At 48.0% G+C, this 144,179-nt stretch overlaps 1 protein-coding gene across 2 annotated transcripts; it reads right to left on the bottom strand.

Moving 5' to 3' along the window:
• Window positions 1–27,500: 27,500 nt before the first annotated feature.
• LOC137363782 (tetratricopeptide repeat protein 33-like) lies at window positions 27,501–100,528 on the bottom strand. 2 transcript variants are annotated; one of them, XM_068027340.1, is made up of 4 exons: window positions 100,320–100,528; window positions 87,759–87,974; window positions 51,424–51,505; window positions 27,501–27,697 (listed from the first exon to the last, which is right to left on the bottom strand). In XM_068027340.1, the coding sequence occupies exons 2-4, from the start codon at window positions 87,971–87,973 to the stop codon at window positions 27,503–27,505; spliced, it is 492 nt and encodes a 163-aa protein (XP_067883441.1). In that variant the 5' UTR covers window position 87,974; window positions 100,320–100,528; the 3' UTR covers window positions 27,501–27,502. The 2 variants fall into 2 exon arrangements, with proteins under 2 accessions (XP_067883441.1, XP_067883440.1); XM_068027339.1 differs by having other exon boundaries at window positions 87,759–88,019.
• Window positions 100,529–144,179: the final 43,651 nt, after the last annotated feature.

Genomic DNA, 144,179 nt, shown 5'->3' on the forward strand with positions numbered 1-144,179 from the left:
CTTTCCTGTATAACACACTGTCCAATTTCCAGCCCTTTCCTGTATAACACACTGTCCAATTTCCAGCCCTTTCCTGTATAACACACTGTCCAAACTCCAGCCCTTTCCTGTATAACACACTGTCCAATTTCCAGCCCTTTCCTGTATAACACACTGTCCAAACTCCAGCCCTTTCCTGTATAACACACTGTCCAATTTCCAGCCCTTTCCTGTATAACACACTGTCCAATTTCCAGCCCTTTCCTGTATAACACACTGTCCAAACTCCAGCCCTTTCCTGTATAACACACTGTCCAAACTCCAACCCTTTCCTGTATAACACACTGTCCAATTTCCAGCCCTTTCCTGTATAACACACTGTCCAGATTCCAGCCCTTTCCTGTATAACACACTGTTCAAACTCCAGCCCTTTCCTGTATAACACACTGTCCAATTTCCAGCCCTTTCCTGTATAACACACTGTCCAGATTCCAGCCCTTTCCTGTATAACACACTGTTCAAACTCCAGCCCTTTCCTGTATAACACACTGTCCAATTTCCAGCCCTTTCCTGTATAACACACTGTCCAGATTCCAGCCCTTTCCTGTATAACACACTGTCCAATTTCCAGCCCTTTCCTGTATAACACACTGTCCAAACTCCAACCCTTTCCTGTATAACACACTGTTCAAACTCCAGCCCTTTCCTGTATAACACACTGTCCAATTTCCAGCCCTTTCCTGTATAACACACTGTCCAGATTCCAGCCCTTTCCTGTATAACACACTGTTCAAACTCCAGCCCTTTCCTGTATAACACACTGTTCAAACTCCAGCCCTTTCCTGTATAACACACTGTTCAAACTCCAGCCCTTTCCTGTATAACACACTGTTCAAACTCCAGCCCTTTCCTGTATAACACACTGTTCAAACTCCAGCCCTTTCCTGTATAACACACTGTTCAAACTCCAACCCTTTCCTGTATAACACACTGTCCAATTTCCAGCCCTTTCCTGTATAACACACTGTCCAAACTCCAACCCTTTCCTGTATAACACACTGTTCAAACTCCAACCCTTTCCTGTATAACACACTGTCCAATTTCCAGCCCTTTCCTGTATAACACACTGTCCAATTTCCAGCCCTTTCCTGTATAACACACTGTTCAAACTCCAGCCCTTTCCTGTATAACACACTGTTCAAACTCCAGCCCTTTCCTGTATAACACACTGTCCAATTTCCAGCCCTTTCCTGTATAACACACTGTCCAATTTCCAGCCCTTTCCTGTATAACACACTGTTCAAACTCCAGCCCTTTCCTGTATAACACACTGTTCAAACTCCAGCCCTTTCCTGTATAACACACTGTCCAATTTCCAGCCCTTTCCTGTATAACACACTGTTCAAACTCCAGCCCTTTCCTGTATAACACACTGTTCAAACTCCAGCCCTTTCCTGTATAACACACTGTCCAAACTCCAGCCCTTTCCTGTATAACACACTGTCCAATTTCCAGCCCTTTCCTGTATAACACACTGTCCAAACTCCAACCCTTTCCTGTATAACACACTGTTCAAACTCCAGCCCTTTCCTGTATAACACACTGTCCAATTTCCAGCCCTTTCCTGTATAACACACTGTCCAGATTCCAGCCCTTTCCTGTATAACACACTGTTCAAACTCCAGCCCTTTCCTGTATAACACACTGTTCAAACTCCAGCCCTTTCCTGTATAACACACTGTTCAAACTCCAGCCCTTTCCTGTATAACACACTGTCCAAACTCCAGCTCTTTCCTGTATAACACACTGTCCAATTTCCAGCCCTTTCCTGTATAACACACTGTCCAAACTCCAACCCTTTCCTGTATAACACACTGTCCAATTTCCAGCCCTTTCCTGTATAACACACTGTTCAAACTCCAGCCCTTTCCTGTATAACACACTGTCCAAACTCCAGCCCTTTCCTGTATAACACACTGTTCAAACTCCAGCCCTTTCCTGTATAACACACTGTTCAAACTCCAGCCCTTTCCTGTATAACACACTGTTCAAACTCCAGCCCTTTCCTGTATAACACACTGTCCAAACTCCAGCCCTTTCCTGTATAACACACTGTCCAATTTCCAGCCCTTTCCTGTATAACACACTGTTCAAACTCCAGCCCTTTCCTGTATAACACACTGTCCAAACTCCAGCCCTTTCCTGTATAACACACTGTCCAATTTCCAGCCCTTTCCTGTATAACACACTGTTCAAACTCCAGCCCTTTCCTGTATAACACACTGTCCAAACTCCAGCCCTTTCCTGTATAACACACTGTCCAAACTCCAGCTCTTTCCTGTATAACACACTGTCCAATTTCCAGCCCTTTCCTGTATAACACACTGTCCAAACTCCAACCCTTTCCTGTATAACACACTGTCCAAACTCCAGCCCTTTCCTGTATAACACACTGTCCAATTTCCAGCCCTTTCCTGTATAACACACTGTTCAAACTCCAGCCCTTTCCTGTATAACACACTGTCCAGAGTCCAGCTCTTTCCTGTATAACACACTGTCCAATTTCCAGCTCTTTCCTGTATAACACACTGTCCAATTTCCAGCCCTTTCCTGTATAACACACTGTCCAATTTCCAGCCCTTTCCTGTATAACACACTGTCCAGAGTCCAGCTCTTTCCTGTATAACACACTGTCCAAACTCCAACCCTTTCCTGTATAACACACTGTCCAAACTCCAGCCCTTTCCTGTATAACACACTGTTCAAACTCCAGCCCTTTCCTGTATAACACACTGTCCAAACTCCAGCCCTTTCCTGTATAACACACTGTCCAAACTCCAGCTCTTTCCTGTATAACACACTGTCCAATTTCCAGCCCTTTCCTGTATAACACACTGTCCAAACTCCAACCCTTTCCTGTATAACACACTGTCCAAACTCCAGCCCTTTCCTGTATAACACACTGTCCAATTTCCAGCCCTTTCCTGTATAACACACTGTTCAAACTCCAGCCCTTTCCTGTATAACACACTGTCCAGAGTCCAGCTCTTTCCTGTATAACACACTGTCCAATTTCCAGCTCTTTCCTGTATAACACACTGTCCAATTTCCAGCCCTTTCCTGTATAACACACTGTCCAATTTCCAGCCCTTTCCTGTATAACACACTGTCCAGAGTCCAGCTCTTTCCTGTATAACACACTGTCCAAACTCCAACCCTTTCCTGTATAACACACTGTCCAAACTCCAGCCCTTTCCTGTATAACACACTGTCCAATTTCCAGCCCTTTCCTGTATAACACACTGTCCAATTTCCAGCCCTTTCCTGTATAACACACTGTCCAGAGTCCAACCCTTTCCTGTATAACACACTGTTCAAACTCCAGCCCTTTCCTGTATAACACACTGTCCAGAGTCCAGCTCTTTCCTGTATAACACACTGTCCAATTTCCAGCCCTTTCCTGTATAACACACTGTCCAAACTCCAACCCTTTCCTGTATAACACACTGTCCAAACTCCAGCCCTTTCCTGTATAACACACTGTCCAAACTCCAACCCTTTCCTGTATAACACACTGTCCAATTTCCAGCCCTTTCCTGTATAACACACTGTCCAAACTCCAACCCTTTCCTGTATAACACACTGTCCAGACTCCAGCCCTTTCCTGTATAACACACTGTCCAAACTCCAGCTATTTCCTGTATAACACACTGTCCAATTTCCAGCCCTTTCCTGTATAACACACTGTTCAAACTCCAGCCCTTTCCTGTATAACACACTGTCCAAACTCCAGCTCTTTCCTGTATAACACACTGTCCAATTTCCAGCCCTTTCCTGTATAACACACTGTTCAAACTCCAGCCCTTTCCTGTATAACACACTGTTCAAACTCCAGCCCTTTCCTGTATAACACACTGTCCAAACTCCAGCTCTTTCCTGTATAACACACTGTCCAATTTCAGCCCTTTCCTGTATAACACACTGTTCAAACTCCAGCCCTTTCCTGTATAACACACTGTTCAAACTCCAGCCCTTTCCTGTATAACACACTGTTCAAACTCCAACCCTTTCCTGTATAACACACTGTTCAAACTCCAGCCCTTTCCTGTATAACACACTGTTCAAACTCCAGCCCTTTCCTGTATAACACACTGTCCAATTTCCAGCCCTTTCCTGTATAACACACTGTTCAAACTCCAGCCCTTTCCTGTATAACACACTGTTCAAACTCCAGCCCTTTCCTGTATAACACACTGTTCAAACTCCAGCCCTTTCCTGTATAACACACTGTTCAAACTCCAGCCCTTTCCTGTATAACACACTGTCCAATTTCCAGCCCTTTCCTGTATAACACACTGTCCAATTTCCAGCCCTTTCCTGTATAACACACTGTTCAAACTCCAGCCCTTTCCTGTATAACACACTGTCCAATTTCCAGCCCTTTCCTGTATAACACACTGTCCAATTTCCAGCCCTTTCCTGTATAACACACTGTTCAAACTCCAGCCCTTTCCTGTATAACACACTGTCCAATTTCCAGCCCTTTCCTGTATAACACACTGTCCAAACTCCAGCCCTTTCCTGTATAACACACTGTTCAAACTCCAGCCCTTTCCTGTATAACACACTGTCCAATTTCCAGCCCTTTCCTGTATAACACACTGTTCAAACTCCAGCCCTTTCCTGTATAACACACTGTTCAAACTCCAGCCCTTTCCTGTATAACACACTGTTCAAACTCCAGCCCTTTCCTGTATAACACACTGTTCAAACTCCAGCCCTTTCCTGTATAACACACTGTCCAATTTCCAGCCCTTTCCTGTATAACACACTGTTCAAACTCCAGCCCTTTCCTGTATAACACACTGTCCAAACTCCAGCTCTTTCCTGTATAACACACTGTCCAATTTCCAGCCCTTTCCTGTATAACACACTGTTCAAACTCCAGCCCTTTCCTGTATAACACACTGTTCAAACTCCAGCCCTTTCCTGTATAACACACTGTTCAAACTCCAGCCCTTTCCTGTATAACACACTGTTCAAACTCCAGCCCTTTCCTGTATAACACACTGTTCAAACTCCAGCCCTTTCCTGTATAACACACTGTTCAAACTCCAGCCCTTTCCTGTATAACACACTGTTCAAACTCCAGCCCTTTCCTGTATAACACACTGTTCAAACTCCAGCCCTTTCCTGTATAACACACTGTTCAAACTCCAGCCCTTTCCTGTATAACACACTGTTCAAACTCCAGCCCTTTCCTGTATAACACACTGTTCAAACTCCAGCCCTTTCCTGTATAACACACTGTTCAAACTCCAACCCTTTCCTGTATAACACACTGTCCAAACTCCAGCTCTTTCCTGTATAACACACTGTTCAAACTCCAACCCTTTCCTGTATAACACACTGTTCAAACTCCAGCCCTTTCCTGTATAACACACTGTTCAAACTCCAACCCTTTCCTGTATAACACACTGTTCAAACTCCAGCCCTTTCCTGTATAACACACTGTTCAAACTCCAGCCCTTTCCTGTATAACACACTGTTCAAACTCCAGCCCTTTCCTGTATAACACACTGTTCAAACTCCAACCCTTTCCTGTATAACACACTGTCCAATTTCCAGCCCTTTCCTGTATAACACACTGTCCAATTTCCAGCCCTTTCCTGTATAACACACTGTTCAAACTCCAGCCCTTTCCTGTATAACACACTGTCCAAACTCCAGCTCTTTCCTGTATAACACACTGTCCAATTTCCAGCCCTTTCCTGTATAACACACTGTTCAAACTCCAGCCCTTTCCTGTATAACACACTGTCCAAACTCCAGCTCTTTCCTGTATAACACACTGTCCAATTTCCAGCCCTTTCCTGTATAACACACTGTCCAAACTCCAGCTCTTTCCTGTATAACACACTGTTCAAACTCCAGCCCTTTCCTGTATAACACACTGTCCAATTTCCAGCCCTTTCCTGTATAACACACTGTCCAAACTCCAGCCCTTTCCTGTATAACACACTGTCCAAACTCCAGCCCTTTCCTGTATAACACACTGTCCAAACTCCAGCTCTTTCCTGTATAACACACTGTTCAAACTCCAGCCCTTTCCTGTATAACACACTGTCCAATTTCCAGCCCTTTCCTGTATAACACACTGTCCAAACTCCAGCCCTTTCCTGTATAACACACTGTCCAAACTCCAGCCCTTTCCTGTATAACACACTGTCCAAACTCCAGCCCTTTCCTGTATAACACACTGTCCAAACTCCAGCCCTTTCCTGTATAACACACTGTCCAAACTCCAGCTCTTTCCTGTATAACACACTGTCCAAACTCCAGCCCTTTCCTGTATAACACACTGTTCAAACTCCAGCTCTTTCCTGTATAACACACTGTCCAATTTCCAGCCCTTTCCTGTATAACACACTGTCCAAACTCCAGCCCTTTCCTGTATAACACACTGTCCAAACTCCAGCCCTTTCCTGTATAACACACTGTCCAAACTCCAGCCCTTTCCTGTATAACACACTGTCCAAACTCCAGCCCTTTCCTGTATAACACACTGTCCAAACTCCAGCTCTTTCCTGTATAACACACTGTCCAAACTCCAGCCCTTTCCTGTATAACACACTGTTCAAACTCCAGCTCTTTCCTGTATAACACACTGTCCAATTTCCAGCCCTTTCCTGTATAACACACTGTTCAAACTCCAACCCTTTCCTGTATAACACACTGTTCAATTTCCAACCCTTTCCTGTATAACACACTGTCCAATTTCCAGCCCTTTCCTGTATAACACACTGTTCAAACTCCAGCCCTTTCCTGTATAACACACTGTTCAATTTCCAACCCTTTCCTGTATAACACACTGTCCAATTTCCAGCCCTTTCCTGTATAACACACTGTCCAATTTCCAGCCCTTTCCTGTATAACACACTGTCCAATTTCCAGCCCTTTCCTGTATAACACACTGTCCAAACTCCAACCCTTTCCTGTATAACACACTGTTCAAACTCCAGCCCTTTCCTGTATAACACACTGTCCAAACTCCAGCTCTTTCCTGTATAACACACTGTCCAAACTCCAACCCTTTCCTGTATAACACACTGTTCAAACTCCAACCCTTTCCTGTATAACACACTGTCCAGATTCCAGCCCTTTCCTGTATAACACACTGTCCAATTTCCAGCCCTTTCCTGTATAACACACTGTTCAAACTCCAACCCTTTCCTGTATAACACACTGTCCAGATTCCAGCCCTTTCCTGTATAACACACTGTCCAATTTCCAGCTCTTTCCTGTATAACACACTGTCCAAACTCCAACCCTTTCCTGTATAACACACTGTTCAAACTCCAACCCTTTCCTGTATAACACACTGTCCAGATTCCAGCCCTTTCCTGTATAACACACTGTCCAAACTCCAACCCTTTCCTGTATAACACACTGTTCAAACTCCAGCCCTTTCCTGTATAACACACTGTCCAATTTCCAGCCCTTTCCTGTATAACACACTGTCCAAACTCCAGCCCTTTCCTGTATAACACACTGTCCAAACTCCAGCCCTTTCCTGTATAACACACTGTCCAAACTCCAGCCCTTTCCTGTATAACACACTGTCCAAACTCCAGCTCTTTCCTGTATAACACACTGTTCAAACTCCAGCCCTTTCCTGTATAACACACTGTCCAATTTCCAGCCCTTTCCTGTATAACACACTGTCCAATTTCCAGCCCTTTCCTGTATAACACACTGTTCAAACTCCAACCCTTTCCTGTATAACACACTGTCCAAACTCCAGCTCTTTCCTGTATAACACACTGTCCAATTTCCAGCCCTTTCCTGTATAACACACTGTCCAATTTCCAGCCCTTTCCTGTATAACACACTGTCCAAACTCCAGCTCTTTCCTGTATAACACACTGTCCAAACTCCAGCCCTTTCCTGTATAACACACTGTTCAAACTCCAGCCCTTTCCTGTATAACACACTGTCCAAACTCCAGCTCTTTCCTGTATAACACACTGTTCAAACTCCAGCCCTTTCCTGTATAACACACTGTCCAATTTCCAGCCCTTTCCTGTATAACACACTGTCCAATTTCCAGCCCTTTCCTGTATAACACACTGTTCAAACTCCAACCCTTTCCTGTATAACACACTGTCCAAACTCCAGCTCTTTCCTGTATAACACACTGTCCAATTTCCAGCCCTTTCCTGTATAACACACTGTCCAATTTCCAGCCCTTTCCTGTATAACACACTGTCCAAACTCCAGCTCTTTCCTGTATAACACACTGTCCAAACTCCAGCCCTTTCCTGTATAACACACTGTTCAAACTCCAGCCCTTTCCTGTATAACACACTGTCCAAACTCCAGCTCTTTCCTGTATAACACACTGTTCAAACTCCAGCCCTTTCCTGTATAACACACTGTCCAATTTCCAGCCCTTTCCTGTATAACACACTGTCCAATTTCCAGCCCTTTCCTGTATAACACACTGTCCAATTTCCAGCCCTTTCCTGTATAACACACTGTCCAATTTCCAGCCCTTTCCTGTATAACACACTGTCCAATTTCCAGCCCTTTCCTGTATAACACACTGTCCAATTTCCAGCCCTTTCCTGTATAACACACTGTCCAATTTCCAGCCCTTTCCTGTATAACACACTGTCCAATTTCCAGCCCTTTCCTGTATAACACACTGTCCAATTTCCAGCCCTTTCCTGTATAACACACTGTCCAATTTCCAACCCTTTCCTGTATAACACACTGTCCAATTTCCAGCCCTTTCCTGTATAACACACTGTTCAAACTCCAACCCTTTCCTGTATAACACACTGTCCAGATTCCAGCCCTTTCCTGTATAACACACTGTTCAAACTCCAGCCCTTTCCTGTATAACACACTGTCCAAACTCCAGCTCTTTCCTGTATAACACACTGTCCAAACTCCAACCCTTTCCTGTATAACACACTGTTCAAACTCCAACCCTTTCCTGTATAACACACTGTCCAGATTCCAGCCCTTTCCTGTATAACACACTGTCCAATTTCCAGCCCTTTCCTGTATAACACACTGTCCAAACTCCAACCCTTTCCTGTATAACACACTGTCCAGATTCCAGCCCTTTCCTGTATAACACACTGTCCAAACTCCAACCCTTTCCTGTATAACACACTGTTCAAACTCCAACCCTTTCCTGTATAACACACTGTCCAGATTCCAGCCCTTTCCTGTATAACACACTGTCCAAACTCCAACCCTTTCCTGTATAACACACTGTTCAAACTCCAACCCTTTCCTGTATAACACACTGTCCAGATTCCAGCCCTTTCCTGTATAACACACTGTCCAGATTCCAGCCCTTTCCTGTATAACACACTGTCCAGATTCCAGCCCTTTCCTGTATAACACACTGTCCAGATTCCAGCCCTTTCCTGTATAACACACTGTCCAAACTCCAACCCTTTCCTGTATAACACACTGTTCAAACTCCAACCCTTTCCTGTATAACACACTGTCCAGATTCCAGCCCTTTCCTGTATAACACACTGTCCAGATTCCAGCCCTTTCCTGTATAACACACTGTCCAATTTCCAGCCCTTTCCTGTATAACACACTGTTCAAACTCCAGCCCTTTCCTGTATAACACACTGTCCAATTTCCAGCCCTTTCCTGTATAACACACTGTTCAAACTCCAGCCCTTTCCTGTATAACACACTGTTCAAACTCCAGCCCTTTCCTGTATAACACACTGTCCAAACTCCAGCCCTTTCCTGTATAACACACTGTCCAAACTCCAGCTCTTTCCTGTATAACACACTGTTCAAACTCCAACCCTTTCCTGTATAACACACTGTCCAAACTCCAGCCCTTTCCTGTATAACACACTGTCCAAACTCCAGCCCTTTCCTGTATAACACACTGTCCAAACTCCAGCTCTTTCCTGTATAACACACTGTCCAATTTCCAGCCCTTTCCTGTATAACACACTGTTCAAACTCCAGCTCTTTCCTGTATAACACACTGTTCAAACTCCAGCCCTTTCCTGTATAACACACTGTCCAAACTCCAGCTCTTTCCTGTATAACACACTGTCCAAACTCCAGCTCTTTCCTGTATAACACACTGTCCAATTTCCAGCCCTTTCCTGTATAACACACTGTTCAAACTCCAGCCCTTTCCTGTATAACACACTGTCCAAACTCCAGCTCTTTCCTGTATAACACACTGTCCAGATTCCAGCCCTTTCCTGTATAACACACTGTCCAAACTCCAGCTCTTTCCTGTATAACACACTGTCCAAACTCCAGCCCTTTCCTGTATAACACACTGTCCAAACTCCAGCTCTTTCCTGTATAACACACTGTCCAGATTCCAGCCCTTTCCTGTATAACACACTGTTCAAACTCCAGCTCTTTCCTGTATAACACACTGTCCAAACTCCAGCTCTTTCCTGTATAACACACTGTCCAATTTCCAGCCCTTTCCTGTATAACACACTGTTCAAACTCCAGCCCTTTCCTGTATAACACACTGTCCAAACTCCAGCTCTTTCCTGTATAACACACTGTCCAAACTCCAGCTCTTTCCTGTATAACACACTGTCCAATTTCCAGCCCTTTCCTGTATAACACACTGTTCAAACTCCAGCCCTTTCCTGTATAACACACTGTCCAAACTCCAGCCCTTTCCTGTATAACACACTGTCCAAACTCCAGCTCTTTCCTGTATAACACACTGTCCAGATTCCAGCCCTTTCCTGTATAACACACTGTTCAAACTCCAGCTCTTTCCTGTATAACACACTGTCCAAACTCCAGCTCTTTCCTGTATAACACACTGTCCAATTTCCAGCCCTTTCCTGTATAACACACTGTTCAAACTCCAGCCCTTTCCTGTATAACACACTGTCCAAACTCCAGCTCTTTCCTGTATAACACACTGTCCAAACTCCAGCTCTTTCCTGTATAACACACTGTTCAAACTCCAACCCTTTCCTGGATAACACACTGTCCAGATTCCAGCTCTTTCCTGTATAACACACTGTCCAATTTCCAGCCCTTTCCTGTATAACACACTGTTCAAACTCCAGCCCTTTCCTGTATAACACACTGTCCAAACTCCAGCTCTTTCCTGTATAACACACTGTCCAATTTCCAGCCCTTTCCTGTATAACACACTGTCCAAACTCCAGCCCTTTCCTGTATAACACACTGTCCAAACTCCAACCCTTTCCTGTATAACACACTGTTCAAACTCCAACCCTTTCCTGTATAACACACTGTCCAGATTCCAGCCCTTTCCTGTATAACACACTGTCCAGATTCCAGCCCTTTCCTGTATAACACACTGTCCAAACTCCAGCCCTTTCCTGTATAACACACTGTCCAATTTCCAGCCCTTTCCTGTATAACACACTGTCCAATTTCCAGCCCTTTCCTGTATAACACACTGTCCAGATTCCAGCCCTTTCCTGTATAACACACTGTCCAAACTCCAGCCCTTTCCTGTATAACACACTGTCCAGATTCCAGCCCTTTCCTGTATAACACACTGTCCAGATTCCAGCCCTTTCCTGTATAACACACTGTCCAATTTCCAGCCCTTTCCTGTATAACACACTGTCCAGATTCCAGCCCTTTCCTGTATAACACACTGTCCAGATTCCAGCCCTTTCCTGTATAACACACTGTCCAGATTCCAGCCCTTTCCTGTAGAACACACTGTCCAGATTCCAGCCCTTTCCTGTATAACACACTGTCCAAACTCCAGCCCTTTCCTGTATAACACACTGTCCAAACTCCAGCCCTTTCCTGTATAACACACTGTCCAATTCCAGCCCTTTCCTGTATAACACACTGTCCAGATTCCAGCCCTTTCCTGTAGAACACACTGTCCAGATTCCAGCCCTTTCCTGTATAACACACTGTCCAATTTCCAGCCCTTTCCTGTATAACACACTGTCCAGATTCCAGCCCTTTCCTGTATAACACACTGTCCAATTTCCAGCCCTTTCCTGTATAACACACTGTCCAGATTCCAGCCCTTTCCTGTATAACACACTGTCCAGATTCCAGCCCTTTCCTGTATAACACACTGTCCAGATTCCAGCCCTTTCCTGTATAACACACTGTCCAGATTCCAGCCCTTTCCTGTATAACACACTGTCCAAACTCCAGCCCTTTCCTGTATAACACACTGTCCAATTTCCAGCCCTTTCCTGTATAACACACTGTCCAATTTCCAGCCCTTTCCTGTATAACACACTGTCCAATTTCCAGCCCTTTCCTGTATAACACACTGTCCAGATTCCAGCCCTTTCCTGTATAACACACTGTCCAGATTCCAGCCCTTTCCTGTATAACACACTGTCCAAACCCCAGCCCTTTCCTGTATAACACACTGTCCAGATTCCAGCCCTTTCCTGTATAACACACTGTCCAAACTCCAGCCCTTTCCTGTATAACACACTGTCCAGATTCCAGCCCTTTCCTGTATAACACACTGTTCAAACTCCAACCCTTTCCTGTATAACACACTGTTCAAACTCCAACCCTTTCCTGTATAACACACTGTCCAGATTCCAGCCCTTTCCTGTATAACACACTGTCCAGATTCCAGCCCTTTCCTGTATAACACACTGTCCAGATTCCAGCCCTTTCCTGTATAACACACTGTCCAGATTCCAGCCCTTTCCTGTATAACACACTGTCCAAACTCCAGCCCTTTCCTGTATAACACACTGTCCAATTTCCAGCCCTTTCCTGTATAACACACTGTCCAATTTCCAGCCCTTTCCTGTATAACACACTGTCCAAACTCCAGCCCTTTCCTGTATAACACACTGTCCAGATTCCAGCCCTTTCCTGTATAACACACTGTCCAGATTCCAGCCCTTTCCTGTATAACACACTGTTCAAACTCCAACCCTTTCCTGTATAACACACTGTTCAAACTCCAACCCTTTCCTGTATAACACACTGTCCAGATTCCAGCCCTTTCCTGTATAACACACTGTTCAAACTCCAACCCTTTCCTGTATAACACACTGTTCAAACTCCAACCCTTTCCTGTATAACACACTGTCCAAACTCCAGCCCTTTCCTGTATAACACACTGTCCAAACTCCAGCCCTTTCCTGTATAACACACTGTCCAAACTCCAGCTCTTTCCTGTATAACACACTGTCCAAACTCCAGCCCTTTCCTGTATAACACACTGTTCAAACTCCAGCTCTTTCCTGTATAACACACTGTCCAATTTCCAGCCCTTTCCTGTATAACACACTGTCCAAACTCCAGCCCTTTCCTGTATAACACACTGTCCAAACTCCAGCCCTTTCCTGTATAACACACTGTCCAAACTCCAGCCCTTTCCTGTATAACACACTGTCCAAACTCCAGCCCTTTCCTGTATAACACACTGTCCAAACTCCAGCTCTTTCCTGTATAACACACTGTCCAAACTCCAGCCCTTTCCTGTATAACACACTGTTCAAACTCCAGCTCTTTCCTGTATAACACACTGTCCAATTTCCAGCCCTTTCCTGTATAACACACTGTTCAAACTCCAACCCTTTCCTGTATAACACACTGTTCAATTTCCAACCCTTTCCTGTATAACACACTGTCCAATTTCCAGCCCTTTCCTGTATAACACACTGTTCAAACTCCAGCCCTTTCCTGTATAACACACTGTTCAATTTCCAACCCTTTCCTGTATAACACACTGTCCAATTTCCAGCCCTTTCCTGTATAACACACTGTCCAATTTCCAGCCCTTTCCTGTATAACACACTGTCCAATTTCCAGCCCTTTCCTGTATAACACACTGTCCAAACTCCAACCCTTTCCTGTATAACACACTGTTCAAACTCCAGCCCTTTCCTGTATAACACACTGTCCAAACTCCAGCTCTTTCCTGTATAACACACTGTCCAAACTCCAACCCTTTCCTGTATAACACACTGTTCAAACTCCAACCCTTTCCTGTATAACACACTGTCCAGATTCCAGCCCTTTCCTGTATAACACACTGTCCAATTTCCAGCCCTTTCCTGTATAACACACTGTTCAAACTCCAACCCTTTCCTGTATAACACACTGTCCAGATTCCAGCCCTTTCCTGTATAACACACTGTCCAATTTCCAGCTCTTTCCTGTATAACACACTGTCCAAACTCCAACCCTTTCCTGTATAACACACTGTTCAAACTCCAACCCTTTCCTGTATAACACACTGTCCAGATTCCAGCCCTTTCCTGTATAACACACTGTCCAAACTCCAACCCTTTCCTGTATAACACACTGTTCAAACTCCAGCCCTTTCCTGTATAACACACTGTCCAATTTCCAGCCCTTTCCTGTATAACACACTGTCCAAACTCCAGCCCTTTCCTGTATAACACACTGTCCAAACTCCAGCCCTTTCCTGTATAACACACTGTCCAAACTCCAGCCCTTTCCTGTATAACACACTGTCCAAACTCCAGCTCTTTCCTGTATAACACACTGTTCAAACTCCAGCCCTTTCCTGTATAACACACTGTCCAATTTCCAGCCCTTTCCTGTATAACACACTGTCCAATTTCCAGCCCTTTCCTGTATAACACACTGTTCAAACTCCAACCCTTTCCTGTATAACACACTGTCCAAACTCCAGCTCTTTCCTGTATAACACACTGTCCAATTTCCAGCCCTTTCCTGTATAACACACTGTCCAATTTCCAGCCCTTTCCTGTATAACACACTGTCCAAACTCCAGCTCTTTCCTGTATAACACACTGTCCAAACTCCAGCCCTTTCCTGTATAACACACTGTTCAAACTCCAGCCCTTTCCTGTATAACACACTGTCCAAACTCCAGCTCTTTCCTGTATAACACACTGTTCAAACTCCAGCCCTTTCCTGTATAACACACTGTCCAATTTCCAGCCCTTTCCTGTATAACACACTGTCCAATTTCCAGCCCTTTCCTGTATAACACACTGTTCAAACTCCAACCCTTTCCTGTATAACACACTGTCCAAACTCCAGCTCTTTCCTGTATAACACACTGTCCAATTTCCAGCCCTTTCCTGTATAACACACTGTCCAATTTCCAGCCCTTTCCTGTATAACACACTGTCCAAACTCCAGCTCTTTCCTGTATAACACACTGTCCAAACTCCAGCCCTTTCCTGTATAACACACTGTTCAAACTCCAGCCCTTTCCTGTATAACACACTGTCCAAACTCCAGCTCTTTCCTGTATAACACACTGTTCAAACTCCAGCCCTTTCCTGTATAACACACTGTCCAATTTCCAGCCCTTTCCTGTATAACACACTGTCCAATTTCCAGCCCTTTCCTGTATAACACACTGTCCAATTTCCAGCCCTTTCCTGTATAACACACTGTCCAATTTCCAGCCCTTTCCTGTATAACACACTGTCCAATTTCCAGCCCTTTCCTGTATAACACACTGTCCAATTTCCAGCCCTTTCCTGTATAACACACTGTCCAATTTCCAGCCCTTTCCTGTATAACACACTGTCCAATTTCCAACCCTTTCCTGTATAACACACTGTCCAATTTCCAGCCCTTTCCTGTATAACACACTGTTCAAACTCCAACCCTTTCCTGTATAACACACTGTCCAGATTCCAGCCCTTTCCTGTATAACACACTGTTCAAACTCCAGCCCTTTCCTGTATAACACACTGTCCAAACTCCAGCTCTTTCCTGTATAACACACTGTCCAAACTCCAACCCTTTCCTGTATAACACACTGTTCAAACTCCAACCCTTTCCTGTATAACACACTGTCCAGATTCCAGCCCTTTCCTGTATAACACACTGTCCAATTTCCAGCCCTTTCCTGTATAACACACTGTCCAAACTCCAACCCTTTCCTGTATAACACACTGTCCAGATTCCAGCCCTTTCCTGTATAACACACTGTCCAAACTCCAACCCTTTCCTGTATAACACACTGTTCAAACTCCAACCCTTTCCTGTATAACACACTGTCCAGATTCCAGCCCTTTCCTGTATAACACACTGTCCAAACTCCAACCCTTTCCTGTATAACACACTGTTCAAACTCCAACCCTTTCCTGTATAACACACTGTCCAGATTCCAGCCCTTTCCTGTATAACACACTGTCCAGATTCCAGCCCTTTCCTGTATAACACACTGTCCAGATTCCAGCCCTTTCCTGTATAACACACTGTCCAGATTCCAGCCCTTTCCTGTATAACACACTGTCCAAACTCCAACCCTTTCCTGTATAACACACTGTTCAAACTCCAACCCTTTCCTGTATAACACACTGTCCAGATTCCAGCCCTTTCCTGTATAACACACTGTCCAGATTCCAGCCCTTTCCTGTATAACACACTGTCCAATTTCCAGCCCTTTCCTGTATAACACACTGTTCAAACTCCAGCCCTTTCCTGTATAACACACTGTCCAATTTCCAGCCCTTTCCTGTATAACACACTGTTCAAACTCCAGCCCTTTCCTGTATAACACACTGTTCAAACTCCAGCCCTTTCCTGTATAACACACTGTCCAAACTCCAGCCCTTTCCTGTATAACACACTGTCCAAACTCCAGCTCTTTCCTGTATAACACACTGTTCAAACTCCAACCCTTTCCTGTATAACACACTGTCCAAACTCCAGCCCTTTCCTGTATAACACACTGTCCAAACTCCAGCCCTTTCCTGTATAACACACTGTCCAAACTCCAGCTCTTTCCTGTATAACACACTGTCCAATTTCCAGCCCTTTCCTGTATAACACACTGTTCAAACTCCAGCTCTTTCCTGTATAACACACTGTTCAAACTCCAGCCCTTTCCTGTATAACACACTGTCCAAACTCCAGCTCTTTCCTGTATAACACACTGTCCAAACTCCAGCTCTTTCCTGTATAACACACTGTCCAATTTCCAGCCCTTTCCTGTATAACACACTGTTCAAACTCCAGCCCTTTCCTGTATAACACACTGTCCAAACTCCAGCTCTTTCCTGTATAACACACTGTCCAGATTCCAGCCCTTTCCTGTATAACACACTGTCCAAACTCCAGCTCTTTCCTGTATAACACACTGTCCAAACTCCAGCCCTTTCCTGTATAACACACTGTCCAAACTCCAGCTCTTTCCTGTATAACACACTGTCCAGATTCCAGCCCTTTCCTGTATAACACACTGTTCAAACTCCAGCTCTTTCCTGTATAACACACTGTCCAAACTCCAGCTCTTTCCTGTATAACACACTGTCCAATTTCCAGCCCTTTCCTGTATAACACACTGTTCAAACTCCAGCCCTTTCCTGTATAACACACTGTCCAAACTCCAGCTCTTTCCTGTATAACACACTGTCCAAACTCCAGCTCTTTCCTGTATAACACACTGTCCAATTTCCAGCCCTTTCCTGTATAACACACTGTTCAAACTCCAGCCCTTTCCTGTATAACACACTGTCCAAACTCCAGCCCTTTCCTGTATAACACACTGTCCAAACTCCAGCTCTTTCCTGTATAACACACTGTCCAGATTCCAGCCCTTTCCTGTATAACACACTGTTCAAACTCCAGCTCTTTCCTGTATAACACACTGTCCAAACTCCAGCTCTTTCCTGTATAACACACTGTCCAATTTCCAGCCCTTTCCTGTATAACACACTGTTCAAACTCCAGCCCTTTCCTGTATAACACACTGTCCAAACTCCAGCTCTTTCCTGTATAACACACTGTCCAAACTCCAGCTCTTTCCTGTATAACACACTGTTCAAACTCCAACCCTTTCCTGGATAACACACTGTCCAGATTCCAGCTCTTTCCTGTATAACACACTGTCCAATTTCCAGCCCTTTCCTGTATAACACACTGTTCAAACTCCAGCCCTTTCCTGTATAACACACTGTCCAAACTCCAGCTCTTTCCTGTATAACACGCTGTCCAATTTCCAGCCCTTTCCTGTATAACACACTGTCCAAACTCCAGCCCTTTCCTGTATAACACACTGTCCAAACTCCAACCCTTTCCTGTATAACACACTGTTCAAACTCCAACCCTTTCCTGTATAACACACTGTCCAATTTCCAGCCCTTTCCTGTATAACACACTGTCCAAACTCCAGCCCTTTCCTGTATAACACACTGTCCAAACTCCAACCCTTTCCTGTATAACACACTGTTCAAACTCCAACCCTTTCCTGTATAACACACTGTCCAGATTCCAGCCCTTTCCTGTATAACACACTGTCCAGATTCCAGCCCTTTCCTGTATAACACACTGTCCAAACTCCAGCCCTTTCCTGTATAACACACTGTCCAATTTCCAGCCCTTTCCTGTATAACACACTGTCCAATTTCCAGCCCTTTCCTGTATAACACACTGTCCAGATTCCAGCCCTTTCCTGTATAACACACTGTCCAAACTCCAGCCCTTTCCTGTATAACACACTGTCCAGATTCCAGCCCTTTCCTGTATAACACACTGTCCAGATTCCAGCCCTTTCCTGTATAACACACTGTCCAATTTCCAGCCCTTTCCTGTATAACACACTGTCCAGATTCCAGCCCTTTCCTGTATAACACACTGTCCAGATTCCAGCCCTTTCCTGTATAACACACTGTCCAGATTCCAGCCCTTTCCTGTAGAACACACTGTCCAGATTCCAGCCCTTTCCTGTATAACACACTGTCCAAACTCCAGCCCTTTCCTGTATAACACACTGTCCAAACTCCAGCCCTTTCCTGTATAACACACTGTCCAATTTCCAGCCCTTTCCTGTATAACACACTGTCCAGATTCCAGCCCTTTCCTGTAGAACACACTGTCCAGATTCCAGCCCTTTCCTGTATAACACACTGTCCAATTTCCAGCCCTTTCCTGTATAACACACTGTCCAGATTCCAGCCCTTTCCTGTATAACACACTGTCCAATTTCCAGCCCTTTCCTGTATAACACACTGTCCAGATTCCAGCCCTTTCCTGTATAACACACTGTCCAGATTCCAGCCCTTTCCTGTATAACACACTGTCCAGATTCCAGCCCTTTCCTGTATAACACACTGTCCAGATTCCAGCCCTTTCCTGTATAACACACTGTCCAAACTCCAGCCCTTTCCTGTATAACACACTGTCCAATTTCCAGCCCTTTCCTGTATAACACACTGTCCAATTTCCAGCCCTTTCCTGTATAACACACTGTCCAATTTCCAGCCCTTTCCTGTATAACACACTGTCCAGATTCCAGCCCTTTCCTGTATAACACACTGTCCAGATTCCAGCCCTTTCCTGTATAACACACTGTCCAAACCCCAGCCCTTTCCTGTATAACACACTGTCCAGATTCCAGCCCTTTCCTGTATAACACACTGTCCAAACTCCAGCCCTTTCCTGTATAACACACTGTCCAGATTCCAGCCCTTTCCTGTATAACACACTGTTCAAACTCCAACCCTTTCCTGTATAACACACTGTTCAAACTCCAACCCTTTCCTGTATAACACACTGTCCAGATTCCAGCCCTTTCCTGTATAACACACTGTCCAGATTCCAGCCCTTTCCTGTATAACACACTGTCCAGATTCCAGCCCTTTCCTGTATAACACACTGTCCAGATTCCAGCCCTTTCCTGTATAACACACTGTCCAAACTCCAGCCCTTTCCTGTATAACACACTGTCCAATTTCCAGCCCTTTCCTGTATAACACACTGTCCAATTTCCAGCCCTTTCCTGTATAACACACTGTCCAAACTCCAGCCCTTTCCTGTATAACACACTGTCCAGATTCCAGCCCTTTCCTGTATAACACACTGTCCAGATTCCAGCCCTTTCCTGTATAACACACTGTTCAAACTCCAACCCTTTCCTGTATAACACACTGTTCAAACTCCAACCCTTTCCTGTATAACACACTGTCCAGATTCCAGCCCTTTCCTGTATAACACACTGTTCAAACTCCAACCCTTTCCTGTATAACACACTGTTCAAACTCCAACCCTTTCCTGTATAACACACTGTTCAAACTCCAACCCTTTCCTGTATAACACACTGTCCAAACTCCAACCCTTTCCTGTATAACACACTGTCCAGATTCCAGCCCTTTCCTGTATAACACACTGTTCAAACTCCAACCCTTTCCTGTATAACACACTGTCCAATTTCCAGCCCTTTCCTGTATAACACACTGTCCAGATTCCAGCCCTTTCCTGTATAACACACTGTCCAGATTCCAGCCCTTTCCTGTATAACACACTGTCCAGATTCCAGCCCTTTCCTGTATAACACACTGTTCAAACTCCAACCCTTTCCTGTATAACACACTGTTCAAACTCCAACCCTTTCCTGTATAACACACTGTCCAGAGTCCAGCCCTTTCCTGTATAACACACTGTTCAAACTCCAACCCTTTCCTGTATAACACACTGTCCAGATTCCAGCCCTTTCCTGTATAACACACTGTTCAAACTCCAACCCTTTCCTGTATAACACACTGTTCAAACTCCAACCCTTTCCTGTATAACACACTGTCCAGAGTCCAGCCCTTTCCTGTATAACACACTGTCCAGATTCCAGCCCTTTCCTGTATAACACACTGTCCAAACTCCAGCCCTTTCCTGTATAACACACTGTTCAAACTCCAGCCCTTTCCTGTATAACACACTGTCCAATTTCCAGCCCTTTCCTGTATAACACACTGTTCAAACTCCAACCCTTTCCTGTATAACACACTGTCCAGATTCCAGCCCTTTCCTGTATAACACACTGTCCAGATTCCAGCCCTTTCCTGTATAACACACTGTCCAGATTCCAGCCCTTTCCTGTATAACACACTGTTCAAACTCCAACCCTTTCCAGTATAACACACTGTTCAAACTCCAACCCTTTCCTGTATAACACACTGTTCAAACTCCAACCCTTTCCTGTATAACACACTGTCCAAACTCCAACCCTTTCCTGTATAACACACTGTCCAGAGTAAAGCCCTTTCCTGTATAACACACTGTCCAGAGTAAAGCCCTTTCCTGTATAACACACTGTCCAAACTCCAGCCGTTTCCTGTATAACACACTGTCCAAACTCCAGCCGTTTCCTGTATAACACACTGTCCAAACTCCAGCCGTTTCCTGTATAACACACTGTCCAGAGTCCAGCCCTTTCCTGTATAACACACTGTCCAAACTCCAGCCGTTTCCTGTATAACACACTGTCCAAACTCCAGCCGTTTCCTGTATAACACACTGTCCAAACTCCAGCCGTTTCCTGTATAACACACTGTCCAGAGTCCAGCCCTTTCCTGTATAACACACTGTCCAGAGTCCAGCCCTTTCCTGTATAACACACCGTCCAAACTCCAGCTCTTTCCTGCATAACACACTGTTCAAACTCCAACCCTTTCTAGTATAACACACTGTCCAAACTCCAGCCGTTTCCTGTATAACACACTGTCCAGAGTCCAGCCCTTTCCTGGATAACACACTGTCCAAACTCCAGCCGTTTCCTGTATAACACACTGTCCAGAGTCCAGCCCTTTCCTGTATAACACACTGTCCAAACTCCAGCCGTTTCCTGTATAACACACTGTCCAGAGTCCAGCCCTTTCCTGTATAACACACCGTCCAAACTCCAGCTCTTTCCTGCATAACACACTGTTCAAACTCCAACCCTTTCTAGTATAACACACTGTCCAAACTCCAGCCGTTTCCTGTATAACACACTGTCCAGAGTCCAGCCCTTTCCTGTATAACACACTGTCCAAACTCCAGCCGTTTCCTGTATAACACACTGTCCAGAGTCCAGCCCTTTCCTGTATAACACACTGTCCAAACTCCAGCCGTTTCCTGTATAACACACCGTCCAAACTCCAGCTCTTTCCTGCATAACACACTGTCCAAACTCCAGCCGTTTCCTGTATAACACACTGTCCAGAGTCCAGCCCTTTCCTGTATAACACACTGTCCAAACTCCAGCCGTTTCCTGTATAACACACTGTCCAGAGTCCAGCCCTTTCCTGTATAACACACTGTCCAAACTCCAGCCGTTTCCTGTATAACACACTGTCCAGAGTCCAGCCCTTTCCTGTATAACACACTGTCCAAACTCCAGCCGTTTCCTGTATAACACACTGTCCAGAGTCCAGCCCTTTCCTGTATAACACACTGTCCAAACTCCAGCCGTTTCCTGTATAACACACTGTCCAGAGTCCAGCCCTTTCCTGTATAACACACTGTCCAAACTCCAGCTCTTTCCTGTATAACACACTGTCCAAACTCCAACCCTTTCCTGGATAACAAACTGTTCAAACTCCAGCCTTTTCCTGTATAACACACTGTTCAAACTCCAACCCTTTCCTGCAAAACACACTGTCCAGACTCCAGCCCTTTCCTGTATAACACACTGTCCAGACTCCAGCCCTTTCCTGTATAACACACTGTCCAATTCTTGCATTCCTTTTGCATCTCTTACAACACAGCGCATTCCCCACATCTCTTCTGACAGCCATCGCACTGATAGGTCAAGTATAGAGACATTTAACCAGCATGAGATTGAATCTCAGCCGCTGCGGTCAATGTCACATGAGTAAAACAAGGCCTCACCTTCAAAGCCTCTGCTTGGTGTGACATAGAACCTGCTTTGAAAAAGCAGGGAAGCATATCAAGTGAGTGGGCACAGCAAAGCCCATGCTGTATCGTGACATGTTACTGCTTCATGTTTGTGCTATGATGCCATTTGTGGAACCTGGACTGCCACTAAGGGCGATTGAGCAGGCAGCAAATCTGAACCTCTCAGCCAGAGTGCAAACACTACTGCTGTATCTGGTGCTTCCAGTTAAGAGAGGACAAGACTGAGTAAGTGTTAGTCAATTACTCACTAACACCAAGGGGTGAAGTGGGGGCGGAATAAGCAACCAGCATGCTCCAGCCAAACTAAAGGAACAAGGTATAATTTATTACATACTTCCTTCAGATTAAACTGATCTTCTGGTTGTGGGTCTTGTGGGCCTTGCCACAATTCTCCCAAAGGACAGTAATATTAATGAAACTGAATGTAAAACAGAAGCACAGAACAACGTGGCACAGGCAGATAGATACTGACCTCACCATCGAGACTAAGGTCCATCTAGTGCAGACAAAGGATGAATGATTCCTCTCTCTGAAGTCTACAAGGGCCACATGTGCAAAATGAGTTTGGGCACATAAATTCCACACTAAACATACTCAGAGAAGCCACAGGAAAGTTGGTATGGGACATGAAACTGTCACAATGTTGCACAGAGTGTTTGATGGGACAGTGTAGAGGGAGCTTTACTCTATCTAAGCCACACTGCGTGCTGACACTGGGTGCCTGAAATTGATCATTCTGCACACATCTTTCACTTTGCTGAGCCAAACGAAAATAATGAGAATTTCAACTTCTTGGCTCCAAACGGACTTCTCACACCATGTCCCAACACTGTGACTAAATGGTTAAGGAACTCTGTCCACACTTTACCAAGCATGAGCACTAAAGTTCAACACTCTTCATATCAAGATTTGCAGGATGCGATATCCAGTGTTTATATGTGACAGCTGTCAGCCTGTGCTTGTTGCTGCAATTCAAGCTCAGGAACGTGATGCTGTTAGCTCCAGCAACTAAATAATAATTAACAGATAACCAACGATATATGTCACGACATCATCAGTTTATTACTTCGTGGACAGCACCACCCATTAGTCATTACTGGAATTATCACAGACCTCTGTTAAATAGTAAATGACGCAGACAAAAAAACAAGTGACAAAAAACAAAGATTCTTGCTTCTAATCATGGATGTTGGAGTGAATGGAAAGGGGGTTTGACCCACTGCGATTCTGTACAATGAAAGTGAATGGGAAGGAGTGGCAGGGAGGTCAAAGAGCGTGCAGGATAGGGACACGTTCAGAGCTGCACTGAGCTGAGTAACGTGGATAAAACAGTTCAGCGGTTGCAAAGTAGAGGGCAATGGAAAGGACAACAGGATAATCTGTTATCAGAGGGGTTTGCTTTCCATTGCTGAGTTGTGAGATGTGCTGGAAGATTTTTGAGAATCTTGGGAATCAATGTGCCAGAGTACAGATGGTGGGATGGTATATGGTGCATCTCCAAAAGAGCTCTTTCACAGCGATTTTAGTAACATGCATATTTAGGGATCATTTCAGATATGTTTTTGGGATAGTTTCTTAGAACAGCTCAAACATTTAAAGGATATTTCAAAATCCTACGGAATAGATACATTACAGCGAGGAAGAAAAATTCCAAGGGAAGGCCCACGATCTATCGTTAAATAAAAAAGTTAAAGATAGTATCAAACAAAAAGAAAAAGCATATAATTACACCAAGATGGGTGGCAGGTCAGAAGATTGGACACAATATAAAAAGCAGCGAAGAATGAAATATAAAAACAGATAGTAAGAGTTTCTATAGATATTTTAAAAAGAAAATAGTTAACAAAGTGAGCATTGGTCCGATAGAAAGTGAGCCTGGGGAATTAATAAAGGAAAATAAGGAGATGGAAGATGAATTGAACAGGTATTTTGCATCTGTCTTCACCATAGAGGATACAAGTAACATTCCAGAAATAGCTGTCAATCAGGAAATGGAAGGGAGGGAGGAACTCAAGAAAATTGCAATCACCAGGTGACAGTGACTGCCCTTGACATCAAGAAGCCCGAGCAAAACTGGAGTCAATGGGAATCAGGGGGAAAACTCTCCGCTGGTTGGAGTCATACCTAACGCAAAGGAAGGTGGTTGTGGTTGTTGGAGGTCAATCATCTGAGCTCCAGGACATCACTGCAGGAGTTCCTCAGGCTAGTGTCCTAGGAACAACCATCTTCAGCTGCTTCATCAATGACCTTCCTTCAATCATAAGGTAAGAAGTGGGGATGTTCGCTGATGATTACACAATGTTCAGCACCATTCATGACACCTCAGATACTGAAGCAGTCCGTGTAGAAATGCAGCAAGACCTGGACAATATCCTGGCTTCGGCTGATAAGTGGCAAGTAACATTCGCGCCACACAAGTGCCAGACAATGGCCATCTCCAACAAGAGAGAATCTAACCATGACATTCAATGGCATTATGATCGCTGAATCCCCCACTATCAACATCCTGGGGGTTATCACTGACCAGAAACTGAACTGGACCAGCCATGTAAATATCATGGCTACAAGAGCAGGTCAGGGGCTGGGAATCCTGAGGCGAGTAACTTACCTCTTGACTCCCCAAAGCCTCTCCACCATCTACAAGGCACAAATCAGGAGTGTGATGGAATACTCTCCAATTGCCTGGATGGGTGCAGCTCCAACAACACTCAAGAAGCTCGCCACCATCCAGGACAAAGCAGCCCGCTTGACTGACACCCCATTCACAAACAATCACTTGCTCCACCACCGACGCACAGTGGCAGCTCCGTGTACCATCTACAAGATGCACTGCAGCAACGTACCAAGGCTCCTAAGACAGCACCTTCCAAACCTGCGACCTCTACCACCTAGATGGACAAGGGCAGCAGATGCATGGCAACACCACCACAGCAAGTTCCCCTCCAAGCCACACACCATCCTGACTTGGAACTATATTGCTGTTCCTTCACTGTCGCTGGGTCAAAATCCTGCAACTCCCTTCCTAACAGCACTGTGGGTGTACCTACCCCACATGGACTGCAGCGGTTCAAGCTGGCAGCTCACCATCACCTTCTCAAGGGCAATGAGGGATGGGCAATAAATGCTGGCCGAGCCAGCGATGTCCATATCCCATGAATGAATTTTAAAAAAACAAGGAAGTGGTACTGAGCAAATTGTTGGAGCTGCAGGCTGACAATTCCCCGGGTCCTGATGGAATTCATCCTAGAGATTTAAAGAAGTTGCTACTGAGAAAGTTGATGAGTTGGTTTTAATTTTCCAAAATTCCCTCGATTGGAAAATAGCCAAAGTAACTCCTTTATTCAAAAAGGGAGGGAGACAGAAAGCAGGAAACTACAGACCAGTTGGCTTAACATCTGTCTTAGGGGAAATGTTAGAAGCTATTATTAAAGGTTTTATAGCAGGGCACTTAGAAAAATTGAAGGTAATCAGGCAGAGTCAACATGGTTTTGTGAAAGGGAAATCACGCTTAACCAATTTATTGCAGTTCTTTGAAGAAGTAACGTGCTGTGGATAAAGGGGAACTGGTGGGTGTACTGTACTTAGATTTCCATAAAACATTTGATAAGGTACACAAGGTTATTGCAGAAAATAAAAGCTCATGGTGCAGGGGGTAACATATTGGCATGGAAAGGCGTTTGGTTAGCTAACAGGAAAGAGAGAGTAGGCATACATGGGTCATTTTCAGGTTGGCAAAATGTAACGAGTGGTGTGCCACAGGGATCTGTGCTGGGCAACATTTTACAATTCATGTAAGTGACTTAGATGAAGGAACCGAAGGTATAGTTGCTAAGTTTGCTGATGACACAAAGAGAGGTAGGAAAGTAAGTTGGGAAGAGGACATAATCAGGGTACAAAGGGATACAGTTAGGATAAGAACTGCAGCAGCAAGCAGGGAACGGCAAAAAAAATGCTTTTGCTTAAAACCTGAGGGAGAAACTTTTTTTCAGTTTATTATTGTTCTTGCTTTCCTCACAGAAAATCACCACTCAGGGGAGCAGGGGCTATTCTCCCTGGTGTCCTGACCGATATTCTTCTCAAACCAACATCAGTAATAAACAGATTATCTGGCCAATACCTCGTTGCTGCTTGCAAGATCTTGCTTTGAGCAAATTAGCTGTTGTAATTCCTACAATGCAACAATGAATGCACTTCAAAAATACGACTAACGTAATGCTCTTTGGGATGTCTAATGTTTCAGGCTAATAGCCATTCATCAGTCAAGTTCTGATGAAAGGTCACAGACCTGAAACGTTAACTCTGCTCCTTTCTCCACAGATGCTGCCAGACTTGCTGAGTATTTCCAGCATTTTCTGTTTTTATTTCAGAATTCCAGCATCTGCAATATTTTGCTTTTCAACTTTGGGATATCTGTCTTTCTTTCTTGCCCGTGAGTTGTGAGCTTGGGTTTGCTCATTCTCCATTCCTGCCCACTCTGCCTGTAAGGAGAGTCCTGCCCGTTCTCCATGAGGTCACTCCTGCCCATTCACCGTTCCTGCCCATTTCCTGCGTGGTCACTCCTGCCCATTCCCCACGCGGTCACTCCTGCCCACTCTCCCCTTGAGGAGTGGGCTCAGGCCTGACCGTTCCCCCTAGAAGGTATATTTGCCTCCTCTCCAATCAAGAGTCAGGTGTTTTTGTTTTATTCGAATCCCAGGTGAAGGAGAGCAAGTTTCAAAATAGATGGAGAAAGAATGAGGAGCAATCGCTTTTAAAACCCAAGCTTGACATCACCTGCACTCTACTGCCTAATTTACCCTTCTTTTCTCTCCTTGGTGCTCTCCTGCACCCTCTCACTGCCCCTTCAGCTAGGCTCTCAGTAAACGAAGAGACTCACAGTCTGGAGAAATCAGCTTCTAATGACCAAGGCCCCGCCACTGAGTGCAGTTTCCATGGTCGCGTGGGAACTCACCATGGTTACCTCTCCGAGACTGAGCTGAGCACGTCCCAGGGTCTGCAGCGCTTCCCACCACTGTGGGTTCAGGCGGACAGCCGTCTCTGCCGCCTGCACTGCCTGGAAAATCTCGTTCAGAATCATCAGGACCTGCCAAGAGAGGACAAGACAAGGGTTATCGCAAAACATCCTCACCGTCACCCGCTCTACAACAGGAGAACTAACAGAGATAAGGAAATCCTGAACACTGGTCAGGTACAGGGAACCCTTCAGGGGGTGCGCTCAGGGTCACCTGGAGAAAACCAGGATTTCAAGGGTTAAGTTATGAACAGGTTTTGTAGACTCATTTTTATGCCCTCTTTACATGGCTGAGGGGTGATTTATAGAGCCTTTCACGGCTGTGTTCAAAATCACAAGGGGTCTAGACAGAGCCGATAAAGAGAAGCTGTTCCCGTTGGCGGAAGGATCCAGAACCAGAGGACAGTGATTTAAGGTGATTGGCAAAAGAAGCAATGCTGACATGAGGAAAAACCTTTTTATGCAGCAAGTGGTTAGGATCTGGAATTCACTGCCTGAGAGTGTAGTGGAGGCAGATTCAATTGTGGTTTCGAAAGGGAATTGAATAATTATCTGAAGGGAAAAAATTTGCAGGATTACAGGAAAGAGTTGGGTGGGGGACGGGGCAACGGGGGATGGGGGCGGTTTGGTGGTAGTGGAACTGGCTAAATTGTTTTTGCAGAGAGCAGGCACGACACGAAGGGCTGAATGGTCTCCTCCTATGCTGTAACAATTCTATGACTCTATGATGTCAAAAGTGGTTCAAAGAAAACTACAGTCACTGTTATAATGCAGGAAATCTCCATACAAGAAGATCCCACAAACATCTGTTTTAGTAATTCGACAGGAAAATGCCGAAAATACTCAGATCTGGCAGCATCTATGGCAATAGAGACACTTATCAGAACCAGAATGAAAAAGGTCACAGACATGAAACGTTAACTCTGTTTCTCTCTCCACAGATGCTGTCTGACCTTCGCTCTTATATATCTGTTTCAGTGATGTTGATTGAGGGATAAATATTGACAAAGACACAAGGCAGAACTCCCCTGCTCTTCTTCAAAATGATGCCAGGGGATCTTTTGCATCCACCTGAGTGGTCAGATGGGGCCTTGGTTTATCATTTCATTCATAGGACGGCTCCTCCAACAGTACAGCACTCCGTCAGTACTGTTCTGGCAGTCTTAGCCGAGATTAAGTCGCTGGAGTGGGACTTGAACGAAAAAATTTCCAACTCAGTGAGTGCTATCCACTGAGCCACAGTTGACACCAAGTTTCATTCAATATTGGATTGGATAGGAATAGCACTAGGTGAACTGGTCTTTCAGAGAGCCAGTCCTGATAAGATGGGCTGAATGGTCTCCTTCTGCACTATAACAATTCTGTGATTCTGATTATCACATTGCAGTTTGTGGGAGCTTGCTGTGCACAAATTGGCTGTTTCAGTTCTGCATCACAACAGTAGCTAGACCTCAAATTCTCCGTGCTCATCGGTCCCTTCGCCCCTCGCACCCCCCGGTCCCTTCGTTCCCCCCACCGCGTCCCGAGGTCCCTTCGCTCCCCCGCGCGCCCCTCGGGCCTGTCGTTCCCCCTCCCCACCCCTGTGCCCCTCAGCCCCTTCACCCACCCCCGCGCCCCTCGAACCCTTCATCTCCCTGCAGCCCTTGGTCCCTTCGCCCACCCCCGCGCCACTCAGTCCCTTCACCCCCCTCGGACCCTTCGGCACCCTCCCACTCCCCTTGGCGCCCACGCCCCTAGGACCCTACGGCCCCCACCCCAGGCCCTTCACCACTGCGCCCCCCCCCCCCACACCCCTCAGTCCCTTCGTCCGCACACCGCCACCCCCCCCATCCTTCGTTCCCCGCGCCCCAAGGTCCCTCCCCCCCCCACCCCATGCCCTTTGGCCCTGCCCCACCCCCACCATGGTCCCTTCAACCCTGCTCCCTTCAGTCCCTTCTCCCCCTGAATCCCTCAGTCCATTCTCTCCCTAATAGCCTCCATTTACACTCTCTGCCTTTGCTTTAATGTCCTTGAATGGCAACGTCTTGCACAAATCTATCACCTTCTGGGTGAAAAAGTTCACCGACTCATGTTTTCACTTCTAATTTATATCGTCTTTCCTTCATTGTTGCTGAGTCAATCTGCTGGAATTCCCTATTGTGGGCATACCATCATAATCAAGACTCCCGAAGCTCTTCCTTACCACCTCCTCTATTAATCTGGCACAACCCAGCTGTATACACTTCTGGGAATAAAAAAGTATGTCAGGTAACTCGGCCAGCTCTCCCCTCATTGCACCACATAGTCCAGCCAGTTTGTTACCACACCAGGAAACAATGCAGGGAGGAAAGCTGCAAGGAGAGGTGACAAGTAGGCAAAAAACAGACAAACACAGCACCAATGGCAGGGGAAGGAAATTAGTTCCATTTCCTCAATTCCTGCTGCCACCTGTTTTCCCATTTTGAACTAATTACTTGATGTAAAAAAGCAATCTCAAGCCAGGAATAGCATTGACATTAGCAATCACTGGCCATACCTCAACTGCTTTATGTCATGGAATGAGAGCAGTTCATTACAGTCGGGTCACATCCTTATTAACTAAGAGGCCTGTCTCTAATTTGGGTCCTGCAGAAAGCTTTCATGCCAGTGCCAACGGTAAACTCCCTATTCTGGCGATCTACTCACAGCCCACTGTGACAAATCAATAGGATCATTCTGGCTGCAGTTTGACACAATTTTTATTTAAAAATTGTGTCTTGCAGTTTCAATTAGTTTTATGAAGACACAGTCCAAGTGGAAGACACGCACTGCTGGGGAACACCCCGTCTGCTCCAAGCCATCTTCTCGAGGTGATGGCTGGAAGTGTTTGAACGTCAATTCAGAAGGAGCAGACCAATCAGCATGGGGGTTTTTGGGTGCGTGATATCACAAGCTGACTGGTGGTGGGGGTGTGTGAGGGGGTTGGGGGTGGTGGGGGGGGGGGGAATTCCACTACACTGTCATGTTTTCAAAAGTCATCTAACAAATTTCCACACAGGAGAGAACTAGGTAACCTCAAAGTTTGATTTTATTTATTTATTTAGAGATACAGCACTGAAACAGGCCCTTCGGCCCACCGAGTCTGTGCCGACCATCAACCACCCATTTATACTAATCCTACACTAATCCCACCACATCCCCATATTCCCCTACCACCTACCTATACTAGGGACAATTTATAATGGCCAATTTACCTATCAACCTGCAAGTCTTTGGCTGTGGGAGGAAACCGGAGCACCCGGAGGAAACCCACACAGACACAGGAAGAACATGAAAACTCCACACAGGCAGTACCCAGAATCGAACCCAGATCGCTTGAGCTGTGAGGCTGCAATGCTAACCACTGTGCCACCCTTAAAATTGCGAGGACTCTAGCGAATACTGAGGTTACAATACTGAAACTGGCCATTCAGCCCCACTCGTCCCAGTCAGTGTTTACCCTCCACACGAACAAATGGCCCTAAATCACATTTATCCCTCCTGTTCCCAATATCCCTTCAACCCATGTTCCTTCATCCATTTCTCCAATCTGATCTTGAATACTGACAGTTTCTGCCTCAACCATTGACCCTGGAAGTGAATTCCACAGCCTCGCAATCCTGTGTTGAGTTTTCTCCTGCTCTCTGTTCTAAATCTCATATTTAATGTTGGATCTACAGCTCCTTATTTTAGACCCCACAGCTATTGGAAACAGTCTGCTTCTATCTACCCTGTCCCATTCTTTCAGAATTTTAAAACAATTCTACTGTATCCATAATCAGCATTGTTCTAACAAAAAAGCCTCAGTTTTTCAAGTCTTTCTATTTGTATTTCCTCAGACCTGTCAGCATCCTAGTCAATCGGCATTATACCCTCTCTACAGCCTCCTGAATATCCTTCCAACAGCATACAGCCCAAAGCAGCACACAGTACTATACACCTGAGGTTTAAAGTTTTATATCAGCTCATCATTACCTATTGTGTCCGTCATGGCTCAGTTGGTAACACTCTTGCCTGAGTCAGGAGGTTGTGGGTTCCAGTCCCACTCCAGAAAGTTGAGCATAAAAAACTAGACTGACACTTCAGTGCAATCCTGAGGGAGTCATGCATTGTCAGAGCTGCAGTCTTTCAGATGGCATTAAACAGTGCTTTAAGGTGGATGTAGAAGATCCCATGGCACTTTTCAAAGAGCAGGGGAGTTCTCCCCAGTGTTCCGGTCAATATTCACCCCTCAGTCAACATCACAAGAACAGACTGTCTGCTCATTATCGCAATGCTGCTTGTGAGATCTTGTGGTGCTGCCACATTTCCTACATGACAACAATGACTACAATTCAAAAATACCCCATTGGTTGTAAAGCGCTTTGGAACAGCCTGAGGTTGTGAACAGCGCTATAGAAATGCAAGTCTATCTTGATTGGGAATACATAAAGAATTGGCTGAAGAGTCGAAACCAATTTATTTTAACATTTCCCTCTATTATAACACTGGCTACGCTGCTTTAAAAGTACATTGACTGTGAAGTGTTTCTGGAGGTCCTGAGGTGGTGAAACGCAGTGTATATATGGAAGCTCTTTCACTAGTTAGAGAGAATATAGAAACATAGAAAATAGGAGCAGGAGTAGGCCATTCGGCCCTTCGAGCCTGCTCCGCCATTCATTATGATCAAAGTTGATCATCCAACTCAGTAAACTGTTCCTGCTTACCCCCCATATCCTTTGATCCCTTTCACCCCAAGAGCTATATCTAACTCCTTCTTGAAAATATACAATGTTTGGGCCTCAACTGCTTTCTGTGGTAATGAATTCCACAGGCTCACCACTCACTGGATGAAGAAATTTCTCCTCATCTCAGTCCTGAAAGGTTTACCCTGGTATCCTTAGACTATGATCCCTGATTCTGGACTCCCCCACCATCAGGAACATCCTTCCTGCATTTACCCTGTCAAGTCCTGTTAGAATTTTATATTGGTAGGCTAGGATTGCAGGAAGGAGGGAAGTGTTGAGTAGTGCGGCCAGGTCACTGCTAATAGTCTCTATAACAATCCATAGGGAACCACAACTCAGCACTTTCCCATCCCACTTCTAAGATTAACAACTTGCCACACTGTCGGAGGGGCAGTACCGGGGGAGCACTTCACTGTCCGAGGGACAGTACTGAGGGAGTGCCACACTGTTGCAGGGGTAGTACTGTCGGAGGGGCAGTACTGAGAGAGTGCCACACTGTCAGAGGGGCAGTACTGAGGGAGTGCCGTGATATGTTGGAACGGCTGTACTAGAGGAGTGTCGCACTGTCTGAGGGATTGTACCGGGTGAGCAGTACTGAGGGAGTGCCACACTGTCGGATGGGCAGTACTGATGGAGTGCCACACTGTCGGAACGGTAGTACTGAGGGAGTGCCACACTGTCGGAGGGGCAGTACTGGGGGAGTGCCACACTGCTGAAGGGGCTGTACTGAGGGAGCACCATGATATGTCAGAGAGGCAGTATTGGAGGAGTGTCGCACTGTCAGAGGGGTGGTACTGGGGGAATGCTTCACTGTCAGAGACAGAATACTGAGGGAGCACCAGAGTCAGAAGAGCAGTACTGAGGCAGCGCCATGCTGTCGGAGGGGCAGTATTGAGGGAGTGCCACACTGTCAAAAGGGCAGTACTGAGGGAGTGCCACACTGTCGGAGGGGCAGTACTTGGGGAGTGCAACACTGTCGGAGGGGCAGTACTGGGGGAGTGCCACACTGTCGGAGGGGCAGTACTGGGGGAGTGCCACACTGTTGAAGGGGCTGTACTGAGGGAGCACCATATGTCAGAGAGGCAGTATTGGAGGAGTGCCGCACTGTCAGAGATGGAATACTAAGGGAGCACCAGAGTCAGAGCAGTACTGAGGCAGCGCCGTGCTGTCGGAGGGGCAGTATTGAGGGAGCATCACACTGTCGGAGGAGCAATATTGAGGGAGCACCGTGATGTTGGAGAGTCAGTGCAGGGAACAGCGGAGGGAGCGCCATGATGTCAGAGGAGCAGTAATGGGGGAGTGTGGTGGTATTTTGGAGGAGGCAATACTGGGGGAGTGCGGTACTGTCGGAGGGGCAGTAGTGGGGGAACACTTCACTGTCAGAGGAACAGTACTGAGGCAGCGCTCTACTGTGGGATGGGCAATACAGGGAGAGCGCCGCAATGTCAGAGGGCAGCACTGGGGGAGCGTCCCCCACCCTATTAGGAGGGGGAAACTTACTGAGGGACCACTGCTCTGCTAGAGGGGCAGCACTATGCTGTACTGTTGGAGGCTCAGTATGTTTTTATATTTGTTCACTGGACATGAGCGCCACTGGCAAGACCAACATTTATTGTCCATCTCCAACTGCCCTCGAGAAAGTGGTAGTGAGCTGTTTTCTTGAACCAGTGCAGTCTGTCTGGTGTAGGTACACCCACAATGCTGTTTGCGAGGGAGTTCCAGGATTTTGACCCAGTGACAGACGGTGATATATTTCCAAGTCAGGATGGTGTATGACTTAGAGGGGAACTTGCAGGTGTGGCGTTCCGATGTTCGTCTTGTCCTTGTAGGTGGTAGAGGTTGCGTGTTTGGAAGGTGCTGTTGAAGGAGGCTTGGTGAGTTGCTGCAGTGCATCTTACAGATGGTACACACTCCTGCCACTGAGCACCAGTGGTGGAAGAAGTGAATGTTTACGATGCCTTTGCGCCTCTTCATCACTTGGATTGAGTTTATCTCTACCAAAAGAACGCAGACAAGATCAGAGGCTCCCCACAGTTGTGAAGCATGTAGCAGAGCAATTGACACATTGCTCTGAAAGGGCCAATTATACCTCCCTACATGCATGACCTTGCTCATTATATAGGATGGTGGGACATCCCATCTCTTCCACTAAGGACTTGTATAATTGTGCTTGGTTGATGTCAGTCACAGCAATCAGAAATTGTTACACCACAGGAGGAGACCATTCAGCCCATCATACCCATGGCAGCTCTAATACAGCTCTCCACCGAGTCCCAGTCACCCACCCTTGACCCATATACTTTTCAACATTTTTCTTTTCCAAATATTTATTTCCTTTCCTTTTAAAAGCTTTGATGGATTCACCTGCCACCTCTGTTTATGAAGGAGCATTCCAGGTCTCTCCTAATCATTTCCTACACTGTTTTGGTGATGATTTTATTTTATTGTCCTATGTTCCAATGTACTCCTTATTTACTCAACAACCTGTGGAAATTGTTTATCTACATTTCAATCTTAAGCCTTTCAATTAGATTGCTGAGCGGTATCTTAGAAATGAAGACAAACATCATTAACTATTCAAATAAAGTAAATTAAATTCTGGAGGCTACTTTGTTTATAACAGCTTTATCATCAATGGTTGCATTTCCCAGAATATGGTTGTATCAAATCATTTCAGCACTGTGCTATTACAGTAATTCACTCATTTATGTTTAAAGCCTTAATCAGTACTAACTGTGCAAGTCAAACCCTTTTTTAAAAATTCATTTATAGCATGCGAGTGCTGCTGGCTAGGCCAGCATTTATTGCCCATCCCTAATTGCCCTTGAGAAGGTGGTGGTGAGCTGCCTTCTTAAACCTCTACAGTCCAATGTGGGGTAGGTACACCCACAGTGCTGTTAGGAAGGGAAGTCCAGAACCTTGACCCAGCAAGTGAAGGAACGGCGATATAGTTCCAAGTCAGGATGGTGTGTGACTTGGAGAGGAACTTGCAGGTGGTGGCGCTCCCATGTATCTGCTGCCCTCGTCCTTCCAGCTGGTAGAGGTTGCAGATTGGGAAGGTGCTGTTGAAGAAGCCTTGATAAGTTGCTGCAGTGCATCTTGTAGATAGTACACACTGCTGGCACTGTGCGTGGTGAAGGGAGTAAATGTTGAAGGTGGCGGATGGCGTGCTGATCAAGCGGGCTGTTTGGTCCTGGATGGTGTTGAGCTTCTTGAGTGTTGTTGGAGCTGCACCCGCCCAGGCAAGTGGAGAGTCATCACACTCCTGACTTGTGCCTTGTAGATGGCAGACAGACTTTAGGAGTCAGGTGAGTTACCACAGAATTCTCAGTCCCTGACCTGCTCTTGTAGTCACAGCATTTATATGGCGGGTGCAGTTGAGTTTATGGTCAATGGTAGCCCCCAGAATGTTGATGGTGCTGATTCACCAGTGGTTATGCCGCTGAACCTCAAGAGGAGATAGTTATGGCACTTCAATGCAGGAGTAAGCCATTCAGCCCATCAAGTCTGCCCCGCCATTCAATATGATCATGGCTGATCATCCACTTCAATGCTTTTTCCCACACTAGCCTCAAATCCCCTTATGTCATTTGTGTTTAGAAATCTGTCAATCTCTGCTTTAAACATACTCAATGACTGAGCTTCCACAGCCCTCTGGGGTAGAGAATTCCAAAGATTGACAACCCTCTGAGTAAAGAAATTTCTCCTCATCTCTGTCTTAAGTAGCTTCCCCCTTATTTTGAAATTGTGCCCCCGGTGCTAGACTTTCCAACCAGGGGAAACATCTTCGCTGCATCTACCCTGTCTATCCCTTTAAGTAGTTTGTAGGTTTCAATGAGATCACCTCTCATTCTTTGAAACTCTAGCGAATACAGGCCCAGTTTCCCCAATCTCTCTTCATAAGACATTCCTGCCATCCCGGGAACAAGTCTGGTGAATCTTCATTGCACTCCCTCTATGGCAATAATATCCTTCCGAAAGCAAGGGGACAAAAAGTGCACACAGTATTCCAAGTGCAGTCTAACCAAGGTTCTATACAATTGAAGCAAGACTTCACTACTCCTGTACTCAAGTCCTCTTGCGATAAAGGCTAACATACCATTAGCCTTCCTAATTGCTTGCTGCACCTGCATGTTAGCTTTCAGTGACTTATTGACAAGGACACCCAGGTCCCTTTGTACATTTACACTTTCTAATCTCTTACCATTTAAGAAATACTCTGCACATCTATTCCTCCTACGGAAATGGATAACCTTAAAGCCTGGCTACTCGACCCGAACCTGACCAAACCCGACTACGTGTCGGGTTCAGGTCGATATTCGGTGTCCAGCATTCAGGCTCGTGTCAGGCCGGGTTCGGCTTGGATGTGGTCGGGTTTTGTTTTGTATTGTTTTCTTTTTAATATACATTTTGACACGATTTTTTTTCTGTACTAATAACACATTTGAAATTTTCGGGTCAGACATGAAAAAAATTGAAGGACTCAGGCCCGGGTCAGGTTGGCTGTGGTCGGGTCAGGCCCGGGTCGTGTTTTAATTTTATACACGAGCCAGGCTTTCGATAACCTCAAATAAAAACAAGAAATGCTGGAAATACTCAGCAGGTCTGGCAGCATCTGTGGAGAGAGAAGCAGAGTTAACGTTTCAGGTCAGTGACCCATCAGAACTGGCAAAGGTTAAAACTGTAATACGTTTTAAGCAAATAAAGCGGGGGTGGGGCAAGAGATAACAAAAGTAAAGGTGTTGAGAGGACAAGGCCACAGAGAATAACTAACTGGAACAAAGGCTAAGGGAATGTTAATGGTGCGTTGAAAGACAAAGCGCTCGTACAGAGAGGGTGTTAATGGACAGAAAAATGAACAGCCCTGGCCCAAAGCACAAACATGAAAAAAACAGCAGGCAGGCACTTGGTAAAAAAAATATTAAAAAAATAATTGAAAATAAAAATGGGGGGCCCCATCATGCTCAGAAATTATTGAACTCAATGTTCAGTCCGGCAGGCTGTAGTGTGCCTAATCGGTAAATGAGATGCTGTTCCTCGAGCTTGCGTTGATGTTCACTGGAACACTGCAGCAATCCCAGGACAGAAATGTGAGCACGAGAGCTGGGCCGGGGGGTGGGGGGGTGGGTGTTGTTGAAATGGCAAGCAACCAGAAGCTCGGGGTCATGCTTTCAGACTGAGCAGAGGTGTTCCACAAAGCGGTCAACCAATCTGCGTTTGGTCTCCCCAGTGTAGAGGAGCCCCACGTTGTGAGCAGCGAATATCTCACATTTAGATAACCTCACATTTTTCCACATTATATTCCATCTGCCACACTCTTGCCCACTCACGAAGTCTGTCCAAATCCCCTTGAAGCCACTTTGCATCTTCCTCACAACACACATTCCCACCTAGTTTTGTGTCATCCGTGAACTTGGAAATATTACATTTGGTCCCCACATCCAAATCATTGATATATATTGTGAACTGCTGGGGCCCAAGCACTGATCCCTGCAGTACCCCATTAGTCACAGCCTGCCAACGAGAGAATTACCCTTTTATTCCTACTCTTCCTATTAACCAATCCTTAATCCATGCAATGTGTGGCGCGAATGTTACTTGCCACTTATCAGCCCAAGCTTGAATGTTATCCCAGTCTTGCTGCATGCGATCATGGACTGCTTCAGTATCTGAGGAGTTGTAAAATTAACTGAATCCTGTGTAATCATCAGCGAACATCCCCATTGCTGTAGTTTAGAAAAACAGAAAGCTGACAGCATTGGTTAGATTCATCTAACCACATTACCCAAGAGAATTTATCAGTTGTACAGCTTTCTGTAACACTGTCCATCAAACACTCCCAGAACAGGTACAGCACAGGGTTAAATACAGAGTAAAGCTCCCTCTGCACTGTCCCCAAATACTCCCAGGACAGGTACAGAATGGGTTAGATACTGAGTAAAGCTCCCTCCACACAGTCCCATCAAACACTCCCAGGACAGGTACAGCACAGGATTGGCTGGGCAATTTGGAGCACTTCCTGCCTGCAATCAGGAGGAGCAGCTGTACCTGTGCTGCTGCAACTGCAGAGTGGAGAGAGGAGACAGCAGAGTGGAGTGAAACCATCAAGAAAGGTTGCAATTGTTTTGGAGAGGTGGGTGGCAGAGCACCTGAAAGACTAAGTCTGGACTGTTTGGGGGAGGGAGAAAAGGCCGGAAGACTCTGGTGGGGCTACCAAATCTGGTCGGGGGCCCCTGTATTTGTATTGGTGCTGATTTCCATCCTGCACACAGGGAGCTCCCTCCCCACCCCAACTGCTTGCTCAGGACAGCTGGAGTTGCCTGGGTGAAGACTCTTAGTGAAAAATCGGCTCTAGCTGTCCCGGGCGAAGAAGCCTCCCCCCAACTGGAAGACAACAAATAGTTTTGGACTAATTGTTAGAGGTGCTCCAACTGGCTGTTGGAACAAACATCCTTTTCAGCCTTCCTCTCCCTTCCTCCACTCAGTCAGTTATCCTCCCCTTTTCCTTTACCTTCCTACCCCGATCCTCCTCTAGTCCCACACCACTTTGTTTAATTTTTTTTTGTTTCAACTGTGTAAATTTGCTTTGTTTCTTCAGGGTGGGCGTGGCTTAGACCACATGGCAAGCCCTCCTTCGCCGGTGGTGGGGCCCTCCCGTACATATGCTGCTGCAGATGCACCTGTTGTCCCGTCACCGTTTGCACTAATAACATCTAAGCATGGGGTCAAGAGCTACATCTACCCAAACGTGACGATAGAGGCATGCCTGAAAGCAATGGCCGAGGTTGTCGGCCCTTCGGCCATTGTTGCTGCCTTTAAAATGTACGGAAAGGCTGTGTTATTCCTGAAGACTGAGCGGCATGTGTCCCTGGCCCTGAACAAGGGGCTCACCGTGGGCGGGACCTTTCTGCCAGTGGACCCCCTGTAGGCCATTGCGCAACGAATCATTTTGTCAAATGTCCCGCCCTTTATTCCTGGTGAGCTCCTACTTCCCCACCTGCACCACCTGGGGGAGGTAAAGATGGGGCTCACCCCAGTCCCGCTCGGTCTTCGGGAGAACAGCCTCTGGCACGTGTACTCCTTCCGCCGCCAGCTATTCATGCAGCTGGCGCGGGAGGAGGTCAGAGAGGGCCATTTCAATGTAGAGTTCCAGGAGACGGCCTACCGCGTCTTCCGGACCTTAGACGGGGCACGGTGCCATGTCTGCAAGGGGGTAGGGCATGTTTGTAAGAACCGCCCCAACCTCCCGGCCGCCAACTCCACCTCGGCAGCCCAGGGCGGCGCCCCTGCACCTCCTCCTACCTCACCTACACCAGAGTCGGTGCCGGAGACTGTGGTTTTCACGGCCTCCAGCAGGGAGGGGGGAGCCCATCCAAGTGGAAGGAAGGCGCGGAGGAAAAATAAACGTCAAGAGACATGTCCCCTGGCACAACCCGAGCCTGAACTCAGCCCAAGACCCGCTCCCAGGGAATCCACCTGCCCCAGGGCTGGGATCAGGCCCAGGGTGACCAGGCAAAAGGTGGGTGCGGAGGCAGAGGCCCCTGATGACATGGAGGTCTCTGAGCCTCCGCACCCCTCCCGAAATAAGAGGAGACGTCCCTCCTCTGATGAAAGCCCTGAACCACAGGGTACATCTCCTGATGTGGGTCCTCAGGCTCCCCCTGCCACCAGCACGATCAGGGCCTCGAACCCTGGGCGTGAACCCTCCACCCCTCGGAATGGAGGTGGGGGAGATCCCCCTGTGATCTTGTCAACTCCGGAGGTGGGCGACCCGCCCTTGGTAGGGGAGTCTGTGGACCCCACAGGAGAAATCATTCCTTTGGCCAATGGGTCAGGTGTCCTGGGTGAGGGCGAGACCTGTGAGGGGCCACCCTCTCAACAGCCTGACGCCCCTGCCCAGGATGAACCCGACCCAAAGGCCAATCTGTGTAATTCCCCGCCTGCTGGTCAGGTGGGCGCTGACAGGACGGGAGATGGCCTCCTCTCTTCACCTCCGATCCCGACTCCGGCTGGATTTGCGGAGTTGGACACTTACATCTCCCCTGGACCACTCATTGGCCTGGGGACGGAGATGGAAGGGGGTCCTGAACCGCTGGCGCCCACAGGCTCCAGTTCCATTCTAGAACCCAGAGAGGACTCCTCCACCATCGATCCTGTGGGGGGGGGGGGGGGGAGAATCGTGACAGAGGTGGGACCAGCTGGCGTGGCTGGGACATACACCCCACAGCGTGTGGTGGGTGTGTCGGCCGCTGGCGGTGACGACCAGGAGGGGGATGGGGTGTGGGGCACGGAGGAAGACCTTGATTCCATCGCCAGTGAGGTGGTGGAGTCCCTCGTGCCTCCCACCCCCACGGCGGAACTCCGGGATTTCCACACGGCATGCAGGGGTTGCCGCAATAAAGTTCAGCTGGCCCTCGGCCATTGGTCGAGTCTGGTGCTGATCATCCAGTCCGTCCGTGCCGCCCTCAAGAAAGCGGCCAAGGGCGCGGGCGTGAAACTGGTTGAGAGGCACAGATTTAATGCGTTCCTCAATGGGTTGCCGGGGGAGCTCCCTCCTCACAGTGAGGTGTTGGTGACGGTTTTTAAGTACCTTTGACATGAAGATTAGCATAGCCAGCTTCAACCTCAACGGCACCAGGGGGTCTCACCGCAGATTTCACAATCTCTCAGTCCTCAGGGAAGGGTTTTTCTGCAGGAAACCCACACCGTTCCGGGAGACAAATCCACCTGGCTCCTGGAGTGGTAGGGTGCGAAATACATGAGTCACCTCACCCCTATTTCTAGTGGGGTGGCTATCTTGTTGGCCCCGACTTCTCAGTCGGAGATCTTGGGGGCCAAGCAGCGAGTGCCGGGCCACTTGCTCCACCTCGCCGTTCGCCTGGGTAGCGTGCCGCTCCACTTTGTGAACGTATATGTGCCCAGGCCCGGCGTGTTGCAAGCATGCTTCTTTGAAGAAGTGTCCGCTCTCGAGCTCCATCGATAGCGGCGAGTGCATCATCCTCGGTGGGGATTTTAACTGCACCCTCGAGGTGGGGATCGCTCCGGTCCCCAGTGCCGCCAAGCGTCGGTGGAGATGTTGAGGGGACTGATCAGCTCCCTCAACTTGGTGGACATCTGGCGGAATCTCCATCCCGACTCCAGTGCCTTCACGTGGAGGTCTCGAGGGGGGGGAGGGGGGGGTCCGGAATCGACTGCCTCTACTTTTCACAGGCATACGTCTCCCGCATCTCAGCGGCCTCCATGCGGCTGGTGCCGTGCTCGGACCACCACCTGGTGTGGGCGGAGTTCACTCCGCTCCGCATGCGGGTGGGGTCTACATACTGGCACTTTAATAACCGGCTGCTGGAGGATGAGCGATTCCAGGACTCGTTCCGTTGATTCTGGGTCGACTGGAGAAGGAAGCAGGAGGCTTCCCCTCCTTGAAGCTATGGTGGGATGTGGGCAAGACTCACATCCATGTCTTCTATCAGGAGTACGCGAAGGGGTCGACCAAGAGGCGGGAAGCCGAGATCGGGCGCCTTGAGAGGGAGGTGCTCGACTTGGAGTCCCGCTTCGGTCATGGCGTCGTGGACCCGGCCCTGTGGCAGGCGTACAAAGAGAAGAAGGGCGCGCTGAGGGACAAATCCCCGGGGCTAGACGGGCTGACCGTGGAGTTCCTCAGGGCGTTCTGGGACGTCCTGGGGGACAATTACGCGCGGGTCCTGGGGGAAAGCCTGGCGACCAGGCGTTATGCCCCTCTCGTGGTGCAGGGCTGCCGAAGAGGGGCAATAAAAACTGGCGTCCGGTCTCCCTCCTCAGCACGAATTATAAGATCTTTGCTCGGGCTATGTCTACCCGCTTGGGCTCCCTGCTGGCCCATATGATCCACCCCGACCAGTCCTACACGGTCCCGGGCCAGTCCATCCAGGACAACATCCACCTTGTCCAGGACCATCTTTCCCAGAGGACTGGTCAGTCGGTCGTCTTTCTCTCCCTCGATCAGGAGAAGGCGTTTGACAGGGTGGATCACGATTACCTTTTCGGGACTCTGCACACTTTCGGATTTGAGCCGCATTTTGTGGCCCGGATCCGACTTTTATACGTCACCGCAGAGCGTCAGATCAAAGTTAACGGATCCTTGACGCCGCCCCTTCGCTTTGGGAGAGGAGTGCGTCATGGATGCCCCATGTCCGGCCAATTGTACACTATCTGCGTGGAGCCCTTCCTGTGCCTGCTTCGCAGGAGGTTGACAGGATTGGCTCTGCACGAGCCGGCCATGCGGGTCGTCCTCTCGGCTTACGCCGACGACGTGCTCCTCGCGGTCACAGATCCCGTTGATTTGCGGAGGATGTGCGACTGCCAGCAGACCTTTTCTGCCGCATCCTCCGCAAAGATCAATTGGGAGAAATGTTCCAGTCTCCTGTTGGGTCAGTGGCAGGTGGACTCCCTGCCGGAGGAGTTGACACCTTTTGCGTGGAGCACCACGCACCTCCTCTATCTGGGAGTCTACCTTAGCCCCGCTGGAGGAAGCCTGGCTAGCAAACTGGCAGGAGTTGGAGACGAAAGTCACCACTCGGCTGGGGCGCTGGAAAGAACTGCTCCGAGTGCTTTCCTACAAAGGCCGAGCGTTGGTCATAAACCAACCGGTGGCCTCGATGCTGTGGTACCAGTTGGTCACTATGGCCCCGCCCCCTGCATTTGCCACCAAGATCCAGAAGAAGCTGGTCTATTTCTTTTGGGGCAAGAGGAAACACTGGGTCTCTGCCGTGGTCCGAGTTGCCCAATTGAGGAGGGAGGCCAGTCGCTGGTGTGCTTCCGCGCCCAGGCTGCGACTCTCCGCCTTCGGACCCTGTGGAGATACCTGTACGTCGAGCGTCCTCCCAGATGGTGTGCGCTGGTGACGTATTTTTTCTGCCAGCGTCACTGCCTTCAAGATGACACGCAGCTCCCGGCGGAGTCCGTTCGCCGTGCCGCTGAGGGTGTTGCCTGTCTTTTTAGAATTAGAATTAGAATTAGAATATTACAGCGCAGTACAGGCCCTTCGGCCCTTGATGTTGCGCCGATCATCTGACCTACACTATTCCATTTACATCCATATGTCTATCCAATGACCACTTAAATGCCCTTAAAGTTGGCGAGTCTACTACTGTTGCAGGCAGGGCGTTCCACGCCCCTACTACTCTCTGCGTAAAGAAACTACCTCTGACATCTGTCCTATATCTTTCACCCCTCAACTTAAAGCTATGTCCCCTCGTGTTTGCCATCCTCATCCGAGGAAAAAGACTCTCACTATCCACCCTATCTAACCCTCTGATTATCTTGTATGTCTCTATTAAGTCACCTCTCCTCCTCCTTCTCTCTAACGAAAACAACCCCAAGTCCCTCAGCCTTTCCTCGTAAGACCTTCCTTCCATACCAGGCAACATCCTAGTAAATCTCCTCTGCACCCTTTCCAAAGCTTCGACATCCTTCCTATAATGCGGTGACCAGAACTGCACGCAATACTCCAGGTGCGGCCTCACCAGAGTTTTGTACAGCTGCATCATGACCCCGTGGCTCTGAAACTCGATCCCCCTACTAATAAAGGCTAACACACCATATGCCTTCTTAACAGCCCTATTAACCTGGGTAGCAACTTTCAGGGATTTATGTACCTGGATACCAAGATCTCTCTGCTCATCTACACTACCAAGAATCTTCCCATTAGCCCAGTACTCTGCATTGCTGTTACTCCTTCCAAAGTGAATCACCTCACACTTCTCCGCATTAAACTCCATTTGCCATCTCTCAGCCCAGCTCTGCAGCCTATCTATGTCCCTCTGTACCCTACAACACCCTTCGACACTATCCACAACTCCACCGACCTTCGTGTCATCCGCAAATTTACTAACCCACCCTTCTACACCCTCATCCAGGTCGTTTATAAAAATGACAAACAGCAGTGGCCCCAAAACAGAACCTTGCGGTACACCACTAGTAACTAAACTCCAGGATGAACATTTGCCATCAACCACCACCCTCTGTCTTCTTTCAGCTAGCCAATTTCTGATCCAAAGCTCTAAATCACCTTCAACCCCATACTTGCGTATTTTCTGCAATAGCCTACCGTGGGGAACCTTATCAAACGCCTTACTGAAATCCATATACACCACATCCACGGCTTTACCCTCATCCACCTGTTTGGTCACCTTCTCGAAAAACTCAATAAGGTTTGTGAGGCACGACCTACCTTTCACAAAACCGTGCTGACTATCGCAAATGAACTTATTCTTTTCAAGATGATTATAAATCCTGTCTCTTATAACCTTTTCCAACATTTTACCCACAACCGAAGTAAGGCTCACAGGTCTATAATTACCAGGGCTGTCTCTACTCCCCTTCTTGAACAAGGGGACAACATTTGCTATCCTCCAGTCCTCCGGCACTACTCCTGTCGACAATGACGACTTGAAGATCAACAACAACGGCTCTGCAATCTCCTCCCTGGCTTCCCAGAGAATCCTAGGATAAATCCCATCTGGCCCAGGGGACTTATCTATTTTCACTCTTTCCAAAATTGCTAACACCTCCTCCTTGTGAATCTCAATCCCATCTAGCCTAGTAGGCTGTATCTCAGTAATCTCCTCGGCAACATTTTCTTTCTCTACTGTAAATACTGACGAAAAATATTCATTTAACGCTTCCCCTATCTCCTCTGATTCCGCACACAACTTCCCACTACTATCCTTGATTGGCCCTGTTCTAACTCTTATCATTCGTTTATTCCTGATATACCTATAGAAAGCCTTAGGGTTTTCTTTGATCCTATCCGCCAATGACTTCTCGTGTCCTCTCCTTGCTCTTCTTAGCCCTCCCTTTAGATCCTTCCTGGCTAGCTTGTAACTCTCAAGCGCCCTAACTGAGCCTTCACGTCTCATCCTAACATAAGCCGCCCTCTTCCTCTTGACAAGCGCTTCAACTTCTTGAGTAAACCACGGCTCCCTTGCTCGACAACTTCCTCCCTGCCTGACAGGTACATACTTATCAAGGACACGCATTAGCTGCTCCTTGAATAAGCTCCACATTTCGTTTGTGCCCATCCCCTGCAGTTTCCTTCCCCATCCTACACATCCTAAATCTTGCCTAATCGCGTCATAATTTCCTTTCCCCCAGCTATAATTCTTGCCCTGTGGTATATACCGGGATCTATTCAGAGTCTGGAGCATGGTCGCCTCCAGTCAGGGCGCTCCCCCGCCAGCGGAGGAGCGCGCCTCGGCTGTCCGGACGGCCGACTCCGGGGACGGTCCGGCGGGCGGAGGAGTAGCCGAAGCCCCCGGGACGCCCATCATTGTGGGTGGCGAGGGGGCTCAGGTGCGCGGAGCTGACACCCGTTCGGCCGGAACTACTCATCGGACCCAGGCCCCGAAACCCTCCTTGGGAGCCGGTCCCGCACAACCTGAGCTGCCTCTTGGAAATGCCCTCCGTGCCATTCCAATCGGCGCAGAGGGATGTCCTGTACGAGCTGCTCCTGCACACTCTCCACTTCCTCGCCCTTGTCAGCCGGCCGGACACGCCCTGGCGGTCCGCGTTACCATCTGGCGGCGAGGGGAAACCCCAATGGAGGTCTCTCTATGTGGGAGTCCTCCCCCTTTACATCGGGGACCTGGGGTGGAGAGTGTTGCACAGGGCAGTCCCGTGTAATAGACTTTTAAGCAGGCTCACGGACTCCCAGGCTGCCTGTACTTTCTGCGGCCCGGACGAGTCTGTGTTCCACGTATATATGGAGTGTGCAAGGTTGCAGCCCCTCTGAGTATTTGAAGGGGCTGCTCCTCAAGTTTCGGCTGCACTTCAGTCCCACGCTCCTGATCTTTGGGCATCCGGCGCAGAGGGGAGTGGGCCGCGAGGAGGATCTCCTCGTCTGTCTGGTCCTGGGCCTGGCCAAGGTGGCAATTCACAGGTCCAGGCTGCGGGCCGTCAGGGGGTCCGTCCTCCCCGATTGCCTGCCCCTCTTCTGCCATTACGTCTGCGCCCAGGTGTCCCTGGAGGAGCATGCGATTTCTGCCGTTACACTTGAGGCCTTCCGCGACCAGAGGGCACCGCAGGGACTGGAGTGCATTGTCAACGCCGAGAATGGCATTTTAATTTGAGTTTTTTGTTATTAAAGTTATTTTTTAAAATATGTGTATAAAAATCAAATAAATAAAGGGGGCCTGAGGAATAAAGACCTCCTCGACATAAAATATATAAAAGGGGCCTGGGGTATAAAGGCCACCTAAAAAAAAACGGGGTTTGAAAAAGAGTAAAGCTCCCTCTACATTATCCCATCAAACAATCCCAGGACAGCTACAGCACAGGTGCAATTCCATGAAACAGGAACACTGGAGAAGGGTATACAGTCCCTTCCACCCTTTGTATTCCAGCTGCCTGGAGATAAAGACCAGCTGGAATCAAGTGAGGGGAGGGGGTTGGGGGAGAGATCAAAGGGAAAGGCGTTTGATAGGGCAGGAGAGACTAAATAACAAAGCTGGCGATTAATAACAAAGCTGTCCTGGGACAAAGGCAAAGCCTGTGTTAATGCTTGTGGTGAAAGACAAAGCATTAATCCAGAGAGACTGTTAATAGCGGAATAATGAGCAGCTCTGACTACATGAAAAGCAGGTACATGGTTAGAAAATATTTTAAAAAGGCCAGTCATGCTCTGAAGTTATTGAACTCAATGTTCAGTCTGCAAGGCTGTAGAGTGCCTAATGGAAAGATCAGGTGCTGCTCCTCGAGCTTGCGTTGATGTTCACTGGAACACTGCAGCAGGCCAAAGACAGAAATGTTGGCATGAGAGCAGGGGGGAAAGTGTTGAAATGGCAAGTAACCGGAAGCTTGGGGTCATGCTTTTGGACTGAGTGAAGGTGTTTCGCAAAGCGGTCACCCAATCTGCGTTTGGTCTCCTTAATGTAGAGGAGACCGCATTGTGAGCAGCAAATACAGTATACTACATTGAAGGAAGTACAAGTAAATCGCTGCTTCAGCTGAAAGGAATATTTGGGGGCCTGGGATAGTGAGGAGAGAGGAGGTTAAAGGGCAGGTATTACAACTCCAGTGATTGCATGGGAAGGTGTCAGGGGGGGTAATGGAGGAGTAGACCAGGGTGTCACGGAGGGAACGATCACTTCGGAATGCTGACGGTGGGGGGGAGGGAAGATGCGTTTGGTGGTGGCATCACACTGGAGCTGGCTTAAGTGACGGAGGATGATCCTCTGGATGTGGAGGCTGGTGGGATGAAAGGTGAGGACAAGGGGAACTCTGTCGCGGTTCTGGGAGGGAGGGAAACGGGTCAGACACGGTTGAGGGCCCTGTCAACCACAGTGAGGGGGACTCCTTGGTTGAGGAAAAAGGAAGACAAAAAAAGCTGCTGTTGAAGGTAGCGTCAACAAAACAGAACAGAAAACTAAATCAACTTTGCTTCCAATATCCACCCTCTCTCACCTTCACCTGGTCCATCTCCGACACTTCCCTTCCCTTACTCAACTTCTCCGTCCCCATCTCTGGGGATAGGCTGGCGATTAATATTCCTTTTTAACCCACCAACACTCACAGCTACCTCGACTACACTTCCTCACACCCTGCCTACAGTAAGGACTCCATTTCACTCTCCATCTCCAACGCATCTGTTCTGATGATGCCACCTTCGACAATAGCGCTTCTGATACCTCTTCCTTTTTCCACAACCGAGGATTCGCCCGCACTGTGCTTTACATGCCCTCAACCGTGTCCGACCCATTTCTCGCACTTCTGCCCTCACCCTTCTCCTTCCTCCCAGAACTGTGACAGGGTTCCCATTGTCCTCATTTTCCATCCCACCAGCCTTCATAAGGATCATCCTCCGCCATTTTCGCCACCACCAGCATGATGCCACCACCAAACACATTTCCCCCTCCCGTCAGAATTCCGAAGGGATCGTTCCCTCTATGACACCCTGGTCTACTCCTCCATTACCCCTAACACCTGTCATCATCCCACGCAATCGCAGGAGGTGCACTACCTGCCCTGTTAACTCCTCTCTCCTCACCATCCAAGGCCCCAAACATACCTACCAAGTGAAGCAGCGATTTACTTGTACATCTTTCAATTTAGTATACCGCATTCGCTGCTCACAATGCGATTGCCTCTACATTGGGGAGACCAAACATAGATTGGACTGCTTTGTGGAACACCTCCACTCAGTCTACAAGCATGACCCCGAGCTTCCGGTTGCTTGCCATTTTAATTCACCACCCTGCACCTATGCCAACATTTCTGTCCTTGGCCTTCTGCAGTGTTCCAGTGAACCTCAATGTAAGCTTAAGGAACAGCACCTCATCTTTCAATGTGACAGGCTACAGCCCTCTGGACTCAGAGAATTTATAATGGCTGCCTTTTATTTTATTTTATTGCATTTAATGCTTTTTATTTTAAACCGTGTGCCTGCTGTAAGCTTGTTTTTCAGAATTTTGCTTTTGGACAGAGCTGTTCATTATTCTGCCATTAACAATCTCTCTGAAAAGACAAAGTATTCGTCCATACAACTATTAGCACTTCCTTTGCCTTTGTTCCGTGACATCTTTGTTCAGCATGATTTGCGACTGCTCCGACACTGAAGCAGCCCATGTTCATCTGCAGCAAGATCCGGACAACATCCAGGTTTGGGCTGATAAGTAGCAAGTAACATTCACGCCATGCAAGTGCCGGGCAATAACCATCTCAAACGAGAGAGAATCTAACCATCTCCCCTTGATGCTCAATTGCATTACCATTACTGAATCCTCCACTATCATCATCCTGGGGTTACCATTGACCCCAGAAGCTGAACTGGAGCAGCCATATAAGTACTGTGGCTACAAGAGCAGGTCAGAGACTGGGACTTCTTCGGCAAGTAACTCATCTCTTGACTCCCCAATGCCTGTCCATCATCTACAAGGCACAAGTCAGGAGTGTGATGGAATACTCTCCACTTGCCTGGACGAGTGTAGCTCTAACATTAAGAAGCTCAACACCATCCGGGACAAAGTAGCCCGCTTGATTGGCACCCCATCCAGTACCTTCAACATTCACTCCCTCCACCACTGATGCACAGTGGCAGCTGTGTATACCATCTACAAGATGCACTGCAGCAAATCATCAAGGCTCCTTCAACAGCACCTTCCAAACCCCCGACCTCCACCACCTATTGCCTGTTGGTAACCCTACACCCCAAGGACTGCAGCAGTTCACCATGACCTTGTCAAGGGCAATTAGGGATTGGCAATAATTGCTGGCTTAGCCAGCAACACCCACATCCCCCGAATGAATAAAAAAAAGTTTCTCTCCCCACAGATGCTGCTAGACCTGCTGAGTATTTCCAACAATTTCTGTTTTTATATATTTAATGGCACAGTTCGAAAGGGTGTGCAGGAACAGAGGGACCTGGGGGTGCATGTGCATCAATCTTTGAAGGTAGCAGGACATATCGAGAGAGTAGTTGGCAAAGCATATGGAATCTTGTGATTTATAATTAGCGGCATTGAGTACAAAAGCAGGGAAGTTATGCTGAACCTTTATAAAGATCTGCTTAGGCTCTAACTGGAGTATTGTGTCCAGTTCTGGTAACCACACTTCAAGAAGTATGTGAGGGTCCTTGAGAGGATGCAGAGGAGATTTACCAGAATGGTTCCAGAGATGGAGGATTTGAGTTGCAAGGTTAGGTTGGAAACGCTGGGTTTGTTCTCCATGGAACCAAAGAGATTGAAGGGAGATTTATTATAAATGTACAGCACTACAACAGGTTTAGAGATGCAGGGGGAATATGAGAAAGTTTTTTTTTTTTACACAGTGGGTGGTAATGGCCTGGAACTCACTGCCCACAAGGGTGGTGGAAACGAAGAAGATCAATGACTTCAAGAGGAAATTGGATGGCCACTGAGAAAAAGAGACTTGCAGGACCACGGAGATCAAACCAAGGAGTGGGACTGACAGCATAGCTCCATGGAGAGCCGGCATGGACTTGATGGGCCAAATGGCCTCCTTCTGTGCCGTAAATGACTAATAACATCTCATCTGAAAGACGGCACCTCCAACAGTGCTCTCAGTATTGCATTGAAGCGTCAGCCTCTGAAGTGATCAAGGGCTGAATTTTACGCCAGCCCAGCGGGTCGGATGGCGGTGTGGGGGCAGCGTAAAATTGAGCGGGAGGCTCCCGAAGCCTTTTGCCTCCGATCAAGTTTACGGCCGGCGGGGGGGTGGGAACGGCCCGCCTGCCCGAGGCCAATCAAGGCCCTTAAGTAGCCACTTAAGGGCCCCCGCCTGCCTCCACTGGTATTTTACCCATGGCAAGCGGGTGTGCTAAGGACGTGAAGGACCGCCCAGCGATAGCTGCTGGCCTTTTCGCACCCCGAGGGAGGGTCGGGGGGCCATGGCAGTCGGGCACAGGGTGTCCGATTGAGGCCCGCCCCCGCCTCCCAATCCACCCCTGGGATCCAAAACGCACCCTCCCCCAAAACGACCACCTCAGCCTCACCAGGGAAGGACCAATCCCCCTGGTGAGGCAATCCCAACTGACCTCGTCTCCAAGATCCATTGTGTCGGCTGGGCTGCAGTCCCAGCAGTGACCACTGCACCCGATGGCGCTGCTGGGACGAAGAGCTGCCAGCCCGCTGATTGGCCGGCAGCTCACTGAGGCGGGACTTCCTCCCTCAAGTGGGTGGAAGTCCCGCCTCAGAACAATTAAAGCCCAGGGACCCGTAAAATGTGGGACGGATTCCCGGGCTAGGTGGAAGCGGGTTCGCCACCGACTTTCACGTCAGGTAAACTCCAGCCCCTAGTCTCTGGAGCGGGGCATGAACGCACAACCTTCTGATTCTGAGGCGCGAGTGCTGCCACTGAACCACAGCTGACACAAAGCAAAGCAGTCAGTGTAAATGAGGTGAAGAGACAATGAGATGACTTTCTGCAGTGAGAATACATTGGATGGGATAAGTGATCAATCAAAATGAGGCAGGGTAGCTGGGCTTATGGTGCTCTTACGTTACACATAACCACATGAAACAAATATTAAAACTAAAGGAAAAGTGAACTAAGCGAGTTAAAGCTGGGAGACTGGCATAATACCTGTGCTTTCATCTCGTAGAGTGCGGCACAGTCCGGCATCAACTGAATAGCTTCATCCCACCGACCAATCGCCTCCCAGTACCTGTGGCAAAGAGAAAAATCTCTTCTTTATCACCCATCTGCCAGGCCCATCACAGGAAGTAGAGACAAATTTTCACCGAATCAGTCCAGATTAACATTGGACAAACTTGCTGAGCTATCAGGGGAGCTCCCCACTGGACCCAGAAAAGACTATGTTAAAAAAAGATTTTGTAGGATCAGCGAGGCCAGCTTTCCTGATGCTGTCGAGACCCAGACCAGTCTGCAACTGGACTAGCATGAACATTCAGGTTGCTACAACGTCCCATCCAGCAGCAATGACACTGATCTCTAGTGTTCGATGGGAAAATGGGCTCAACCTAATCAATCCAATAGGAAAATTCAGGAGAAACTTCTTTACCCAGAGAGTGGTGAGAATTTGGAACTCGCTATCACAGAGCGTAGGTGAGGCAAGTAGCATAGTTGCATTTAAGGGAAAGCTGGATAAATGTGAGGGAGAAAGGAATAGAAGGGTATACTGATTGGGTAAGATAAAGAGGAGCAGGAAGAGACTCGAGTGGAGCATAAACTTAGACCGGTTGGGCTGAATGCCCTGTTTCTGTGCTGTGCATTGTATAATTCTATGTAACTGCTGTATGAACCTCTCCAATATATAAAATCAAACAGTGAGGTCTGATTTATACATTGTAATTCATTGTATATCCTCACTTCCCCCTCCCTCCTACAATCCAGAGGCTTTAAAGATTCTAAGTGTGAATTAATTAAGGAAAGTCAGTATAGATTTGTTAAAAGCAAATCCTGTTTAACTGGCTTGATTTCGTTTTTTGATAAGGTAACAGGGAGGGTTGATGAGGATAATGCAGTTGATGGACTTCCAAAAGGCATTTGATAAAGTGCCATATAACAGGCTTGTCAGCAAAGTTGAAGTCCATGAAATAAAAGGGACAGCGGCAGCAGGGATACGAAGTTGGCTGAGTGACAGGAAACAGTGAGTAGTGGCAAATTATTGTTTTTCATACTGGACCAGGAGCACTGCTTTTCTTGATCTATATTAATGACCTGGACTTGGGTGTGTGAGCAAAATTTTAAAATTTGCAGATGATGCAAATCTTGGAAGGATTGTGAACTGTGTGGAGATGACTTCAAGGGGGCACAGAGGGGCTAATGGAATGGGTGGACACATGGCAGGTGGAATTTAATGTCGAGAAGTGTGAAGTGGTAGGAAGAACCAAGAGAGGCGATATAAAATCAAAGATATATTTCTAAAGGGGGTGCAAAAAGAGAAAGACTGGGGGGTATATGTGCACAAATCGTTAAATGCGTCAGGGCAGGTTGAGAAAGTGATTAAAAGGGGATCCTGGGCTTTGTAAATAGAGGCACAGATTATAAAAACAAGGAAGTTATAATGAACCTTTATAAAACTCTGGTTGAGCCTCAACTGGAGTATTGTGTCCAATTCTGGGCACCACACTTTAGGAAGGATGTAAACGAAGGCTTCAGAGAGGGTGGTTCCAGGGATGAGGAATTTCAGTTACGTGGATCGACTGGAGAAGCTGGGGGTGTTCTCCTTAGAGAAGGTTGAGAGGAGATTTGATACAGGTGGTCAAACTTATGAGGGGTCTGGCCAGAGTAGATAGGCAGAAACTGTTCCCATTGGTGGAAGGATTGAGAACCAGAGGACACAGATTTGAGGCGAATGGCAAAAGAACTAATGGTGGCATGAGGAAAGTTTTTTTTTTTAAACATCGTGGGTGCTGGATCTGGAATGAACAGCCTGAGTGCAGTGGGAGCAGATTCAATCGAGGCTTTCAAGAGGGAATTAAATAAGCACCCGAAAAGAAAAATTTTCAAGGCTATGGGGAAAGGGAAGAGGGAGTGGGACTAATTGAGTTGCTCTTGCAGAGAACCAGCACAGACACAAGTGGCTGAATGGCTCTTATGCCCTGTAACCACGATCCAAGCACTGCTTCCTGATTAAATGCGTTTTCTGTCTCACTCTGTGCAATCTTGATGGTGTCCTGCCCCTTAGGTCCTGGGATTGTCAATATAAAAATAATCAGTGTTCCAATTGAAAAAACAAACTCTTGTGCAATCCCCACATCCATCACCCCACCATTGACGACCGTGCCTTCAGTTGTGTAGACCCTAAACTCTAGAATTCCCTCCACGAACCTCTCCGCCTCTCTCTCCTCCTTTAAGACACTGCTTAAAACTTCTCTGTTTGAGCAAGTGTTTTGGTCACCTGTCCCAGTGGCTCTGTGTCAAACTGTGCCCAGTTACATTCCTGTGAAGCACCTTGGGAAGTTTTACTACGTTAAAGGCGGCACAGTGGCGCAGTGGTTAGCACCGCAGCCTCACAGCTCCAACGACCCGGGTTCAATTCTGGGTACTGCCTGTGTGGAGTTTGCAAGTTCTCCCTGTGTCTGCGTGGGTTTCCTCCGGGTGCTCCGGTTTCCTCCCACATGCCAAAAAAAAAACTTGCAGGTTGATAGGTAAATTGGCCATTATAAATTGCCCCTAGTATAGGTAGGTGATAGGGAAATATAGGGACAGGTGGGGATGTGGTAGGAATATGGAATTAGTGTAGGATTCGTATAAATGGGTGGTTGAAGGTCGGCACAGACTCGGTGGGCCGAAGGGCCTGTTTCAGTGCTGTATCTCTAAACTAAACGAAAGGTGCTATATAAATGCAAGATAAGTTTATTCATTCATGGGATGTGGGCGCCTTTTGGGCCAATTCAACTGTAGCAGAGGACAGTGCGAGGATGGTGTCAGGAGTACATTTGACAAAGGAATATTTAAATTTTTTGTCAGATTCATTTGTGCAATGTCACTGTATCAGTAAACAGCTGTGTGTCATACACTGTTTACACTTAGCAGAACTGAACAACATTAGGCAGTTAGCCCAGAGGATAAACTGAGCAGCCCATCTCCTGCGTGACCTTTAAGGACTGTGAATAAGAAAAATAATTTGGGATTGTGTGTTACCACATATGCACATGTCAAAATGTCAAGGGTATGTCAAACTGTGGGGTCCGAGCTCCCCCAGTCTCTGTGGGAGGCAAGTGGTTTGGCTGGTGGGGTATAGAGTAAACTATAACTGACCTCGACATCCTGGACAAGGAGGTGAGAGGTTCATCTACACTTTCCAAAATCATGCCACTTATAGCATCCTGTCTTTCCATATTAGTCCTCCTAATGTGCATCACCTTACACTTCTCCACATGGAACTCCATCTGCCATGCTTCAGCACATTTCACCATGCTGTCTAGGTCATCCTGAAGTCTACAATTATCCTCATTGCTACAGAGTATGTTGTTAAGTTTTGTATCATCTGCAACCTTTATGAGGTTGCTCCCTCAACCACAGTCTAGGTTGTTTATAAAAACTGAAAAGAGTAATGGACCCAAAACTGATCCATGTGGAACACCACTGCAAACCACCTCCCAGTCTGAAAAACAGCCATCCACCACCACCCATTGCCATTCGATCACTTACATATTGAAAGCACTGGATACAATCAAGCAGTAGACAACAGGTACAAGATCAGACGTAGTTACCTGGCATTTAGCAGTGCTGGGAAGGCATTAGGATCCTGGGCTTCAGTAGTACTGGGGAAGTGGTCCTGGAATTTGGCAGCACTAGGATAATTACTCTGGAGTTTAGCAGCAGTTTGGTTAAGGCTGATCATTTTAACGTGAAACATTTTTGCTTGGGCGACACTAAGATTGGTGGAGTAGCAGATAGTGAAGGGGACTGTCAGAGAATACAGCAGAATATAGATAGATTGGAGAGTTGGGCAGAGAAATGGCAGATGGAGTTCAATGAGGGCAAATGCGAGGTGATGCATTTTGGAAGATCCAATTCAAGAGTGAACTATACAGTAAATGGAAAAGTCCTGGGGAAAATTGATGTCCAGAGAGATTTGGGTGTTCAGGTCCACTGTTCCCTGAAGGTGGCAACGCAGGTAAATAGAGTGGTCAAGAAGGCATACGGCATGCTTTCCTTCATCGGACGGGGCATTGAGTACAAGAGTTGGCAGGTCATGTTACAGTTGTATAGGACTTTGGTTCGGCCACATTTGGAATACTGCGTACAGTTCTGGTCGCCACATTATCAAAAGGATGTGGATGCTTTGGAAAGGGTGCAGAGGAGGTTCACCAGGATGTTGCCTGGGATGGAGGGCGCTAGCTATGAAGAGAGGTTGAGTAGATTAGGATTATTTTCATTAGAAAGACGGAGGTTGAGGGGGGACCTGATTGAGGTGTACAAAATCATGAGAGGTATAGACAGGGTGGATAGCAAGAAGCTTTTTCCCAGAGTGGGGATTTCAATTACTAGAGGACACGAGTTCAAAGTGAAAGGGGAAAAGTTTAGGGGGGATATGCGTGGAAAGTTCTTTACGCAGAGGGTGGTGGGCACCTGGAACGCATTGCCAGCGGAGGTGGTAGATGCGGGCACGATGGAGTCTTTTAAGATGTATCTAGACAGATACATGAATGGGCAGGAAGAAAAGAGATACAGAAGCTTAGAAAATAGGCGACATGTTTAGAGAGAGGATCTGGATCGGCGCAGGCTTGGAGGGCCGAAGGGCCTGTTCCTGTGCTGTAATTATCTTTGTTCTTTGTTCTTTGTATCTCTTACCCACTTCAGCTGAACAGACTGATGCAAAATTAAGTGTTTCTGTAAATAAATTATTTTATTGCAATTGAAAGTGCAAACAGAATGCGCTTCTCTCAGGAGCAGAACCTTATAATAGGGGCATGTGAAACTTCACTTGAAAAGCTTAACAAAATTCATTGCTGATGAGTTTTGGAAAATAAAGTCAAAGATTGCTTGAGTTTGTACAAAGACAAATTTTGAAAAAAAATCAATTTTCTATTAACATAGAAATTTGGAAATAAACAAAAGGGACCAGAGGTGAGGGTACCTCTCAGTATATCTGTCCTGGAGCCAAGCTGTATCCTGGAATACAAGAACACAAGAAATAGGAGCAGGAGTAGACCATATGACCCATCAAGCCTGCTCCACCATTCAATACGATCATGGCTGATCTTGGGCTTCAATTCCACTTTCCTGCCCGCTCCCCATATCCCTTGATTCCCTGCGAGACCAGAAATCTATCTATCCCAGCCTTAAATGTTTTTTTTTATAATTCTTTCATGGGATATGGGCATCGCAGGCCAGGCCAGCATTTATTGCCCATCCCTAATTGCCCTTGAACTGAGTGGCTTGCTAGGGCATGGAAGAGTCAACCACATTGCTGTGGATCTGGAGTCACATGTCGGTAAGGACAGCAGATTTCCTTTCCTAAAGGACATTAGTGAACGAGATGGGTTTCTACAACAATCGACAATGGTTTCATGGTCATCATTAGACTAGCTTTTTAATTCCAGATTTATTAATTGAATTCAAATTCCGCTTTCTGCTGTAGTGGGATTCGAAGCCCTGTCCCCAGAGTAATACCTGTGTTTCTGGGTTACTAGTCCAGTGACAATAACACCACCGCCTCAATGATGGAGCATCCACAACCCTCAGGGGTAGAGAATTCCAAAGATTCCGAACCTTTTGAGTCTAGCAATTTCCCCTCATCTCAGTCCTGAATGATCGGCCCCTTATCCTGAGACTGTGTCCCCGTGTTCTAGATCCCCTGACCAGTGGGAACAATCTCTCAGCTTCTACCCTATCCAGCCCTTTCAGAATCTTGTATGTCTCAATTAGATTGCCTCTCATTCTTCTAAACTCCAGAGAATATAGGCCCAATTTGCTCAGCCTCTCATCATAGGACAACCCCCTCATCCCTGGGACCAATTTAATAAATCTTCGCTGCACTGCCTCCAGTGCAAGTATGTCCTTTCTTAAATGTGGAGATCAAAACTGCACACAGTATTCCAGGTGCGGTCTCACCAAAGCCCTGTACAATTTTAGTAAGACTTCTTTATTCCTGTACTCCAATCCCCTTGCAATAAAGGCCAACAGGCCATTTGCCTTCCTAATAGCCTGCTGCACCTGCATGTTAACTTTGTGCGTTCCTTATGCGAGTATCCCCAAGTCTCTGAACATCAACACTTACCAGTTTCACAGCTTTTAAAAAATATTCTGCTTTTCTATTTATATGACCAAAGTGAACAACTTCACATTTGCCTACATTATACTCCATTTGCCATCTTGTCGCCCACTCACTTAACCTGTCTATATCGCTACAGCCTCTCTACATCCTCCCAACAGCTTCCCTTTCCACTTTGTATCATCAGCAAACTTAGACACATTACTCTCTGTCTCTCCATCCAAGTCATTAATATAGAGTGTGAATAGCTTAGGTCCCAGCACTGATCCTTGCAGCATCCCATTATTCATTGCCTGCCAACTTGAAAATGCCCCATTTATGCCCACTCTCTGCTTCCTGTCTGTTAACCAATCCTCTATCCACGCGATTACCCGAAACATCATGAGCCCTTATCTTGCCTATTAATCTTTTATGTGGTAGCTTATGTGGTATCAAATGCCTTTTTGAAAATCCAGGTATACTACATCTACTGGTTCCCCCATATCTATCCTACTAGTTACATCTTCACAAAAGGCTAATAAATTTCCCAAACAGGATCTCGCTTTAGTAAAACCATGCTGACTCGTTCTATTCATACTATGCTTTTCCAAGTGCAATGTTAAGACTTCTTTAATAATAGTTTCCAGCATCTTCCCAATGACTGATGTTAGGCTAATTGGCCTGTAGTTCCCTGTTTTCCCATCTCCTTTCTTGAAAAGCGGCGTAACATTTGCCAACTTCCAATCTGACAGAACCATTCTTGAATCTAAGGAATTCTGGAAAATCACAGCCAGCGCATCCACTATCGCTGTAGTTATCTCTTTTAGAACCCTAGGATGTAGGCCACCTGGTCCCGGGACTTGTCAGATTTTAGTCCCTCAATTTTCTCCAATACTTTTTCTCGACTGATATCAATATCCTTAATTTCCTCACTCTTTTTAGCCCCTAGGTTACTGCCTATTGCTGGTATGGAACTTGTGTCCTAAGCATTTAATAAATTAAATGTTAAGTATTACCTAAACAGGAAAAGTTTTTTTTTAAAATCATTTGATAGCTATTTTCCAAATTAGTTAGATAAATAAACATGGAAATCCTGTTAAGTGGAAATAAGTCTGGCAAATTCAGCACATGACATATGGTCAGACTGCAGTAACCCCATTTTCTTCAGCAAAGCACATGTTCCCATGTTATTATCTTAAAAGAAAACCTATTTGGAGCCTGAGTCGACTTCCTATAAAATACAAAAAAAATGGTGAAAGAATAAATATTCCAGAAGTATTTTGAGCAATCTATGGAGAAAGAAGCAGAGTTAACGTTTCAGGTCAGTGACCCTTCTTCAGAACCTTCTGATGAAGGGTCACTGGCCTGAAACGTCAACTCCGCTTCTCTCTCCACAGATGCTGCAGACCTGCTGAGTGTTTCCAGCATTTCTTGTTTTTATTTCGGATTTCCAGCATCCGCAGTATTTTGCTTTTAATTTTGAGCAATCTAGTTATTTTGCTTGGCTCACCCTCACCTTCCAAAGAAATCGGCACAGCAAATTGCAATAACCAAATTCCACATAGCCTATCAGGTCGAGGAGATTTGAATTGAAACAGTAGAAGTTTGAGTACAAGTCAATCAATCCTAAATGCAACACAAACATAACACGCAGCACATTACAGACATTGTGAGACATTTCTGAGTCATCTACACTTATCAACAAATGTATTCTGTATCTGATTGGGTAATTCCTCCCATCTGAATCCAGACAGCCTGCAAACTTTCTCTCATGATACAGACAATTGAGACAAATCATAACAATCAGACAATTCTGAAAGCTAGGTGTAAATGGATGGAAGAACAATGCAGCTTACAATTAGGATCCTTTACACGATCTAACTTCTACACTCACTTTCTTAAAAGACTGTATGCTTCAGCTCCCTCTTTCTAACAAAACATGCTCCGCAATGTCTCCAATTCACATGTTAATCAAAGAAACCCAGGTTTACATGGAAATCTGACCTGTAAGTTGCCCAACAATTCAGCTCAAGAATGCAAAGCAATGGGACCTTCGCACCTTAAAGCAGCACAGGAACATGAGGAACGGGCAGAAGCCAATCCGCCCCTCAATCTTGCTCTACCAATCAATTGATCATGACTGATACGTGGCTCAGTTTTATTTACCACCTTTTCTCCCTATCCCTTGATATCCTTAAGCAACAAGAATATCAGTAGCAGTATTGAAGTCTCCTAAATTCTCTCCTAATGGCCTAGCTCTAACTTTAAGATCCTCTCCCCTTATTCTTGATTCCCCCAAAGAAAATAGCTTCTCCATACCTATCAGATTATTTTAACTTCAATAGATCATCCTTTAGTCTTCTATACTCGAGGGAATATTTACAAAATTTATACAACCTTTCTTCATAATCTAAATCCTAGTGTCACTCTGGTGCAGAATCTGCGCTACAGTGCCTCCAAGACAAATATCCCCTTCCTGAGGTGCAGTGCTCAAAACACTCTACAGCAGTACTCCAGATGGGGTCTGACCAAGGCTCTATACAACTGAAGCAACACTTCCTCCCCCTTTATATTCCAGCTCCTGGAATATAAAGGCCAACATTCCATTACCCTGTGGATTCCTTATTCGACCTGCCAACTAGCTTTTAGTAATTTCTAGACTTCCCTTTCCGAAACTCTTTGCTCCTCTACAGTTCCTAGTTTCTCACCATTGAACTTCAAGTCATCTTCAGCCTGGATATACATGTCCCTATTCCTTTGGCAAAGACATTAATAAATATGATGCCCCAAAACAAATCCTTGAGGAATACCGCTCGTAACACCCTGCCAGAGAAAATTCCTTCACCGCCACTTTGTCTCCTGCCCCACAAAAAGGAACACACGCCTACATTCTATTTAATTTGCTATAATCTTCCTGTCTTTGTAAAGCAGCACACCCTGACTCAAGATGAGCAATGCCATGGGAGGTTCACACAAGATCAGTGCAGTACTGAGGAAGATGAGTGTTGAGATGTTAAAGCAATCTTTTACATCTGGTGGATTCTGTTACACTGGTGAAAGAGAAGGGGAGTTCTCCCAGTGTCCTGGCTGACATTTACCCCTCAGCTGACATCACTAAAACAGATTAATTGACCATTCATCTCATTAATTGTCTGTGCACAAATTGGTTCCTCATTTATCCAACAGTAACTACACATCAAAATGATTTCACTCATTCAAACTAAAGCAGTTTGGGATGCAGGAAGGATGTGAAAGGTGTTATATTAAAAAAAACTTGCATTTATATAAGTCTTGCAGCCAATTATAGCTATCAGAAGCTGTAGGAACTGCGTCAATCTTGCACTCATTACAATTCAGTTCATTAACTCAGACTTTCAGCTAATCCATTTAATTATTCTCCCACTGTCACTGAAATAAACTGCTGCCGGTAAAGCTGCCAGCTTTCAGTATTCATCATCATAAACTTTAAACAAAGGATAAGGATCGAGGACCAGCAGGGTAAGCACTGCAGGAAAGTTTATTCCCTCTACAGCCGACAGAATAACAGATATCTGGGGAACAATCCCAAAGTCTGACTCAAATAAACTACGGCTTTGCTTTGTAATTACACAAATATTGCAAGACATCTGCAATGCTTCTGAAATAGGAAAGCTGTGTCTCTATTATTCTCAGATATGCCTGGAGGGGAAAGCATGGGAGCTATGACTGTACCATGAACAGTCGCAAGGAGGGGGCAACAAAGTTGGTTGAGCAAGGGGTGCTGCAGGGACACAACTGGGCTCTGATGGCCAATGGTATGACTGGGATTAGCCACAGCACCAAAGAACTGCTCTTATACTAATATCACAGTAATAAACCTATAAACATCAGAGATTGATTAATTACTGAGATATTACCACTAAACAAACACTGATATTACATAAATCAATGTACTCACATCAGGGAAAGATTCATTATTAGGATATGTTATGACCAGGTGAGAAAGAGGTCAAGGGTTCCCTTTCAGCCTTCACCTGGTCTTACTGTAACAAGGTTTAATTTTAAACACACCGTGTTTTTAGCTCCCCCTTAGTGAATCCTTGTTCACCGCTTTCCAATTATAAAGCAAAGAAACCAGCACAACCAGACTTTCTTAGGTTTAAAAGAAAAAAAGTTGAAATTTATTGAACTTAAACTCTAATTCAGTTAACGCCTACAGATACACGATGCACCGCTAGTATGCGTCCGCGATACACACATGCAAATAGCGACAGCAAAGAGAAAAATAAAGTGGAAAGGTTTCAGGCAATATCTGAAGAGTTGTTGGCATGGTTCTTTGAGCTGACTGTAGTGTCCTTAATTGTAAGTAGATCTTGCTTTTCGTTGGGGCCCAGTATTCTGCTTAAATCTTGTTCACTGTAGGAGACTTTTCTCTCTTGGGGTTCATGTGTCTTCAGTGGATTCAGAGGCTTGTGAGAAAGAGAGGGGAGCAGACAGACAGGAGAGGAGGTCTGCTTCAGTCCAGAAGCATTCTGCTGTCTCCAGGCTCTCAGTTCAAACTGTACAATTCGGAATCCCCCAGGTTGCCAAGCAGGTTAGTCATGTGACTAACTGGTCTGACCACATCTTGGCTCCATGTATTGCATCATCTTAGCAGGGAATGGAATGCGCTTCCCCGCCTTCAATGTCTGTTAGTACGTAATTTTTTTTTCCAGCCAAGGTCTGGCAGTCCTTATAACAGGCCTTCTCTTCTTCCCAGCAACAATTTGAAATTTAATGTCCATGTGGCAAAATTAATATGCCTCATTCTTGGCAGGTCGGAGCCTGCATGACAGGATATTAACACTATATTACTAAATTAAACACCTAAACAAAAATAAACTCCGCAATAGCCACATGCTCGGTCATACATTCTTCATCCTATTAAACTTTACTAACAGCCTTCTATCTATTCCTTCAAATTTCAAATCTTTACCTTAACTTTTTTCTTCTGGCTCCCTGCTGACACTATCCTATTCAAACATTTTTGATCATGACAAGCTATTTCACCTTGTCCAGATCAGTAGAACCAGAAAACACAGTCTGTGTTTTACATAGGGTATACAGCACAGAAACAGGCCATTCGGCCCAAACAGTCCATCCCAATGTTTATGCTCCACTTGAGTCTCCCCTCATCTTTCCTCCTCTAACTACCCTATCAGCATAACCTTCTCTTCCCTTCTCCTTCATATGCTTTGTATGAATCTATCCTCAAGTGCCATAACCTGCAGGGCTATGGACCAAATGCTGGAAGGTGGGATTAGGCTGCGTGGCTAGTTTTTCGGCTAGCGCAGACACAATGGGCCAAGTGGCCCTTTTCTGTGCCGTAAACTTTCAATGATTCTATGCTTATCTAGTTTCCCCTTAAATGCATCTATACTATTTGCCTCAACCACTCCCTCGGGTAGCGAGTGCTACAGTCTTACCACTCTCTGGGTAAAACTGTTCCTCACAAGTTGCCTAAGGATTTTTTGGTGACTATCTTATATTGATGGCCTCTAGTTATGCTCTTCTCCACAAGTAGAAGATTTCTCCATCAAAATTTATTTTATTTATTTATTTTTTTTTTATTTAGAGATACAGCACTGAAACAGGCCCTTCGGCCCACCGAGTCTGTGCCAACCAACAACCACCCATTTATACTAACCCTACAGTAATCCCATATTGCCTACCACCTACCAACACTAGGGACAATTTACAATGGCCAATTTACCTATCACCAGCAAGTCTTTGGCTGTGGGAGGAAACCGGAGCACCCGGCAAAAACCCACGCGGTCACAGGGAGAACTTGCAAACTCCGCACAGGCAGTACCCAGAATTGAACCCGGGTCCCTGGAGCTGTGAGGCTGCGGTGCTAACCCTTCAGCCTTCTCTTTTGAAGATAAAAGAAACCACGCCTGTTCATCCTTTCCTGATAGGTATAACCTTGCAGTTCTAGTACATTCCTTATGGATATTTTTAAACCTTGTCCAGTGACTCTATGGTCTTTTATAATATGGCGACCAGAACTGTACAGCGTACCACAAGGTTCAATACAGGTTTAGCAAATTATCTCTACTTTTTACTTCTATCTCTCTAGAAATAAGCCCTAGTGCTTGGTTTGTTTCTTTTATGGTCTTAATAGCCTGCTCAAGAGGAAAATTCAAAACTACCATGCAGAAACAATGGGCTTTTGTTGAGTTCCCGATGTTGGAATCCGTGGCGGGGGGGGCAGCGAAAGATTGAACTGGCAGCGGCCCGCCACACAGCCTGATGCCGAGAGTGCCAGGTCCAATCTTCCTGGCAGTGGCGAGGCACCGTGGCAACGGGATCCCACTTTGAACATGTAAATTAAGAAAATGAGTACATTTGAATAAAATTGTCAGTGATCTTACCTGCTGCCCGGGATCTTCCGAGCGGCGGCTGGCACTCACACACCTTCACTTTTCCGTCCAGGGAAAGCTGGCACCACCAAGGTGGGGAAGGGAGGTACTTAGGATTTTCAGTGTAGTGGGGAGGTACAGGGTCAACTGTGCATTAATAGTGTAAGGGAGGGGCGAAGCGGTGACCTCTGCACTTTGAATAGTTTGGGGAAGGGGGCGGGGGGGAGCTCAAATCTTGCATCTAAGTGTTTTGCAGGGGGGAGGGGCGATATTTTTTATTGTGGTGGTTACGGTTTTAAATATTTAAATTTAGAAGCAGCTCTGGCTGCCCTTTAAAAATGGTGCCAGCGCATAGGCAGCTGAGTCCACCCCCACCACATGATCAAGGGGGGCAGCCCGGCCCGGCATATTATGTTGAGCCGTAGCATGGCGGCCCGCTATTTTTTTCACCCAGCGCCAGAAAATTCCACCCGATATTTCAGTGCGTGACTGGTCAATTTATGGAACAGGCTCCTTGGGAAGACAATGGACACAATTAGCTATGATTCATTCAACTATAGATTTTTCTTTTCCGAAAATAACAGTGCAGCATGCCTCAGGAGGAACAGGTGACTTTGGACCTACGGTCCCCAAGGTTCTTCACCACTGGGACTTTTCCTTGCCTCCGTCTGGGTCTGTTGTAGACTAACTGATAGGATTAGTAATCAACTCCATGACTGTTATATCATGTGACCACCATGAAGAAGAAAGGTGAACTGGATGGACCTTGGTTGTTTTTGAGTATATGTTCAAATGGGAAAAGCTTTCAATACAAAAGTTTAAAAGCCAGGTTAATCACTGTTGTGCAAACCTAGTAATGGGTTTCGAAGGGTTGGAGCACAAGAACCTGGGTTGATTAAGAAAGTAGGGAAGGATCTTCCGGAGCACGCTGTCAGTAAAACCATGCAAGCCAGGCAGGTTCCGGGTTCAATCCAGGAACAATGCTGAGTTACGTGATCCAAGCCAAGGTAACAGTAAAAGGGGCTGCAGTACGGCAAAGTCGGTCAGCGTTCCTGACCTGATGGAGACCCAGCCAATGGCTGGAAAGTGGGTGCAAGCGAATCACGGCCGAGGACAAGGCCAGTCACAACTGCAACATTCCCATGAATGAACAACAGTTACTGCCCACACTCAGATGTGAGGAATAGCCAGGTTGCCATAGTACGAGGGGATTGCTGGCCTTCCCCACTGTATCCTTTGTTGTGAAAGCGCTTCCGTTTTTTTATGAAGATAGGAATTCGGAGCAGGAGTAGGCCGCTCGGCCCTTCGAGCTTGCTCTGTCATTCAATAAGCTCATGACTGAACTGATTACTCCACATTTCCACCTACCCCCGATAACCTTCCACCCCCTTGCTTATCAAGAATCTATCTACCCCTGCCTTAAAATATTCAAAGACTCTGCTTCCACCGCCTCTTGAGGAAGAGAATTCCAAAGACTCACGACCCTCTGAGAGAAAGAAATTCTCCTTATCTGTCTTAAATGGGTGACCCCTTACTTTTAAACAGTGACCCCTAGTTCTAGATTCTCCCACAAGGGGAAACCTTTCCACAACCACCCGGTCAAGACCCCTCAGGATCTTGTATGCTTCAATCAAGTCACCCTTTACTCTTCTAATCTCCAGCGGATACAAGCCTAGCCTGTCCAACTTTTCCTCGTAAGACAGCCTGCCCATTCCAGCTATTACTCTAGTAAACTTTCTCTGTACTGCCTCCAACGAATTTACAGCCTTCCTTAAATAAGGAGACCAGTACTCCAGATGTGGTCTCACCAATGCCCTGTATAACTGAAGCATAACCTCCCTACTTTTGTATTCAATTCCCCTCGCAATAAACAATAACATTCTATTAGCTTTCCTAATTACATGCTGAACCTGCATACTAATCTTTTGTGATTCATGCACTAGGGCACCCAGATCCCTCTGCATCTCAGAGCTCTGTAATCTCTTACCATTTAGATAATAAATTATTCTTCCTACCAAAGTGGACAATTTCACACTTTCCCACATTATACTCCATTTGCCAGGTCTTTGCCCACTCACAAAAACTATCTATATCCCTTTGTAGCCTCCTTATGTCCTCTTCACAAGTTACTTTCTTACCTATCTTAGTGTCATAAGAAAATTTAGCAAACATACCTTTAGTCCCTTCATCAAATCATTTATAAAAACTGTAAAAAGTTGAGGCCCCAGCACTGATCCCTATGGCACACCACTCGTTACATCTTGCCAATGAGAAAATGACCCATTTATGCCTACTCTGTTTCCTGTTAGCCAGCCAATCCTCATTCCATGCCAATATGTTACCCCCGACACCACGAGCTTTTATTTTCTGCAATAACCTTTGATGTGGCACCTTATCAAATGCCTTCTGGAAATCTAAGTATAATACGTCCACCAATAGCTTCTAACATTCTCCCTAAGGCAGATGTTAAGCTGTTAAATATTTTTTGAGGATTCATATTTAAATTGTGGAAATGGATTTATTTTTTGGAAGGTTGAAGATTTCACGGATACTGGACTTTGTTTTTGTTGAAAAGACTCCATGGACATTTTTTTTTTTACAAGGGTTACTGAGAAGTCTTGTTTGAAAACAACCTTTTACTGCAAGCCTTAAGCTCAAATAAACAGAAACCTTGGTGACCTGGGGAAGATGTTTACAGAGAAGTGACAGGTCAAGAAGATTTATGAGGGTCAGGAGGTTCTGTTTGTGGTTTCACTTCTGGGATATTGTTTTAGTTCAGTTGGGGTGTGGACTGTGTTTGAAAGGACTTGGAGATAAGCCTACCAGAGAGCAGCCACAACCAGCTCATCCTTTCATTACTGAGATGCCCTGAGAATCAAGTGTAAGAAACAAAGAAACTGAAGAAGCATTTCTCACAAGATGCTCCTGGAAAGCCTGTCGAATTAATTCTCAACGCCGCCGGAAAAGAACTGCTCCAGGAAAGATCCCAGTGACCTGTCTACGGTATGCTGTACGCCAATTTGGGACACAACCTATCCCATCCATCTTCTTCAAGAATTAACAAACTACTTTTTTTGTCTTTCTTTTGTAAAAGAGCTCTGCAGAGAAATTTTTTTTGCTTTTTCAGCGTGCATGTGAGTTCGTGTGTGGGGGATTTAAAAACAGAACTTTCACAGAATCATAGTTATACAGCACAGAAACAGGCCCTTTAGCCCATCGTGTCCATGCTGGCCAACAAGCACCTAACTATTCGAATCCCAGTTTCCAGCACTTGGCCCATAGCCTTGTATGCTATGGCATTTCGAGGGCTCATCTAAATACTTCTTAAATGTTGTGAGGGTTCCTGCCTCCACCACCTCTTCAGACAGTGCGTTCCAGATTCCAAACCACCCTCTGAGTGAAAATGTTTTTCCGCAAATCCCCTCTAAACCTCCTGCCCCTTACCCTAAATCTATTCCCCCTGGTTATTGACTCCTCCGCTAAGGGAAAAAGTTTCTTCCTATCTAACCTATCAATGCCCCTCATAATTTTGTACACCTGAATCATGTCCCCCCTCAGCCTTCACGTCCCCCCTCTGCTCTAAGGAAAAAAACCTTAGCCTTTTCAGTCTCTCTTCATAGCTGAAATGCTGCAGCCCAGGCAACATCCTGGTGAATCTCCTCTGCACCCTCTCCAGTGCAATCACATCCTTCCTATAGTGTGGTGCCCAGAACTGTACACAGTACTCCAGCTGTGGCCTAACTAGCATTTTATACAGCTCCATCATAACCTCCCTGCTCTTATATTCTATGCCTCGGCTAATAAAGGCAAGTATCTCATATGCCTTCCTCACCATCTTATCTACCTGTGCTGCTGCCTTCAGTGATCTATGGACAAGTACACCAAGGTCCCTCTGACCCTCTGTACTTTCTAGGATCCTACCATCCATTGTATATTCCCTTGCCTTGTTAGTCCTCCCAAAATGCATCACCTCACACTTCTCAGGATTAAATTCCATTTGCCACTGCTCTGCCCATCTTACCAGCCCATCTATATCGTCCTGTAATCCAAGGCTTTCCACCTCACTATTTACAACACCACCAATTTTCGTGTCATCTGCGAACTTACTGATCATACCTCCTATACTCCGGTCTAAATCATTAACATACACTACAAACAGCAAGGATCCCAACACTGGTCACAGGCTTCCACTCGCAAAAACAACGCTCGACCATTATCCTCTGCCTCCTGCCACTAAACCAATTTTGCCTCCAATTTGTCAAATTGCCCTTGATCCCATGGGCTCTTACCTTCTTAACCAATCTCCCATGCAGGACCTTATAAAAAGCCTTACTGAAGTCCATGTAGACTACATCAACTGCTTTACCCTCATCTACACATCTCGTCACCGCCTCGAAAAATTCAATCAAGTTAGTTAGTTAATTCATACTTCAATCTGTGTGTTAATGCTTCGCTTCTTTACTGGATAAGTCTTGTTTTATAATGAACTGATAATTTTGTTGTTTATTAAAGAACCTGTTGGGATAAAGAATATGATTGACCGTATCGGTAACCGGGTAAACATTTAAAATAAATGTTGTGACCTGTGTAGAAGTGGGACTAGAAAAGATAGCACACCTCTCCCGCCTTGGTCGTGACACCCTACACCAGCAGAAGCCAACCGAGGGGTGGAGATAATTAGAACCACTGGACAAATGGGTTAATGAACGCAGCTTCCCAACTGCCTGTGAGCGACATCCAACACTTTCTTTAAAAATACAGCTGGGTTGAATATCTGAGCTTTCCATAAATCCACTGCCAAAATTAGGACAGATGAATTGAGGCAAACCTCCCCGCCCCCCCACTCACAATCTCAACCCCAGTGCTCTCCACTGGCTGAGGAAAAGTGACTTTCAATCTGACCCCTTTCCCCAAAGCACTGAGCCATGGGCGTACTAAAACATTTCAGGGACTGGCTGAGACCACCAGACGGTCCAATGGCAGCAACAGGAAATAAACTTCTTTGCAGAAACTCCTTGTGCTAGCTTGCGAGCCAGCTGGCATGCTCTGAAGTGTCACTTCAGTACTTTCGGGAATATTTCCTGGGTTGCATTCTGCATGTGTGTTTTCATTTAAAAAGAAATTTTCTAAAGCAACAAAATGATTAAGATTGCCCCACTATCAGTTTTCTTGACAGCCACTTGCATTTTTCTGCTAAGAAGTCAAGGTCAAGGAGCCCTTCCAGCTGTGCATTGCCAACAACACTAATGGGACAGGGACTTGTGCCAGTGAGGAGTGGGGTGTTACCTGGGACCTCAAGCACCACCTCATCTCTCACCGAGTGAATGAGGGGGATAATCAGGCACGGCCCACATTCTGGTTACTGTCCAGTAATCTATGCTGCAAAGGAATCTATTTTTTAATTCTAGCTTTCCTTTTCTCATGATACTGATCCAATTTTATTTATGGAACCTAGACAGGGAAGGGCCATGAGCTATTTAATTACTAGCATAAGGTGTCCAAAGTGGGCTACGTTCGTAACGGGAACACTGAACACCACAGATCAGTGTTAAATGCCATTCCCATTAATCTGCAGATCACTCCAGGTGCTGATCTTTATATAGGATTCATCCAACAATGAAGAAAGACCGCTAAGACCAGCCTCTCAGAATTCAAACAGGACCAACCAGTGAGCAAGAAACACAAGCAAAGAGCCTGCATTTGTTGCCATGTTTCCTAACTTACAACAGTGACTACACTTCAAAAGTACTTCATTGGCTATAAAGCACCTTGGGATGTCCTGAGGTGGTGAAAGGCACTATACAAATTTTTTTTTATTCTTTCATGGGATGTGGGCGTCGCAGGCCAGGCCAGCATTTATTGCCCATCTCTAATTGCCCTTGAACTGAGTGGCTTGCTAGGCATGTAAGAGTCAACCACATTGCTGTGGATCTGGAGTCACATGTTGGCCAGACCAGGTAAGGACAGCAGATTTCCTTCCCTAAAGGACATTAGTGAACCAGATGGGTTTTTACAACAATCGACAATGGTTTCATGGCCATCAGTAGACTAGATTTAAATTCCAGATTTATTAATTGAATTCAAATTCCACCTTCTGCTGCGGTGGGATTCGAACCCATGTCCCCAGAGCAATACCTGGGTCTCTGGGTTACTAGTCCAGTGACAATACCAGTATGCCACTGCCTCCCCTCTAAATGCATATCTTTCTTTTTCTTCTGAATTTATACAGTGCCTTTCGCCACTTCAGGATGTCCCAAAGCACTTGACAACGAAATGAAGTACTTTTGAAACATAAGTCACTGTTATAATATGGAAACGTAACAACTAATTTGAGCACAGTTCCCCCAAAGCTCCTACAAACAGCAATGAGATAAAGGACCAGTTAATCTGTTTTAGTGATTTTGGACGAGTGCTACATTTTGAGCAGAACATGGGGAGAACTCCCTTGTTCTTCTTCAAAATAGTGAGGGGGCAGTCAAGGCCTCCGTTTTATGTCTCATCCAAAAGACAGCACCTCTGACAGTGCAGCACTTCCTCAGTACTGCAATGGGGTAGTCAGTCTAGATTATGTCCTTAAGTTTCTGAAGTAGAGCTGGCACTCACAATCTCATGACTCATGCGAGACTGCTAGCCATTCAGCCACGGCTGACACCTAAGCACAAGAGCCGAGTTACCCAGGCTACATGGTCCAGGATGCCAGGGATCGGTGGCCAAGCTTGTTGCTGCCTTCACTATCAGCAAGGTTTACATTTTTTACAACCTTTTGTTTTTGCATTTATTTCATTTCATCTTAGTTTGTTCAGTTTGCTTACCCACTGTTTTTTTCATGTTTGCACTTGCTGCTGTTCAATATTCAGTCCATTAACATCTTTTCTGTACTAATGCTTTGTCTTTCAACACACCATTAACATACTGTTTGCCTTTGCTCCATGACCTTTTGGTCAGCTATGTGGCCTTGTCCAATCTACACCTTCTCCTTTGTTATCTCTTGCCCCACCCCCACCTCACTTGCTTATAACCTGTGACATTTTTACTATTTGTCAGTTCCGAAGAAGGGTCACTGACCCGAAACGTTAACTCTGCTTCTCTTTCCACAGATGCTGCCAGACCTGCTGAGTGGTTCCAGCATTTCTTGTTTTTATTTCAGCAAGGTACCTGTGGCATTGCTCAAAGTAAAATAAATAAAACATACAGTCATATAAGGAAAGGAGCATTATATCATGTAACAAACAACAAATTATTCTGCTGCTTAGGGTGGCTGTGTACAACTTTCATGCTCCTTTAAAGTTGAGCCTAATTACTAAAAGGCATTCAATGAGGTTAATATGCAAGATAAGGAATCATGGAGTTGGGGGTAATATATTAGCATGGATTGGTTAACAGACAGGAAGCAACAAGTGGGCATAAATGGGGCATTTTCAAGTTGGCAAGCAGTAAATAGTGGAGTGCCGCAAGGATCAGTGATGGGCCTCAGATATTTACACTCTATATTAATGACTTAGATGAAGAGACAGAGAGTAATGTATCTAAGTTTGCCGATGATACAAAGGTAGGTGGAAAGGTAAGCCGTGGGGAGGACACAGAGAGGCTGCAGAGAGATATAGACAGGTTAAGTGAGTGAGCAACAAAATGACAGATGGAGTAAAATGTAGGGAAGTGTGAAGTTATTCACTTTGGTTCCAAGAATAGGAAAAAATGGCTATTTTTTAAAAAGGCATGTTCAAAGAGACTTGGGTGTATTCGTACAAGGAACGCAGGAAGTAAACATGCAGGTACAGCAAGCAATTATGAAGGCAAATGGCATGTTGGCCTTTATTGCAAGAGGATTGGAGTACAGGAATAAGGAAGTATTGTTACAATCATACAGGATTTTGGTGAAACCACCTCTGGAATACTGTGTGCAGTTTTGGTCTCCACATTTAAGGATATACTTGCATTGGAGGTGGTACAGCAAAGGTTCACTAGATTGGTCCCTGGGATGAGCAGAGTGAGAGGCTAAGTAATTTGGACCTGTATTCTCTGGAGTTTAGAAGAATGAGAGGTGATCTCATTGAAACAAGATTCAAAAGGGGCTGGATGAGGTAGACAAAGAGATTGTTTCCGCTGGTTGGGGAATCTAAAACACGGAGGCACAGTCTCAGGATAAGGAGCCGATCATTTAGGACTAAAATGTGAAATTACTTCACTCAAAGGGTTCTGAATCTTTGGAATTCTCTACCCCAGAGGGTTGTAGATGCTCCATCGTTGAATACATTTAAGGGTGGGATAGACAGATTTTTGGTCTCTCAGGGAATCAAGTGTGGAGAGTGGGTGGGAAAGTGGAGTTGAATCCTAAGATCAGATATGATTGTATTGAATGGCGGAACAGGCTCGATGGGCCATATGGTCTACTCCTGCTCCTATTTCTTGAGTTCTTCTGTTCTTGTATTATAGTATCAATTCGAGGAAGTTCGACTATTGATAGGAAAGGACCAGTTTTCGTTCTCCGCTCCATTTTGTTTTTAAAGCAGCACACACGTGACAGTGTAATGGACAAACTTCACCATAAGTAAATGTGAGCCCATCAGAGGAGACACAGGAGAAATTATAATGCGGAATAGGAAAACGGCAGAGACATTAAACGAATACAATATATCTGTCTTCACGGTAGAAGACACAAAACACACTCAGGATATAGTGGGGAATCAAGGGTCCAGTGAGAGTCAGGAACTTAACAGTAATTAGTATTAGCAAAGATACAGAACTGGAGCAATTAATAGGACTGAAAGTCAAGAAATCCCCTGGACCTGACAGCCTGCAGAAGTAGCTACAGAGGTAGTGGATGCATTGGTTTTCATCTTCCAGAATTCCCGAGATTCTAGATCAATCCCCATGGATCAGAAGGTAGCAAGCATCACCCCACTATTCAAGAAAGGAGGGACAGAGAAAAAACAGGGAACAAAAGGCCAGTTAGCCTGACATCAGTAGTAAGGGAAATGCTAGAATCTATTATCATGGATGTGGTGACAGAGCATTTTAAAAATCAAAATATGGTTGGGCAGAGTCAACAAGGATTTATGAAAGGGAAACTGTGCTGGACAAATCTGTTAAGAGTTTTTTTTGAGGACATAACTAGCAGGGTAGATAAGGGGGAACCAGTGGATGTTCTATATTTGGAGTTTCAAAAAGCATTCAATAAGGTGCCACACGAGATTACGGGGATAGCAGGTAATATATTAGCATGGGTTGAGAATTGGTTAACAGACAGAAAACAGAGAGTAAGAATAAATGGGTCAATTTTAGGTTGGCAGGTTGCAACGAGTGGGGTACCACAAAGATCAGTGGTTGGGCTTTAGCTATTTACAATCTATGTCAATGACCTAGATGAGGTGTCCAAGTGTAATATATCCAGGATTTCTGCCGATGCAAAGTCAGGTGGGAAAGCAAGTGGTGAGGAGGACGCAAAGAAGCTGCAATAGAATATAGGCGAGTTAAGTGAGTGGGCAAGAACATAGCAGATGGAATATAATGTGGGGAACTATGAAGTTGGTAGGAAAAACATAATTTTTTTTTAATTGGCGAGAGATTTCCCTGCTAGTTACATCCTCAAAAAACTCTACTAAAATCTCTTGCAACTGTATCGGGCCTTGGTGAGACCACACCTGAAGTAGTGTGTGTAGTTTTGGCTTTCTTCCCAAAGGAAGGACACACTTGCCCGACAGAGGTTTGCAAATGAAACCCGACCCGAGCCTGACAGAACTACATCCGACCCGAGCCCTTTCATTTTCTCCCGTGCCCAACCCGACCACTGGAATGTTCAGTTAACCTAGCTTCTGTTTTTCACTTTTTAAACTTGTGCAGATAAGCAACAAAAACTGTAACTGGACTTGAAAGGTTGTTTAAAAAGTACATTAAGATTGGAGCCACGTACCGGAGGTGGTGATAGAGCGAGTCCGACCCGAGCCCGAATGCCAGACCTGGAAGAGCGACCCGACCCGAACCCAACACATGCCGTCGGGTCCTGTCGGGTAGCCATGCTCTACCATCCACCACCATCAACATTCACTCCCTTCACCACCGACGCACAGTGGCAGCAGTGTGTACCAGCTACAAGATACACTGCAGCAACTCACCAAAGCTCCTCAGACAGCACCTTCCAAACCCGCGACCTCTACCAACTAGAAGGACAAGGGCAGCAGATGCATGGGAACACCACCAACTGCAAGTTCCTGTCCAAGTCACACACCTTCCTTCACTGTCGCTGGGTCAAAATCCTGGAACTTCCTTCCTTACAGCACTGTGGGTGTACCTACACCCAAGGACTGCAGTGGCTGAAGGCAGCAGCTCACCACCACCTTTTCAAGGGCAATTAGGGATGGGCAATAAATGCTGGCCTAGCCAGTGGCACCCACATCCCATGAATGAATAAATAAAAAAAAAAGAAAATTTGGCTGCAATGGAAATACAACGACTACACAATGTAGCGTGTGAGGGGCAATAGGCGCCATGATATGAATAAATCATTTCCCCTCCCCCACTCCATTATATATTAAATTGATGCCCCTTCCCCACTCAAATATATAAATTATTTAATATTCATCACTGCACACACCTGACTGACTGATTTTTATAATGGAGTCCTGGCTCAGGTCAGAGTTATTTTAGGGGCAGCTGGATGCTACATTTGGGGACAGAATGCAGGATCTCTCTAGAGGATAGTCTCCCATTGTCCACCCTCTATAAACTTGAGCTCATCCAGAACTCTGCTGCCCATGTCCTAACTCGTTCCAAATCCTGATCAGCTATCACCCCTGTGCTCGCTAACCTACATTAGCTCCATGTCTGGCAACACCTCAATTTTAAAACACTTGTCCTTGTTTTCAAATTCCTCCCTGGCCTCGCCCCTCTCTATCTCTGTAATTTCCTCCAGCCCCTCAACCCTCCGAGATATCTGCACTCATAATTCTGGCCTTTTCCGCATCCCTAATTTTAATCGCTCCACCACTGGCGGTCGTGCCTTCAGTTGCCTAGGTCCCCAGCTCTGGAATACCGTCCTTAAACCTCTCCACCTCTCTTTTCACCTTCAAGATGTTCTATAAAGCCTAACTCTTTGACCAAGATTTTGGTCATCTGTCCTAATATTTCCTTATGTAGCTTTGTGTCATTTTATTTTATAATGCTCTCTGAAGCACCTTGGGACATTTTACTATGCTAAAAGCAAGTTGTTGTTGCTGGAGTGATGAGCTAAGATCGTCCTTGCGTTTAAAATGTTTCAGCATGTGATTGGGGCACTACAGTTGCACAAGCAGCTAGACTGCATATCTTTCTGAATGCTGTAATAAAATGGTTCCCAATTACACTCTGCTCCATGGCCCACGAGATTTTCAAATGGATGGATCACTGTCTCCCCCTGCTGGGAACGTTTCATGCACTGCAGGTGAGAGAATAGAATCTACAGCACAGAGACAGACCACTTAGCACAACAGGTCTATGCCGGTGTTTATACCCCACACAAGTCTCCTCCCACTTCAATTACCTCTTCCCACCCATGCCTATTATCCCACTATTCTGTTCTCCCTCATGTATACATCAAACCTTCCCTTTAATGAATTAACGTTAGCCACGTCAACTACCCCATGTAGCAGCCAGTTCCACATTCATAGAAACATAGAAAATAGGAGCAGGAGTAGGCCATTTGGCCCTTCAAGCCTGCTCTGCCTTTCATTATGATCATGGCTGATGATCCAACTCAGTAACCTGTTCCCGCTTTCCCCCCATATCCTTTGATCCCTTTCCCACGCGCACCCCCCCCCCCTCCCCTCAAGAGCTAGATCGAACTCCTTCTTGAAAACATACAATGTTTTGGCCTCAACTGCTTTCTGTGGTAGCGAATTCCACAGGTTCACCACTCTCTGGGTGAAGATATCCCTCCTCATCTCAGTCCTGAAAGGTTTGCCCTGTACCCTTAGACTATGACCCCTGGTTCTGGACTCCCCCACCATCGGGAACATCCTTCCTGCATCTAACCTGTCAAGTCCTGTTGGAATTTTATAGATTTCTATGAGATTCCCCCTCACTCTTCTGAACTCCAATGAATATAATCCTAACCGACTCACTCTCTCCTCATATGTCAGTCCCACCATCCCAGCAATCAGTCTGGTAAACCTTCGCTGCATTCCTTCTATAGCATGAGCATCCTTCCTCAGATAAGGAGACCAAAACTGCACACAATATTCCAGGTGTGGCCTCACCAAGGCCCTGTATAATTGCAGAAAGACATCCCTGCTCCTGTAATCAAATCCTCGTGCTACGAAGACCAACATACCATTTGCCTTTTTTACCGCCTGTTGCACCTGCATGCTTACCTTCAGTGACTGGTGTATGAGAACACCCAGGTCTCGCTGCATATTCCCCTTTCTCAGTTTATAGCCGTTCAGATAATAATCTGCCTTCCTGTTTTTGCTACCAAAGTGGATAACCTCACATTTATTCACATTATACTGCATCTGCCATGCATTTGCCCACTCACTCAACTTGTCCAAATCACCCTGAAGTCTCTCTGCATCCTCCTCACAACTCACCCTCCCACCCAGTTTTGTGTCATCTGCAAATTTGGAGATATTACATTTAGCTTCCTCATCTAAATCATTAATGTATATTGTGAATAGCTGGGGTCCTAGCACTGATCCCTGCGGTACCCCACTAGTCACTGCCTGCATTTGGAAAAAGACCCATTTATTCCTACTCTGTTTCCTGTTTGTCAACCAATTTTCTATCCATCGCAATACACTATCCCCAATCCCATGCGCTTTAATTTTACACGTTAACCTCTTACGTGGGACTTTGTCGAAAGCCTTCTGAAAGTCCAAATAAACCACATCCACTGGCTCCCCCTCATCAATTCCACGAGTTACATCCTCGAAGAATTCTGGTAGATTTGTCAAGCGTGATTTCCCTTTCATAAATCCATGCTGTATCTGCCCAATTCTACCACTGTTCTCCAAGTGCTCTGCTATAAAATCTTTGATAATGGACTCTAGAATTTTCCCCACTACTGACGTCAGGCTGACTGGTCTATAATGCTCTGTTTTCTCTCTACCTCCCTTTTTAAATAGTGGGGTTACATTAGCTACCCTCCAATCTGTAGGAACTGTTCCAGAGTCTATAAAATCTTGGAAGATGACCACCAATGCATCCACTATTTCTAGGGACACTTCCTTAAGTACTCTGGGATGTACATCATCAGGCACTGGGGACTTATCGGCCTTCAGTCCCATCAATTTCCCCAACACCATTTCTCTACTAATACTGATTTCCTTCAGTTCCCCCCTCTCACTAAGCCCTGTATTCCCCAACATTTCTGGTATGTCATTTGCGTCCTCCTTTGTGAAGACAGAACCAAAGTATGCATTTAGTTGGTCAGCCATTTCTTTATTCCCCATAATAAATTCCCCTGTTTCTGACTGTAAGGGACCTACATTTGTCTTCACCAATCTATTTCTCTTCACATACCTATAGAAACTTTTACAGTCAGTTTTTATGTTCCCCGCAAGCTTACTCTTGTACTCTATTTTCCACTTCTTAATCAATCCCTTGGTCCTCCTTTGCTGAATTCTAAACTGCTCCCAATCCTCAGGTCTGTTGTTTTTTCTGGCGAATTTGTATGCCTCTTCCTTGGATCTAATGCTATCTCTAATTTCCTTTGTAAGCCATGGTTTGGCTACCTTTCCTGTTTTACTTTTATGCCAGACAGGAATAAACAATTGTTGCAGTTCATCCATGCGCTCTTTGGACGTTTGCCATTGCCTATCCACTGTCATACCTTTGAGTAACGCTTCCCAATCCATCATGGCCAACTCACGCCTCACACCTTCGTGGTTTCCTTTATTAAGATTCAGGACCCTTGTCTCAGAATCAACTACATCACTCTCCATCTTGATGAAGAAATCTATAATGTTATGGTCGCTCATCCCCAAGGAGTCTTGCACAACTAGTTTGTCAATTATTCCTCTGTCATTACACAATACCCAGTCTAGGATGGCCTGTTCTCTAGTTGGTTCCTCAACGTATTGGTCCAGAAAACCATCCTGTATACACTCCATAAATTCCTCCTCGAAGGTATTGTGACTAATTTGATTTGCCCAATCTATATGCAGATTAAAGTCACCCATAATTACAGATGTTTCTTTATGGCATGCGTCTCTAATTTCCTGTTTAATGCCATTCCCAACATCACCACTACAGTTTGGGGGTCTATATACAACCCCCACTAACATTTTTTGCCCCTTAGTGTTTCTCAGCTCTACCCATACAGATTCCACATCGTCAGAGCTAATATCCTTCCTCACTATTGTGTTGATTTCCTCTTTAACTAGCAATGCAACTCCACTGCCTTTTACTTTTTGTCTGTCCTTCCGAAATACTGAATATCCCTGGATGTTCATTTCCCATCCCTGGTCACCCTGCAGCCATGTCACCGTAATCCCAACTATATCATACCCGTTTACATCCATTTGCACGATTAATTCATCCACTTTATTGCGAATGCTCCGCACGTTAAGGCACAAAACCTTAAGGCTTGTCTTTTTAACATTACTTGTCCCCTTCCCACTATTTTTCACTGTGGCCCTGTTTGATTCTGGTCCTTAATTTCTCTGCCTATCACTTTTCTTATTCCCCTTACTGTCTTTTGTTCTTGTCTTTGATCCCCCCCTCCTCTGACTCCTTGCAAAGGTTCCCAACCCCCTGCCATTTTAGTTTAAACCCTCCCCAACCACTCTAGCAAATACTCCCCAACATTAAAATTAATATTCTCAACACTCTGTGTAAAGAAACTCCTCCTAAATTCTTTATCCAATCTGTCTGTGGCTATTTTAAGCTCTTGTTCTGGGCTCATCCATAAGCAGAAACAGCTTCTGCACACCCACCCTATCGAACCCCTTCTTAATTTTAAAGATGTTGCCATGTCTGCAAAAATGCAGCTATGAGGACAGATTGGATAGGCTGGGATTGTTCTCCTTGGAACAGAGAAGGCTGAGGGGAGATCTGATTGAAATACACAAAATTTTGAGGGACCTGGATAGAGTGGAGGTGAACATAGAAAAATAGGAGAAGGCCATTCGGCCCTTCAACCCTGCTCCGCCATTCAATACGATCATGGCTGATCAGCCAAACTCAGTAACCTGTTCCCGCTTTCTCCCTTGATCCCATTAGCCCCAAGAACTATATCTAACTCTTCCCTGAATTAAGGGTCTATTTACCTTAGCAGAGAGGTCAGTGACGAGGGGGCATAGATTTAAAGTGATTGGTAGAAAAATTAAAGGGGGGAGATGAGGAAAAACTTTTTCACCCAGAGGGTGGTGGGGGTCTGGAACTCATTGCCTGAAAGGGTAGTTGAGGCAGAGACCCTCAACTCATTCAAAATGAGTCTGGATATGCACCTCAAGTGCCGTAATCTGCAGGGCTACGGACCAAATGCTGGAAGGTGGGTTTAGAATAGGTGAATTGTTTTTCGGTCAGCACAGACACGAAGGGCCAAGTGGCCTCTTTCTGTGCCTTAAACTTTCTATGATTCTATCTCCATCAAGTTTCCTCTTAAACTCTTTTCTAGAGTAAGGAACTCCAGCTTGCTTTATCTCTCCTGGCTATAGCACCTTCTCAATTCTAATAATATCCTTGTTATCTTTTCTACACTTTCTTCAGTGCTTCAATATCCTTTTGTAATATGAAGATTGGAACGATACACAGTACTTCAAGTGAGGTCTAATCAAGGTCCGAAATAAATTTAACATTACCCATTGCTTTTGTTTTCTCCCCCCCAGTACTTCTTTGATTTCCTCTGGCTCATTCCCCATAACTAGATCCAGTCCCAAGAGCTGAATTGCAGAGGTGAGCTGAGAATGACTTTGATATCAAGGCAGCATTTGACTGAGTGGCACCAAGAAGCCCTAGCAAAACTGAAGTCAATTGGAATCAGAGGTAATACTCTCCACTGGTTGGAATCATACTTAGCACAAAGGAAGATGATTGTGGTCGTTGAAAGCCAAACATCTAAGCCCCAGGACATTGCTGTAGGAGTTCCTCAGGGTAGTGTCCTAGACCCAACCATCTTCAGCTGCTCCATCATAAGGTGGGGTTCTTTGCTGATGATTGCACAGTATTCAGTACCGTTCCAGACTCCTCAGATACCGAAGCAGCCCGTGTCCACATGCTGCAAGACCTGGACAACAGCCAGGCTTGGGCTGATAAATGGCAACTAACATTCGCACCACGCAAGTGCCGGGCAATGACCATCTCCAACAAGAGAGAATGTAACCATCTCCCCTTGACATTCAATGGCATTACCATCGCTGAACCCCCCACTATCAACATCCTGGGGTTACCATTGCCCAGAAACTGAACTGGACCAGCCACATAAATGCTGTGGCTACAAGAGCAGGTCAGAGGCTAGGAATCCTATGGCGAATAACTCACCTCCTGACTCCCCAAAGCCTGTCCACCATCTACAAGGCACAAGTCAGGGGTGTGATGGAATACTCTCCACTTGCTTGGAAGAGTGCAGCTCCAACAACACTCAAGAAGCTTGATACCATCCAGGCCCAAGCAGCTTGCTTGATTGGCACCCCATCCACAATCTGAAACAAACATTCACTCCCTCCACCACCAATAAACAGAGCAAGCAGGGTGTACCATCTACAAGATGCACTGCAGCAACTCACCAAGTCTCCTTCGACAGCACCTTCCAAACCTGTGAACTCTACCACCTAGAAGGACAAGGGCAGCCAATGCATGGGAACACCACCTCCTGCAAGTTCCCCTCCAAGCCACACACCATCCTGACTTGGAACTATATCGCCGTTCCTTCACTGTCGCTGGGACAAATTCTTGAAAACCCTTCCTAACAGTACTGTGTGTAACTACTCCACATGGACTGCAGCGGTTCAAGGCGGCTCACCACCAGCTTCTCAAGGGCAATTAAGGTTGGGCAACAAATGCTGGCCTTGCCAGTGACATTCACATCCCATGAAAGAATCAAAAAAAAAATCCTCCCTTGTTGTGCTTCTTACGTAGGAACTTTCACTCCCTCTCTCTGAAAGCTTATGTGAGGGCTGTTGAAATCCCCCATGATATTGATTCTATTTTTCACTCATTTCATGTTTTTATCTACATATTTCTCCCTCCACGTCCTCTCCATTAATTAGTGCTCTGTAGTGTAACGCAATGGTGCAACCGATCCTTTCCTCTCCCTTATCTCAATCCATGGAAATTCTGTTTCTCTTTGTTAGTTGTGTCCTTTCTTGCTCCTGCCTTTAACGTCTGATTATAAATGTGACGTTGTGAAGTAGTGTTAAATACATTACAGGCTGCCAATCCTGTCCTTTCTGCAGCCATGTGTCCATTCGGAATTCCACATATCAGTTTGGAGGTCTCAGCAGAAGTAAACACAGCATCACCTACCTTAAATAGCTCAAATAAAGAAATAACGTGCGTGTATGTAACACCACAGGACACCCCAAAGCGTTTTACAGCCAAAGAATTACCTCTGAAGGATAGTCACTGTTGTTTTGCATGCAAAAGGGGCAGCGAAAATGTGCACAGTAAGGGGAACGTTAGCATAGTGGTTATGTTACTGGACTAGTAATCCAGGGGTCTGGACTAATGATCCGGAGATCCGGAGACACAAGTTCAAATCCCACCAAGACAGCTGGGGAATTTAAATGCCGTTAATTAAGAAATCTGGAATAAAAAACTAGTCTCAGTAATGGTGACCATGAAACTATCGGATTGTCGTAAAAACACATCTGGTTCGCTAATGTCCTTCAGGGGAGGAAACCTGTCGTCCTTACCTGGTTTGGGCCTATGTGTGACTCCAGACCCTCAGCCAATGTTCCCTCTAACTTCTGTTTAAATTGCAAGGTCCCTTTAGGATTGGCTCTAGACTGTGCATACACACATCTTAAAGGGAACCTTGCTTGCACATGGTCTGTACAGCTCACTCCAGATTGTTACGTAACTGTGCACCTGCTTAGCTTTGAGGGAACATCATCTACAGCAACATGGTTGCTTCTTAACTGCCCTCGGAAATGGCTTAGCAAGTTACACAGCTGCATTCAGGAAGCAGGACCTTCTCAAGGTCAATTTGTGACGGACAACAAATGCTGGGCTTGCCAGCGGTAACCACATCCCACGAATGAATAAAAATTAGATAAATGGACAATTAATCTGTTTTGATCTTGGTTCAGAGCTAAATGTTGGTCAGGGCACCAAGAGAGTGCCCTGCTGTTCTCTGAATACTGGTGAGATTTATCACATCCACCCAAGCAGGTAGATAGGTCTTCATTTAATGTCTCATCTGAAAACTGATAAACAGTAACTAAAATGAATGAGTAACATTAACCATGGCTTTGAACCTTGACAGAAATAGCATCACAGGAGGAAGCAACTCATTATAGGGCAATGTGGGCGATCATGTGAATGCTAATAGAATTACAGGTTTCCCCTGGCGCTGATCAAGGAGAGTCTGAAGAAATGCTGCTTTATAACAACAAAAGTGTTTATGCCATCAGCAGAACAGCATTAGATTATTGATTACAAGTGACTGAATCACTCAAATCCTATTTATAGAAAATGGGATTGATAAGTCTTTCTGCTGCTTTGGGAATGGAGTTCTGGGACTCAGTGGGGCAGCTGGGGTTTGGCAGATAGGGGTGGGAGAATACTCTGACAGAGTATGGTGGGAATGAAGCCTCAGGTTTGTTAGAACTGTGGTTGGGGGAAAGAAGGGAACCTGGCTGAGGGTTAGGATCACTGGGGCAGTCCTAGGGTTTGTCAGTGGTGAGGTGCTGCAGAAGACACTCATTTTACTGTACTGTTAGGGTGCGGTGTCTAAAAGAACTGGGACCGTTGGCATAGTGGTTATGTTGATGGACAAGATTCCAGAGGCCTCGTCTAATGATCCAGAAACATGAGTTCAAATCCCATCATTGCAGCTGGGAAACAGTAAATTCAGTTAATCAAATAAATCTGAAATGGTGACCATAAAACTACCAACTTGTCATAAAAACCCATCTGGTTCACTATTGTCCTTCAGGGAACGAAATCTGCTGTCCTTACCTGGTCTGGCCTAAAAGTAACACCAGACCTTCAGAAATGTAGTTGACTATTAACTGCCCTCTGAAATGGCCAAACAAGCCACTCAGCTGTCAAGAAAGCAGCTCACCACCATCTTCTCTTGGACAATAAATGTTGCTTTTGCCAGCGATGCACACATCACGAGAATTAATTTTCACAGAATCACAGAATTGTTACAGCGCAGGAAGCCACCATTCGGCCCATCGCACCAGCTCTCTGAAAGAGCAATTCACTTAGTGCCATTTCCCCGCCTTCTTCCTGTAACCCTGCACATTCTTCCTTTTCATATAACAGTCCAATTCCCTTTTAAATGCTTCAATTGAACCTGCCTCCACAACACTCTCAGGCAGTGAATTCCAGAACTAAACCACTCGTTACGTGAAAAAGTTTTTCCTCATGTCACTTTTGCTTCTCTTATCCATTACTTTAAATACTTCCAAACCCACAACCTCTACCACTTAGAAACACAAGGGCAACAGATGCAAGGAAATACCAACACCTGCAAGATCCCCTCCAAGCCACACACTATCCTGACCTGGAACTATATCACCGTTACTTCACTGTCGCTGGGTCAAAATCACAGAATTCCCAACCTAACAGCATTGTAGGTGTGCCTACCCAACATGGACTGCAGTGGTTCAAGAAGGCAACTCACCAGCACCTTCTCAAGGGCAATTAGGGATGGGCAATAAATGCTGGCCTCGCCAACGACGCCCATATCCCAGGAATTAATTTTTTTTAAAAGTCTGTGCCCTCTCATTCTCGATCCTTTCGCGAGTGGGAACAGTTTCTCTCTATCTACTCTGTCCAGACCCTTCGTGATTTTGAATACCTCTATCAAATCACCTCTCAGCCATCTCTTCTCCAAGGAAAACAGTCCCAACTTCTCCAATCTATCTTCATAACTGAAATTCCTCATCCCTGGAACCATTCTCGTGAATCTTTTCTGTACTCTCTCCAATGCCCTCACATCTTTCCTCAAGTGCAGCGCCCAGAATTGGACGCAATACTCCAGCTGAGGCTGAACTAGTGTCTTCTACAAGTTCAACATAACTTCCTTGCTCTTGTACTCTATGTCCCTATTAATAAAGCCTATATGCTTTATCAACCACTCTCGCAACCTGTTCTGCCACCTTCAATGACTTTTTTTTAATTCTTTCATGGGATGTGGGTGGCGCAGGCCAGGCCAGCATTTATTTGCCCATCCCTAATTGCCCTTGAACTGAGTGGCTTGCTAGGCCATTTCGAGGGCATGTAAGAGTCAACCACATTGCTGTAGATCTGGAGTCACATGTAGGACAGACCAGATAAGGACGGCAGATTTCCTTCCCTAAAGGACATTGGTGAACCAGATGGGTTTTTACAACAATCGACAATGGTTTCATGGCCATATTTAAACTAGCTTTAAATTCCAGATTTATTAATTCAATTCAATTCCACCTTCTGCTGCGGTGGGATTCGAACCCATGTCCCCAGAGCAATACCTGGGTCTCTGGGTTACCAGTCCAGTGACAATACCAGTACGCCACCGCCAACCCTCCCCTGCACATATACACCCAGGTCCTCTGCTCCTGCACCCTCTTTAGAATTGTACCCCTTACTTTATATTGTCTCTCCATGTTCTTCCTACCAAAATTAATCACTTCACATTTCTCTACATTAACCTTTATCTGCAACCTATCCGCCCATTCCACCAACTTGTCCATGTCCTTCTGCAGTTCTACATCTTCCTCACAGTTCACAATGCTTCCAAGTTTTGTATCATCTGCAAACTTTGAAATCATGCCCTGTATGCCAAGGTCCAGGTCATTAATATATATCAGGAAAAGCAAGGGTCCCAACATTGACCCCTGGGGAACTCCACTACAAACTTTCCACCAGAGTGAAAAATATCCATTAACCACTACTCTTTGTTTCCCGTCACTCAGCCAATTCCACAGTCCCTTTTATTCCATGAGCTTTAACTTTGCTCACAAGTCTGTTGTGTGGCACTGTATCAAACTAAAAGAATGAGAGAAAAGTTAGAGTACGAGAGCAAGCTAACTAGAATTATAAAAATGGATAGTAAGAGTTCCTACATGAATTTAAAAAGGAAAAAAGTAAAAGTGAGTGTTGACCCTCTAGAAAATGAGTCAGGGGAGTTAATAATGAAAAATAAGGAAATGGCGGAGGGTTGACAGCCTGTGGAACTCTTTGGTTTCCTTATTTAAGGAAGGATGGAAATGCATTGGAGGTGGTTCAGAGGTGGTTTACTGGATTGATATCTGGAATGAGCGGGTTGTCTTATGAGAAAACGTTGGACAGACTGCGCTTGTTTTCACTGGAATTTAGAAGAGTGGAGGGAGACTTAATTGAAGTATTAAGATGTGGAAAGGCCGTTTCCTCGTGGGTGAGTCCAGAACAAGGGGGCACAGTTTTAAAATTAGGGGTTGCCCTTTTAGGACAGAGATGAGGAGAAATTGTTTCTCTCAGAGGGTTGCGAGACTTTGGAACTCTCGGCCTCAGATGGTGGTGGAGGCGGGTCATTGACTATCTTTAAGGTGGAGGTAGATAGATTCTTGTTATGCAAGGGTTATCAGGGTAGATGGGAGAGTGGAATTCGAAACACAATCAGATCAGCCATGATCTTACTGAATGGCGAAGCAGGCTAGATGGGCCAAATGGCCTACTTCTGCTCCTAATTCATATGCCCCGGCTCCTTCCACCCACTCGCACTCCCCACGCTACCCCCTCACTTGCTTATTCCTCCTGCTGCACAAAGGTTTAAAACTCCTACCATCACCAGACATCCTGCCTGCAGTCTGCAAAATGATTCAATCACTTGGAGAAGCAGCAAGCGGGAGAGACTAGCATCATCTGGGAGGTGGTATAGAGATTGAGACCTCAATGGCAGGGGTAGGTCGTGGTGCTCCACGAATGGAGGCTGTATTGCCCAATTTTATAGGCTGCATCCAGACAGTGAGCTGTATCACAGAATCACAGAATAATACAGTGCAGAAGAGGCCCTTCGGCCCATCGAGTCTGCACCAATGCATTAAAGACACCTGACCTGTCTAACTAATCCCATTTGCCAGCACTTGGCCCATAGCCTTGTAGTTTGGACAGCCCAGCTTTAATGACACAACAGCTTCAATTACTGTTAAGTATACAATGAGTGTGGTTAATATTTAAGTGATGTTGAGGCTGGATGTTTGTGAGATCCCACAGTGCGCAATTTGATTGTCGCATTTCCTACTTTACAACAGTGACTACACTTCAAAAACACTTCACTGGCTGTAAAGGTTGTGAAAGGCGCTATCTAAATGCAAGAGATTCTTTATGTCACTGCACCAGTGATGATTGCTAAGGTTATTCAGAGGTTGCAGACATTGCAGCTCCTAAGTAGAATTAGCATAGTCATTAGTTTATACTGGATTTTTTTTTCCCAAGTGTAGCACACAGAAATTTGAGAGATATTTGAAGTGTTGATCAGTGCTCCAGATGCACTGTTCATACAGTGTTAGATATATAACTGCCTGATGTTTACTAGCAGCAGTGAACAGCACTGTTTGATGGGTCTTACTAACTGCTGCTGGACTCAGAGCAGTGGCAAAGGGAATGTGGTACAGTTGCACTGGGAAGGCAGGCAGCGGTCTGGTTCTGCCTCCTGGCCCCGAAACAGGAACTGCAAAGTAAAAGCACTTCAATTCTAATCACTGAGCTGAGAAACAGCAGCCACTCCCAACTGGAGCAGCACACCTCCCCACCAGCCACCCCCCACCCACCCCCCCCCCCCCGACCCCTGTCCCACCCAAATCCAACCAAGAACAGCCCAGGCCCTCTGCAAACCCCTGCCCCACCCAGGTATTTCTGAGCCTACACCCTTAGCTCCTCGCACTCACTGACTGCAACTGAAAAAGTGTCCAGTCCCCTTCCACCTCCTGACAGGTTCCCCACAGACTCCAAGCAGCCACTGTGTCTGCCACCGAACCAACACTGCTTTAGAAAATTACAATGACGGATAATAAAATCCTGCACCCGCCTCAGAGTGGCCTGTTCCCAGACCTCAGCCAATGCTGCTGTGACCGGCTCCATGGAGCCACACAGGCAGAGGATGGGAATGATTTCCCCTACGAGAGGTGCCGCAGCACATTCTCGATGACACAGCTGAGCCGAGTGTTGGCTGGAGCAGTGGCTCACAAACATTTTTCAGTGAAGCACCCCTTTTCAAATGAATCAGTAATCACCACTCCATCATCTAATTCAAATACCACACAATACTCATAATAGGAAAGTGTTACATGTAAAGAGCATCTTCATAATGCATTTAAGAAAACAGGTATTTACTTACAGCTATCAGTGAGATGGGTGTGCCTTCTTCTCAGCATATAGTACTCACATATTTAAAAATTTCCCCTCCCTTGAACAAGCTGAACTTACCTGGCTCCCACCATCAGCCATGGTAACTTGGGGTCTAGCGGTTGATCTTTATGCCGCTTCCCCCATGCGTGTGCATCTCCTCCTGGGTGAGACAGCCAGTCCACTCTGCACAATAGACGATCACACTCACCTCCTGCTTCCCAGCTCACACCAAACCCACCTCCGGCCGCCGCTCAATTATTTCACAGACTCCCGAATGGGCTCTTGGGGACCTGAGGACCCCAGTCTGAAAGCCACTGGTCTAAGGCCAGTGAGAAGAGAAACTGAGCAAACGGCCAATCAGCCCAAGGCCCTTTGTAGTTTGTAAGAATCTAGATGCTGTAAGCCCCTCCCAAGCTCACCTTCCATTCTCTGACAGAAAGATTCCCTCTTCCTTCAGCCTCTTGCTCTTCACTGTGCAGTCTTCCAGCAGGGCCTTCCGCTGTCGCTTGGTGATGGGCAACCAGTCCACATCAGCATCAACCAATCCTTCATCCACAGCAGCTGCCTCAAAGTTCTGACTCGCGACCTTTGACACTTTCTCTCCTGCTTTCCGCTTCCAGCCAAAAGATGTCATACTGCAGAGGGGGGCGGGCAGGCAGAGGGGGTGACAAAGAGAAAGACTGCACAATGAGGAGAGAGACATTGATGAGTGAGAGTAAGAGAAAAGAAAGAGAGTCAAAAGGAAAAAGACAGGGATAGACAGAGGGAGAGAGAGATAGATAAAGGGAGCAATGGACAGAACAAAAGACAACAGAAACAGAGGCAATCAAGAGAAAGCAGACAAGGAGAGGGGAAGGAAAGAGAAGACAGAACAGAGGGAGACAGAGAAAGCAACAGATACAAACAGAACAAGGGGAGAGTAGAGTCAGAATAAGCAAATCAGAGAGGGAAAGAGCGATACATATGGTCAGTCAGAATGGGTGATATTAATCATTTCAGAAGCCAACACCATACAAATTCAAGAATCATCATCTCAAGCCCACAGGTGGCCTTGACTAAAGGGAGAACAGTACATCCTGAACTCCTACCTCAATAACGGAATGGCAGCAAAGCAGGAATAACTACATCAGAATACTTTTTGTAATTTCATAAATCACAGAATACAAGGCTTCTAATATCAAAACAAAATACTGCGGCTGCTGAAAATCTGAAATAAAAACAGAACACGTTGGAAACAGTCAGCAGGTCTGGCAGCATCTGTGGAGAAAGAAACAGAGTTAACATTTCAGGCCAGAACTGATGAAAGGTCACAGACCAGAAACGTTAACTCTACTTCTCTCTCCACAGATGCTGTCAGACCTATTCAGTATTTCCAGCTTTTCCTGTTTATATTTAACATCTAACCATATTGTCCAAGAGATAAATTATCAGCAGCACAGCTTTTCGTAATACTGTCCCCATCAGACACTCCCAGAGCAGGGACAGCATGGGATTGGCTAGGCAGTTTGTGGAGCACTTCCTGTCTGCAATCAGGGGAAACAGCTGCAGCTGCACTGATGCAACAGCAACTGGAGTGGAGAGGGGGGGAGCGCGGAGAGGGGGGGAGCGCGGAGAGGGGGGGGAGCGCGGCGCCGAGAGGGCGGGGGGGGGGAGCGCGGCGCCGAGAGGGCGGGGGGGGGGAGCGGGGCGCCGAGAGGGCGGGGGGGGGGGAGCGGGGCGCCGAGAGGGCGGGGGGGGGGGGAGCGGGGCGCCGAGAGGGCGGGGGGGGGGGAGCGGGGCGCCGAGAGGGCGGGGGGGGGGGAACGGGGCGCCGAGAGGGCGGGGGGGGGGAGCGGGGCGCCGAGAGGGCGGGGGGGGGGGGAGCGGGGCGCCGAGAGGGCGGGGGGGGGGGGGAGCGGGGCGCCGAGAGGGCGGGGGGGGGGGGGAGCGGGGCGCCGAGAGGGCAGGGGGGGGAGGGAGCGGGGCACCGAGAGGGCGGGGGGGGGGAGCGGGGCGCCGAGAGGGCGGGGGGGGGAGCGGGGGGCCGAGAGGGCGGGGGGGGGAGCGGGGCGCCGAGAGGGCGGGGGCGGGGACAGCGCGGAGAGGGGAGAGGGTGAGAGGGCTGGGGGGGGGGGGGGAGAGGGCTGGGGGGGGGGGGGGAGAGGGCTGGGGGGGGGGGGGGAGAGGGCTGGGGGGGGGGGGGGGAGAGGGCTGGGGGGGGGGGGGAGAGGGCTGGGGGGGGGGGGGGGAGAGGGCTGGGGGGGGGGGGGGGAGAGGGCTGGGGGGGGGGGGGGGGAGAGGGCTGGGGGGGGGGGGAGAGGGCTGGGGGGGGGGGAGAGGGCTGGGGGGGGGGGGAGAGGGCTGGGGGGGGGGGGAGAGGGCTGGGGGGGGGGGGAGAGGGCTGGGGGGGGGGGGAGAGGGCTGGGGGGGGGGGGAGAGGGCTGGGGGGGGGGGGAGAGGGCTGGGGGGGGGGGGAGAGGGCTGGGGGGGGGGGGAGAGGGCTGGGGGGGGGGGGGAGAGGGCTGGGGGGGGGGGGGAGAGGGCTGGGGGGGGGGGGGAGAGGGCTGGGGGGGGGGGGAGAGGGCTGGGGGGGGGGGGGGAGAGGGCTGGGGGGGGGGGGGAGAGGGCTGGGGGGGGGGGGGGAGAGGGCTGGGGGGGGGGGGGGGAGAGGGCTGGGGGGGGGGGGGGGGGAGAGGGCTGGGGGGGGGGGGGGAGAGGGCTGGGGGGGGGGGGGGAGAGGGCTGGGGGGGGGGGGGGAGAGGGCTGGGGGGGGGGAGAGGGCTGGGGGGGGGGGAGAGGGCTGGGGGGGGGGAGAGGGCTGGGGGGGGGGGAGAGGGCTGGGGGGGGGGGGAGGGCTGGGGGGGGGGGGGGGAGGGCTGGGGGGGGGGGGGGAGGGCTGGGGGGGGGGGGGGAGGGCTGGGGGGGGGGGGGAGGGCTGGGGGGGGGGAGGGAGGGCTGGGGGGGGGGGAGAGAGGGCTGGGGGGGGAGAGGGCTGGGGGGGGGGGGGGGGAGAGGGCTGGGGGGGGGGGGGGGAGAGGGCTGGGGGGGGGGGGGGGGAGAGGGCTGGGGGGGGGGGGGGGGAGGGCTGGGGGGGGGGGGAGAGGGCTGGGGGGGGGGGGGGGGAGAGGGCTGGGGGGGGGGGGGGAGAGGGCTGGGGGGGGGGGGGGGGAGAGGGCTGGGGGGGGGGGGGGGAGAGGGCTGGGGGGGGGGGGGGAGAGGGCTGGGGGGGGGGGGGGGAGAGGGCTGGGGGGGGGGGGGAGAGGGCTGGGGGGGGGGGGGGAGAGGGCTGGGGGGGGGGGGGGAGAGGGCTGGGGGGGGGGGGGGAGAGGGCTGGGGGGGGGGGGGGGAGAGGGCTGGGGGGGGGGGGGGAGAGGGCTGGGGGGGGGGGGGGGAGAGGGCTGGGGGGGGGGGGGAGAGGGCTGGGGGGGGGGGGGAGAGGGCTGGGGGGGGGGGAGGGGGGAGAGGGCTGGGGGGGGGGGGGGAGAGGGCTGGGGGGGGGGGGGGAGAGGGCTGGGGGGGGGGGGGGAGAGGGCTGGGGGGGGGGGGGAGAGGGCTGGGGGGGGGGGGGGAGAGGGCTGGGGGGGGGGGGGGAGAGGGCTGGGGGGGGGGGGGAGAGGGCTGGGGGGGGGGGGGAGAGGGCTGGGGGGGGGGGGGGAGAGGGCTGGGGGGGGGGGGGAGAGGGCTGGGGGGGGGGGGGGAGAGGGCTGGGGGGGGGGGGGGAGAGGGCTGGGGGGGGGGGGAGAGGGCTGGGGGGGGGGGAGAGGGCTGGGGGGGGGGGGGGAGAGGGATGGGGGGGGGGGGGGAGAGGGATGGGGGGGGGGGAGAGGGCTGGGGGGGGGGGGAGAGGGCTGGGGGGGGGGGAGAGGGCTGGGGGGGGGGGGGAGAGGGCTGGGGGGGGGGGGGAGAGGGCTGGGGGGGGGGGGGGGAGGGCTGGGGGGGGGGGGGGAGAGGGCTGGGGGGGGGGGGGGGAGAGGGCTGGGGGGGGGGGGGGGAGAGGGCTGGGGGGGGGGGAGAGGGCTGGGGGGGGGGGGAGAGGGCTGGGGGGGGGGGGGAGAGGGGAGGGGAGAGGGGGAGGGGGGAGGGGGGAGGGGGGAGGGGGGAGGGGGGAGGGGGGAGGGGGGGAGGGGGGCGGGGAGAGGGGGGCGGGGAGAGGGGGGCGGGGAGAGGGGGGCGGGGAGAGGGGGGCGGGGAGAGGGGGGCGGGGGGAGGGGGGGGCGGGGGGGGGGGAGGGGGGCGGGGGGAGGGGGCGGGGGGAGGGGGGCGGGGGGAGGGGGGGCGGGGGGAGGGGGGCGGGGGGAGGGGGGCGGGGGGAGGGGGACGGGGGGAGGGGGACGGGGGGAGGGGGACGGGGGGAGGGGGACGGGGGGGGACGGGGGGGACGGGGGGGACGGGGGGGACGGGGGGGACGGGGGGGACGGGGGGAGGGGGGAGGGGGGAGGGGGGAGGGGGGAGGGGGGAGGGGAGAGGGGGGAGGGGAGAGGGGGGAGGGGAGAGGGGGGAGGGGAGAGGGGGGAGGGGAGAGGGCGGAGGGGAGAGGGCGGAGAGAGCGCGGAGGGGAGACCGCAGAGTGGAGAGAGCGCGGGAGACCGCGGAGTGGAGACCGCAGAGTGGAGAGCGCGGGGAGACCGCGGAGTGGAGACCGCAGAGTGGAGAGCGCGGGGAGACCGCAGAGTGGAGACCGCAGAGTGGAGAGCGCGGGGAGACCGCAGAGTGGAGAGCGAGGGGAGAGCGAGGGGAGAGCGCGGGGAGACCGCAGAGTGGAGACCGCAGAGTGGAGAGCGCGGGGAGACCGCAGAGTGGAGAGCGAGGGGAGAGCGCGGGGAGACCGCAGAGTGGAGAGCGAGGGGAGAGCGCGGGGAGACCGCAGAGTGGAGAGCGAGGGGAGAGCGCGGGGAGACCGCAGAGTGGAGAGCGAGGGGAGAGCGCGGGGAGACCGCAGAGTGGAGAGCGAGGGGAGAGCGCGGGGAGACCGCAGAGTGGAGAGCGAGGGAGAGCGCGGGGAGAGCGCAGAATGGAGAGCGAGGGGAGAGCGCGGGGAGACCGCAGAGTGGAGAGCGAGGGGAGAGCGCGGGGAGACCGCAGAGTGGAGAGCGAGGGGAGAGCGCGGGGAGACCGCAGAGTGGAGAGCGAGGGGAAAGCGCGGGGAGACCGCAGAGTGGAGAGCGAGGGGAGAGCGCGGGGAGACCGCAGAGTGGAGAGCGAGGGGAGAGCGCGGGGAGACCGCAGAGTGGAGAGCGAGGGGAGAGCGCGGGGAGAGCGCGGGGAGACCGCAGAGTGGAGAGCGAGGGGAGAGCGCGGGGAGACCGCAGAGTGGAGAGCGAGGGGAGAGCGCGGGGAGACCGCAGAGTGGAGAGCGAGGGGAGAGCGCGGGGAGACCGCAGAGTGGAGAGCGAGGGGAGAGCGCGGGGAGACCGCAGAGTGGAGAGCGAGGGGAGAGCGCGGGGAGACCGCAGAGTGGAGAGCGAGGGGAGAGCGCGGGGAGACCGCAGAGTGGAGAGCGAGGGGAGAGCGAGGGGAGACCGCAGAGTGGAGAGCGAGGGGAGAGCGCGGGGAGACCGCAGAGTGGAGAGCGAGGGGAGAGCGAGGGGAGAGCGAGGGGAGAGCGAGGGGAGAGCGCGGGGAGACCGCAGAGTGGAGAGCGAGGGGAGAGCGCGGGGAGACCGCAGAGTGGAGAGCGAGGGGAGAGCGCGGGGAGACCGCAGAGTGGAGAGCGAGGGGAGAGCGCGGGGAGACCGCAGAGTGGAGAGCGAGGGGAGAGCGCGGGGAGACCGCAGAGTGGAGAGCGAGGGGAGAGCGCGGGGAGACCGCAGAGTGGAGAGCGAGGGGAGAGCGCGGGGAGACCGCAGAGTGGAGAGCGAGGGGAGAGCGCGGGGAGACCGCAGAGTGGAGAGCGAGGGGAGAGCGCGGGGAGACCGCAGAGTGGAGAGCGAGGGGAGAGCGCGGGGAGACCGCAGAGTGGAGAGCGAGGGGAGAGCGCGGGGAGACCGCAGAGTGGAGAGCGAGGGGAGAGCGCGGGGAGACCGCAGAGTGGAGAGCGAGGGGAGAGCGCGGGGAGACCGCAGAGTGGAGAGCGAGGGGAGAGCGCGGGGAGACCGCAGAGTGGAGAGCGAGGGGAGAGCGCGGGGAGACCGCAGAGTGGAGAGCGAGGGGAGAGCGCGGGGAGACCGCAGAGTGGAGAGCGAGGGGAGAGCGCGGGGAGACCGCAGAGTGGAGAGCGAGGGGAGAGCGCGGGGAGACCGCAGAGTGGAGAGCGAGGGGAGAGCGCGGGGAGACCGCAGAGTGGAGAGCGAGGGGAGAGCGCGGGGAGACCGCAGAGTGGAGAGCGAGGGGAGAGCGCGGGGAGACCGCAGAGTGGAGAGCGAGGGGAGAGCGCGGGGAGACCGCAGAGTGGAGAGCGAGGGGAGAGCGCGGGGAGACCGCAGAGTGGAGAGCGCGGGGAGACCGCAGAGTGGAGAGCGAGGGAGAGCGCGGGGAGACCGCAGAGTGGAGAGCGAGGGGAGAGCGCGGGGAGACCGCAGAGTGGAGAGCGAGGGGAGAGCGCGGGGAGACCGCAGAGTGGAGAGCGAGGGGAGAGCGCGGGGAGACCGCAGAGTGGAGAGCGGAGAGCGCGGGGAGACCGCAGAGTGGAGAGGGGAGAGCGCGGGGAGACCGCAGAGTGGAGAGGGGAGAGCGCGGGGAGACCGCAGAGTGGAGAGGGGAGAGCGCGGGGAGACCGCAGAGTGGAGAGGGGAGAGCGCGGGGAGACCGCAGAGTGGAGAGGGGAGAGCGCGGGGAGACCGCAGAGTGGAGAGGGGAGAGCGCGGGGAGACCGCAGAGTGGAGAGGGGAGAGCGCGGGGAGACCGCAGAGTGGAGAGGGGAGAGCGCGGGGAGACCGCAGAGTGGAGAGGGGAGAGCGCGGGGAGACCGCAGAGTGGAGAGGGGAGAGCGCGGGGAGACCGCAGAGTGGAGAGGGGAGAGCGCGGGGAGACCGCAGAGTGGAGAGGGGAGAGCGCGGGGAGACCGCAGAGTGGAGAGGGGAGAGCGCGGGGAGACCGCAGAGTGGAGAGGGGAGAGCGCGGGGAGACCGCAGAGTGGAGAGGGGAGAGCGCGGGGAGACCGCAGAGTGGAGAGGGGAGAGCGCGGGGAGACCGCAGAGTGGAGATACAGGACATGTGAATCTATCGAGAGGAGGCAGAAAGGCTGCAATTCTTTTTGGAGAGGTGGTGTTAGAGCAGCTGAAAGACTCTTTGTCTGGATTGTTTGAGGGAGGGAGAGGAGGCCGGAAGACTCAGGGGTGGGGCTGCCAAAACCTGTACGGAGCCCCTGTATTTGTATTGGTGCTGATTTCCATCCTGCACACAGGGAGCTCCCTCCCCACCCCAGCTGCTTACTCAGTACAACTGCAGTTGCCCGGGTGAAGACACTCTTTGAGTCTCGCCGGCCCGGTCGAAGAAGCCTCCCCCAACTGGAAGGTAACTGGAAGTTTTGGTCCGACTGTATTAAGGTGCTCCAACGAGCAGTTGAAGCCAACATCCCTCGCAGCCTTTCTCTCCCGTCCTCCACTCAATCACCTATCCTCCTCTTTTCCTTTACCTTCCTACCCCTGTCCTCCTCTACTCCCACACCATTTTGTTTAAAGTTTGTTTTTTTTCTTTAAAACTTGTCAATTTGCTTTTTTTCTTTCGGGTGGACATGGCTCTTAGACCCCATGGCAAGCCCTTCTTCACTGGTGGTGGGGCGCTCCCGCACATATGCTGCTGCAGCAGCTGCAGCAGTTCTTGTCGCCCCGTCACCTTTTCAGCTAATTTCAAAGCATGGGGTCAAGAGCTACAACCATCCAAACATGACGATACAGGCATGCATGAAAGCAATGGCCGAAGTTGTTGGCTCCGCCACCATTGTTGCTGCCTCTAAAATGTATGGGAAGACTGTTCCTCCTAAAGACTGAGCGGGCGGTGTCCCTGGCCCTGAGCAAGGGGCTCACCATGGGCGGCACCTTTCTGCCAGTGGACCTCCCTCCCCCCAACCCCCCCGAGGCCACTGCGCAGTGGGTCAAATGTCCCACCCTTCATTCCTGGTGAGCTCCTCCTCCCCCACCTGCACCATCTGGGGAAACATAGAAAATAGGAGTAGGCCATTCGGCCCTTCGAGCCTGCTCCGCCATTCATTATGATCATGGTTGATCATCCAACTCAGTAACCTGTTCCCGCTTTCGCCCCATACCCTTTGATCCCTTTAGACCCGAGAGCTATATCTAACTCCTTCTTGAAAACATACAATGTTTTGGCCTCAACTGCTTTCTGTGGTAGCGAATTCCACAGGCTCACCACTCTCTGGGTGAAGAAGTTTCTCCTCAGCTCAGTCCTGAAAGGTTTGCCCCGTATCCACAGACTATGATCCCTGGTTCTGGACTCCCCCACCATCGGGAACATCCTTCCTGCATCTACCCTGTCAAGTCCTGTTAGAATTTTATAGGTTTCTATGAGATCCCCCCTCACTCTTCTGAACTGCAGTGAATATAATCCGAACCAACTCAATCTCTCCTCACATGTCAGTCCCGCCATCCCAGGGAGATAAAGACAGGATTCACCCCAGTCCTGCTCAGTCTGCGGGGGAACAGCCTCCAGCAGTACAGTCCTTCCGCCACCAGCTCTTTATGGAGCTGGCATGGGAGGTGGTTACAGAAGGCCAAATTAGTGTTGAGTTCCTAGAGGGGCGGCCTACCGCGTCTTCTGGACCTCGGACAGGACGCGGTGCCATGCCTGCTAGGGGGTGGGGCAAGTTCTGAAGAGCTGCCCCAACCTCTGGGCCACCAACTCCACCTCGGCGGCCCAGGGGGGCACCACTGCACCTCCCTTACTCCCCCGACACCTGCAACAATCACTGTTCAGGAAGTTCTGGAGGCAGTGAAAACCGGTGGAGAGGGGGAGACCCGTCCGGGTGGAAGGAAGGTGCAGCGCAAAGCAAAACACCCAAAGGCAAGCCCCCTGGATAAGGAAAACAGTCCTGGGCCTGAGCACGGCCATGCAGCTGAGCTTGGGCCCAGGAAATCTGGGCAGGGGGGCACGGAGGGAGAAGCAGAAGCCTCTACCGAAATGGAGGTCTCCGAGCCTCCACGCCCCTCTCTCAATAAGAGGAGGAGACAACCCTCCTATGAGGAGGGCCATGAGTTGCAGGGCCCATCTCCTGGCGAGGGTCCTCGGGCTCCCCCAGCCAACAGCCCCATGAGGGCCGAAAGCCCTGGGCGGGAAATCTCTGTTCCTCGGGATGCCCCTGTAGCTTTGGGAACTCCCGAGGGGGGCCAGCCCATGGTGGGGGAGCCTATGCACCCCACAGGAGAAACGATTCCTTTGGCAGATGGGTCGGGTGTCCCGAGTGGGGGCAAGACCTGTGAGGACGGCAGCACCAGCTGGCACGGCCTGGAGGTCCGCCCCACAGTGTGTGATGGGTGTGTCGGCTCCTGGCAATGACGACCCAGAGAAGGATGGGAACTCGTCAACGACGGATCGTCCATCACAGATCCAGAAGGAATAGGCCTCCTGGTCCATACCTATTACAGTGCCTTGTTCTCTCCGGATCTGTCCAGTGAAAACCTGCCGAAGGTCAGCCCGGAGGGCATCGAAGGATTGGAGGCTCCGCTCACGTTGGTGGAGCTGACTGGCGCCCTCCACCAGCTCTCGAGGGGCAAATCCCGGGGACTGCACGGACTGACCGTGGAGTTCCTCAGGGCATTCTGGGACATTACGTCTGGGGTTACGCCTGTGACCGGGGAGCTGCCCCTCTCATGGCACAGGGCGGTCATCGTCCTGCTGCCTAAGTGGGGTGATCTCCGCTTGATTAAGAACTGGCGTCCGGTCTCACTCCTCAGCACGGATTATACGATCTTTGCTTGGGCTATGTCTACCCACCTGGGCTCTGTGCTGGACCACATGATCCACCCCGACCAGTCCTAAACGGTCCCGGGCCATCCAGGCCAACATCCAACTAGTCCAGGACCTGATCCATCTTTCCCAGAGGACTGTTCTGTCAGTCGCCTTTCTCTCCCTCGATCAGAAGGCGGCATTCGACAGGGTGGATCTCGAATACCTTATCGGGGCTCTGCGCACATTTGGACTTGGGCCGCATTTTTCGGCCCGGGTCCGACTTTTATACACTGCCACAGAGTGTCTGGTTAAAGTTAATGAGTCCTTGACAACGCCCCTTCGCTTTGGGAGAGGAGTGCGTCAAGGATGCCCCATGTCCGGCCAATTGTATATCATTTGCGTGGAGCCATTCCTGTGTCTGCTTTGCAGGAGATTGACAGGTTCGGTTCTGCGCGGGCCAGCCATGCAGGTCATCCTCTCGGCTTATGCCGATGACGTGCTCCTCAAGGTCACGGATCCCGTTGACTTGCGGAGAATGCACGAGTGCCAGTAGACCTTTTCTGCTGCATCCTCTGCAAGGATCGACTGGGAGAAATGTTCCAGCCTCCTGGTGAGTCAGTGGCAGGTGGACACCTTTTGCATGGAGTACCACACACCTCCTCTATCTGGGAGTCCACCTTAGCCCCGCTGAGGAAGCCTGGCCGGCAAACTGACAGCAGCTGGAGGCGAAAGTCACCACTCGGCAGGGGCGCTGGACAGGACTGCTCCGAGTGCTTTCCTACAGGGGCTGAGCACTGTTCATAAACCAAATTGATGGCCTCGATGCTGTGGTACCAGTTGGTCACTTTGGCCCCAACCCCTGCATTTGCCAAGATCTAGAAGAAACTCGTCAATTTCTTCTGGGAAACACTGGGTCTCTGCCATGGTCCAGAGTCTCCCAATTGAGGAGGGCGGCCATTTGCTGGTGTGCGTCCGCACCCAGGCTGCGACTCTCCGCCTTCGGACCCTGCAGAGATACCTGTACGTGAGTGTCCTCCCAAATGGTGTGCGCTGGCGACGCATTTTTTTCCACCAGGGCACTGCCTTCAAGACAACACAGCTCCTGGTGGATAACGTTACCCGCGTCTCTCTGAGGGAGTTACCCGTCTTTTACCGGGATCTATTCAGAGTCTGGAACATGGTCACCTCCCCCATCGGGTTAGATGCAGAGTAAAGCTCCCTCTACACTGTACCATCAAACATTTTCAGGGTAACCTTAGCCAGAAGCCCTGGTGTTCCATGATTATGTGGATGGTACAGAGTTTCTCCACTGCTCTCTCGATGCAGTTTGTTCTCGTCCTGCTCTGTGTGCCAACCATCATCTTTTAGGAACAGTCAGAGGTCAGTGAATGGATGTTCAAGGTCAAGACTAACCACAAAACTCAAGGATAAAAAGGAAGACCTCCCCTCTACCATCCATGCACCTGTGAATGAAGCAACTCATCACTATTCAATTAGCTAACAGCAGTGGCTATGTTTTAATGTGAAAAGTTTTGTAACTGGGACAGGATGCAGAGCCATATTATTTCTGGCTGCCAGGAGTGAAGACTGTGCGTGTTGATCCTTTCTGTGGAAGGATTCAGTATCCAACAACTTGTACTTATAAAACGCCTTTAATATAATAAAACGTCCCAACGCTTTTCACAAGAACGATAAAGCAATATGAAATTCTGAACTACGAGGCAATATTAGGGCAGGGGGCCAAAGGTATGGTCCAAGAGGTAGGTTTTAAGGAGCGTTTTAAAGGAAGAGAGGGGGGTAGAGAGACAAAGATTTAGGGAGGAAATTCGAGAGCTTGGGGCCTTGACAGCTGAAGGCACAGCCACCAAAGGTGGAGCGATTAAAATCAGTGATACTGAAGAGGCCAGAATTACAGAAGCACAGATATCTTGGCAGGTTATGGGGCTGGAAGAGATTACAGAGATAGGGAGGGGCGAGGCCATGGAGGGATTTGAAAACAAGGATGAGAATTTTAAAACGGAGGCGCTGCTTGACCGAGAGTCAACGTAGGTCAACGAGCATAGGGGTGACAAGGGAATGGATTTGTTGCGAGTTAAGAAAGGGCAGCAACGTTTTGGATGACTTCAAATTTATGGAGGGTAGAATGTGGGAGAGCAGCTGCAGTGCGTTGGAATAGTCAAGTCTAGAGATTCCAAATGTGGGAATGAGGGTTACACAAGGGACAATCTGCACCTGCCTGGAGCTTCCAGCATAATCCTGGGACCCCCATTAACAAGGGCCAGCCAGCTGCCCTCACTGTGATACCACCATGTGCACTACAGCATGGCTACCCGACCCGAACCCGACGGCGTGTCGTGTTCGGTTTGGGTCGCACTTCTGGGTCCAGCATTCGGGCTGGGGTCGGGTCGGGCTGGGTCAGACGCACACTATCACCACCTACGGGTAAGTGGCTCCAATGTTAATGTACTTTTTGGACTAGAAAGGTTGCTTAGTTACAGTTTTTTTTTAAGCTTGTGCAGATAAGCAAAGTGAAAAACAGAAGCTAGGTTAACTGGTGGTCGGGTCAGGCGCGGGAAAATAATGAAAGGACTCGGTTCGGGTTCGGGTCGGATTTCATTTGCAGACCCGAGCTGGCTTTTAATGTGCACTATCATCAAGCCAAGCTTAACACAGTGACCTGGTCAACAAGTGCAGAGGGTGAGGGAACTGGCATTAATCTTCCAGTCACGAACAACACGCCATCAGAACCCACTCCTCTAACTCACTACCACAACATATCATCCCAATATATAACCAATACTGGCCTCTCGCTAAAGGTAACTGAAAAATAAAATAAATAAATAATAAATATTAGCAATTCATACATTAAATATTTACATTGCATACTATTATGTTGAATGTATAGAATATATAATTAACATACAGCATATATTAAAATGTTAGAAACCAGTGTTTATATATCAAACATTTAACAGTACAGTGCATATTAAAATGTTAGATTTATTTATTACTAATTTTCATATAACAGCTAGATTATACATTTTAATATCCAGCTAGCTGTTTATAATATATAATCAAATTAATAACTATATATTAATTTACGGTTATTATTGATATTTATTATGATAGTGTCCAGGCTCAAACTGCGCTGCCATTACCTGTTTGCTGCTCCTGGATTGTTCACTCTCTCGAAAACATCACATTTCCCGGCTCACAAGTTCCAAACTTAGGCCCGACGCCCCGGGGCTTCCGTTCCAGGCCTTGCCCGGTGACCAGCCGCCGCTCCGGGAGCAGCGGGACCTCGATTACAGGCCGACCACCTCGCAAGGCCCGGTTACTATGGTCACGCCCCGGTCTAGCGCATGCGCACTCACATCGGGCGCCGTATGCGCGCATGCGTACTCACTCCGAAGAAGGGTCATTGACCGGAAACGTTAACTCTGCTTCTCCTTCTACAGATGTTGCCAGACCTGCTGAGTGATTCCAGCATTTCTTGTTTGTATTTTGCTTTTATATGCGTACCCACTCTCCCTCCCCAGCCGCAGAGAGGCAAACAGCAGAGTTGCAGCAAGGAGCTGTATTTATTTTGCAGGCTGTCTTCCCCATCAGCTTTTATGGTTATTTTTTTTTGAGTGGGTGTTGGGCACCAAACCACAAATAACCATTAAAATAAAAGCAAAATACTGCAGCTGCTGGAAATCTGAAATGAAAACAGAAAGTGCTGGAAAAACTCAGCAGGTCTGGCGGCATCTGTGGAGAGAGAAGCAGAGTTCTGATGAAGGGTCACTGACCTGAAACGTTAACTCTGAAGAAGGGTCACTGCCCTGAAATGTTAACTCTGCTTCTCTCTCCACAGATGCCGCCAAACCTGCTGAGTTTTTCCAGCACTTTCTGTTTTTATACCACAAATAGCTGTCTTATTGAACCTCCTTATTGAGTGTCATAACTTGCAAGGCTATGGACCAAGTAGTGGATTAGATTGGGCGGCTAGTTTTCTCGGCCAGCATGGTGGGCTGAATGGCCTCCTTCTGTTCTGTAATTTTTCTGTGGTTCTATTGTTACTCAGCCCCAGAACCTGTTCCACCATTCAATCAGATCATGATCTATACCTCAACTCCATTTACCCTCAGTACAAAAGCAAATTAGTTCTGAATACTGGTGAGAATGTCGGTTCCTCTGAGAAGTGCAGCCAGAGCCAAGTCCATGGCTGGTTCAGCTGTACAGTGGGACAGGAGGAAGATCGGGAAAGCAATAGTGATCGGGGATTCGATAGTTCAGGGTACAGACAGGTGTTTCTGCGACTGTAGACGTGAATCCAGCATGGTATGTTGCCTCCCTGGTGTCAGGGTCAAGGATGAGCAAAGATGAGTGCAGTTCAAATGATTGGTCAGAATATAAAGAACAGCAGAGAATGACAGAAAGGTTAATCAGGAGAAAGAAATTAGAGTATGAGAGGAAGCTATCTAGAAATGCAAAAATGGATAGCAAGAATTTCTACAGGTATTTAAAAAGGAAGAGAGTAACTAAAGTGAGTGTTGGTCTTCTAGAGTGAGAATGGGGATTGAATAGTAGATAATAAGGAAATGGCAGATAAAATGAACAAATATTTTGCTTCTGTCTTCTCTATAGATGATACAAAAAGCATTCCAGTATTAGCTGTAAATCAGGAGGTGGAAGGAAGAGAGGAACTTGGCGAAATTACAATCACCAGGGAAGCAGTACTAAGCAAACTGATGGAGCTGCGGACTGACAAGTCCCCGCATCCTGATGGGCATCATCCTAGGGTCTTAAAAGAGGTGGCTAATGAGGTAGTAGATGCGTTAGTGCTAATTTTACAAAATTCACACGATTCTGGAAAGGTTCCATCGGAAAATAGCAAATATAACCTGTCTATTCAAGAAGGGGGAGAGGCAGAAAACAGGCAACTATAGACCAGTTAGCTTGACGTCTGTCACGGTGAAAGTGTTAGAATTGATCATTGAAGGTAATCGGGAATAGTCAGCATGGTTTTGTGAAAGGGAAATCATGTTTAACCAATTTATTGGAGTTCTTTGAAAGAGTAACATGTGCTGAGGATAAAGGGGAGCCCGTTGACACACAGTACTTGGATTTCCAGAAGGCATTTGATAAGATGCCACATCAAAGGTTATTGAGCAAAGTAGGAGCTCATGGTGTAGGGGGTAACATATTAGCATGGATAGAAGATTGGCTGGCTGGCAGAAAACAAAGAGTATGCATAAATGGGTCCTTTACTGATTGGCAGGATGTGATGAATGGAGTCCTGCAGGCGTCTGTGCTGGGGCCTCAATGTTTTACAATTTATATCAATGACTTAGATGAGGGGAGCAATGGCACGGTAGCTAAATTTGCAGATGACACAAAGATAGGTAGGAATGTATGTTGTGAAGAGGACATAAGGAGGTTGCAGACTGATATAGATAGATTGATTGAGTGGGCAAAAATCTGGCAGATGGGAGTATAATGTGAGAAAAATGTGAAGTTGTTCACTTTGGCAGGAAGAATAAAAAAGCAGAGTATTACTTAAATGGAGAACGACTGCAGAACTCCAAGGTGCAGAGGGATCTAGGTGTTCTAGTGCATGAGTCACAAAAAGATAGTATGTAGGTGCAGCAAGTAATAAAGAAGGCTAAAGGAATGCTATCCTTTATTACGAGAGGAATTGAAAATAAAAGTAAGGATGTTATACGGGGCATTGGTGAGACCACATCTCGAATACTGTGTGCAGTTTTGGTCTCCTTATTTAAGGAAGGATGTAAATGCATTGGAGGTGGTTCAGAGGAGGTTCAGTATATTGATACCTGGAATGAGCTCATGAGGAAAGGTTGGACAGACTGGGCTTTTTTCACTGGAGTTTAGAAGAGTGAGGGGAGACTTGATTGAAGTATATAAGATCCTGAACAGTCTTGACAAGGTGGATGTGGAAAGGATGTTTCCTCTTGTGGGGGAGTCCAGAACTAGGGGGCACAGTTTTTAAATTAGGGGTCGCTCTTTTAAGACAGAGATGAGGAGACATTTTATCTCTCAGAGGGTTATGCGACTTTGAAACTCTCTGCCTCAGAAGGTGGTGGAGGCGGGGTCATTGAATATTTTTAAGGCGGAGGTAGACAGATTCTTGTTAGGTAAGGGAATCAACGGTTCTCGGGGGTAGATTGGATTGTGGAATTCGAGACAGAAAAAGATCAGCCATGATCTTATTGAATGGCGGAGCAGACTCAAGGGGCCAAATGGCCTACTTCTGCTCCTAATTCGTATGTTCGTATGATGTCACAGAGCAGCTGTAGAGTACCCTGACCGGGGGCAGGGGGGAGGATGAACAGCCAGTGGTCATGGTCCATATCGGTACCAACGACATAGGTAGAAAGAGGGATGAGGTCCTGCAGGCAGATTTTAGGGAGCTAGGAAAGAAACTAGCAAACAGAAGCTCAGAGGTAGTAAGTATAGAATTTTTAAAAATTCATTCATGGGATGTGGGCGTCGCTGGCTAGGCCAGCATTTATTGCCCACCCCTAATTGCCCTTGAGAAGGTGGTGGTGAGCTGTCTTCTTGAACCACTGCAGTCCTTGGGGTGTAGGTATACCAACAGTGCTGTTAGGAAGGGAGTTCCAGGATTTGGATCCAACGACAGTTCCAACTATATATTCAACTATAGAAGTAAGAGAATAGAGTGCATACATGCATGGCTGGAGAGATTGTGCGAGAGAGAGGGCATTGGGGATGTGGGACCTGTACAGGCAGGACAGGATGCACCTGAACATAGCTGGGACAAATGTCCTCGTGGGGTGATTTGCTAGTGATATTGGGGAGGGTTTAAACTAACTTGTCAGGGAGATGGGAACCAGGAGGTAACATTAGAGAGGAAAAACAAGGTGCACAAAGAATTGGGAGATAGAGATAGCACGAGAGAAACAAATAGGTGTTCGGTGGGGTCAGAGTAAGAGGGAAAACAATAAGGTCTAAACTAGGTTTACTCTGCATGTATGTGAACACACGGAGTGCAGTAAATAAGGTTGGTGAGCAGCAGACACAGATGGCCATGTGGGAGTATGATGTGGCGATAATGGAGACCTGGCTCAAAAAAGGGCAGGACTGGGTACTAAATATTCCCACTAGAAGGGTGTTCATGAAAGATAGGGAAGGAAAGAAAGGAGGAGGGTGGCTGTATTCATTAAAGGGAATATTACAGTGCTGGAGAGAGAGGAGGTCCTGGGGTAGTGTGGGAGGTGGCAGCAAGGGCATAATCCATTTGGTTAGAGATACCATTACAGCATTAGTGTATTCTATATCTTGCCCACTAGTTGGTGGCCTATAGAGTAACAAATTTGCAAGGAAATTACAGAGAGGTGCAAAAACGATAGAGTAGTTATAATGGGGGACTTCAGACTATTACTATCCCAGTCTATATTAGGATAATTAAAGGGCAGAGGGGGGAAGACTTCCTAAAATGTGTTCAGGACACTTATCTAGATCAGTGTGTTTCCATTCGATAAGGTGCCACACAAAAAGTTAATAGGCAAGATAAGGGCTCATGGTGTTGGGGTAATATATTAGCATGGATAGATGATTGGCTAACAGACTGGAAGCAACGAGTGGGCAGAAACAAGGCATTTTCAAGTTGGCAGGCAGTGAATACTGGGGTGCCGCAACGATCAGTGCTGGGGCCTTAGCTATTTACACTCTAATCTCTGTCTCTTCATCTAAGTCATTAGCTAACTTAGATACATTATATTAATGATACAAATGTAGGTGGAAAGGTAAGCTGTGAGGAGGACACAGAGCAGCTGCAAAGAGATATAGACAGGTTAAGTAAGTGGGCAACAAGATGGCAAATGGAGTATAACGTAAGGAAGTGTGAAGTTATTCACTTTGGTCATAAGAATAGAAAAAAACAAATCTTCGATGTTCAGAGAGACTCGGGTGTGCTTGTACAAGGAATGCAGAAAGTTAATTACTTGCTGTACTGCACATTAAGATGGCAAATGGCATGTTGGCCTTTAATGCAAGGGGATTGCACAGGAATAAGGAAGTATTGCTACAATTGAACAGGGTTTTGGTGAGACCACATTTCAGCCAATTCAATTCTCTCCGCGTGATATCAAGAAATGACTGAAGGCACTGGATGCTGCAAAGGCTATGGGCCCTGACAATATTCCGGCAATAGTACTGAAGACGTGTGCTCCAGAGCTAGCCACACCACTAGCCAAGCTGTTCCAGTACAGCTACAACACTGGCATATACCCTGCAATGTGGAAAATTGCCCAGGTATTTCCTCTACACAAAAAGCAGGACAAATCCAACCCGGCCAATTACCCCATCATTCTACTCTCAATCATCAGTAAAGTAATGGAAGGTGTCATTGACAGTGCGATCAAGTGGCACTTGCTTAGCAGTAGCCTGCTCAATGACGTTCAGTTTGCATTCTACCAGGGCCACTCAGCTCCTGGCCTCATTACAGCCTTGGTTCAAAAATGGACAAAAGAGCTGAACTCAAGAGGTGAGGTGAGAGTGACTGCCCTTGATATCAAGGCAGCGTTTGACTGAGTATGGCATCAAGGAGCCCTAGCAAAACTGAGGTCAATGGGAATCAGGGGAAAATTCTCTATTGGTTGAAGTCATTCCTTGCGCAAAGTAAGATAATTGTGGATGTTGGAGGTCAATCATCTGAGCTCCAGGACATCACTGCAGGAGTTCCTCAGGGTAGTGTCCTAGGCCCAACCATCTTCAGCTGCTTCAATGAACTTCCTTCAATCATAAGGTCATAAGTGGGGATGTTCACTGATGATTGCACAATGTTCAGCACCATTCGTGACTCCTCAGATACTGAAGCAGTCTGTGTAGAAATGCAACAAGACCTGGACAATATCCAGGCTTCGGCTGATAAGTGGCAATTAGCATTCATGTCACACAAGTGCCAGCCAATGACTATTTCAAACAGGAGAGAATCTCACCATTTCCCCTTGACATTCAATGGCATTACCATCGCTGAATCCCCCACAATCAACATCCTAGGGGGTGACTATTGACCAGAAACTGAACTGGAGTAGCCATATAAATACCATGGCGACAAGAGCAGGTCAGAGGCTAGGAATCCTGCGGCGAGTAACTCACCTCCTGGCTCCCCAAAGCCTGTCCACAATCTACAAGGCACAAGTCAGGAGTTGATGGAATACTCTCCACCTGCCTGGATGGGTGCAGCTCCAACAACACTCAAGAGGCTCGACACCATCCAGGATAAAGCAGCCCGCTTGATTGGCACCCCATCTACAAACATTCACTCCCTCCACCACCGACGCACAGTAGCAGCAGTGTGTACCATCTATATGATGCACTGCAGCAACGCACCAAGGCTCCTTAGACAGCACCTTCCAAACCCGCGACCTCTACCACCTAGAAGGACAAGGGCAGCAGACGCATGGACACCACCACCTGCAAGTTCCCCTCCGAGCCACACACCATCCTGACTTGGAACTATATCACCGTTCCTTCACTGTCACTGGGTCAAAATCCTGGAACTCCCTTCCTAACAGCACTGTGGGTGTACCTACCCCACATGGACTGCAGCGGTTCAAGAAGGCAGCCCACCACCATCTTCTCAAGGGTAATTAGAGATGGGCAATAAATGCTGGCCTGGCCAGCGACGCCCACATCCCATGAACGAATAAAAAAATCATCTGGAATACTGTATGCAATTTTGGTATCCACATTTAAGAAAGGATTTACTTGCACTCGAGGCAGTGCAGCAAACATTCACTAGATTGGTCCTTGGGATGAGGGGATTGTCCTATTATGAGAGACTAAGTAAATTAGGCCTGTATTCTCTGGAGTTTAGAAGAAAGAGGTGATTTCATTGAAAACATAATGGGGGCTGCATAGGGTGGCCATTGAGAGATTATTTTCTTTGCTCGGGGAATCTAAAACATAGGCCACAGTCTCAGGATAAGGGACCGATCATTTAGGACTGAGATGAGGAGAAATCGCTTCATTCAAAGGATTGTGAATCTTTGGAATTCTCTACCCAGAGGGTTGTGAATGCTCCATCATTGAATACATTTAAGGCTGGGATAGATAGATTTTTGGTCTTTCAGGGAATCGGGGGATATGGGGAGCAGGTGGGAAAGTGGAATTGAAGCCTAAGATCAGCCATGATCGTTCTGAATGTTGGAGCAGGCTCGATGGGCCATATGGTCTACTCCTGCTCATATCTCTTATGTTCTTGGGTTCAGCCCAATGAGGAAGGAGGCACTGCTGGATCTGGTTCTGGGGAATGAGGTGGATCAAGTGTCAGTCGGGGAACATTTAGGGGACAGTGGTCATAGTATCATAAGATTTAGGTTAAGGACAAGGAACAATCCAGAGTAAGAATAATTAACTGGGGGAGGGCCAATTTCAATGGGGTGAGAATGGATCTGGCCCAGGTAAATTGGAATCAAAGACTGGCAGGCAAAACTGTAACGGAACAATAGGCTGCCTTTAAAGAGGAGATACTTTGCTACAGTTTTAGTACCATCCTACACGGGGAAGAGGTAGGGCAAACAAAGTCAGAGCTCCCTGGCCGATGAAAGAGATAGAGCATAAGGTGAAGCAGAAAAGGGCGCATATAACAGATGTCAGGTTGATAATCCAAGTGAGAACTAGGCTGAAGACACAAAGTTCAGAGGGGAAGTGAAAAAAAATAAGAGCAGCAAAGACAAAATATGAGTAGAGACGAGCAGCCAACAGAAAAGGGATTCCAAAAGTCTTCGATTGACATATAAACAGTAAAAGGGTGGTAAAAGGAGGAGTGGGGCCGATTATGGACCAAAAAGGGGATTTACACATGGAGGCAGAGGACATGGCTGAGGTACTGAGTACTTTGCATCTGTCTTAGCAAGGAAGAAGATGCTATCAAAGTCATAGTGAAAGAGAAGGTAGTTGAGGCACTGAATGGGCTAAAAATTGATAGAGCAGGTATTAGAAAGGCTGGCTGTACTTAAAAGTTGATAAATCACCAGGACTGGATCAGATGCATCCGAGGATACTGAGGGAAGTAAGGGTGGAAATTGCAGAGGCACTGACCATAATCTTCCAATCCTCCTTAGATACAGGCGTGGTGCCAGAGGCCTGGAGAATTGCAAACGTTACACCCTTGTTCAAAAAAAGGTTTAAGGATAAACCCAGTAATTTCAGGCCAGTCAGTTTAACCTCAGTGGTGGGAAAGCTTCTAGAAATGATAATCCAGGACAAAATTAACAATCACTTGGACAAATGTGGATTAATTAAGGAAAGCCAACACGGATTTGTTAAATGCAAATCGTGTTTAACTAACTTGATTTGAGTTTTTCAATGAGGTAACAGAGAGGGTTGATATGGGTAACGTGGTTGATGTGGTGTACATGGACTTCCGAATGGCATTTAATACAGTGCCAAATAACAGGCTTGTCAGCAAAGTTGAAGCCTATGGAATAAAAGGGACAGTGACAGCATGGATACAAACGAAGTTGGCTGAGTGACAGGAAACAGAGAGTAGTGGTGAATGGTTGTTTCTCAGACTGGAGGAAGGTGTGTAGTGGGGTTGCCCAGGGGTTGGTTTTAGGGCCACTGCTTTTCTTGATCTATATTAATGATCTAGACTTGAGTGTGCAAGACACAATTTCAAAATTTGCAAATGACACAAAACCTGGAAGTATTGTGAATTGTGAGGAGGATCGTGATAGACTTCAAGAGGACATAGACAGGCTGGTGGAATGGGCGGACACATGGCAGATGAAATTTAATGCAGAGAAGTGTGAAGTGATACATTTTGGTAGTAAGAACGAGAAGAAACAACATTAAATAAGGATATAATTCAAAAGGGGGTGCAGGACCTGGGCTATATGTGCATAAAAGTCATTGAAGGTGGCAGGACAGGTTGAGAAAGTGGTTAAAAAGGCATATGGGATCCTGGGCTTTATAAAACACTATTTGGCCTCAACTGGAGTATTATGCCCAATTCTGGGCCCTGCACTTTAGGAAGGATGTGAAGACATTGGAGAAGGTGCAGAAAATATTCAGGAGAATGGTTCCAGGGATGAGAGACTTCGGTTACATGGATAGATTGGTGAAGCTGGGCAGTTTTCCTTGGAGAAGGTTGAGAGGAGATTTGATAGAGGTTTTTCAAAATCACGAGGGGTCTGAAGAGAGTAGATAGGGAGAAACTGTTCCCATTGGTGAAAGGATCGAGAACCAGAGGACACTGATTTAAGGTGATTGGCAAAAGAACCAGAGACGACATGAGGAAAAACTTTTTCACGCAGTGAGTGTTTAGGATCTGGAATGCACTGTCTGAGAGTGTGGTGGAGGCAGGTTCAGTGAGTGTTTGGGATCTGGAATGCACTGTCTGAGAGTGTGGTGGAGGCAGGTTCAGTGAGAGTTTAGGATCTGGAATGCACTGTCTGAGAGGGCGGTGGGGGCAGGTTCAGTGAGTGTTTATGATCTGGAATGCACTGTCTGAGAGTGTGGTGGAGGCAGGTTCAGTGAGTGTTTGGGATCTGGAATGCACTGTCTGAGAGTGTGGTGGAGGCAGGTTCAGTGAGTGTTTAGGATCTGGAATGCACTATCTGAGAGGGCGGTGGAGGCAGGTTCAGTGAGTGTTTATGATCTGGAATGCACTGTCTGAGAGTGTGGTGGAGGCAGGTTCAGTGAGTGTTTAGGATCTGGAATGCACTGTCTGAGAGTGTGGTGGAGGCAGGTTCAGTGAGTGTTTATGATCTGGAATGCACTGTCTGAGAGTGTGGTGGAGGCAGGTTCAGTGAGTGTTTATGATCTGGAATGCACTGTCTGAGAGTGTGGTGGAGGCAGGTTCAGTGAGTGTTTGGGATCTGGAATGTACTGTCTGAGAGTGTGGTGGAGGCAGGTTCAGTGAGTGTTTAGGATCTGGAATACACTGTCTGAGAGTGTGGTGGAGGCAGGTTCAGTGAGTGTTTGGGATCTGGAATGTACTGTCTGAGAGTGTGGTGGAGGCAGGTTCAGTGAGTGTTTAGGATCTGGATTGCACTGTCTGAGAGTGTGGTGGGGGCAGGTTCAGTGAGTGTTTAGGATCTGGAATGCACTGTCTGAGAGTGTGGTGGAGGCAGGTTCAGTGAGTGTTTATGATCTGGAATGCACTGTCTGAGAGTGTGGTGGAGGCAGGTTCAGTGAGTGTTTGGGATCTGGAATGTACTGTCTGAGAGTGTGGTGGAGGCAGGTTCAGTGAGTGTTTAGGATCTGGATTGCACTGTCTGAGAGTGTGGTGGGGGCAGGTTCAGTGAGTGTTTAGGATCTGGAATGCACTGTCTGAGAGTGTGGTGGAGGCAGGTTCAGTGAGTGTTTATGATCTGGAATGCACTGTCTGAGAGTGTGGTGGAGGCAGGTTCAGTGAGTGTTTATGATCTGGAATGCACTGTCTGAGAGTGTGGTGGAGGCAGGTTCAGTGAGTGTTTATGATCTGGAATGCACTGTCTGAGAGTGTGGTGGAGGCAGGTTCAGTGAGTGTTTGGGATCTGGAATGTACTGTCTGAGAGTGTGGTGGAGGCAGGTTCAGTGAGTGTTTAGGATCTGGAATACACTGTCTGAGAGTGTGGTGGAGGCAGGTTCAGTGAGTGTTTGGGATCTGGAATGTACTGTCTGAGAGTGTGGTGGAGGCAGGTTCAGTGAGTGTTTAGGATCTGGATTGCACTGTCTGAGAGTGTGGTGGGGGCAGGTTCAGTGAGTGTTTAGGATCTGGAATGCACTGTCTGAGAGTGTGGTGGAGGCAGGTTCAGTGAGTGTTTATGATCTGGAATGCACTGTCTGAGAGTGTGGTGGAGGCAGGTTCAGTGAGTGTTTGGGATCTGGAATGTACTGTCTGAGAGTGTGGTGGAGGCAGGTTCAGTGAGTGTTTAGGATCTGGATTGCACTGTCTGAGAGTGTGGTGGGGGCAGGTTCAGTGAGTGTTTAGGATCTGGAATGCACTGTCTGAGAGTGTGGTGGAGGCAGGTTCAGTGAGTGTTTATGATCTGGAATGCACTGTCTGAGAGTGTGGTGGAGGCAGGTTCAGTGAGTGTTTAGGATCTGGAATGCACTGTCTGAGAGTGTGGTGGAGGCAGGTTCAGTGAGTGTTTAGGATCTGCAATGCACTGTCTGAGAGTGTAGTGGGGGCAGGTTCAGTGAGTGTTTAGGATCTGGAATGCACTGTCTGAGAGTGTGGTGGAGGCAGGTTCAGTGAGTGTTTAGGATCTGGAATGCACTGTCTGAGAGTGTGGTGGGGGCAGGTTCAGTGAGTGTTTAGGATCTGGAATGCACTGTCTGAGAGTGTGGTGGAGGCAGGTTCAGTGAGTGTTTAGGATCTGGAATGCACTGTCTGAGAGTGTGGTGGAGGCAGGTTCAGTGAGTGTTTAGGATCTGGAATGCACTGTCTGAGAGTGTGGTGGGGGCAGGTTCAGTGAGTGTTTGGGATCTGGAATGCACTGTCTGAGAGTGTGGTGGGGGCAGGTTCAGTGAGTGTTTGAGATCTGGAATGCACTGTCTGAGAGTGTGGTGGGGGCAGGTTCAGTGAGTGTTTGGGATCTGGAATGCACTGTCTGAGAGTGTGGTGGAGGCAGGTTCAGTGAGTGTTTGGGATCTGGAATGTACTGTCTGAGAGTGTGGTGGGGGCAGGTTCAGTGAGTGTTTGGGATCTGGAATGCACTGTCTGAGAGTGTGGTGGAGGCAGGTTCAGTGACTGTTTGGGATCTGGAATGTACTGTCTGAGAGTGTGGTGGAGGCAGGTTCAGTGAGTGTTTAGGATCTGGAATGCACTGTCTGAGAGTGTGGTGGGGGCAGGTTCAGTGAGTGTTTGGGATCTGGAATGCACTGTCTGAGAGTGTGGTGGAGGCAGGTTCAGTGAGTGTTTGGGATCTGGAATGTACTGTCTGAGAGTGTGGTGGGGGCAGGTTCAGTGAGTGTTTGGGATCTGGAATGTACTGTCTGAGAGTGCGGTGGAGGCAGGTTCAGTGAGTGTTTAGGATCTGGAATGTACTGTCTGAGAGTGTGGTTGAGGCAGGTTCAGTGTGTGTTTAGGATCTGGAATGCACTGCCTGAGGGTGTGGTGGAGGCAGGTTCAGTGAGTGTTTGGGATCTGGAATGTACTGTCTGAGAGTGCGGTGGAGGCAGGTTCAGTGTGTGATTAGGATCTGGAATGTACTGTCTGAGAGTGTGGAGGAGGCAGGTTCAGTGTGTGTTTAGGATCTGGAATGCACTGCCTGAGAGTGTGGTGGAGGCAGGTTCAGTGAGTGTTTAGGGTCTGGAATGCACTGTCTGAGAGTGTGGTGGAGGCAGGTTCAGTGAGTGTTTAGGATCTGGAATGCACTGTCTGAGAGTGTGGTGGAGGCAGGTTCAGTGAGTGTTTAGGATCTGGAATGCACTGTCTGAGAGTGTGGTGGAGGCAGGTTCAGTGAGTGTTTAGGATCTGGAATGCACTGTCTGAGAGTGTGGTGGAGGCAGGTTCAGTGAGTGTTTAGGATCGGGAATGCACTGTCTGAGAGTGTGGTGGAGGCGGATTCAATCAGGGCTTTCAAAAGGGAATTGGATAATTATCTGAAAAGATTTGTAGGGCTACGGGGCAAAAGCAGGGGACTGGGACCAGGTGAGTTGCTCTTGCAGAGAGCTGGCACACACACGATGGGCCAAATGGCCTCTTTCTGTGCTGTAGCAATTCTATGGTTTAATCTCTTCTGTCTTCCACCCTATCACAGATCTTCCCTTTTGTTCTTTTCTCCTACCGTCTCCCCAACCCCCCGCATTCACTTGCTTAAAACCTTTTCTAACTTTTCCCAGTTCTGATGAAAGGTCATTGACTTGAAACATTAACTCTGTTTCTCTCTCCACAGATGCTCCATTTACCCGCCTTTGTCCCAGAACACTTGATACCCTTACCCAACAAAAATCTATCCATCTCAGTCATGACCATCGCAATAGACCCAGCATCCATTTGGCTTGCCAACACAACTACTCTATCAATGAACTGGCATAGACACAAGAATGACAACCCATCTCTGTATTGTAAGTTTATATGATGAAGTAAACTCTTGTTGGAGGTTTGATCATCGAATTATAGAACGGTTAATGCACAGAAGGCGGCCAATCGGTCTGTCCTGTCTGTACCGGCTCTCTGGAAAAGCAAATCAGTTAATCCCATTCTCCTGCCATGGAATCACAGGTCACATGACATCTGTTCACTGGGATCTGATCACATGATATTTGATTAAAATTATGTCTGAGTGCATGACCTCTGTAAATGTTATTGCATTTACCTCCTAAGGATGGGCTCTCCTGTAACTGAATAATTTTTTTCTTGTTTTTTGCCAGCAGCTGTTGTGCAAGAAGTTCAGGAAATTGAGGAGGAAAGAGAAACCAAAGACAGGAGAGGGATTTGCAGAGGGGGAAACCAGTGGTGGAGGAACATTGATTCCACCAGTAACCAACAGTTATAGTATCAACATAATATTAATTATAGTATTAATAGTAATAAGCTGCTGACGTTCACCCTGAATTTCCCGCAATATACAGTCCCCCACTGCCTGTGCTGACACTCTCTCCTGTAACCCCCATTCTGCACACCCTGATCCTTTCAATATACAGTCCCCCACTGCCCGTGCTGACACTCTCTCCTGTAACCCCCATTCTGCACACCCTGATCCATTCAATATACAGTCCCCCGCTGCCTGTGCTGACACTCTCTCCTGTAACCCCCATTCTGCACACCCTGATCCATTCAATATACAGTCCCCCACTGCCCGTGCTGACACTCTCTCCTGTAACCCCCATTCTGCACACCCTGATCCATTCAATATATAGTCCCCCGCTGCCTGTGCTGATACTCTCTCCTGTAACCCCCATTCTGCCCACCCTGATCCTTTCGATAGACAGTCCCCCGCTGCCTGTGCTGACACTCTCCCCTGTAACCCCCATTCTGCCCACCCTGATCCTTTCAATATACAGTCCCCCACTGCCTGTGCTGACACTCTCTCCTGTAACCCCCATTCTACACACCCAGATCCTTTCGATATACAGTCCCCCACTGCCTGTGCTGACACTCTCTCCTGTAACCCCCATTCTGCACACCCAGATCCTTTCGATATACAGTCCCCCACTGCCTGTGCTGACACTCTCTCCTGTAACCCCCATTCTGCCCACCCTGATCCTTTCGATATACAGTCCCCCACTGCCTGTGCTGACACTCTCTCCTGTAACCCCCATTCTGCACACCCTGATCCTTTCGATATACAGTCCCCCACTGCCTGTGCTGACACTCTCTCCTGTAACCCCCATTCTGCACACCCTGATCCTTTCGATATACAGTCCCCCACTGCCTGTGCTGACATTCTCTCCTGTAACCCCCATTCTGCACACCCTGATCCTTTCGATATACAGTCCCCCACTGCCTGTGCTGACACTCTCTCCTGTAACCCCCATTCTGCCCACCCAGATCCTTTCGATATACAGTCCCCCACTGCCTGTGCTGACACTCTCTCCTGTAACCCCCATTCTGCCCACCCTGATCCTTTCGATATACAGTCCCCCACTGCCTGTGCTGACACTTTCTCCTGTAACCCCCATTCTGCCCACCCTGATCCTTTCGAAAGACAGTCCCCCACTGCCTGTGCAGACACTCTCTCCTGTAACCCCCATTCTGCCCACCCTGATCCTTTCGATATACAGTCCCCCACTGCCTGTGCTGACACTTTCTCCTGTAACCCCCATTCTGCCCACCCTGATCCTTTCGATATACAGTCCCCCACTGCCTGTGCTGACACTCTCTCCTGTAACCCCCATTCTGCCCACCCTGATCCTTTCGATATACAGTCCCCCACTGCCTGTGCTGACACTCTCTCCTGTAACCCCCATTCTGCCCACCCTGATCCTTTCAATATACAGTCCCCCGCTGCCCGTGCTGACACTCTCTCATGTAACCCCCATTCTGCCCACCCTGATCCTTTCGATAGACAGTCCCCCGCTGCCTGTGCTGTCACTCTCCCCAGCAACCCCCATTCTGCCCACCCTGATCCTTTCAATATAGTCCCCCACTGCCTGTGCTGACACTCTCCCCTGTAACCCCCATTCTGCCCACCCTGATCCTTTCGATATACAGTCCTCCACTGCCCCTGCTGACACTCTCTCCTGTAACCCCCATTCTGCCCACCCTGATCCTTTCGATAGACAGTCCCCCACTGCCTGTGCTGACACTCCCTCCTGTAACCACGATTCTGCCCACCATGATCCTTTCAATATACAGTCCCCCACTGCCCGTGCTGACACTCTCTCCTGTAACCCCCATTCTGCCCACCCAGATCCTTTCGATACACAGTCCCCCACTGCCTGTGCTGACACTCTCTCCTGTAACCCCCATTCTGCCCACCCTGATCCTTTCAATATACAGTCCCCCACTGCCCATGCTGACACTCTCCCCTGTAACCCCCATTCTGCCCACCCTGATCCTTTCAATATACAGTCCCCCACTGCCTGTGCTGACACTCTCCCCTGTAACCCCCATTCTGCCCACCCTGATCCTTTCAATATACAGTCCCCCACTGCCAGTGCTGACACTCTCCCCTGTAACCCCCATTCTGCCCACCCAGATCCTTTCAATATACAGTCCCCCACTGCCTGTACTGACACTCTCTCCTGTAACCCCCATTCTGCCCACCCTGATCCATTCAATATACTCCCCCACTGCCCGTGCTGACACTCTCCCCTGAACCCCCATTCTGCCCACCCTGATCCTTTCGATAGACAGTCCCCCGCTGCCTGTGCTGACACTCTCCCCTGTAACCCCCATTCTGCCCACCCTGATCCTTTCAATATACTCCCCCACTGCCTGTGCTGACACTCTCCCCTGTAACCCCCATTCTGCCCACCCTGATCCTTTCGATATACAGTCCCCCACTGCCCGTGCTGACACTCTCTCCTGTAACCCCCATTCTGCCCACCCAGATCCTTTCAATATACAGTCCCCCACTGCCTGTGCTGACACTCTCTCCTGTAACCCCCATTCTGCCCACCCAGATCCTTTCGATATACAGTCCCCCACTGCCCGTGCTGACACTCTCTCCTGTAACCCCCATTCTGCCCACCCAGATCCTTTCAATATACAGTCCCCCACTGCCTGTGCTGACACTATCTCCTGCAACCCCCATTCTGCCCACCCATATCCTTTCAATATACAGTCCCCCACTGCCTGTGCTGACACTCTCTCCTGCAAACCCCATTCTGCCCACCCAGATCCTTTCAATATACAGTCCCCCACTGCCTGTGCTGACAATCTCTCCTGTAACCCCCATTCTGCCCACCCTGATCCTTTCAATATACTCCCCCACTGCCTGTGCTGGCACTATCCCCTGTAACCCCCATTCTGCCCACCCAGATCCTTTCAATACACAGTCCCCCACTGCCTGTGCTGACACTGTCTCCTGCAACCCCCATTCTGCCCACCCAGATCCTTTCAATACACAGTCCCCCACTGCCTGTGCTGACACTGTCTCCTGTAACCCCCATTCTGCACACCCTGATCCTTTCGATATACAGTCCCCCACTGCCTGTGCTGACATTCTCTCCTGTAACCCCCATTCTGCACACCCTGATCCTTTCGATATACAGTCCCCCACTGCCTGTGCTGACACTCTCTCCTGTAACCCCCATTCTGCCCACCCAGATCCTTTCGATATACAGTCCCCCACTGCCTGTGCTGACACTCTCTCCTGTAACCCCCATTCTGCCCACCCTGATCCTTTCGATATACAGTCCCCCACTGCCTGTGCTGACACTTTCTCCTGTAACCCCCATTCTGCCCACCCTGATCCTTTCGAAAGACAGTCCCCCACTGCCTGTGCAGACACTCTCTCCTGTAACCCCCATTCTGCCCACCCTGATCCTTTCGATATACAGTCCCCCACTGCCTGTGCTGACACTTTCTCCTGTAACCCACATTCTGCCCACCCTGATCCTTTCGATATACAGTCCCCCACTGCCTGTGCTGACACTCTCTCCTGTAACCCCCATTCTGCCCACCCTGATCCTTTCGATATACAGTCCCCCACTGCCTGTGCTGACACTCTCTCCTGTAACCCCCATTCTGCCCACCCTGATCCTTTCAATATACAGTCCCCCGCTGCCCGTGCTGACACTCTCTCATGTAACCCCCATTCTGCCCACCCTGATCCTTTCGATAGACAGTCCCCCGCTGCCTGTGCTGTCACTCTCCCCAGCAACCCCCATTCTGCCCACCCTGATCCTTTCAATATAGTCCCCCACTGCCTGTGCTGACACTCTCCCCTGTAACCCCCATTCTGCCCACCCTGATCCTTTCGATATACAGTCCTCCACTGCCCGTGCTGACACTCTCTCCTGTAACCCCCATTCTGCCCACCCTGATCCTTTCGATAGACAGTCCCCCACTGCCTGTGCTGACACTCCCTCCTGTAACCACGATTCTGCCCACCATGATCCTTTCAATATACAGTCCCCCACTGCCCGTGCTGACACTCTCTCCTGTAACCCCCATTCTGCCCACCCAGATCCTTTCGATACACAGTCCCCCACTGCCTGTGCTGACACTCTCTCCTGTAACCCCCATTCTGCCCACCCTGATCCTTTCAATATACAGTCCCCCACTGCCCATGCTGACACTCTCCCCTGTAACCCCCATTCTGCCCACCCTGATCCTTTCAATATACAGTCCCCCACTGCCTGTGCTGACACTCTCCCTTGTAACCCCCATTCTGCCCACCCTGATCCTTTCAATATACAGTCCCCCACTGCCAGTGCTGACACTCTCCCCTGTAACCCCCATTCTGCCCACCCAGATCCTTTCAATATACAGTCCCCCACTGCCTGTACTGACACTCTCTCCTGTAACCCCCATTCTGCCCACCCTGATCCATTCAATATACTCCCCCACTGCCCGTGCTGACACTCTCCCCTGAACCCCCATTCTGCCCACCCTGATCCTTTCGATAGACAGTCCCCCGCTGCCTGTGCTGACACTCTCCCCTGTAACCCCCATTCTGCCCACCTTGATCCTTTCAATATACTCCCCCACTGCCTGTGCTGACACTCTCCCCTGTAACCCCCATTCTGCCCACCCTGATCCTTTCGATATACAGTCCCCCACTGCCCGTGCTGACACTCTCTCCTGTAACCCCCATTCTGCCCACCCAGATCCTTTCAATATACAGTCCCCCACTGCCTGTGCTGACACTCTCTCCTGTAACCCCCATTCTGCCCACCCAGATCCTTTCGATATACAGTCCCCCACTGCCCGTGCTGACACTCTCTCCTGTAACCCCCATTCTGCCCACCCAGATCCTTTCAATATACAGTCCCCCACTGCCTGTGCTGACACTATCTCCTGCAACCCCCATTCTGCCCACCCATATCCTTTCAATATACAGTCCCCCACTGCCTGTGCTGACACTCTCTCCTGCAAACCCCATTCTGCCCACCCAGATCCTTTCAATATACAGTCCCCCACTGCCTGTGCTGACAATCTCTCCTGTAACCCCCATTCTGCCCACCCTGATCCTTTCAATATACTCCCCCACTGCCTGTGCTGGCACTATCCCCTGTAACCCCCATTCTGCCCACCCAGATCCTTTCAATACACAGTCCCCCACTGCCTGTGCTGACACTGTCTCCTGCAACCCCCATTCTGACCACCCAGATCCTTTCAATATACAGTCCCCCACTGCCTGTGCTGACACTCTCTCCTGTCACCCCCATTCTGCACACCCAGATCCTTTCGATATACAGTCCCCCACTGCCTGTGCTGACACTCTCTCCTGTAACCCCCATTCTGCCCACCCTGATCCTTTCAATATACAGTCCCCCACTGCCTGTGCTGACAGTCTCTCCCGTAACCCCCATTCTGCACACCCTGATCCTTTCGATATACAGTCCCCCACTGCCTGTGCTGACACTCTCTCCTGTAACCCCCATTCTGCACACCCTGATCCTTTCGATATCCAGTCCCCCACTGCCTGTGCTGACATTCTCTCCTGTAACCCCCATTCTGCACACCCTGATCCTTTCGATTATACAGTCCCCCACTGCCTGTGCTGACACTCTCTCCTGTAACCCCCATTCTACCCACCCAGATCCTTTCGCTATACAGTCCCCCACTGCCTGTGCTGACACTCTCCCCTGTAACCCCCATTCTGCCCACCCTGATCCTTTCGATATACAGTCCCCCACTGCCTGTGCTGACACTTTCTCCTGCAACCCCCATTCTGCCCACCCTGATCCTTTCAACATACAGTCCCCCACTGCCTGTGCTGACACTCTCTCCTGTAACCCCCATTCTGCCCACCCTGATCCTTTCGATATACAGTCCCCCACTGCCTGTGCTGACACTTTCTCCTGTTACCCCCATTCTGCCCACCCTGATCCTTTCGATATACAGTCCCCCACTGCCTGTGCTGACACTCTCTCCTGTAACCCCCATTCTGCCCACCCTGATCCTTTCGATATACAGTCCCCCACTGCCTGTGCTGACACTCTCTCCTGTAACCCCCATTCTGCCCACCCTGATCCTTTCGATATACAGTCCCCCACTGCCTGTGCTGACACTCTCTCCTGTAATCCCCATTCTGCCCACCCTGATCCTTTCAATATACAGTCCCCCGCTGCCCGTGCTGACACTCTCTCATGTAACCCCCATTCTGCCCACCCTGATCCTTTCGATAGACAGCCCCCGCTGCCTGTGCTGACACTCTCCCCAGTAACCCCCATTCTGCCCACCCAGATCCTTTCAATACACAGTCCCCCACTGCCTGTGCTGACACTGTCTCCTGTAACCCCCATTCTGCACACCCTGATCCTTTCGATATACAGTCCCCCACTGCCTGTGCTGACATTCTCTCCTGTAACCCCCATTCTGCACACCCTGATCCTTTCAATATACTCCCCCACTGCCTGTGCTGGCACTATCCCCTGTAACCCCCATTCTGCCCACCCAGATCCTTTCAATACACAGTCCCCCACTGCCTGTGCTGACACTGTCTCCTGCAACCCCCATTCTGCCCACCCAGATCCTTTCAATACACAGTCCCCCACTGCCTGTGCTGACACTGTCTCCTGTAACCCCCATTCTGCACACCCTGATCCTTTCGATATACAGTCCCCCACTGCCTGTGCTGACATTCTCTCCTGTAACCCCCATTCTGCACACCCTGATCCTTTCGATATACAGTCCCCCACTGCCTGTGCTGACACTCTCTCCTGTAACCCCCATTCTGCCCACCCAGATCCTTTCGATATACAGTCCCCCACTGCCTGTGCTGACACTCTCTCCTGTAACCCCCATTCTGCCCACCCTGATCCTTTCGATATACAGTCCCCCACTGCCTGTGCTGACACTTTCTCCTGTAACCCCCATTCTGCCCACCCTGATCCTTTCGAAAGACAGTCCCCCACTGCCTGTGCAGACACTCTCTCCTGTAACCCCCATTCTGCCCACCCTGATCCTTTCGATATACAGTCCCCCACTGCCTGTGCTGACACTTTCTCCTGTAACCCCCATTCTGCCCACCCTGATCCTTTCGATATACAGTCCCCCACTGCCTGTGCTGACACTCTCTCCTGTAACCCCCATTCTGCCCACCCTGATCCTTTCGATATACAGTCCCCCACTGCCTGTGCTGACACTCTCTCCTGTAACCCCCATTCTGCCCACCCTGATCCTTTCAATATACAGTCCCCCGCTGCCCATGCTGACACTCTCTCATGTAACCCCCATTCTGCCCACCCTGATCCTTTCGATAGACAGTCCCCCGCTGCCTGTGCTGTCACTCTCCCCAGCAACCCCCATTCTGCCCACCCTGATCCTTTCAATATAGTCCCCCACTGCCTGTGCTGACACTCTCCCCTGTAACCCCCATTCTGCCCACCCTGATCCTTTCGATATACAGTCCTCCACTGCCCGTGCTGACACTCTCTCCTGTAACCCCCATTCTGCCCACCCTGATCCTTTCGATAGACTGTCCCCCACTGCCTGTGCTGACACTCCCTCCTGTAACCACGATTCTGCCCACCATGATCCTTTCAATATACAGTCCCCCACTGCCCGTGCTGACACTCTCTCCTGTAACCCCCATTCTGCCCACCCAGATCCTTTCGATACACAGTCCCCCACTGCCTGTGCTGACACTCTCTCCTGTAACCCCCATTCTGCCCACCCTGATCCTTTCAATATACAGTCCCCCACTGCCCATGCTGACACTCTCCCCTGTAACCCCCATTCTGCCCACCCTGATCCTTTCAATATACAGTCCCCCACTGCCTGTGCTGACACTCTCCCCTGTAACCCCCATTCTGCCCACCCTGATCCTTTCAATATACAGTCCCCCACTGCCAGTGCTGACACTCTCCCCTGTAACCCCCATTCTGCCCACCCAGATCCTTTCAATATACAGTCCCCCACTGCCTGTACTGACACTCTCTCCTGTAACCCCCATTCTGCCCACCCTGATCCATTCAATATACTCCCCCACTGCCCGTGCTGACACTCTCCCCTGAACCCCCATTCTGCCCACCCTGATCCTTTCGATAGACAGTCCCCCGCTGCCTGTGCTGACACTCTCCCCTGTAACCCCCATTCTGCCCACCCTGATCCTTTCAATATACTCCCCCACTGCCTGTGCTGACACTCTCCCCTGTAACCCCCATTCTGCCCACCCTGATCCTTTCGATATACAGTCCCCCACTGCCCGTGCTGACACTCTCTCCTGTAACCCCCATTCTGCCCACCCAGATCCTTTCAATATACAGTCCCCCACTGCCTGTGCTGACACTCTCTCCTGTAACCCCCATTCTGCCCACCCAGATCCTTTCGATATACAGTCCCCCACTGCCCGTGCTGACACTCTCTCCTGTAACCCCCATTCTGCCCACCCAGATCCTTTCAATATACAGTCCCCCACTGCCTGTGCTGACACTATCTCCTGCAACCCCCATTCTGCCCACCCATATCCTTTCAATATACAGTCCCCCACTGCCTGTGCTGACACTCTCTCCTGCAAACCCCATTCTGCCCACCCAGATCCTTTCAATATACAGTCCCCCACTGCCTGTGCTGACAATCTCTCCTGTAACCCCCATTCTGCCCACCCTGATCCTTTCAATATACTCCCCCACTGCCTGTGCTGGCACTATCCCCTGTAACCCCCATTCTGCCCACCCAGATCCTTTCAATACACAGTCCCCCACTGCCTGTGCTGACACGGTCTCCTGCAACCCCCATTCTGACCACCCAGATCCTTTCAATATACAGTCCCCCACTGCCTGTGCTGACACTCTCTCCTGTCACCCCCATTCTGCACACCCAGATCCTTTCGATATACAGTCCCCCACTGCCTGTGCTGACACTCTCTCCTGTAACCCCCATTCTGCCCACCCTGATCCTTTCAATATACAGTCCCCCACTGCCTGTGCTGACAGTCTCTCCCGTAACCCCCATTCTGCACACCCTGATCCTTTCGATATACAGTCCCCCACTGCCTGTGCTGACACTCTCTCCTGTAACCCCCATTCTGCACACCCTGATCCTTTCGATATCCAGTCCCCCACTGCCTGTGCTGACATTCTCTCCTGTAACCCCCATTCTGCACACCCTGATCCTTTCGATTATACAGTCCCCCACTGCCTGTGCTGACACTCTCTCCTGTAACCCCCATTCTACCCACCCAGATCCTTTCGCTATACAGTCCCCCACTGCCTGTGCTGACACTCTCCCCTGTAATCCCCATTCTGCCCACCCTGATCCTTTCGATATACAGTCCCCCACTGCCTGTGCTGACACTTTCTCCTGCAACCCCCATTCTGCCCACCCTGATCCTTTCAACATACAGTCCCCCACTGCCTGTGCTGACACTCTCTCCTGTAACCCCCATTCTGCCCACCCTGATCCTTTCGATATACAGTCCCCCACTGCCTGTGCTGACACTTTCTCCTGTTACCCCCATTCTGCCCACCCTGATCCTTTCGATATACAGTCCCCCACTGCCTGTGCTGACACTCTCTCCTGTAACCCCCATTCTGCCCACCCTGATCCTTTCGATATACAGTCCCCCACTGCCTGTGCTGACACTCTCTCCTGTAACCCCCATTCTGCCCACCCTGATCCTTTCGATATACAGTCCCCCACTGCCTGTGCTGACACTCTCTCCTGTAATCCCCATTCTGCCCACCCTGATCCTTTCAATATACAGTCCCCCGCTGCCCGTGCTGACACTCTCTCATGTAACCCCCATTCTGCCCACCCTGATCCTTTCGATAGACAGCCCCCGCTGCCTGTGCTGACACTCTCCCCAGTAACCCCCATTCTGCCCACCCTGATCCTTTCAATATCGTCCCCCACTGCCTGTGCTGACACTCTCCCCTGTAACCCCCATTCTGCCCACCCTGATCCTTTTGATATACGGTCCTCCACTGCCCGTGCTGACACTCTCTCCTGTAACCCCCATTCTGCCCACCCTGATCCTTTCGATAGACAGTCCCCCACTGCCTGTGCTGACACTCCCTCCTGTAACCACCATTCTGCCCACCATGATCCTTTCAATATACTGTCCCCCACTGCCCGTGCTGACACTCTCTCCTGTAACCCCCATTCTGCCCACCCAGATCCTTTCGATATACAGTCCCCCACTGCCTGTGCTGACACTCTCTCCTGTAACCCCCATTCTGCCCATCCTGATCCTTTCAATATACAGTCCCCCACTGCCCGTGCTGACACTCTCCCCTGTAACCCCCATTCTGCCCACCCTGATGCTTTCATTATACAGTCCCCCACTGCCTGTGCTGACACTCTCCCCTGTAACCCCCATTCTGCCCATCCAGATCCTTTCAATATACAGTCCCCCACTGCCCGTGCTGACACTCTCCCCTGTAACCCCCATTCTGCCCACCCTGATCCTTTCAATATACAGTCCCCCACTGCCTGTGCTGACACTCTCCCCTGTAACCCCCATTCTGCCCACCCTGATCCTTTTAATATACAGTCCCCCACTGCCAGTGCTGACACTCTCCCCTGTAACCCCCATTCTGCCCACCCAGATCCTTTCAATATACAGTCCCCCACTGCCTGTACTGACACTCTCTCCTGTAACCCCCATTCTGCCCACCCTGATCCTTTCAATATACAGTCCCCCACTGCCTGTGCTGACACTCTCTCCTGTAACCCCCATTCTGCCCACCCAGATCCTTTCAATATACAGTCCCCCACTGCCTGTGCTGACACTCTCTCCTGTAACCCCCATTCTGCCCACCCAGATGCTTTCATGTTCCTCCTTTTCAAATATTTATCCCATCTTCTTTCTAATGCTGTTATTAATGAGTGTTTGCCTCAACAGACATGTGCATCCCTCAGTTTGAAAACCTTCCTCCTCTGTATCTACTTTCTCAAATCTCTCATTTTAAAGCCCTCCATTGGATCATCTCGCAACCTTCTAAACCCAAGCAAATACAATCCAAGTTTACACAGCCTGCCCTCATAATTTAACTCTGTAAACCTTGATACTATTGTGATGAATCTGTGTTGTACCTTCTCCAAGGCCAGGACATCCTTGCTGAGGTGTGGTGCCCAGAACTGAACACAGATGGGGTCTGACCAAGGCTTTCTACGACTGGAGCATCACGTCCTCACTTCTGTATCCCAGCCCCCTTGGGATAAAGGCCAACATTCCATTATCCTTTTTGATGACTTTTTGTACCTGTGCTGTCGCATTTTGTGATGTGTACCTGGACACCCAAATCCCTTTGTTCCTTCATGGTTCCTCGTCTCTCGCCATTTAGGTATTATTTGTCTTTCTTGGATCTACAGTGGATGGTTTCACACTTCCCCACATTGAACTCTGAATGCCACAGTTTTGTCTATTCCACTAATCGATGTTCCTTCCTGTTTCTCCTAACTTAGTGCCATCTGCAAACTAGGATTTCCATCTCTCTCTTGCTTCATCTAGACCAGCGTTGTCCAACCTTTTCAGGCGTAGGGCCGTGTGATGGAAACCAGACCTGTCAAAATGGTCTATTTTTGAACTGTTACTGGAGATTGAGCAAAGGGAAGGGAGGCGATGGCGTAGTGGTATTGTCACTGGACTAGTAAACAAGTGACCCAGGGTATTACTCTCGGGACTTGGGTTCAAATCCCACCACAGCAGAAGGTGGAATTTAAATTCAATTAATTAAAAAATCTGGAATTAAAAAGCTAATCTAATGATGAACATGAAACCATTGTCGATTGCTATAAAAACCCATCTGGTTCACTTATGTCCTTTAGGGAAGGAAATCTGCTGTCCTTACCTGGTCTTGGCCTACATGTGACTCCAGACCCACAGCAATGTGGTTAACTCTTACATACCCTGTGAAATGGCCTAGCAAGCCACTCAGTTGTAATTAACTGCTACAAAGTCAACAAAAAAAAGAATGAAACCGGACGGACCACCCGGCATCAACCTAGGCACCGGAGACGACAACGGCAAACCCAGCCCTGTCGACCCTGCAAAGTCCTCCTTACTAACATCTGGGGGTTTGTGCCAAAGTTGGGAGAGCTGTACCACAGACTGGTCAAGCAACATAGTCATACTCACGGAATCATACAGACAATGTCCCAGACACTGCAATCACTATCCCTAGGTATGTCCTGTCCCACCGGCAGGACAGACCCAGCAGAGGTGGTAGCACAGTGGTATACAGTAGGGAAGGTGTTGCCCAGGGAGTCCTCAACATCGACTCTGGACCCCATGAAGTCTCATGGCATCAGGTCAAATATGGGCAAGGAAACCTCCTACTGATTACCACCTACCGCCCTCCCTCAGCTGATGAGTCAGTACTCCTCCATGTTGAACACACTTGGAGGAAGCACTTACGTAGGCAAGGGCGCAGAATGTACACTTGGTGGGCGACTTCAATATCTATCACCAAGAGTGGCTCGGTAGCACCACTACTGACCGAGCTGGCCGAGTCCGAAAGGACATAGCTGCTAGACTGACTCTGTGGCAGGTGGTGAGAGAACCAACAAGAGGGAAAAACATACTCGTCCTCACCAATCTGCCTGCCACAGATGCATCTGTCCGTGACAGTATTGGTAGGAGCGACCACCACACAGTCCTTGTGGAGACGAAGTCCCACCTTCACATTGAGGATACTGTCCATCGTGTTGTGTGGCACTATCACCGTGCTAAATGGGATAGATTTCGAACAGATCTAGCAATGCAAATCTGGGCATCCATGAGGCGCTGTGGGTCATCAGCAGCAGCAGAATTGTACTCAACCACAATCTGGAACAAAGAACAGTACAAGAATAGGCCATTCGGCCCTCCAAGCCTGCGCTGATCTTGATGCCTGCCTAAACTAAAGCCTTCTGCACTTCCGGGGCTCATATCCCTCTATTCCCATCCTATTCACGTATTTGTCAAGATGCCTCTTAAACGTCGCTATCGTACCTGCTTCCACCACCTCCCCCGGCAGCAAGTTCCAGGCACTCACCACCCTCTGTGTAAAGAACCTGCCTCGCACATCCCCTCTAAACTTTGCCCCTCTCACCTTAAACCTATATCCCCTAGTAACTGACTCTTCCACCCTGGGAAAAAGCTTCTGACTATCCACTCTGTCCATGCCGCTCATAACTTTGTAAACCTCTATCATGTCACCCCTCCACCTCCGTCGTTCCAGTGAAAACAATCCGAGTTTATCCAACCTCTCCTCATAGCTAATGCCCTCCAGACCAGGCAACATCCTCGTAAACCTCTTCTGTACCCGCTCCAAAGCCTCCACGTCCTTCTGGTAGTGTGGCGACCAGAATTGCACGCAATATTCTAAGTGTGGCCTAACTAAAGTTCTGTACAGCTGCAGCATGACTTGCCAATTTTTATACTCTATGCCCCGACCGATGAAGGCAAGCATGCCATATGTCTTCTTGACTACCTTATCCACCTGCGTTGCCACTTTCAGTGACCCGTGGACCTGTGCGCCCAGATCTCTCTGCCTGTCAATACTCCTCAGGGTTCTGCCATTTACTGTATACTTCCCACCTACATTAGACGTTCCAAAAAGCATTACCTCACATTTGTCCGGATTAAACTTCATCTGCCATTTCTCCGCCCAAGTCTCCAACCGATATATATCCTGCTGTATCCTCTGACAATCCTCATCACTATCCGCAACTCCTCCAACCTTTGTGTCGTCCGCGAACTTACTAATCAGACCAGCTACATTTTCCTCCAAATCATTTATATATACTACAAAGAGCAAAGGTCCCAGCACAGATCCCTGCGGAACACCACTAGTCACATCCCTCCATTCAGAAAAGCACCCTTCCACTGCTACCCTCTTCTATGACAGAGCCAGTTCTGTATCCATCTTGCCAGCTCACCTCTGATCCCGTGTGACTTCACCTTTGGCACCAGTCTGCCATGAGGGACCTTGTCAAAGGCTTTACTAAAGTCCATATAGATAACATCCACTGCCCTTCCTTCATCAATCATCTTTGTCACTTCCTCAAAAAACTCAATCAAATTAGTGAGACACGACCTCCCCTTCACAAAACCATGCTGCCTCTCGCTAATAAGTTTGTTTGTTTCCAAATGGGAGTAAATCCTGTCCCGAAGAATCCTCTCTAATAATTTCCCTACCACTGACGTAAGGCTCACCGGCCTATAATTTCCTGGATTATCCTTGCTACCCTTCTTAAACAAAGGAACAACATTGGCTATTCTCCAGTCCTCTGGGACCTCACCTGTAGCCAATGAGGATGCAAAGATTTCTGTCAAGGCCCCAGCAATTTCCCTTGCCTCCCTCAGTATTCTGGGGTAGATCCCATCAGCCCTGGGGACTTATCTACCTTAATGCTTTGCAAGACACCCAACACCACCTCCTTTTCGATAATGAGATGACTGAGACTATCTACACTCCCTTCCCTAGGCTCATCATCCACCAAGTCCTTCTCTTTGGCGAATACTGATGCAAAGTACTCATTTAGCACCTCGCCCATTTCCTCTGGCTCCACACTTAGATTCCTTTCTCTGTGCTTGAGTGGGCCAACCCTTTCCCTAGTTACCCTCTTGCTCTTTATATACGTATAAAAAGCCTTGGGATTTTCCTTAATCCTGTTTGCCAATGACTTTTCATGACCCCTTTTAGCCCTCCTGACTCCTTGCTTAAGTTCCTTCCTACTGTCTTTATATTCCTCAAGGGATTCGTCTGTTCCGAGCCTTCCAGCCCTTACGAATGCTTCCTTTTTCTTTTTGACTAGGCTCACAATATCCCGCGTTATCCAAGGTTCCCGAAACTTGTCAAACGTATCCTTCTTCCTCACTGGAACATGCTGGTCCTGGATTCTAATCAACTGACATTTGAAAGACTCCCACATGTCAGATGTTGATTTACCCTCAAACAGCCGCCCCCAATCTAAATTCGTCAGTTCCTGCCTAATATTGTTATAATTAGCCTTCCCCCAATTTAGCACCTTCACCCGAGGACTACTCTTATCCTTATCCACAAGTACCTTAAAACTTAGGGAATTATGGTCACTGTTCCCGAAATGCTCCCCTACTGAAACTTCGACCACCTGGCCAGGCTCATTCCCCAATACCAGGTCCAGTACGGCCCCATCCCTAGTTGGACTATCTACATATTGTTTCAAGAAGACCCTCCTGGATGCTCCTCACAAATTCTGCCCCATCCAAGCCCCTAGCACTAAGTGAGTCCCAGTCAATATAGGGGAAGTTAAAATCACCCACCACTGCAACCTTGTTACCTTTACATCTTTCTAAAATCTGTCTACATATCTGCTCCTCTACCTCCCGCTGGCTGTTGGGAGGCCTGTAGAAAACCCCCAACATTGTGACTGCACCCTTCCTATTCCTGAGCTCCACCCATATTGCCTCGCTGCACGACCCCTCCGAGGTGTCCTCCTGCAGTACAGCTGTGTAACAAGTAATGCAACTCCCCCACCCCTTTTACATCCCCCTCTATCCCGCCTGAAGCTTCTAAATCCTGGAACATTTAGCTGCCAATCCTGTCCTTCCCTCAACCAAGTCTCTGTAATAGCAACAACATCATAGTTCCAAGTACTAATCCAAGCTCTCAGTTCATCTGCCTTACCTGTTATACTTCTCGCATTGAAACAAATGCACTTCAGACCACCAGTCCCGCTGTGCTCCGCAACATCTCCCTGCCTGCTCTTCCTCTTAGTCTTACTGGTCTTATTTACTAGTTCCCCCTCATTTATTTCACTTGCTGTCCTACTGCTCTGGTTCCCACCCCCCTGCCACACTAGTTTAAACCCTCCCGAGTGACGCTAACAAACCTCGCAGCCAGGATATTTGTGCCCCTCCAGTTTAGATGCAACCCGTCCTTCTTGTACAGGTCCCATCTGTCCCTGAAGAGATCCCAATGGTCCAGATATCTGAAACCCTCCCTTCTACACCAGCTGTTCAGCCACGTGTTTAGCTGCACTATCTTCCTATTTCTAGCCTCACTGGCACGTGGCACAGGGAGTAATCCCGAGATTACAACCCTAGAGGTCCCGTCTTTTAACTTTCTACCTAACTCCCTAAACTCCCCCTGCAGGACCTCGTCACTCTCCCTGCCTATGTCGTTGGTACCAATGTGTACCACAACCTCTGGCTGTTCACCCTCCCCCTTCAGAATGCCCCCTGTCCGTTCAGAGACATCCTTGACCCTGGCACCAGGGAGGCAACATACCATCCTGGAGTCTCTTTCACATCCACAGAAGCGCCTATCTGTGCCCCTGACTATAGAGTCCCCTATAACTATTGCTCTTCTGCGCTTTGTCCCTCCCTGCTGAACAACAGTGCCAGCCGTGGTGCCACTGCTCTGGCTGCTGCTGTTTTCCCCTGATAGGCTTGTGGCCCAACATGTCCCCCACTCTACCATTACCATCAAGCCAGGAGACCAACCCTGGTTCAATGAAGAGTGCAGGAGGGCATGCCAGGAGCAGCACCCCATTTACCACCTTCAACATTCACTCCCTCCACCACCGATGCACAGTGGCAGCAGTGTGTACCATCTACAAGATGCACTACAGCAACACACCAAGGCTCCTTAGACAATACCTTCCAAACCCACAACCTCTACCAACTAGAAAGGCAAGGGTAGCAAATGTATGGGAACACCACCACCTGCCACACACCATCCTGACTTGGAACTATATCGCCGTTCCTTCACTGTCACTGGGAAATGTGCATTTTTGTGAAGAAGCTTTAAATGAGAAGATTAATTTATTGACTTACTTTCTTGTCACTATGTTGAAAACTGATTTAGTGACATACCTGGACACCTGAACTGGACCAGCCATATAAATACTGTGGCGACAAGAGCAGGTCAGAGGCTGAGAAGTAGTAGTTAGATCCAACTGAGTGGCTTGCTAGGCCATTTCAGCGGGCATGTAAGAGTCAACCACATTGTTGTGGGTCTGGAGTCACATATCAGCCAGACCAGGTAAGGACAGCAGATTTCCTTCCCTAAAGGGGATTAGTGAACCAGATGGGTTTTTAACAACAATCGACAATGGTTTCATGTTCATCATTGGACAAGCTAATTCCAGATTATTTTTTTAATTAATTGAATTCTAATTCTGCTATGGTGGGATTTGAACCCATTCCCCAGAGCAATACCATGGGTCTCCTGATTACTAGTCCAGTGACAATACCTCTATGCTACCACCTCCCCTCTTGCTTCCAGAATCACTCTTGCTTCTGGACTTCAAGGTCCACTTCAGAGATTTGAGCACCTAATTCAGGTGTAGTACTGTGGGTGTGCTGCACTGTTGGAGGTACCAACTTTCTGATGAGACATTAAACCATCTGCCCTCTCAGGTGAATGGAAAAGATACAATTGAAGTATTTCAAACATCAACAGGAATACAGCAAAGGAGGACCAAGAAACTGATAAAGAAAGGGAATGTAGGATATAAATGTAAGATACAAAAACCATAAAAACAGACTGTAAAAGCTTCTATAGATATGTAAAAAGGAAACGTTTGGCTAAGAGAAATGTGGGTCCATTACAGGCAGAGTCAGGAGAATTTATAATGGGGAATAAAGAAATGGCAGAGAAGCTAAATGATTACTTTGTGTCCGTCTTCACTGAGGAAGATACAAGAAATCATCCAGAATTAGAAATCCAAGGGACTAGGGAGAATGAGGAATTGAATGAGGTGTACAAAATCATGAGAGATATAGACAGGCTGGATAGCAAGAGGCTTTTTCCCAGAGTGGGGGATTCAATTACTAGGGGTCACGAGTTCAAAGTGAGAGGGGAAAAGTTTAGGGGGGATATGCGTGGAAAGTTCTTTACGCAGAGGGTGGTGGGTGCCTGGAATGCGTTGCCAGCGGAGGTGGTAGACGCGGGCACGATAGCGTCTTTTAAGATGTATCTAGACAGATACATGAATGGGCAGGAAGCAAAGAGATACAGACCCTCAGAAAATAGGCGACATGTTTAGATAGAGGATCTGGATCGGCGTAGGCTTGGAGGGCCGAAGGGCCTGTTCCTGTGCTGTAATTTTCTTTGTTCTTTCTTTGTTCTTTGAAGGAAATTAATATTAGTAAGAAGATTACATTGGAGAAATTAATGGGGCTGACTGTTGATAAATCCCCAGGACCTGAAATTCTACATCCCAGAGTGTTGAAAGAGGTATCTATGGAGATAGTGGATGCATTGGTGATCATCTTCCAAAATTCTATTGATTCTGGAACGGATCCTGCAGATTGGAAGGTTGCAAATGTCACCCCACTATTTACGAAGGAAGGGAAAGAGAAAACAAGGAATTACAGACCTGTTAGCCTTACATTAGTAGTAGGGAAAATGTTGGAATCTATTCTAAAGGATGTGATAAATGGATGCTTGGCTAATAATGATCTGATTGGGTATAGTCAACATGGATTTATGAGTGGGAAATCATGTTTGACAAACTTGGAGTTTTTTTTTGAGGATGTTACCAACAGAATTGATAAAGGGGAGTCAGTGGACGTAGTATCCTTAGATTTTCAGAAGGCTTTTGATAAAGTCCTCCGCAGGAGGTTGGTTAGCAAAATTAAAGCACATGGGATAGGAGGTAATATACTGGTGTGGATTAAGGATTGGTTAACAGGCAGAAAACAGAGAGTAGGAATAAACAGGTAATTCTCGCGTTGGCAGTCTGTGACTAGTGGGGTACCGCAGGGATCAGTACTTGGGCCCCAGTTGTTCACAATATATATCAATGATTTGGATGTGGGGACCAAATGTAATATTTCCAAGTTCGCAGATGACACAAAATGAGATGGGAATACGTGTTGTGAGGAAAATGCAAAGCAGCTTCAAGGGGATTTGGACAGACTTGGTGAGTGGGCAAGAACATGGCGGATGAAATATAATGTGGAAAAATGTGAGGTTATCCATTTCCGTAGGAGGAACAGATTTGCAAAGTATTTCTTAAATGGTAAGAGATTAGAAAATGTAGATGTACAAAGGGACCTGGGTGTCCTTGTCAATAAGTCACTGAAAGCTAGCATGCAGGTGCAGCAAGCAATTAAGAAGGTTAATGGTATGTTAGCCTTTATTGCAAGAGGATTTGAGTGCAGGAATAGTGAAGTCTTGCTTCAATTGTATAGAACCTTGGTTAGATCGCACCTGGAGTACTGTGTGCAGTTTTGGTCCCCTTACATCAAAAAGGATATTATTGCCATAGAGGGAGTGCAACAAAGGTTCACCAGACTTGTTCCCGGGATGGCGGGACTGTCCTGTGAAGAGAGATTGGGGAAACTGGGCCTGTATTCTCTAGAGCTTCGAAGAATGAGAAATGATCTAATTGAAACCTACAAACTACTTAAATGGATAGACAGGGTAGATGCAGGTAAGATGTTTCCCCTGGTTGGGGAGTCTAGAACCAGGGGACACAATTTCAAAATAAGGGAAAAGCCACTTAGGACAGAGATGAGGAGAAATTTCTTTACTCAGAGGATTGTGAATCTTTGGAATTCTCTATCCCAGAGGGCCGGAAGCTCAGTCATTGAGTATGTTTAAAGCAGAGATTGACAAATTTCTAAATGCCAATGACATAAAGGGATATGAGGATAGTGTGGGGAAAAAGGCATTGAAGTGGATGATCAGCCATGATCGTATTGAATGGCGGTGCAGACTTGATGGGCTGAATAGCCCACTCCTGCTCCTATGTTCCGAACAGGACTCCTGAGAGTCCTGGTCAATATTTACTCCTCAACCAACCCTCCCAAAAACAATCATCCATGCATTATTGATTGCTGTTTGTGGGAGGCGGCACTGTGCAAATTGGCTGCTGTATTTCCTAAATTCTAATAGTAACAACACTTCCAAAGTTTTTAATTGGTTGTGAGGTTGTGAAATGTGCTAGTCAAATGCAAGTTCCTTGATGTCTGTAATTCTTTACTCTTGTAGCCTATGTCCCTATTTGTAATGGTAGGGAAACTATTGGAGAAAATTCTGAAGGAGAGAATCTATCTCCACTTGGAGAGGCAAAATTTGATTAGGAATAGTCAGCATGGCTTTGTCAGAGGGAGGTCATGCCTAACAAATTTGATTGAATTTTTTGAGCATGTGATCAGGTGTGTAGATGAGGGTAGTGCAGTTGATGTAGTTTACATGGATTTCAGCAAAGCCTTTGACAAGGTCCCACATGGGAGACTTATCAAGAAAGCAAATGCACATGGGATACAGGGTAACTTGATAAAGTGGATTCAAAATTGGCTTAGCTGCAGGAGACAGAGAGTGATGACAGACGGCTGTTTTAGTGACTGGAAGCCAGTGTCCAGTGGTGTACCACAGGGATCTGTGCTGGGTCCCCTATTGTTTGTCATTTATATAAACGACATAGATGACTATGTGGGGGGTAGGATCAGTAAGTTCGCGGATGACACAAAGATGGGCCGAGTGGTTAACAGTGAGGTTGAGTGTCTTAGGTTACAGGAAGATATAGACGGGATGGTCAAATGGGCAGAAAAGTGGCAGATGGAATTTAACCCTGAAAAGTGTGAGATGATACACTTTGGAAGGAATAATGTGACACGGAAGTATTCAATTAATGGCCTGACACTGGGAAGTTCCGAGGTACAAAGGGACCTTGGCGTGTTTGTCCATAGATCTCTGAAGGCAGAAGGGCAGGTTAATAGGGTGGTGAAAAAGGCATATGGGACACTTGCCTTTATCAATCGAGGCATAGATTACAAAAGCAGGGAGGTCATGTTGGAGTTGTATAGAACTTTGGTAAGGCCACAGCTGGAGTACTGTGTGCAATTCTGGTCGCCACATTATAGGAAGGATGTGATTGCATTGGAGGGGGTGCAGAGGCGATTCACCAGGATGTTGCCTGGGATGGAACATTTAAGCTATGAAGAGAGGTTGGATAGGCTTGGGTTGTTTTCACTGGAGCAGAGAAGACTGAGGGGTGACCTGATCGAGGTGTACAAGATTATGAGGGGCATGGACAGGGTGGCTAGGGAGCAGCTGTTCCCCTTAGTTGAAGGGTCAGTTATGAGGGGTCACAAGTTTAAGGTGAGGGGCGGGAGGTTTAAGGGGGATTTGAGGAAGAACTTTTTTACCCAGAGGGTGGTGACGGTTTGGAATGCCCTGCCTGGGAGGGTGGTAGATGCAGGTTGCCTCACATCCTTTAAAAAGTAACTGGATGAGCACTTGGCAGGTCATAACATTCAAGGCTATGGGCCAAGTGCTGGCAAATGGGATTAGGTAGTCAGGGCAGGTGTCTTTAATGCATCGGTGCAGACTCGATGGGCCGAAGGGCCTCTTCTGCGCTGTATTATTCTGTTATTCTGTGATTCTGTAATGCCATTATCCTTTTAGCAGCTTTACCTATTTGGTAGCATTTTAAGTTCAATGTAGCCCTCAAGGGGTAAGTTCACTGCAGAGCAGGCCTGGGTGAGGTGTTTTCGAGTTAGGAAAATCAGCTTGTGCAACCAGCCACTGTTTCAATGATCTATTGATTAGGGCTCAGCAGGACGTAGTGTCTCGGAACCCAAGGGGAGGGGCTGTTGGTTTAATTGACCTATTGGCCAATCTCTGCACAGGAAGACCGTCAATGGTCAGCTGCTGTCAAAGAACAAAGAACAGTACAGCACAGGAACAGGCCATTCAGCCCTCCAAGCCTGCGCCGATCTTGATGCCTGCCTAAACTAAAACCTTCTGCACTTCCGGGGTCCGTATCCCTCTATTCCCTTCCTATTCATATATTTGTCAAGATGCATCTTAAACGTCACTATCGTACCTGCTTCCACCACCTCCCCCGGCAGCAAGTTCCAGGCACTCACCACCCTCTGTGTAAAGAACTTGCCTCGCACATCCCCTCTAAACTTTACCCCTCGCACCTTAAACCTATGTCCCCTAGTAACTGACTCTTCCACCCTGGGAAAAAGCTTCTGACTATCCACTCTGTCCATGCCGCTCATAACTTTGTAAACCTTTATCATGTCACCCCTCCACCTCCGTCGTTCCAGTGAAAACAATCTGAGTTTATCCAACATGTCTGTCTCGATAGAAAAGAATAGGACAGTGAAGTGTGTGTTTTGGGCCAGTGTATAAGATCTGGTAAGAGACATACAGGGAGAGTGGGTACGCATATAAAAGCAAAATACTGCAGATGCTGGAAATTTGAAATAAAAACAAGAAATGCTGGAAATACTCAGCAGGTCTGGCAGCATCTGTGGAGAGAGAAGCAGAGTTAACCTTTCAGGTTTGTGACCTTTCATCAGAACTGGCAAAGGTTAGAAGTGTAATAAGTTTTAAGCAAATAAAGCGGGGGTGGGGCAAAAGATAACAAAAGGGAAGGTGTTGTTAGGACGGAGGGTCACAGAGAATAACCGACCAGAAGGTCATGGAGCAAAGGCAAAGGGTATGGTGAAAGACAAACCGTTAGTGCAGAAAAGGTGTTAAATGACTGAATAATGAACAACCCTGGCCAAAAGAACAAACATGAAAAAAAACTGTGGACAAGCACATGGTAAAAAAATGAATGATGAAACCAACTAAAATAAAATAAAAAGAAAAAAGAATATTGAGGAGAGAGGAGGTAAATGGGGAGGTATTACACCTTCTGCGATTGCATGGGAAGGTGCCATGGGAAGGGGATGAAGTGTCAGGGGTAATGGAGGACTGGACCAGGGTGTCGCAGAGGGAACAATCCCTTTGGAATACTGACAGGAGAGGGGAGGGGAAGATGCATTTGGTAGTGGCATCACACTGGAGGTGGCGGAAATGGCGGAGGATGATCCTTTGGATTTGGAGGCTGATGGGGTGGAAAGTGAGGACAAGGGGAACCCTGACACGGTTTCAGGAAGGAGGGGAAGGGGTGAGGGTAGAGGTGCGGGAATTGAGCCGGACACAGTTGAGGGCCATGTCAACCACAGTAGGGGGGAATCCTTGGTTGAGGAAAAAGGAAGACATATCAGAAGCGCTGTTGGGGAAGGTAGCATCATCAGAGGAGATGCGTCAGAGACGGAAAAACTGGGAGAATGGAATGGAGTCCTTACAGGAGGTAGGGTGTGAAGAAGTGTAGTCGAGGTAGCTGTGGGAGTCGGTGGGCTTATAATGGATATTAGTAGACAACCTATCCCCAGAGATGGAGACAGAGAAGTCGAGGAAGGGAAGGGAAGTGTCGGAGAAGGACCATGTAAAGGTGAGAGAAAGGTGGAAATTGGCAGCAAAGTTGATAAGGTTTTCCAGTTCGGAGCGGGAGCAGGAAACAGCACCGATACAGTCATCAATGTACCGGAAAAAGAGTTGGGGGAGGGGGCCTGAGTAGGACTGGAATAAGGAATGTTCGACATATCCCACAAAAAACAGACTTAACTAGGACCCATAGCAACACCTTTGTACACTGTAGGAGACTTTTTTCTATTGGGGTTCATGTATCTTCAGTGGATTCAGAGGCTTGTGAGAAAGAGATAGGAGCAGACTGGAGAGAGAGCTTCTCAGTCCAGGAGAAAACGTCTTTCTGCCCAAACTGTTTGTACAAATTCAAAAAACTCAAGTTGCCCAGCAGGTTAGTCATGTGACTAGCTGGTTTGACCATGTCCGCTTGTGTATTCGGCCATCTTAGCAATTAACCTGGAATGCGAGCTCCCCCACCTTCAACGTCTGGTGATCAAAAGTCCATTGTGTGTTGAATGTCAGGGAATGGCTGCTTTGTCCTTCCTAAAAAATTTTCAGCCAGAGTGGTTGGAATCTGGAACACACTGCCTGAAGGGGTGGTAGAGGCAGGAACCCTCACAGCATTTAAGAAGTATTTAGATGAGCACTTGAAACGCCATAGCATACAAGGCTACGGGTCAAGTGCTGGAAAATGGGACTGGAAGAGTTAGGTGCTTGATGGTCGGCACAGACACGATGGGCCAAAGGGCCTGTTTCTACGCTGTATAACTCTATGACTCTAAAATTAATGTGGCTCATTCTTGGCAGGTGGGGGCCGAGCATGACAAGACTAATATCAGGAAACTGGAATACAATGTGAGGAGAGTTACTGAAGAAAGATGAAGCTAGGGGAGATCTACTATAAATGTTACTCTGTACATTCACTTCATGTAAATCAACAAAGTGACTGATTTTACATTCAGCTTTGGCTCAGTTAAATGTTATTCAGTTCTTCATTCAGAAAATTGGGATGGTGGTTAATAGATACAGTGAAAAGCTGTATTCAGGTGTCACGCGCATCAGAAGTACGATGATACAACAATCATGGAGTAACTCTGAAGAGTTCTGAAAAAACAGACTTTGTCTTTAAAAAATGAACCTTTATTTTAGAAAGTTTACAATGGTCCAAAATGGCCACCGAAGAAAAAGGGGATTGGCCTTTTGTATATTCAAACATTCTGACAAAGACGAAGGACAAATCTTCAAAGCCAAAAGGTGTTAATGAAACCCATCTTACACCTAACCTAAAAACATTACAGAATTGAACGTCTTCTTCTAAAACAAAGGAGGTGTGAAGTAGCCATGTCCTGGGCCATTGCGTGATCGCCATGGGATGGAAACCAGTGTATCTCCTAACAGGAGGCGAGAGGTGACAGTTTTACCTTAAAACAAAGACAGCCAGAGAGAGAGAGAGAGAGACCCAGAAGGTGAAATTACTTGTAACAGCTTGAGCTCAAGCCCAGCCAGAAAGCACATGCCCTGCTGAAAAAAATCCGACATCGACAGTATACAGCAGAGACAGCTGGAAATGACCCACCATCTTCAACAGAACCTTCAATCAGGAGAGAAATCTACAATCATTTCAGGCCTGCATTCATCTATAACTTAATTCTCAAGAGAATTCAACAGGTTTATTGTAACCTTTCTCCCCACTAAAAAACCACCTTCCTCTTTCCCTTCTCTATCTATTTCTTCTGTGTGCATTTGTGAGTGAATGCGTGAGTGGATGTGGTTGTGACAATTTTGGGATAAGGCGTATTGATCAATAAACAATTGTCTTTCTGTTTTTTAAAACCTACAGGAAAACCCGTTCACTGACTGGTTATTTGAAAAATAAAACACTGAGGGGCTAAGCTCTAATACAAATACACTTGCTTTGGTCAAGTGGGGAGTTGAACAATGGGAACCACCCATGTCACAACATGTGGCTGTAACAAACTAGGGGCTTAAAGCCAGGATCTGAACTGCCAGATAAACAGGAGATTTGGAAAATGGGAGGAAAGTTAACCTCTAAAATTGTTGAAAAATAAACAAACAGGTTTTCTTGTATTCTTCTGGGTTTTTTTTTCTATGGTTCTAGAAACAAAAGAGATGGCTAAATTTAATGCTAAGGAATTTGTAGAGCAGGGAGAGATATCCCATGATAAGTTAAACAAATTCAGTGTTGAAGATTGAAAAAGCTTAGCTTCAGAAAGATGGGAATCACTTTCAGACAAAACGCAAAGAAACCTGAACTGGTGAAAAGTCTAGCAAACCATTTTAAACTTACCCCTGAACTAGAAGAAGAAACTCTAGAATTAGTGTCTGAAAACATAATTCTGGCTAGAATCCAGAAAAATGAAGAGTTTCAGCTTCAAAAGGAAAAAGAGGAAAGAGAGATACGAAGAGAGGAGGCAGCAAGAAGGTTTGAGCTGCAGAGACTGCAAACCCAAAATGGAAATACTGCTAGTCACTCAAACCTTGTTCCCCAATTCAAAGCAAAACGTTGATGTTCTGAGACACCAAGGCTAATGCCAAAATTTAATGAGGAGGAGGTTGAGTCATATTTTATTTCATTTGAGAAAATAGCTACTAGGCTTAAATGGCCAAAATGATTCTGGACTCTCCTCTTTCAAGGCCAGTTTGTGGGTAGGACTCGTGAAACTTTTTCCCTTTTATCAGAAGAAAGCTCCTCTGGTTACGAACAAACTAAAACTGCAATTCTAAATGCATATCAGCTAATCCGGAAGCATATAGACACATCCGGAAAAGACCCACACAGACACATTGAATTTGAAAGAATCAAAAGTTTGGCTTTTGATAACAGAGGGTCTCTCAAACTAGAACCCTCATATGAAAATTTGAGAGAAGTGATGTTACTGCAAGAATTTAAAAATAGCATTTCAAGTAGTATAAGAACACACATCAAAGAACAAAGAGTCACAAGAGTAAGGGAAGCAGCTAAAATGGCTGACGACTATGAACTAATCCATAAATCTCGTACTCTGAATAAATTTGGGTCTAGTAACTTGTACAAGCTAGGGAGAGAGCAGGGATGCAGAGGAATCAGAAATGGGCTTGAGAGAAAAGGAGAACAGGGAAGGAAAACACAACCAGTCTTCAACTTTAAAAGGAGAAACCCAGGGGATAAACCAGTAGGGGTCCATCCAATATGCTTCCAATGTGGCAAATCTGGGCATGTCCAGGCTAATTGTTGGTATGCCAAAAAACCAGCAGGAGGCGCTGCAGTCAAGCCTGTGTCTGTGGCTTTGAAAGTTATACACCTGTGTTTTAATATCAGAACTTTTTGCACAAAAGAAAAATTAGTCCTTCTGTGTCCCAGGCACCAGTCAAGCAGATAACCATCCTCCGGGATACTGGTTGCTTTCAAACCCTACTGGTAGCCAAGTGGACAGAAATGCCACCCAAAAGCAGAACAAATACCATGGTATTAGTAAAAGGGCTTACTGGCAAATGCTTGGACGTTCCATTAGTTCAAATTTACCGACAGAGTAAATTGTTCACTGGGGTTGTGACAGTCAGAATCATTCTGACTTTACCCATGCAGGGGGCAGACCTATTGCTGTGCAGTGACTTGGCAGAAAGCACAGTATTGTACCCAGAGGGTCCACAGCAGTTCACAGAGACAGGAGAAACTGAGAGGAGAAAACAAAACTCTGTACAACTGCAGAGGGCTGGGGATGACCCAAAAATGCCAGGGGACAAGAGAGCCAGACGAATTTAAAAAGGCCCAGATAGAGCCAAAAAGATTAAAAGAAGCTACACAGTTACAATTACATCGAGACTGCCTGTTCCAGTTACACAGTGATTATCAGTTCCAGCTGCACAGTGATTATCTGTTCCATTTACACAGTGATTATCTGTTCCAGTTCCACAGTGATTATCTGTTCCAGCTGCACAGTGATTATCAGTTCCAGTTACACAGTGATTATCAGTTCCAGCTGCACAGTGATTATCTGTTCCATTTACACAGTGATTATCTGTTCCATTTACACAGTGATTATCTGTTCCAGTTACACAGTGATTATCTGTTCCAGTTACACAGTGATTATCTGTTCCATTTACACAGTGATTATCTGTTCCAGTTACACTGTGATTATCTGTTCCATTTACACAGTGATTATCTGTTCCAGTTACACAGTGATTATCTGTTCCAGTTCCACGGTGATTATCTGTTCCATTTACACAGTGATTATCTGTTCCAGTTACACAGTGATTATCTGTTCCAGTTCCACAGTGATTATCTGTTCCATTTACACAGTGATTATCTGTTCCAGTTACACTGTGATTATCTGTTCCAGTTACACAGTGATTATCTGTTCCATTTACACAGTGATTATCTGTTCCAGTTACACTGTGATTATCTGTTCCAGTTACACAGTGATTATCTGTTCCATTTACACAGTGATTATCTGTTCCATTTACACAGTGATTATCTGTTCCAGTTCTACAGTGATTATCTGTTCCAGCTGCACAGTGATTATCTGTTCCATTTACACAGTGATTATCTGTTCCATTTACACAGTGATTATCTGTTCCAGTTACACAGTGATTATCTGTTCCATTTACACAGTGATTATCTGTTCCATTTACACAGTGATTATCTGTTCCATTTACACAGTGATTATCTGTTCCATTTACACAGTGATTATCTGTTCCAGTTACACAGTGATTATCTGTTCCATTTACACAGTGATTATCTGTTCCATTTACACAGTGATTATCTGTTCCATTTACACAGTGATTATCTGATCCAGCTGCACAGTGATTATCAGTTCCAGTTACACAGTGATTATCTGTTCCAGCTGCACAGTGATTATCTGTTCCAGCTGCACACTGATTATCTGTTCCAGTTACACAGTGATTATCTGTTCCATTTACACAGTGATTATCTGTTCCATTTACACAGTGATTATCTGTTCCAGTTACACAGTGATTATCTGTTCCAGTTCCACAGTGATTATCTGTTCCAGCTGCACACTGATTATCTGTTCCAGTTACACAGTGATTATCTGTTCCATTTACACAGTGATTATCTGTTCCATTTACACAGTGATTATCTGTTCCAGTTACACAGTGATTATCTGTTCCATTTACACAGTGATTATCTGTTCCATTTACACAGTGATTATCTGTTCCATTTACACAGTGATTATCTGATCCAGCTGCACAGTGATTATCAGTTCCAGTTACACAGTGATTATCTGTTCCAGCTGCACAGTGATTATCTGTTCCAGCTGCACACTGATTATCTGTTCCAGTTACACAGTGATTATCTGTTCCAGTTCCACAGTGATTATCTGTTCCAGCTGCACACTGATTATCTGTTCCAGTTACACAGTGATTATCTGTTCCAGTTACACAGTGATTATCTGTTCCATTTACACAGTGATTATCTGTTCCAGTTACACAGTGATTATCTGTTCCATTTACACAGTGATTATCTGTTCCATTTACACAGTGATTATCTGTTCCATTTACACAGTGATTATCTGATCCAGCTGCACAGTGATTATCAGTTCCAGTTACACAGTGATTATCTGTTCCAGCTGCACAGTGATTATCTGTTCCAGCTGCACACTGATTATCTGTTCCAGTTACACAGTGATTATCTGTTCCAGTTCCACAGTGATTATCTGTTCCAGCTGCACACTGATTATCTGTTCCAGTTACACAGTGATTATCTGTTCCAGTTCCACAGTGATTATCTGTTCCAGTTCCACAGTGATTATCTGTTCCATTTACACAGTGATTATCTGTTCCAGTTACACTGTGATTATCTGTTCCATTTACACAGTGATTATCTGTTCCAGTTACACAGTGATTATCTGTTCCAGTTCCACGGTGATTATCTGTTCCATTTACACAGTGATTATCTGTTCCAGTTACACAGTGATTATCTGTTCCAGTTCCACAGTGATTATCTGTTCCATTTACACAGTGATTATCTGTTCCAGTTACACTGTGATTATCTGTTCCAGTTACACAGTGATTATCTGTTCCATTTACACAGTGATTATCTGTTCCAGTTACACTGTGATTATCTGTTCCATTTACACAGTGATTATCTGTTCCATTTACACAGTGATTATCTGTTCCAGTTCTACAGTGATTATCTGTTCCATTTACACAGTGATTATCTGTTCCAGTTACACTGTGATTATCTGTTCCATTTACACAGTGATTATCTGTTCCATTTACACAGTGATTATCTGTTCCAGTTCTACAGTGATTATCTGTTCCATTTACACAGTGATTATCTGTTCCATTTACACAGTGATTATCTGTTCCAGTTACACTGTGATTATCTGTTCCAGTTACACAGTGATTATCTGTTCCATTTACACAGTGATTATCTGTTCCAGTTACACTGTGATTATCTGTTCCAGTTACACAGTGATTATCTGTTCCATTTACACAGTGATTATCTGTTCCAGTTACACAGTGATTATCTGTTCCATTTACACAGTGATTATCTGTTCCAGTTACACAGTGATTATCTGTTCCATTTACACAGTGATTATCTGTTCCATTTACACAGTGATTATCTGTTCCAGTTCTACAGTGATTATCTGTTCCAGCTGCACAGTGATTATCTGTTCCATTTACACAGTGATTATCTGTTCCATTTACACAGTGATTATCTGTTCCAGTTACACAGTGATTATCTGTTCCATTTACACAGTGATTATCTGTTCCATTTACACAGTGATTATCTGTTCCAGTTCTACAGTGATTATCTGTTCCAGCTGCACAGTGATTATCTGTTCCATTTACACAGTGATTATCTGTTCCAGCTGCACAGTGATTATCTGTTCCATTTACACAGTGATTATCTGTTCCAGCTGCACACTGATTATCTGTTCCATTTACACAGTGATTATCTGTTCCAGTTACACAGTGATTATCTGTTCCATTTACACAGTGATTATCTGTTCCATTTACACAGTGATTATCTGTTCCAGTTCCACAGTGATTATCTGTTCCATTTACACAGTGATTATCTGTTCCAGTTACACAGTGATTATCTGTTCCAGTTCCACTGTGATTATCTGTTCCAGCTGCACACTGATCATCTGTTCCATTTACACAGTGATTATCTGTTCCAGTTCCACAGTGATTATCTGTTCCATTTACACAGTGATTATCTGTTCCAGCTACACAGTGATTATCTGTTCCATTTACACAGTGATTATCTGTTCCAGTTACACAGTGATTATCTGTTCCAGTTCTACAGTGATTATCTGTTCCAGCTGCACAGTGATTATCTGTTCCATTTACACAGTGATTATCTGTTCCAGCTGCACAGTGATTATCTG

This window comes from Heterodontus francisci, unplaced genomic scaffold (genome assembly GCF_036365525.1).
Source record: "Heterodontus francisci isolate sHetFra1 unplaced genomic scaffold, sHetFra1.hap1 HAP1_SCAFFOLD_980, whole genome shotgun sequence".
Lineage (NCBI taxonomy): Eukaryota > Metazoa > Chordata > Chondrichthyes > Heterodontiformes > Heterodontidae > Heterodontus > Heterodontus francisci.

Excerpts from the sequence above, each read along its gene's own strand:
- LOC137363782 (XM_068027340.1), bottom strand. The coding sequence starts at position 87,973 with ATGACATCTTTTGGCTGGAAGCGGAAAGCAGGAGAGAAAGTGTCAAAG. Across the intron at positions 51,506-87,758 it reads TTTCTGTCAGAGAATGGAAG|GTACTGGGAGGCGATTGGTC; the intron begins GTGAGCTTGGGA and ends TCTTTGCCACAG. Across the intron at positions 27,698-51,423 it reads TCTACGAGATGAAAGCACAG|GTCCTGATGATTCTGAACGA; the intron begins GTATTATGCCAG and ends CTCTCTTGGCAG.